General features: G+C 41.5%; 3 protein-coding genes across 20 annotated transcripts; all 3 read right to left on the reverse strand.

The window, feature by feature from the left end:
* Nucleotides 1-2,380: 2,380 nt before the first annotated feature.
* ANXA7 (annexin A7) lies at nt 2,381-32,961 on the reverse strand. 4 transcript variants are annotated; one of them, XM_008269958.4, is made up of 14 exons: nt 32,826-32,961; nt 22,667-22,721; nt 19,704-19,908; nt 17,738-17,848; nt 17,124-17,185; nt 16,662-16,727; nt 12,690-12,792; nt 12,392-12,486; nt 7,803-7,916; nt 7,415-7,585; nt 6,979-7,149; nt 6,826-6,901; nt 4,920-5,032; nt 2,381-2,796 (listed from the first exon to the last, which is right to left on the reverse strand). In XM_008269958.4, the coding sequence occupies exons 2-14, from the start codon at nt 22,718-22,720 to the stop codon at nt 2,674-2,676; spliced, it is 1,464 nt and encodes a 487-aa protein (XP_008268180.2). In that variant the 5' UTR covers nt 22,721; nt 32,826-32,961; the 3' UTR covers nt 2,381-2,673. The 4 variants fall into 4 exon arrangements, with proteins under 4 accessions (XP_008268180.2, XP_069913942.1, XP_069913943.1 ...); XM_070057841.1 differs by lacking the exon at nt 32,826-32,961 and adding an exon at nt 23,945-24,123; XM_070057842.1 differs by lacking the exon at nt 16,662-16,727.
* Nucleotides 32,962-43,455: 10,494 nt separating this feature from the next.
* MSS51 (MSS51 mitochondrial translational activator) lies at nt 43,456-53,237 on the reverse strand. Of its 5 annotated transcripts, none has more exons than XM_070057844.1 (8): nt 52,981-53,193; nt 48,586-48,643; nt 47,666-47,910; nt 47,226-47,381; nt 46,188-46,312; nt 45,457-46,020; nt 44,698-44,791; nt 43,456-44,399 (listed from the first exon to the last, which is right to left on the reverse strand). In XM_070057844.1, exons 3-8 carry the CDS (start codon nt 47,884-47,886, stop codon nt 44,171-44,173), a joined length of 1,389 nt encoding a protein of 462 aa, XP_069913945.1. In that variant the 5' UTR covers nt 47,887-47,910; nt 48,586-48,643; nt 52,981-53,193; the 3' UTR covers nt 43,456-44,170. The 5 variants fall into 5 exon arrangements, with proteins under 5 accessions (XP_069913945.1, XP_051679177.2, XP_069913948.1 ...); XM_051823217.2 differs by having other exon boundaries at nt 48,597-48,643; nt 52,981-53,114; XM_070057847.1 differs by lacking the exon at nt 48,586-48,643 and having other exon boundaries at nt 47,666-47,807; nt 52,981-53,237.
* A 2,661-nt stretch (nt 53,238-55,898) lies between these two features.
* Nucleotides 55,899-120,035, reverse strand: PPP3CB (protein phosphatase 3 catalytic subunit beta). Of its 11 annotated transcripts, none has more exons than XM_070057008.1 (15): nt 119,838-120,035; nt 97,654-97,854; nt 96,837-96,961; nt 93,913-94,024; nt 90,711-90,856; nt 90,303-90,442; nt 90,123-90,200; nt 89,923-90,011; nt 87,224-87,349; nt 74,791-74,868; nt 70,217-70,243; nt 68,107-68,188; nt 65,554-65,651; nt 59,087-59,116; nt 56,066-57,684 (listed from the first exon to the last, which is right to left on the reverse strand). In XM_070057008.1, the coding sequence occupies exons 1-15, from the start codon at nt 119,920-119,922 to the stop codon at nt 57,506-57,508; spliced, it is 1,596 nt and encodes a 531-aa protein (XP_069913109.1). In that variant the 5' UTR covers nt 119,923-120,035; the 3' UTR covers nt 56,066-57,505.
* Between the last annotated feature and the right edge of the window lie 1,861 nt (nt 120,036-121,896).

Here is a 121,896-nt window from a genome sequence, read left to right on the forward strand (position 1 = left end):
ATATTGGTGATTGTCTGTTTTAGAGGTAAACATACTGCAGTGGTTAGGTGTGATAAGACATCATATCTGCAGTTTGCTCTCTTGATCTTCTTATCTACTTGCATAAAATGATGGCACTGTTGAGTAAGGAATCGATTTTTTTTTCCCAAATAAAAGTTATGAATGAATTTGCAGTCAGAAAGCCACCCCACTTATTCATGACATACTTGCTTTACATTACAAGATAGGTAAGGGTGAAGTTATTGACAGGGAGCTGTTCTAGACATCACTCATGCTGTTGGTCCATGTGGTATTTTGTTTTGAGATCTTAAGGCAAGTAAGGATTAATAGGTATGAGGTACTTCCTTAAACATAATTAATCCCTATTAGACTCTCAGGTGACTGGAAGCAGGAACCACGTATTGGAAAGTGTTTACCAAAACAGTATATCAACATATGCAAACTTAAAAATTACCCTCTATTCTAGGTCAAAATACCTGAATTTTAAAATAACAATTTTGACATATTACCAACAATAACTTTTCAATGGACCTAGCAGGATTTTGGAAGGCAGAGCTTTGTGCAAAACCTTTAGGATTTACAATTTTATCATTTAAGCAAAATCATGGGATCAGATTTAACCAATTACTTTATAATTAAAACTGTCTTACAGGCATTTTTGCTGGTCATTTTTAATGTGACTAGTTTTCTAAGACTCAAATTTATAAATTAGCAAAATTAAAATTTCAAAGGTTTATATGAATGCCAATTTAAAATATCATGGTTTGTTTAATCAAAATGGTAGCTGACACCTAAAATGGAAAAAGGAGGGTAACAGAAAAATCATCATGAGACTAAAGTCCATAAGGCAGCAGCATTAAAAGTCTTTATTATATAACAAGGCAACAAACATATTCAGTCCCTCCATAATTATAGATTGACTATTTCATAAAGTGCTAAGAAACAGAGCTTTGAAAAGGAGGCAAAAGACAGTTGTTTACATAAAGTTTAAAAGTGATTTTTTTGGGCCGGCGCCGTGGCTCAATAGGCTAATCCTCCGCCTGCGGTGCCGGCACACCGGGTTCCAGTCCCGGTCGGGGCGCCGGATTCTGTCCCGGTTGCCCCTCTTCCAGGCCAGCTCTCTGCTGTGGCCAGGGAGTGCAGTGGAGGATGGCCCAGGTGCTTGGGCCCTGCACCCCATGGGAGACCAGGAGAAGCACCTGGCTCCTGCCATCGGATCAGCGTGGTGCGCCGGCCTCAGCGCACCGGCCGCAGCGGCCACTGGAGGGTGAACCAACGGCAAAGGAAGACTTTTCTCTCTGTCTCTCTCTCACTGTCCACTCTGTCAAAAAAAAAAAAAAAAAAAAAAAGTGATATTTTTGGGGGTGGGCACGTGGCACAACAATTAAAGACACCACTTGGGATGCCTGCATCCTATAGTGGAGTACCTGGTTCAAGTCTCTGTATCCAAATGCAGCTTCCTGCTAATGTGCATTCTGGGAGGCAGCTCAAATACTTGGATTTGACACCCACATGAGACTCAGACTTAGTCCTAGGATCCTGGTTTTGGCCTGGCCCAATCCTGGCAGCTGGGGATATTGGAGAGTGCCCCAGTGGACAGAAGACCTTTTTCTGTCTATATGCATTTCAAATAAAATTAGAATACATAAAACAAATTTTAAGTAATTTTTTCCCCTTTGACGTTAAACATACACAGTGCTCCTTGCTTCTTCCATGTCCCGTGGAGTATGTAAGGGATATGGAAATAATTAGATGCCCAGCCAGATTTTAAAGGTTAGGGTTGGTGATACTGGAACTCCTGAAAGCGTCAGGAACACTTTGGTAACCAAAATAATATATTTAACATTTTACACTAGAATCCCATTAGTTTAGAATGCTACTGCTTGGACAACTCGCCAATGTCAGTACTGAATAGTGTTCACTGGGGGACTATCACCACACAGCAAGGAAATCATTTATAATAAAGTCAGCTTTGGGGTTGAAACTGAGTCACAAGAGCACCAGCAAATTTCCACCATCTCCAAATAGTTAATGGTCTGCTGAGATTTTAAGTGAACTGTTCTTACTTGGGTAAACATCACTTTGCTTTTAATTTTAACTTTTAAATAGAAATACAATACAAACCTAGCTGAAGTCCCTTTTTTCAAAATTTATGCTGAAAAGGTCCAGATGTTAAAACATGATAAAGGGATAACCAGTCACTACTGGCTGGAAGCTGCTGTGGGTGATTCATTACTGACCCATTCCTGAACTGGGAATCACATTTTGAAATCCAGCCAGGGTGAGTCCAGACCAGTGTTGCTCTTTAACAATACTCTTTTCTCATGTATTAACTAGGTAAAGGTGATGAGCATCCTCTTTGAAAATTATTCAATTATTATTACACAGAATTAGATTGCTTTTATTCTTAATTAGAGTAAAGCAGTGAGTAAGGACTTAGAAACATTACAAAATTTCTACATCATTGTTATGGCTTTACACTGATTGTACATAGAGAAAAAAAGTAACATTAGAATTAAGGCAATACATGTGCAAATCAAGCACATCACCCTGACACAGTCCTTGGTAAACACCTCTTTTGGTTAGGTGACAGTTGATATTGCTGCATGCAGGTCTTTTGTTGACTTGGAGGATAAAGCTATGAAAAGTTTTCTTTGTTTTCAAATATCTCTTCTACTGGCCCACAATGCCCAACAGCAGCTTTCGGTAATCTCCACTCGTGTCACTTGCAATCATTGTGCCCAGGGTCTTCTGATACATCTGAGTGAACATCTGTTTTATTTGTACAAGATCAACCTGTATGAGAAATGATATTTCTAATGTTAGAAACAATGTTAAAAGAAAACTGGTCTTTATCATAATTTTTTTAATAATGATAAGGAGGGACTGGTGTTGTGATGCAGTGTATCAGGCTACCACCTGTAATGCCAGCATGCCATATGAGGGGCAGTTTAAGTCCTAGCTGCTTTACTGTCAATCCAACTCCTTGCTAATGCACCTGGGAAAGGAGAGGCAGATGGCCCAAGTACTTGGGGCCCTGCCACCCAGGTGGGAGACCTGGATGGAGCTCCAGGCTCCTGGCTTTGGCCTGGCCTACCTCCAGCCCTTACGCCCATTTGGGGAGTGAACCAGTAGATGGAAGATCTCTCCCTCTCTCCCCCTATCTCTCTGCTTCTGTCTTGCCCTCTCTCTCTGATTGCCTTTCAAGTAAATAAATAAATGGTTTAAAAAAATGATAGGATCTTAACAACCAAAGTAAGCGGGGGACAAAAGCAATCAGTGACTGACATCTGACAGCCAGCGTTCACATCAGTGCCAGCACTACTCAGTGAAGATGTGATTCACTGCTCTGGGAAATATTAGAAAATGGTGATAGCAGTTTCACCTATTACCCCCAAATACGTTATTTTTAAAACATTTATTTATTTATTTGAAAGGCAGAAATATGTAGAGAGAGAAGAGAGAGACAGAAAGTGAGAGAAAAAGATATCTTCCATCTGCTGGTTCACTCCCCAAGTGGCTGCAAGGGCCAGGGCAGAGCCAGACCAAAGCCAGAAGCCAGGAGGTTCTTCCGGATCTCCCATGTGGGTGGCAGATCCCCAAACACTTGGGCTATCTTCTACTGCTTTCCCAGGCCATAGCAGAGAGCTGGATTGGAAGAGGGACAGCCACGACTAGAACCAGCACCAATATGGGATGCCGGTGCCACAGGTGGAAGATTAACCTACTGCTCCATGGCACTGGCCCCAAGACTTTATATATTTTTGAAACCATTTTAGTTGCCAGCACCGCAGCTCACTAGGCTAATCCTCCACCTGTGGTGCTGGTACTCCGGGTTCTAGTCCCGGTTGGGGCGCTGGTTCTGTCCCAGTTGCTCCTCTTCCAGTCCAGTTTCTGCTGTGGCCTGGGAAGGCAGTGGAAGATGGCCCAAGTCCTTGGGCCCTGCACCCCATGGGAGACCAGGAGGAAGCACCTGGCTCCTGGCTTCGGATCGGTGCAGCACGCCGGCCATAGCGGCCATTTAGGGGGTGAACCAATGGAAGGAAGACCTTTCTAACTCTGCCTGTTAAAAAAAATTTTTTTTAGTTGAAGGAAAACATACACCACAAAATCATACTAAGGAAGACTGAATCATTTTTTAAAAAACAATCAGAATTCAGAGTTGGAAAAAAAAAAACACCAAACTTTTGTATGTTTATGATTAGACTTGAATTTTCTAATCAGGGTCTTTTTTTGAACATAGTGACATAAAATTTATACTTTTAATCCTTTTTAAGTGTACATTTCATTGGTATGAAGTACATTCATATTGTGCAGCTGTTACCAACATCTATCCTCAGAAGTTTTTTCATCTTGCGTAACTGAAAATCTATGCTCATTAAACAGTTGCTTCCTTATATTCCTCTCTCTCAGCCACCAGTGGAAGACCTTTCTCTCTGTCTCTCCCTCTCACTGTAACTCCACCTTTCAAATAAATAAAATCTTTAAAAAAAATATATGAAGTCAAAGAACAAAATTGAGGCTATATTCAGGTAACAATTTTTTTTAATTATGCATGTTTAATTTCAAGACCTTTGATATCCAATAAGATTCATCTACATGGATTTTTCATTCAATTTTTTACACAAGTGAAAATTAAAAGATAAATATTTTCTTACTTTCCATTAACAAGTATTCTCCACAGAACTTCTGAGGAGGGAAAATCTCTTGGTATGGTCTTTAGTGAGGTACAAGTCTCATTAAAGCAAACCCCTCTTACAGAATGAGGGAACTGAATTCTGTGCTTTTTATCACCACTCTCAGCAGTGACGGAGCTCTTCTTAACATCATTCCAGAGGGACAGACAGCTAGCTGAGGGGATTTTAAGGAACTGAAGCGTAGAACCAATAGGACCACACAAAGAGAAAGCCTCGCCTCACCTCACTTCGAGTGACCACGATCCTGACCAGGGTGGAGTCATCCGTGCCGGCCCCTTTCATGGAGTAGTAGAGCCTCTCGGCAAAGAAGGCGGGGCGGTTGAGGGCACACTGCACTGCAGGCAAGAGATGCTTCAGACACCAGGACGTGACCCAAGTGACCCCTCCAGCTTCTTGTACGGCTTCTAGCCTGTCTGATTATATGCTGTAATCTTCTCAGAAAACTGAGGTGAGCTGGAGCTGTGCTCCCCATCCCCTCTTGATTTTTCTCACTTTCCAACTGCATCAGACAGGCTACCTTCAACTCTAGATTCTTTGGCTAACAAATCCTATTCTCTCCATAGGTGCAGTGACCAAACTTTTTGTTTTTTTCCCCTTAGAGTGTGAAAATCTATACCAACTGTGCACTAGCCTTATCTTACTAGTAAGACTAATGCAAAAATCTGAATTCTAGAAGTCAAGATTATCTTATGGCTGAGAAGATGACATACACTCTAAAGAAAACAGAACTGAGCGCAGATTTTAAAATGATGCTCAGAGCTTTGAGAGGTTTTCTCTTTGAAAAATTTACTTAGTACAATCTCCTGCAGATGGTAAAAATGTACTTTAATTGTAATTACATAAGTAATATGAAGGCACTTCAAAAAGCTCATGGGGCCGGCGCTGAGGCTCATTAGGCTAATCCTCTGCCTGTGGCGCTGGCACACCGGGGTTCTAGTCCCAGTTGGGGCACCGGATTCTGTCCTGGTTGCTCCTCTTCCAGTCCAGCTCTCTGCTGTGGCCTGGGAGTGCAGTGGAGGATGGCCCAAGTGCTTGGGCCCTGCACCCACATGGGAGACCAGGAGAAGCACCTGACTCTGGGCTTCAGATTAGCGCGGTGCACTGGCCGCAGTGCCGGTCACAGCGGCCATTTTGGGGGTGAACCAACAGAAAGGAAGACCTTTCTCTCTGTCTCTCACTGTCCACTCTGCCTGTCAAAAAAAAAAAAAAAAAAAAAAACTCACGAGAAACTGAATTACAAGACAAGTTTATGGGCTGGGTACCTGGCCTAGGCATCGCAAACTGGAGTGCCTGGGCTCAAGTCCTGGCTATACTCCAATTCCTGGTTCCTGCTAATGTGCATCCTGTGGCACAGCAGGTAATGGCTCAAGTAGCTGGGTCTCTGCCATTCATGTGGGAGACCTGGATTGAGTTCCTGGCTCCTGGCTCTTGTGGACATCTAGGCAGTGAACCGGTACATGGAAGCTCTACTTCTCTCTCAAAAAAGAAAAAGCATGGCAAAAAAAAAAAAAAAAAGGAATAAAAAGGTAAATTTTGTTGCAAGAAGTTTTGAAACCCATGGATAGTTTTTTCCATTAACTGAAGATTCCTCAAGTACATGGATTTCAAAATCTTTTGCACCAAAATAAACTTATCTTTTAACTACATTTGCTCATGAACATTCTGAAGTACCCTAATATTTACAAGACATGCCATTACCAGTAACAGTGAGGTACTCTCTTTTGTCCTTTATTATTCATAGGAATGAAACTTCCATTTTGCTATATTTGTGGGTAACAGACCACTAAAAATTAGTTATTTAATTTCAAAAGAGTAATGGGTCTCACTGCACTGAATACTTGAAAGGTATGTTTGGGGAACTCAAAATGATGTTTTGTGGTGTCACTAGCAGTTCCTTAGGACAGTCCCATTTACCTTAAAGGAAATGCTATAATCTATAGGATATTCTTTCTTAATCCTCAAGAAGGGCATAATAAAGGCCAAATGATCCCAAACAGTCCTATCTGATGACACCACCAAGCATTCATAGGAAATTGTATATAAAAAATAGCTCAGCTTCTGCCAGTGAAGCTTTCAAAGCCTCCATTCATTTAAAAAACAAAATAAGCAAAGAACACAAATATCTTACAGATGGTCTTCAAACCACTTTCAATATATCCGGAAAATTCACGGCTCACACTTGCTAACAAATCTCGATTAGCCATCTGCAAACACAAATTACAGGGTTCAATATTTTTACATCTTAAAACAGAAGACAAATCTTGAAAAAAGGAGCTCATACCCTGGAGTAAGCCTCCATGGTGGCTCTCAGCTGAGGAAAGCTTCTCGTGGCAAGGATCATGTTGAAGCAGGATTCGTCTGTCCCTAGTTTCCCTTCACCAGCTTGATAGAGACGCTGTGCATCTTCCTGAGCCATCTGGTGGTTGACAGTCTGGTTCTCATCCCGATTGCCCTGAAACACAGAAAGGCAGGATTGGAAGAAATAAAGGTCTATTAGGTTTTTTTCCCAGGGACTGGGCATTTAGCCTAGAGGTTAAGATGCCCACATCCCATATTGGAGTGCCTGGGTTCAATATTCAGCACTGGATTCTGTGTGGCCTCTCTTGAAGATGGAAATATCTGAAGGCAGGTAAATATTAAAAGGATTAAAGAATGCTCACTGGCAATATGCAATAAAATATGTTCCCTCCACCAACAAATATTCATGCTATACTCACCTGGCACATGGATACAAGCAAACGCTCAAAATGCCCTGATGTATCGGATCTAATGTCTTTTTCAAGGTCTCGTCCAAATTCTGATTGATAACATCTGACAATTTCTCGGATTTCCTGATTTGTCCTTGTACACAAAATCTCAATCAATACACGTTCCTGAGTGCCTGCTCCCTAAGTGAAATAAAGAGGGAATTACTCAAGACAATATCTATGAAAGTAATAAAATGATACTGCTCCATCAAATATTTCTTGGTCCTCTAGAATGGAAAAGCTCTGTATTCTGATGATATGAAATCATTACTCATTTAATTCTGTAAATTCATAACAGCCATAATTATGACTTTTTACATATGAAATAGGATGAAATACAGTAAATGACCAACAGTACCTGCATTGCATTCCGTAAACTCCAAGCATCATAATATGTAGGCGGCATGAACAAGGCAAGGATCAGTTCTTCCATATTTCCACTTAACTCTGATTTGAGATCTTTGATTAAATCCTGTTTAATTACAAAAGGAAGCTAAGTATACATACTCTCCAAATTTTGTCACTTATATCCTTGAAAGCAAATATGAAAATGAAATATAATTGTATTATGAAAACCTCATCTACAAATCTAAACATTATATACTAAGAAAAAAATAAATGTATACGTTTAGAGTTTGTTATTCTATTTATTCTATTATGACTAAACAGAGTTTCTGCATTTGATTTTAAATTCTAAAAGACTCTGATTTTCAGCTAGGGCTGAGAATCACTGGTATAGGGGCAAGAATGAGCAAAGTTTGTTTAATGGAACAAGATAAGTGGTTTTGTTAGGAAGGTTTTCAAAATAAATATGTAAAACAAGTTATAACAAAATCTTAGGTTATTATCATCAATGTCAAATTATAGAATGTAAATTTGATTCTACTTAGGAGGAGCCTTTGGAAACTTTAACACAAGAAAATGGCATTGATAAAGCAACAGTATATAGAATAACTATAACAGAAAGAGGTTATAGATGAGAACATTTAAGTTTTTGGAAGGTAGTAAGAGCTTGAACTTGAGTGATAGCAATGGAAATGAAAAAACACATAAAACACATTCTGAAGAGTCACTTTAGGGATTAGATCAATAAAAGTTAGTAAGTAGCCACTTGCCAGGACAAGGCAGTCTTGGCATCTGGCAGGCACTGAATACTGACTGACTAAAAACAACATGGTGGTGGCCGGCACTGTGGCTCAGTGGGTAAAGCTGCCACCTGCAGTGCCAGCATCCCATGTGGGCGCCTGTTTTGAGTTCTGGCTGCTCCACTTCCAATCCAGCTCTCTGCTGTGACCTGGGAAAAGCAATAGAAGATGGCCCAAGTCCTTGGGCCCCTGCACCTTCGTGGGAAACCCAGAAGAAGCTCCTGGCTCCTGACTTTGGATTGGCGCAGCTCTGGCCGTTGTGGCCAACTGGGGAGTGATCCACTGGATGGAAGACCTCTCTCTTTCTCTCGGCCTCTCCTTCTCTGTGTAACTCTCAAATAAATAAATCTTTTTTATTTTTATTTTTTTTGACAGGCAGAGTGGACAGTGAGAGAGAGAGACAGAGAGAAAGGTCTTCCTTTGCCGTTGGTTCACCCTCCAATGGCCGCCGCGGCCAGCGCGCTGCGGCCGGCGCACCGCGCTGATCCAATGGCAGGAGCCAGGTGCTTCTCCTGGTCTCCCATGGGGTGCAGGGCCCAAGCACTTGGGCCATCCTCGACTGTACTCCCGGGCCACAGCAGAGGGCTGGCCTGGAAGAGGGGCAACCGGGACAGAATACGGTGCCCCGACCGGGACTAGAACCCGGTGTGCCGGCGCCGCAAGGTGGAGGATTAGCCTAGTGAGCCGCGGCGCCGGCCAAATAAATCTTTTAAAAAAATATATTAATTTTTTTATTTGAGAGGTAGAGTTACATACAGTGAGAGGGAGAGACAGAGAGAAAGGCCCTCTTTCTGTTGGTTCACTGCACAAATAGCTGCAATGGCTGAGTCTGTGCTGATCCAAAGCCAGGAGCCAGGTACTTCCTCCCAGTCTCCCACATGGGTTCAGGGGCCCTAGCACTTGGGCCATCTTCCACTGCTTTCCCAGGCCACAGCAGAGAGCTGGATTGGAAGAGGAGCAACTGGGACTAGAACCAGCGCACATATGGGATGCTGTTGCCACAGGCAGAGGATTAACCTACTATGCCACAGCACTGGCCTCTAAATAAATCTTTAAAAAAAAAATGTGGGGGCCAGTGTTGTGGTACAGCGGGTTAAGCTACTGCTTCCAATACCAGCATCCCATCAATCTAGTTCCCTGCTAATGTGCTTGGGAAAGCATCCAAAGATGACCCAAGTGCTTTGGCCCTGCCAAAGTTCCCGGCTTTGGCCTGGCCCATCACTGGCCATTGCAACCATCTCTGAAGTCAATAAGTAGAAAGAAGCTCTCTCTGTAACTATGCCTTTCAAGTAAATAACCTTTTTTTTTTTTTTTTTTTTTTTTGACAGGCAGAGTGGACAGTGAGAGAGAGAGAGAGACAGAGAGAAAGGTCTTCCTTCCTTTGCCGTTGGTTCACCCTCCAATGGCTGCCGTGGCCGGTGCACTGTGGCTGGCACACCGCGCTGATCCGAAGGCAGGAGCCAGGTGCTTCTCCTGGTCTCCCATGGGGTGCAGGGCCCAAGCACTTGGGCCATCCTCCACTGCACTCCCTGGCCATAGTAGAGAGCTGGACTGGAAGAGGGGCAACCAGGACAGAATCTGGCACCCGACCGGGACTACAACCCAGTGTGCCGGCGCCGCATGGCAGAGGATTAGCCTATTGAGCCGCAGCGCCAGCTCTGTTTTTGTTTTTCTTAATAAAGAAGGGTCTGGCACTTTGGCACAGTAGTTAACCTTCCACCTGCGGCACTGGCATCCCATGTGGGCACCATTTTTGGTCCCAACTGCTTCTTTTCCCATCCAGCGCTCTGCTATGGCCTGGGAAAGCAGTGGAAGACGGCCCAAGCACTTGGACCCCTGTATTCATATGGGAGACCTGGAATAAGCTCCTGAATCCTTGCTTCAGATTGGCCCGGCTCTGGCCGTTACAGCCATCTGGGAAGTGAAGTAGCGGATGGAAGACCTTTCTCTCTGATTCTCCCCATTACTGTCTGTGATTCTACCTCTCAAATAAATAAATAAAAATCTTCTAAAAAATAAAGAAAAAAGAAGAATGTGGAATAAAAGACAACTCTATAGCAGGCTAGAAGAACAATATTTTATAATAAGGTCAAAAGAAGAGGTGATTGGGGATAAGAAAACTAGGCTATGAGTGGTTTTAAGTTAAAGCAATATATGAGAAAATTTAAGACAGCATAATACAAGGTAAATACAAATCAAAATAACATGGGAAATATCTTCATTTTGTTTTTTAAGATTCATTTATTTATTTGAAAGAGTCACAGAGAGGCAGAGGCAGAGAGAGAGAGGCAGAGGCAGAGGGGGAGGGCGAGAGGGAAAAGGAGGGAGAGGATCTTCCATCTGCTGGTTCACTCCCTAAAGAGAGCTGGGCTGATCCAAAGCCAGGAGCCAGGAGCTTCCTCCAGATCTCCCATGCAGGTGCAGGGGCCCAAGCACTTGGGCCATCCTCCACTGCTTTCCCAGGCCCTAACAGAGAGCTGGATCAAACATGGAACACTCCAGGGGCTGACGCTATGGCATAGCAGTAAATCCATCACCTGCAGTGCCAGCATCCCATATGGGCACCAGTTCGAGTCCTAGATGTTCCACTTCCAATCCAGCTCTCTGCTATGTCCTGGGAAAGCAGCAGAAGATGGCCCAAGTCCTTGGGCCCCTGCACTTGCATGGGAGTCCCAGAAGAAGCTCCTGGCTCCTGAATGACTCAGCTCCAGCTGTTGCAGCCATTTGGTGAGTGAACCAATGGATGGAAAACTCCTCTCTCTCTACCTCTGTCTCTCTGTAACTCAACCTTTCAAATAAAAACATACCTTTAAAAAAAAAAAAAAGAGGTGGAGCAGCTGGGATTCAAACCATTGCCCATATGGGATGCTGGCACTGCAGACAACAGCTTTACCCACTACGCCACAGCACCAGCCCCAGTTATGTTGAATCTTAAGGCACAGTAGAAGAGATAAGGTAGGACCAAGCTAATGGGTCACTATCCCCATTCTGGGAAAAGTAAACCAGATTCAGAGAACATTAGGAAAATATTAGGATTCCTATTGTAATGGCAAAGTAATGTTCCCTTTATTTCTAGCCATAGGATTTTGCTATATTTCATCGATGACTATTTCATAGATGCGTACTAAGCAGCTACTTGTTACTGAATACTTGGTGCTGCAAATACAAAGGCAAATATGACATGGTTTGTCCTGGGGGGCTCACAGTTACCAGGAGTGGGCAATAAGATGAGCCATGGCAGAGGTTTCACAAAAGTGCTATGGACCACAGAGGAAGTAGAGTTAAATTCTGCCCATGGCAGTGAGATAAACTTCATAGAGTAGCTGATACTAAGTCACATATTGAAGTTGTTTCGTATGCAAAGAAAGAAGAAAATGTGTTCTAAACCAGGAGAACAGCATGTACAAAACACAGAAGTAGAAAGGATCATGCTGTGTATGGAGAATGCAAGTAGTTCATATAGCTGTAATACACAACATGCCTAGAGAGAGGGTGTGTAATAAGCCTTCAATCCCATTATCAACAGAAAGTTGATTACCAAGCCCTTGATCGTGGCTATCGTCATAATCTACTTTTTACTAAACAACTATCTAAGACAGAAGATACGACTGCAAGATCAAGGAATTTTCTAGGATGAAAAAGTTTTCAACAGAAATAGTGAATTTATCACTCCTAAGGTCTACCCTGTTGTCTTTTCCTTATAGCACAGATACTAATAAAAAGGCAGTCTCCAATCTGCTCTAAGCGCAACATCTACACATCAACTGCTGGTATTCACTCCAGATAACAAAATGAAACATACCTTTCCATACATGGTTTTAAAAGCTGCTTTAATTTTTTGCCTCTGATCATTGGAACGGTTGGCTACAACATCCACAATTGCCTGTTCGTCTGTCCCTGGAAGAACCATACGTACTTAAGTCAAGGATGAATCCTGTACTTAGTGTTCCTCCAAGCCATCTGTTAAAACACTTGCAAAGCACTGGGCACCAAAGTGAGGGTATGTGCACAGACTGACATTCGAGCTTGGTTTACGACATCAGGTTTACTTTAAAATCTGTCACTTTCATGTATTAAACACAAAAATATATTTTCCTTACCAAACCCCTTCATTGCTTTACGGAGAATTTCTGCATCTTTCATAGCATCAAAGTTGGCAGCTGGATGAATTGTTCCCTGAGTGCCTTGAGTCACTGCAGCAGGCTGAGAACAAAATGCATATGATCAAAATAAAGAATCTCTATTGATAATGATGCAACATAAAAACTTTTCCAGACATTATCTAATTTAATTTTAATTTTTTAAATTTAAATTTATCTATTTTAAAAAGAAACAAACCAGGGCAGTATTTTAAAAATACAAATCTGTGTAGAAATTTAAAAATCACCATTTGGCAAACACAACAGCAATAAGTGTTTCAGGCAAGAATTATTAATGGGTGTTGAAACTGATGAAAATTAAGGCTTCTGAATAGTTTCTAACATTAAAGCAGAGGAATTTTGCCGGCACCATCTTAAACAAGTGATCAAAATTATCATCAGGAATAGAATACATGAAATTTTATAAACAAGTGAATCCTGGGTAAACATCATTCCTATAGTATTTCTGCCAAAAAGCCATCACCTGAATTGAGTCTTTAGGAAACATCCAACCCAAATTAAGAAACATTCTACAAAATTATTAGTAGTGTACTTCAGATGTGTGAAGGTCATGAACAGAGTGAAGAACAGTTTCAGAATGAAGGAGACTGAAGAAACATGACAATAAATATAATGTTTCAATCTGGATTTGCTTCAGAGGCAGAAAAAGGACATTAGAAAAAAAGGACAAAGGGAAAAAACAACCAGTAAACTGTGAATAACGTCTGCAGACAGAGTAATAATATATATATTTTTAAAGATTTACTTTATTTATTTGAAAGACAGAGTTACAGAAAGAGGTAGAGACAGAGAGAGGTCTTCCATCCAATGGTTCACTCCCCAGATGGCCCCAATGGCCGCCAGAGCCAGGAGCCAGGAGCTTCTTCCGGGTCTCCCAAGTGGGTGCAGGGGCCCAACTACTTGAGCCATCTTCTACTGCTATTCCAGGTCATAGCAGAGAGCTGGATGGGAAGAGGAGCAGCCGGGATTAGAACCGGTGCCCATATGGGATGCCGGCACTTCAGGTCAGGGCTTTATCCCGCTGCGCCACAGTGCCGGTCCCAACAGGGTAATATTTACTAATGTTACATCCCGATTTTGATAGTTGTATTCCATCTATGTAGAGATTAACATTTGAAGAATCTGAATAAAGGGTATAAAGGAATTCTTCATACTATTTTTGCAGCTTTGTTGTTAAATCTGATGTTACTTCAAAATTAAAAAAGGAAAATTTTATGATACAACTCATTAGTTTTCTTAAAACATTCAAGTCCGAATCTGGGCTCAAGAAGGATGGGATGAGGCAAGATGATTCCACACAAGTTTTTAAACTTTTTAAATTGTTGGAACAGGCATTATGGCACAGCAGGTCAGGCCACTACTTGGGATACTCACATCCCATATCACGGAGTACCGGTTTGAGTCTTGGGTACTCCACTTTCAAAACAGATCCCTGCTTATGTACCTGCAAAGCAGCAGATGACTTAAATCCCTGCCACCCACATGGGATATCTGGATGGAGTTCCCAGCTCCTAACTTTGGCCTGGCCCAGTTGTTGTGGCCCTTTGGGGAATGAACCAGCAGTTTCAAGAGATCCCTGTCACTCTGCCTTTCAATAAATGAATACATTTCTTAAAGCATTTAATTGTAATGGCATCTAATAAAATCCAATGTCTGCAAAATGTTATTTAAATATGCCATCAATATCATTTCAAAATATAAAATGATTTGATTACTTTTTAGGCCACTAAAAGTATTTAGAATTATACCCATTTACTATGGAAATATACCCTTACTTCCGGGGGCAAAGTAAATAGGAAGGAGAAGACAAGATCATCTTTCAGCAGGCATTCCAAAAAACATTTTTAATAGAGAGCTCTTTAAAAAAAAAAAAAGGAAGAAATTTATTTATTTATTTGAAAGGCAGAGTTACAGAGAAGACAGAGAGAGAGAGGGAGTGAGAGAGAGAAAGAGAGGTCTTCCATCTGCTGGTTTGCTCCCCAGATGGCCACAATGGCTGGAGCTGCGCGGATCCAAAGCCAGAGCTTTTTTTTTTTTTTTTGACAGGCAGAGTGGACAGTGAAAGAGAGAGACAGACAGAGAGAAAGGTCTTCCTTTGCCATTGGTTCACCCTCCAATGGCCACCGCGCTGATCCGATGGCAGGAGCCAGGTACTTATCCTGGTCTCCCATGGGGTGCAGGGTCCAAGTACTTGGGCCATCCTCCTCTGCACTCCCTGGCCACAGCAGAGAGCTGGCCTGGAAGAGGGGCAACCGGGACAGAACCGGCGCCCCGACCGGGACTAGAACCCGGTGTGCCGGCGCCGCAAGGTGGAGGATTAGCCTAGTGAGCCGCGGCGCCGGCCCAGCGCTTCTTCTGGATCTCCCAAGTAGGTGCAGGGGCCCAAGGACTTGGGCCATCTTCTACTGCCATCCCAGGCCACAGCAGAGAGCTAGATTGGAAGTGGAGCAGCCGGGACTCAAACTGGTGCCCACAGGGGATGACAGCACTGCAGGCACGGCTTTACCCACTATGCTGCAGCACTGGCCTCCCCAAAAAACATTTTTATGATCACTAATTCCTCTTATGGGGCCGGCATTATAGCATAGCAGGTTAAGCTGCCTCCTGTGACACTGGCATCCCATACAGGTGCTGGCTTGTGTCCCAGCTACTCTACTTCCATCTACTTATGTGCCTGGGAAAGCAACAGAAGAAGATCCAAGTACTTGGACTCCTAAACCAATGTGGGAGACACAGAGAAGCTTGTGGCTCCTGGCTTTGGCTTGGCCCAGCACTCACTGTTGAGGCCATTTGGGGAGTGAGCCAGTGGATGGAAGACCTCCATCTCTCTCTGTCTTCCTCTGCCTCTCTAACTCTGCCTTTCAAATAAATAAATATATCTTTAAATAATAATTCCTCCCACTTACTTGTATTTTCATACCAACACTTTGTTCTACTAATAAGCCTTAGTATCCATCTTCTACTAGTTTCTAAGCCAGAAATCTATGAAGAGAATTAATAAGAAACATCCCTGCTTTTATGGTAAACATACAATTTTCTACTTGTAGTATTCCATGTGGAATACTGGCAGTGCTGGCATTCCATATAGGCATGGTTCAAGACCCGGCTGCTCCACTTCCGATCTAGCTCTCAGCTATGGCCTGGGAGAGCAGTAAAGATGGCCCATGTCTTTGGGCCCCTGTACCTGTGTGGGAGACCCAGAAGAAGCTCCTGGCTCCTGGCTCCTGGCTTTGGGTCAGCACAACTCTGGCCGCTGTGGCCAATTGGGGAGTGAACCAGCAGATGGAAGACCTCTCTCTCTCTCCCTCCTTCCCCTCCTCCCCCTTTCCCTCTCCCCCTCTCCCTCTCTCCCTCTTCCTCTCTCCCTCTCTCTCCCTCTTCCTCTCTCTCTCTGCCTCTCCTTCTCTCCCTGTGTAACTGACTTTCAGGTAAAATAACTAAATCTTAAAAAAAAAAAAAAAAAAAAGAGGCCGGCGCTGCGGCTCACTAGGCTAATCCTCCACCTTGCGGCGCTGGCACACCGGGTTCTAGTCCCGGTCGGGGCGCCAGTTCTGTCCCGGTTGCCCCTCTTCCAGGCCAGCTCTCTGCTGTGGCCAGGGAGTGCAGTGGAGGATGGCCCAAGTGCTTGGGCCCTGCACCCTATGGGAGACCAGGATAAGTACCTGGCTCCTGCCATCGGATCAGCGTGGTGCGCCGGCCACGGCGGCCATTGGAGGGTGAACCAACGGCAAAGGAAGACCTTTCTCTCTGTCTCTCTCACTGTCCACTCTGTCAAAAAATAAAAAAAATTAAAAAAAAAAAAAGTTAAGCCCTCAAGGAAGTGATGAGAGACAAATACATGAGAAATCAGAAACAAATGAAGGCACAAATAGGTGACCTAGTGATCAGTGAACATTATAAAACCTTACTCACGTCACTGCTATAATCCAAAGAAACAGGAGAGAAAACAGGATAAGAACAAAAGGATTCTGTACTGATCTGAAAGAACAGTGGAAAGTTATAAAGGTAAGCATGGAAAACAAAATCAGTCTTCATAAGTCAATGACAGAAACACCATCACCTACTCACTCAAATTCGGTTATAATTACTTTTAAGGGTAAGAAGTGGAGAAAGAAGTAAAAGCAATGGCAAGAGCCCAAGTGAATCTCTCCCAGAAAGTTATGCGCATTAACCACCTGTGAGAAGGCCCTAGCACAGCCTTGTGAATGCCATCAGGCTCTTACTTCAAGCAGAGGGACCACAGACAGCATGGAGTTTTAAGTTACTGTGATCAAACATTTCCTCAGCTTCCGGTAAAGTTCTGATGTCAGCAAAGGAGTGGAGCCCTTCTTTGTCATCATGCAGATGAAATTTAAAAGATAAGAGCAAGATTACCTGACTAGGGTAAGGAGCTTGTCCTCCAGGATACTGAGAGGGCTGTCCTCCAGGAAAACCACCTATATGGTAAAAAAAAAAGTACACAGCAAACAGATCTTCTTTAATTTCTCATGACAGTGCTGACTTATTGTGAATAAGGAAACATAAGAGAATTTTCACTCTGTGTTGTTGGCAATGAAAATTAACCCATAATTTACTGAATCTAAAACTAACACTGGTCATAAGAACCTTTTTAATATCCCGTGTTCTATAATAAGATCTTCACAAATGATACTCTTGTATTTGAACCAGATTAAATTCTGACTCCATCTGGAATGGTCATCAAGATATGGTTTCATTTGTGGTACATCAGTGGGCAGAGAAGTTCCCGTACGTTTTGCTTTTTGGCTTTAGGACCGATTTTAAAAATTTAAAATAGCGGTCCTTATCTCCATATTACAAATCAAGTATTTCCATTAATATATTTCATGAAACCATGTATTTAAGATTACTTACAGAAATATGTAAATGTTTACTGAAGACTACCCCAAATATAAATTAAATTCTCTCAGTGGCAACTGAAAAAACTCAAAATATCATGTACTGTTTTTCTCTGGGTAGCTGGTACCTACCAGGTAGTGGGACCTGTGCTGGGCCACCACCGTAAGACTGTGAAGGTGGCTGTGGATATCCAGGATAGCCTGCTCCACCTGGTGGGGCTCCAAATCCCTGGCCTGGAGGAACTAGAGAAAAGAACAATCCAATTCAGTACAGCGACAGCTCTCAAATGGCAGAAAAACTTTAGAAAATGCTCTACTGTTGACAGTGGAAACAGTCCCTTTTTGTCCAAGTTCAACTTCTAACTCCTTCCCTGTTAAAAAAATTAATTTAGGGCTGGCACTGAGGCATGGTTAAGCTATATTATGAAGCCAGCATCCCATATCAGAGTGCCAGTTTGAGACTCAGCTGCTTTGCTTCCAATCCTGCCTCCTGCTAATGTGCCTGGGGAAGCAGAGGAAGATAGTCCAAGTACCTGGGCCTCTCCTGACCACATGGAAGACCAGGATGGAGGGTGCCCATAGTACATTAAGCCACTGCCTGCAATGCTGGCATCCCATATGGACACCAGTTCAAGTCACGGAAGCTCACTTCCAATCCAGCTCTCCGCTAACATGCCTGGGAAAGCAGGAAGATGGCCTAAGTCCTTGAGCCCCTGCGCTCACGTGGGAGACCCAGAAGAAGCTCCCAGTTTCAGCCTAGCCCAGCGCTAGTCACCATGGTCATTTGGAGAGTAAATCAGTGGACTGAAGATCTCTCTCTCGCTGTCTCATTCTGCCTTTCAAATAAATAAATAGTTTAAAAAAAAAAAAAAAAAAAAAAAAAGACCATTATGGAGTTCCTGGCTCCTGGCTTTGACTGGCTCAGACCTGGCTGTTGTGGCCATTTGTAGAGTAAACCAGCAGACAGAATATCTCCCTCTCCCTCTGTCATTCTGCTTTTCAAATAAAACTTTAAAAAATTTTTTCAAATAAATAAAAGAAACTTTCTCCCTAGGCATTTGGCCTAGCAAGTAAGTGCCAAAGGTCGATGCCTGTCTCTGGCTCCTGATTCCAGCTTTCTGCTTATGTAGACATGTAAGGCAGAGCTAAAAGCTTAAATAATCAAGTTCCTGTCACCCAAGAGGTAGACCTAGACTGGGTTCTTGGCTTCCAGTTTGGCCAGAGCATACTGGGTTGTTGCAGGCAGTTGGGTGTGAACCAGCAGCTAGGAGTATGCTCTGAATCTCACTATGACTCTCAAATAAATAAAAATTTTAAAATAACAAAATAAAAACAAACTTCAGGGCCAGCATTGTGGCGTAGCAGGTCAAACCGCTGCCTATGATACTGGCATCCCATATGGGAGCCAGTTTGTGTCCTGGATGTTCCACTTCCAACCCAGCTCCCTGCTGATGGCCTAGGAGAAACAGCTAAAGGTGGGCCAGGTGTTTGGATCCCTGCCACCAACATGGGAGTCTTGGATGAAACACCTGGTTTCAGCTTGGCCCAGCACTGGCCATTGTAGCCATGTGGGGAACCAGTGGATGGAGGATCCCTGTCTATGTGACTCTGCCTTTCAAACAAATACACAAATCTTTAAATAAACTTCAAAAATTTTACCTCACTCATGTTCCTTACTAACTTACCACAAGAGTGCTGTTTTGTTGTTCTGGTTTTTTTTTTTGGGGGGCAGGGGTGGGGGTTGGATGGTTAAGGCTGTCTAAAGGTCACAGACATGTTAACTATAGTGGTGTATTAATTAATTCTGAAGATGACAAATAGTTGAGCACAGTGTTATATGCTCATCTTTCATTATCATCACATTTATTCCAGTTCTCTTCAGAGTACAGTTTTTGAGACTGCTCCCAGCTTTCATGGCCTGAGGAACCTTTATCCTTCTACTTTGCCAGCTAGATCCTTACTGTCTACAGTTACTGTCCAAGGTTAGCAAACATTAAATCTGACTTCATATAAAACAAGGAAGACAGAAAGGAGAGAGAAAAGGTAGAAGAATGACAGCGATCCCACATCATTACTAATTCCCTGACTCATAACTTACCTCCAGGGTAGGATGGGGCTCCACCGGGCTGTGGGGCACCAGGATAGCCTCCAGGAGCGGGGTAGCCTCCAGGCGCAGGGTAGCCTCCGGATCCAGGATAGCCGCCACTTGGTGCTGGTGGGTAGGCACCTCCTCCCATTGGAGGAAAGCCACTAGGATAAGGATACTGACCCGGAGGGGGGAAGGATGACTCCTGACCTGCAGGCTGAAAAATCAGAAAAATTTTCAAATGAATGTGATCACTGGAAAATATGACCCAAGAGAAATATTACCCATCTTAAAAACAAACAAACAAACAAACAAACAAAAACAAGTAGCCTAGGCTGTAGCCCTCTCTAACTCTACCTTTCAAATCTTTTTTTTTGGGGGGGGAGGAGGGTTGGTACTGTGGCATAATGGGTTAATGCCCTGGCCTGAAGTGCTGGCATCCCATATGGGCGCCTATTGAGAGACCAGGATGCTCCTCTTCTAATCCAGCTCTCTTCTATGGCCTGGGGAAGCAGTAGAAGATGGCCCAAGTCCTTGGGCCCCTGCACCCGTGTGGGAGACCTGGAAGAAGCTCCTGGCTTCGGATGGGTGCGGCTTCGGCCATTGAGGCCAACTGAGGAGTGAACCATGGGATGGAAGACCTCTCTCTCTCTCTCTGCCTCTCCTCTCTCTGTGTAACTCTTTTAAATAAATAAATAAATCTTTTAAAAAATCTTTTAAAAAAAAAAGACTAGTATTAAGTTCTAGCTTGTTCTTTTACACTTTAGTAATTTATACTAGTTTATCAATTTATCCATCTACTAGTTTTTCAGAACATTTGTTTGTCTGCATTCAAATTTAATTCTACTTAGATCAGACAAGAGGGGTCTATTTTTCGACTTGGGAGTCAGAACTAGATTATTTCTCAAACCTTAAGCTCCTAAATTCCTTCATTTCCCTAGCATCTGAAAATATGAGAACCCTAAACAGAAGAATTCATGGCTTTCTTGGAATATACCTGCACCTATTGCCTAAGGTGACTTTGAAAAGGTGACCCAAATCACACACAGTGTGGTTTTTTTAGACCTCAGGAATGTCAAAGAGTGACAGAGATGGTTACATGTTCAAGAAACTCTTCACTCCCTCACCGCAGAGCTTGACCATATTTCCCAGACATCCTACCTCCTTGCAGCTAGGTAGGACCATGTGACTATTTATCAGTGAATGAACTTAAAAGTGATGTACATACACCACTTCCAACCTGGCTCCTGAAAATCTGTCCAATCCTCCATGTTCTTCCTTCATCTCCCAGCCAAAAGCAAAGGGTCCAGTGAGGATTTTAGGTGGGTACAAATAGTTTTAAGGATGGAGACTCAGAACCTAAAACACTACATGAAATAAGGCTTCCTCCCAACCTCCCCCTAACCTGCCACTGACTTCCAGGCGACTTAAGTGAGCAAGACCTAAGTTTTTATTATGTAAAGCCATAGAGATTTGGGGGTTCGTTGTTTCAGAAATTATCCTACACTAACTAAAATGGATGGCAGAGTCCAGTTTAGTACACAGGAACTTGGAAATATATTCCTCTTATCTCTCCTATAATAAATTTAAGAGAGTTATATAGTCACCTTGCGTGAGGATATACACACATTATCATTAAACTGTAAAGGCTCCTCTATTTTCCTAGGGTTAGACAGCAGCCCTCCATACTTACAAGCATAAAACAAATGGGTAACTCTTATGCATGCCTCAGCAATGAGTTCAGTCTTCAGAGTATCAAAATTATCAACAAAGGTAGGGGCCGGCGCTGTGGCTCAGTGGGTTAAGGCCCTGGCCTGAAGCGCCGGCATCCCATCTGGGCGCCGGTTCAAGACCCGGCTGCTCCACTTCCAATCCCACTCTCTGCTATGGATTGGGAAAGCAGTGGAGTATGGCCCAAGTCCTTGGGCCCCTGCACCCGCGTAGGAGACCTGGAGGAAGCACCTGGCTTCGGATCGGCGCAGCTCCAGCCATTGTGGTCAACTGGGGAGTGAATCATTGGATGAAGGACCCCTCTCTCTCTCTCTGCCTCTCCTCTGTGTAACTTTCAAATAAATCAATAAATCTTAAAAAAAAAAAAAAAGGTGGAACTTAGCATATTTGTAAAATGTACTCTAAATACTACAAGTTTCACAACACAAGCCCAGGGCCCTCTGATTCACTGTAATTTGCTACCTCTGAGTCAAGCCCTTCTTAATTATTTTAATACTTTTAACACAAGATTTAAGAATCATGAATTCATGGGAGAGATTCAACTCATGCATAAGTTTTATTAGATCATAGAGCAGTTAGCTTTTTTTTTTTTTTAAGCATCCACATGCTTAAAACTTGGGCAATTTCATAAAAAAAATCCAGGTTTCTTGCCTTACTTGAAGAATTGGAGTAACCTGCAACACTGGTCTGCCTTCCTGCACAGCCGTACCCACATCAAGCTAGAGCTGAGCAGCCATCGGCTTTCCCGAGGAAGCAGGTGCTCTAAGTTCTCACACTCTGTCTTCACTTGGCACCTCAGAGCATTTGAGTTTATGATCCCTGTTGTGGCATATCTGTAAGATCTATCACACGGGGCTGTTGCTGTGGCACAACAGGTTAAAGCCCTGGCCTGAAGCACCGGCATCCCATATGAGCGCCAGTTCTAGTCCTGGCTACTTCTCTTCCAATCCAGCTCTCTGCTATGGCCTGGGATAGTAGTGGAAGATGGCCCAAGTCCTTCCCTGGGAGACCCGAAGAAGCTCCTGGCTCCTGACTTCGGATCAGTGCAGCTCCGGCCGTTGCAACCATCTGGGGAATGAGCCAGCAGATGGAAGACCTCTCTCTCTGTCTCTACATCTCTTTGTAACTCTTTCAAATAAATAAAATAAATCTTCAAAAAAAAAAATCTATCACAGACTAGTCCTATGACCACAATTTTCTGAGGACGTGAATTACTTTTAATATTGTTAAGTGGAAATACTTACAGGATATCCAGGGAAAGGTGGGTAGCCACTGGGCGGATAGCCTGGGTATGACATTCTGTAACAAAAAATGCTTCCTGTAATTTCTTATAAGGGTTAAGGCTTCTGAAGATACACAGATGTACACAGATGGTTTTAATACAAAATACTCATTCTTTCCAAAGAGTGTGGGAGGCACTAAAACGTAGATAATAGGGGTATAAAGAAAGCTCCTAAAACACTCTGGTTCACCATTTGCACCAATGGATTCAGTACAGCATCCTGAAGGGGCCAACTTTGATCTCATACATGCAATGATTCTTATCATACCTGAATTTCTGTATCTGAATTCTACCAGTATTATTTATGGAATATTTTAAAAACCAAATAATTTTTCACTTAAGAGTTTCAAAAGTATGATTTATATCACTTCATAAATGGAAAACCTGCAGTATTATTGCCACAAGTATAAGGTAACACTAAAATGAATTCATAACTATTAAAACTAAAAATGCTGGGGCCGGCGCTGTGGCGTAGTAGGTAAAGCTGCCACCTGTGGTGCCAGCATCCCATATGGGCACCAGTTCAAGTACCGGCTGCTCCACTTCCGATCCAGCTCTCTGCTATGGCCTGGGAGAGCAGTAGAAGATGACCCAAGTCCTTGGGCCTCTGCATCCATGTGGGAGACCCGGAGGAAGTTCCTAGCTCCTGGCTTTGAATCAGCACAGCTCTGGTAGTTGTGGCCAATTGGGGAATGAACCAGCGGATGGAAGACCTCTCTCTCTCTCTGCCTCTCCATCTCTGTGTAACTCTGGCTTTCAAATAAATAAGTAAATAAATGAATATTTTTTAAAAAATGCAAGGCCTCTTTTGTAGTGCAGGTTAAGCTACCACTTGCAACACTGGCAACTTGTATCAGAGTCTGAGTATGAGCAATTCAAGTCCTTGCTAATGTGCCTAGGAAGGCAGTGGAAAATGGCTTCTGCTACCAAGATGGAGCTCCTGGCTCCTGGCTTCAGCCTGGCCCAGACCTGCCTGTTGCACACATTTAGGGGAGTGAGCCAGTGGATGGAAGATATCTCTGTGTCCCTCCCTCTCTATCACTCTGCCTTTCAAATAAATACATAAACAAATCTTTAAAAATACTGCTTTCCAGGTACCACAGAAATCTCCATGAATGCAGATAAAATCACAATATGAGAAACAATGGCACAATCATTAAGAGTTAATATTCTAGAGTTACAAACAGGGTTAAACTCTGGATTTTTTTAAACTTATAATTATGGAAAACTTTAAACTTACTCCAAAGTAAAGATAAATCCCCAGATCCATCACTATGCTGCAACAATCACCAATCCGTTGCAAATCCTGTTTCTTCAATACTCTGCCTTGCTCTGAACCACTCCTCTGAATGTTTTGAAGCAAATCCCTGACGTAACATCATTTTAGCTTTATGTGCTTTAATAGGTACCTCTAAAAACGTAAGGTCTTGTTAAAAAAAAATGCAGCTCAATTAACAATAGCTAAGATATAGAATCAACCTAAATGTCCATCAACTGAAGACTGGATAAAGAAATTATGGGATATGTATGCTATGGAATACTACACAGCAGTAAAAAAAAAAAGAAAGCTTATCATTTGCAATAAAATGGATGCAACTGGAAAACATTACATTTAGTGAAATAAGCCAATCACAAAAGGACAAATGGCATATGTTCTCCCTCATCTGTGGTAACCACCAGAACATCTAAAAGGTAACCTAGAGAAGTGACATTGACACTTTGAGATGCGATGACTTTGAACAGACCTCATCTTGACTGTCAAGGAATAGGTTTTTTTCATACTATTTACTAAGTACAGGGTTAATCTTATGTGTATAAAGCCAATTGAAAATAGATCTTAGTAAAAAATAAGAATGGCAATAGGAGAGGGAGGAGGGAGAAGGGTGGGAAGAATCACTATGTTCCTAAATCTGTATTTATGAAATGCATTAAGTTTGTATACCTTAAAGAAAAGGCTTCTGGGTTAAAAAAAATATTATACCAAAAGGGGGAAAAAACCCATTAAACTATTAAAATGATTTAAACTATTAAAACACACACACACACACACACACACACAAAGGGGCTGGCATTGTGTTGCAGCAGGTTAAGCCACTGCCTGCAATATTGGCATCCCATAAGAGCACTGGTATAAGTCCCAGCTGCTCCACTTCCAATTCGGCTCCCTACTAACATGCCCAGAGAAAGCACTTGAATATAGCCCAAGTATCTGGACCCCTGATATCCATGTGGAAGACCCTGATGGAGTTCCTGGCTCCTGACTTCAGTATAGCCCAGCTCCAGCCATTGTGGCCATTTGGGGGAATGAACCATAAATAGAAGATCTAACTCTGCCTTTCAAATAAGTAAATAAGCCATTAAATACATATATACATTAAGTAAATGTGTTATGTCATTACATTTAAAATAATAGTTCCTTATTATCAATGAGTCAGTGTTAAAATTTCCAATTACTTTTGAATGCTTTATTTTGTTATTTTATTTAACTTTTTTTCTAAAAAGATTTATTTATTTATTTGAAAGGCAGAGTTACAGAGAGGCAGAGGTGTGGGGGGGGGGCGGTGGAACAAGAGAGGGGAAGGAGGAGGGGAAGGGGAAGGGAGAGAGGGAGACAGATCTTTCATCCACTGGTTCACTCCCCAAATGGCTGCAACAGCTGCAGCTGGGCCAATCTGAAGCCAGGAGCTTCTGCTAGGTTTTCCACACAGGTGCAGAGGCCCAAGCACTTGGGCCATCTTTTATTGCTTTCCCAGGCCATAGAAGAGAGCTAGATTGGAAGTGGAGCAGCCAGGACTTGAGCTAGTAACCATATGGGATGCAAGTGGCAGCTTTACCCGCTATGCCACAGCATCTGCCCCTATTTAACTTCTTACTACAGAAAATTTCAAACACACATAAAAGTAGAGTAGTATTAGGTTGAACTATATGACATTACTGAAATTCAGAGGTTTTAATTTACAAAAAAATTCCTTGTGGTTCAACCTAGTATAATGAACATTTTTACCTTCATGTTCATTTTAGACAATTACCAAGTCATGGTCAATTTGATTTCATTTGTATCTCAATCACTATGCTAGATTATCTGAAAGCCATTCTGAAGACATCAGACCTTTTTATTCATAAAGACTTCAATGTACAAAGGACTCCAAAAAGTTCATGGAAAATGGAATTCAAGGGTAAGTTTACTTTGGCACGAATAAAATTCTGAAATCCATACCTAATTTTTTCATCATACATACTTTTCATGAACTTTCTGAAGACCCCTCATCTTTTCAACAATAAGCCTCACCTCCCTTATTATTTTCTGCAGTTTATTTGTGGAAGAAACCAGATGGCTTGTTCTGAAATCTCCCACTGTCTGGATTCTGCCACATGAAACTGTGGTCCTTTAACGTCCTGAGAGCCAAAGAGCTGATTCAGTTTTTCTGTCGAGACTTATCACTAGGTATTTCACATACTTTCATCAAGAAACAAGTAACAACTGACTTGAGAATGTCTCTCGTTTTTGTGCCTGAGGATCAGTTCCTACATCTAATTCTATTATTCCTTCTTCATTTACTATCTGGGATACTTGAAAAACTTCCCCTTATCAGCCATGGTTTCCTTGAAGTACAGTTATATATGAAAGGTATAATATTTGATTTTTTCCCTTCAACCAGTTTTCAATGTAATGATCTAGTTCCCTAGCATGAAAAATGATCAATTCTTTAAGTTATCAATATGAACTCAAAAGTTTAAGTATTTATTTTTGGAACTGCAGTCTGTAACACATAGTTTGAAAGTTATTATCTTCAAAGGTGCTCATTTACATTTGGAAAATAATACCTTACAAATTGATAAGAAATTATTAGGTCTTCAGGTGTGAAAATTGTATTATGATTTTCATAAAGTACCTTAATCTTTTACAGATACACACTAAACATTTACATATAAAATGTGATATCTGAGATTTGGTTCAAAGTAATATGGAAGGGCTGTGCAGGCATACAGATAAAACAAGATCAATCATGAGCTGAGAACTTCATGAGAGGTGATGAATATGTGGAGATTCCTTACATTCTTCTACTTCTGCATGTTTAAATTCTTTTTTTTTTTTTTTTTTGACAGGCAGAGTTAGACAGTGAGAGAGAGAGAGAGAGAGAAAGGTCTTCCTTCTGTTGGTTCACCCCCCAAATGGCTGCTACAGCCGGCGTGCTGTGCCGATCCGTAGCCAGGAGCCAGGTGCTTCTCCTGGTCTCCCATGTGGGTGCAGGGCCCAAGCACTTGGTCCATCCTCCACTGCCTTCCCGGGCCACAGCAGAGAGCTGGACTGGAAGAGGAGCAACCAGGCAGAACTGGCACCCCAGCCGGGACTAGAACCCAGGTTGCCGGCGCCGTAGGCGGAGGATTAGACTAGTGAGCCGCGGCACTGGCTAAATTCTTCATAAAACTTTTTAGGGGCCAGCACTGTGGCATAGCAGGGGGAGCTGCCGCCTGACACCTATATCCCATACCTTAGTGCCAGTTAAAGCCCTGGCTACTCTGCTCCCTGACACCCAAGTGAGAAACATGAATGGAGTTCCTGGCTCCTGGCTTTGGCCTGGCCCAGCCCCAGCTGTTGCAGCCATGTGGAGAATGAATCAATAGAGGATAGAAGGTATCTCTCTTTCCCTGTCACTCCGCCTTTCAAGTGAGTAAATTTTTATTTTTAAAAATATCATTTCTTAGCCTGATAAAATCTAAAATATTATTAATGATCAGATGTAATACACCTGGCAAGTACTCATGTATACTCATAAAATCACGTACTTATCATCTACCATAAAACATTACTATAAATGGAGAATAAGTGGTAAACTAGGTTTAAAAGGTGCTGGACACAGATTGGCAAGAAGGTAGAACAACAGTATTATGCGCAAGCAAAATGTAACTGTGAGATAGATGATCACCAAAACCGAATAAGGAACAGATTTAGACAAAAGTCAGGAGGCCTTCCTACTCTGGTGTAGTAGGTAACCCAATATTTTTCTATTCTTCTTCGGAATGCCTCTACTATTCTTCCTGTCATTTCTGTTCTAATGTCCATACCCTTAGACCAGGTTTCATCACTCAATGTCTATTTTACTAGAATTAGATCTCCATTTATATTCTTGTTAAACTTACTATCTTCCAATCTTTCTGGGTACTGACACTAGGTGAGCTTTCCTAAATGGTTATTTTTTTAGCTCAAAAATTTTCAATGACTATGCGTGGACTATCATATGAAAATTCACTGAACTGATACTCAGGTCTCCTTACAACTGGCTTTGATTTATCTCCTTAATTAATCTCTTATCAGCACCTATCCCTCAATGAGAAATCTCTACCACTTGAACCATTCCTACTAAGCCTTTGCTGAAGCCACTGTTATAATGAACTGAATTGGCCCTCAAGCCTGGGCTCACTCATCCATCCTGACTGACTTAACTGAAATCTCTCTCTTCTTTGAAGAATGTAGGAGACGAAATTAGGCCTTCTCCAGCTTTAACATGTACATACGTCACATGAGGATCTTGTTAAACCACAGAGTAGCTCCAGCACGAGGCCCGAGATTCTGCAAGACTAACAAAGCTTCCAGGTGATGCAAATCCTCCCACTCTATGAATCACACCTGGTTACCAGAATATTTTGGCATTTCTGCATCTACCATCTAATTGGCTAAATTTTAAACATATTTTAGGACTTCTACTCAATTTGGCCGTGACTCCTTTCTTTTACATCAGGTTGCCAAACAAATCTGACTCAATCAACATTTATGAACTGTCCTAAGTGCTGAGAGAAAGTGTGTGGTTGGGGGTGTGGGGGTTCCAGTCTGTTCAGTAGACAGCTCAGAAAAACGAGAAAAATTTAAGTTATGACAAACACAGAAGTTAAAAACTTGCTAAATTGAAATAACTGGACATGCATACAATCAATGTCAGTAAGAAAGAAAGAAACAAAAGTGATTCAGTCAATTTCGCAAGTCACTTGGGAGCCAAAGAAACAGATGCAAAAAAAAAAAAAAAAAAAAAAGAGGCTCTTCATTTTGCTTTCTTATCCAGGCCTAGTTGGTGTATGGAGGAAAGAGAGAGCAACATCAGACCAACAAGGGCAAAAAGGGTCAGGATCAAAAAGTGCAAAAACCTGAAAATAATTTGTAAGACAAATCAATAATTTTTTATAGACAGGAAGAGTTACAGACAGAGAGAGACAGAGAGAAAGGTCTTCCTTCCATTGGTTCACCAACTAAATGGCCGCCACGGCTGGTGCTGCACTGATGCAAAGCCAGGAGCCAGGTGCTTCTTCCTGGTCTCCCATGCAGGTGTGGGGCCCCAAGCACTTGGGCCATCCTCCACTGCCCTCCCAGGCCACTGCAGAGCTGGATTGGAAGAGGAGCAGCTGGGGCTAGAACCCGGTGCCCATATGGGATGCCGGAGCCACAGGTTGAGGATCAGCCATGTGAGTCATGGCGCTGGCCCCCAAATCAATAATTTTTAAGACAAAGAGTAGTTACTGTATGAAAGACTACATAAACAGTTTAAGTTTCAAGAAATTATTCCAGTAACAAAGTCCTATATTTATATCCTTTAACTGCTATATTAAATCTTGTCCTCCAGGCCTAAGAAGAATAATGTCAACAAGCTTTTTAAGACAGAAGGAAAACAAAGTAAAGACTATCTGTATATAAGACAAATTACAGCACTTTCAAGAAAATGGATTTTGGGGGCTGGCACTGTGGCATAGCAGGTAAAGCCGCTGCCTGCAGTGCCAGCATCCCATATGGGTGCCAATTCGGGTCCTGGCTGCTCCACTTCCGATCCAGCTCTCTGCTGTGGCTTGGGATAGCAATAGAAGATGGCTCAAGGCCTTGGGCCCCTGCCGCCACATGGGAGACCCAGAGGAAGTTCCTGGCTCCTGGCTTTGGATCAGTGCAGCTCCGGCCGTTGTGGCCATCTGGGGAATGAGCCAGCAGATGGAAGACCTCTCTCTCTCTCTCGGCCTCTCCTCCTCTCTCTGTGTAACTCTGACTTTCAAATAAGTAAATAAATCTTTAAAAAAAAAAAAAAAAAGAAAATGAATTTTGTTATGTTTGAAGAATTAACATAAATCCAGCGCCGTGGCTCACTAGGCTAATACTCCGCCTACGGCGCCGGCAACCTGGGTTCTAGTCCCGATTGGGGCGCCGGATTCTGTTTCAGTTGCTCCTCTTCCAGTCCAGCTCTCTGCTGTGGCCTGGGAAGGCAGTGGAGGATGGCCCGAGTGCTTGGGCCCTGCACCTGCATGGGAGACCAGGAGGAAGCACCTGGCTCCTGGCTTTGGATCGGCACAGTGCGCCGGCCATAGCAGCCATTTGGGGAGTGAACCAACAGAAGGAAGACCTTTCTCTCTCTCTCTCTCTCTCTCTCTCTAACTCTGTCAAAAAAAAAAAAAAAAAAAAGAATTACATAAAGGAATAGAACACAATTTCATTTGCAGAAATCAATCTTAGAGAAATAATTGCACCAGTGCAAATTATGGACCAAGCTATTCATTACAGCATTATTTGTAACAGGAAAAGGTTAAAAATAATCTAGATGTCCACCAATAAGAGACACATGCAACAATTTATGGATATTAAAAAAAACTTATGGATATCCATGTGACAAAGACGCAGCTATTAAAAACGAAGCAGTGGGGCCGGCACCTTGGCTCACTTGGTTAATCCTCCACCTGCGGCACTGGCATCCCATATGGGTGCCAGGTTCTAGTCCCGGCTGCTCCTCTTCCAGTCCAGCTCTCTGCTGTGGCCCGGGAGTGCAGTGGAGGATGGCCTAAGTGCTTGGGCCCTGCACCCGCGTGGTAGACCAGGAGGAAGCACCTGGCTCCTGGCTTTGGACTGGCGCAGCGCTGGCCGTAGCGGCCATTTGCGAGGTGAACCAACGGAAAGAAGACCTTTCTCTCTAACTCTATCCAAAAAAAAAAAAAAAAAGCAGTTTGGGCTGGCATTGTGGCATAGCATGCCTGCAACACCAGCAACCCAAATGGACACTGGCTCAAGTTCCTGCTCCTCCACTTCCCATCCAGCTCCCTGCTGAATTATCTAGGAAGGCAGCACAAGACAGGCGTGCATGAGACCCTGCCAACCACTTGGAAGACCCAGATGGAGCTCCATGCTCCTGACTTTATCCTGGTTCAGTCCCAGCTTTTGCAGTCATTTGGGGAGTCGAACAGTGAACAGAAGTTCTCTCTCCCTCTCTCTGGAAGCCGTCTTTCAAATAAATTTTTTTTAAATAAACCTTTTCCGGCACTGTAACATAGCGGGTAAAGCTGCCACTTGCAGTGCCCACATCCCACCCATAAGGGTACTGGTTCAGGTTCCAGCTGCTCCACTTCCATTCAAGCTCTCTGCGATGGCTTGGGAAAGCAGGCGATGGCCCAAGTCCTTGGACCCCTGCACCTGTGTGGGAGACCCGGAAGAAGCTCTTGGCTTCTGGCTTCGGACTGGCACAGCTGCAGCCTGTTGTGGCCAATTGGAGAGGGAACCAGCGGATGGAAGACCTCTCTCTCTCGGCCTCTCCTTCTCTCTGTATAACTCTTTCATATAAATAATAAAATAAATCTTAAAAAAAGTTTTTAAATTCAAACATTAAATCATCTCCAACACTTAATATGAAGGGGGAAAAAGTAAAAAAGTGCACAAGAGGTCTGCAAACTTATGAGTAAAAAAAATACACTTATTGTCTCGTGTAGTATATGTACAGAATATTCCTGAAAGGATATTCAAGGAAGTATAAAACGGTGGCTCCTGGAGGGAGGCTTACTTTCCAGTGTACCTTGAGCACTTTCAGAATTATGTCTGTATCATCTATTCAAACAGTAGATTAAAAAAATAATCACAAAATGTGACTCAACAAATGACTTAGCCTTGCCCAGTGAATGAGACTCTACTGGTGAACCAGAGGTTTTCTTTTAAACATTCTCTGTCAGCAATCACTTTTTTAAAACCAGAAAATTATTGTTGCTTCTCCAAACCAATCTCCACCCAGTGAGTCACCTAGTAAAAGGGGAGGGGCCCACCATGGGCGTCTCACGGATGGCATGCAGCCCAGGGACAAGAGGCAGCTGTTGCAAACTTACGCGGGGTGGGGGTGGGGTTAAAAAAAAAAAAAAAAAGGAGGAGGAGGGAAACAACAGGAAAAGTGACTAAAGTTAGGCAACAGCAGATACAATTTTCCAAAACTGGCCTCTAGGTCCGGAACGGAAAAAAAAAAAAAAAAGCGTGGAGGGCACGACTGGCCCTGCCCTGGGAGAGGCGCTGAGGGCTGAAAAGCAGTCGAGGTCCGCAGGGGCCGACTCCTGCAGCCGCCTACCTAGCGCTCGCAAAGCCTTTCGCACCTGAGAAGCCAATCGTTACACTCGGTACCTAATCAGGGCAGATGACTATCGCATCAGCTCCCCATCGGCTGGCAGCAACCGGGGAGTCTGAAGGCAAGAGGCAGACAGTGTCACCTCACGGCAGACACCGGCCGGCTCTCCCTCGGTGCCTTGGTTTCCCTGGGAAGGGTCCGCCGCAGGTCACGGAACGGGAATCAAACCCGGAATGCTCTTTCCTCGAGTAGTTAAGAGTTGTGAACCCGAAGCAACGTACGACCTCGGGCTGGCGCACGCCCTAGGGTTAACTACGCACAGCAACGTCCCAAGTTTCCCTAAATATGCAGTGTCACCAGAGCGCGCGGTCCCCAGCCAGGCGTGGTCTTCAGTAACGCTCCTACTCGGCCTCCGCTGCGGGGGCGTCAGCAAGGCCACCCCTGGCCTCAGCCCCTCCACCTGAGGGCCGGCCGTCCCTGCCCGCTCGGATCTGCGCGCCGCCAAGCGACGGCCGAGACCCCCTCCTCTCTCCCAGGCGCCGCCACCCGCGTCCACCTCCACGCGCGCCCACCTCGCAGCCGGGTCCCGAGCCGCTGCCCACCCCCAACCCCACTCCTAGACCCTCCCCGCCCCTCCGCCACGCCCTGAAGCGGGGACACACGCAAAGCGCCAACATCTCCGGGACCGCGGGCCCCAGAGCTGGCCGGGGGCAAGGTGACCGAGCCGTGCGAGGTCAGGGTCGGGGGAGAGTGGGAAGAGGGGCCGCCAAGGCTCACCTGAGGGAGCGGCAGCGTCACAGCACAACCTGCTCGTCAGCAAGATGGAGCCTGGGCCGGCCGAGGGCGGGCGGGACGCCGGCGGCGGCGCGAGCCCGTTAGCAGCGCCGCTGCAGCTGGGACCGCCCCGCCGGAGCCCGGCGCGGGCCGACCTTTCCCCTCGCCCCGCCCCGCGGCCCCACCTGCGGGAAAAGTCGCTCCCTTCCAGTGACCCAGCCGGTTTTATCACATTTCTCGGTCCCCAGGCTCCCACCGCAATCCCTGCGCTCTAGGGAGTAAGGGAGTTGCAGTGGTTCTCGGGGGATCCCCGAGCCCCTTCCGTGGTGGGCGGGGGAGAGGGGCTGACACTACTCTCTGCCTGTGAAATGCCGTCCTTCAGGCATCTTCCGGCGACAAGCACAGCGTTTTGTATTAGCCACCTGTGAAATAGTGGTTATTGGTTCTTCTGCACAGCCAGGAAGTGAGGATGTACTAATCAAAAACGACTCCGCGAGCGAGTTCTTAGGTGATTCTAGGCTCCCTTCATGACAGCATTAAACACACACCAGAAGTGAACATTTGAGGCAATTACAAGGGCTCACACCAATATCTGAAAACGGGTTAAGGAATTTGTATTCCAGGGCAAAAACCACTCAACCTTTCACAGTGGTTCTCAGAATGTGGTCCCTAGAGCAGTGTCATCATCTGGAAACCTGTTAGAAATACAAATTCTTGGGGGCCCCGCGCCACGGCTCACTTGGTTAATCCTCTGCCTGCGGCGCCAGCATCCCATGTGGGCGCCGGGTTCTGGTCCCGGTTGCTCCTCTTCCAGTCCAGCTCTCTGCTGTGGCCCGGGAGGGCAGCAGAGGGTGGCCCAAGTGCTTGGGCCCTGCACCCGCATAGGAGACCAGGAGGGGGCACCTGGCTCATGGCTTCGGATTGGCACAGAACCAGCCGTGGCGGCCATTTGGGGAGTGAACCAGTAGAGGGAAGACCTTTCTCTCTGCTTTCTCTCTGTCTCTCTCACTGTCCGTAACTCTGTCAAATGAAAGAATAAATCTTCAAAAAAAAAAAACCAAAAAACAACAAAACAACAACAAAAAACAAATAAATACAAATTCTTGGGCTAGACCTTACAAGCACTGACTGAAACTCCAGGCCCAGAGTAGGGTCCTCTCGGGTGGTTCTGATGCACACTCGAGTTTGAGAACCTTAAAGCTATTATTTTACATGCATTTCTATGCAAAATCTTGTGGAAGTGGAGCAGGGTGGATTAAGATTTCAAGTGGAAAGAGCAACATACACACGTACCCAAAACGGGTAAAGTGGAAAGTACCTGAGAATGCAGCTATCAGTCACTGCCAAACTCAACGACAGACCAAACCACCCAAGACTCTGGGTACCCTTACTTTCCCCAGCTCCCACTAGTCTCTGTATCTGGCAAGTAAAAGGCCTTTCTGTCATACCTGCCCCCAGATTCCACCAGAATTTAATCGTTCCGGAGAAGCCTAGGCTACTCCTTTGTTTACAGTGTTCCTCGCCCCTCCCTCTGCCTTATCACCAGAAAGGAGTATGTTCCCGACCTGTAGGCCCAAATATCCAAGTCTCATCAGATACTACCATTTTATCCTTCCAACTTGTCCATCTTTCCTAGTATACAAGGCACTGTAGAATCAGACCCTTTCTTTTCTCACACTTCCTGTCTAGCAAGCACTGCCCACTTCCTAACAATTATCTACTTAGACTTGATTGAAACGTTGCCCACCTCCCTCCTGCTGACAAACTCTTCTGATCTTTTGCTTTTCCTTGCCTTTGCTTTGATGGACCTAATTATTCCCTTTAGTTCTCAACTGGATCTTCTGTAGATGCCCACTATGGCAGTTAAGTGGAGTCAGAGTACATGAGTGCTTAACTTCACGATCTTAGCAAAAATTGAACAAAACATCTCTGAAGGCTATCGTATATTCTAGAGTTCATGTGAATAGGAGCCACTGTAATTCTAATATAAACATCCCACTGTGTCAGTCTGTTTACACACACTTTTTGTAGTTGTAACAGTAATGTTGTCCCTTGGGAGACACTTAGCAAAATCTGGAGGCATTTTTGATTTTCACAACTAGGGGTGGGCAAGGGGAGAGAAGTTTGAGTAGCATATAGTGGCAAGAGGCCAGAAATTTACCTCAGTACCCTACAATCCTCCCTACAACGAAGAATTACTCAGTCCAAAATGTGAATAGCACTGAGATTAAGAAATTTTGAGTCAGAGTGACCTTTCTAAAGAATAAACTGAGTCATGTCACTCCCTTGGATAAACTCCTATAATAGCTTCCCAATGGTGCCAGAATAAAATCTAGACGCCTGATTAGGCCCTATCCAATAGGGTTCCTGTCTACCTCAATCATCTAGTTCCTTTTCACCTGGCTTTTCAAACATTAAACTCTAGTCACAGTGGCATTCTATCCAAACATATCAATCTCGTGCCCAACACACCAAAAATTCTTAGGACCTTTGTACTTTCTATTGCTTCTACTTGGAACATTCTCCACCGTATGTCATGGTGGCAAGGTTACTCCCTAACATCGCAGAGTTAGTTGCCATTGCCACCTATACTACTATGTTAAATATACATTCATTGCCCTATTTCATTTTCTTTACAGCACTTAAAAGCATCTGAAATTTTGTGTTTCCTAGTTTCTCCCACTAGCATCTAAGTTCCAGGACAAGAATCTTTCTAGAGCCTAGACAATTTACCATAATAGCATCACAAAATCCAAGCCAACTACCTCATAAAAATTGGCTCTGATAGATACACTGAGAGGATCTATGGTAGTGCTATGCTGAGGGATTTGCAATGGTAGCTTTCAAAATTTGATGTTTGTCACACCTTGTCAGTCTCCTATTAAATACATTAAATCAGAACTCATCTCAGAATCCTCAGCAGTGAGCATGAAGCTCACTGAACTTTTCTATATTTTCCCAAGAAGTTGGAAGTTTTATGCCACCTGTCGTGTAAGGTTTGTCTCCAGAGTAGACTCTGGCAGATACAATACCCTTCATCCATCACAATCCGTAAACTAAATCTTGAGATTTTATTCTCATTTTCTAATATTCAATGTTTTTTTAAAGACTTATTTTATTTATTTGAAAGAGTTACAGAGAGGCCGGCGCCGCGGCTCACTAGGCTAATCCTCCGCCTAGCGGCGCCGGCACACCGGGTTCTAGTCCCGGTCGGGGCGCCGGATTCTGTCCCGGTTGTCCCTCTTCCAAGCCAGCCCTCTGCTGTGGCCAGGGAGTGCAGTGGAGGATGGCCCAGGTGCTTGGGCCCTGCACCCCATGGGAGACCAGGAAAAGCACCTGGCTCCTGGCTCCTGCCATCGGATCAGCGCGGTGCGCCGGCCGCAGCGCGCCGGCCGCGGCGGCCATTGGAGGGTGAACCAACGGCAAAAGGAAGACCTTTCTCTCTGTCTCTCTCTCTCACTGTCCACTCTGCCTGTCAAAAATAAAAAAAATAAATAAAAAAAAATAAATAAATAAATAAAAAAAAAAGAAAGAGTTACAGAGAGAGGTAGAGACACAGAGAGAGGTCTTCCATCCTCTGGTTCATTCCCCAGATGGCCACAATGGCCGGAGCTGTGCTGATCCGAAGCCAGGAGCCAGGAGCTTCTTCCTGGTCTCCCTAATATTCAATGTTACTATACGTGTACTTTGTTATAAACTACCTCTTCCTATCTATGTCCACTGCCATCACCTTAGTAACTGATACCTGCATCCTCTCATCTGAAACAGTGTCCCAAACTGCTTTTGTCCATCACTGCACATCTTACACAGTAGTACCAGTCTAATCTGTTACTGAATACAATTCAAAGTTTTATGTATTCAATAATAGTTACTATTAACTATATACTGGTGCTAGGCCTCTGTTGAGCACTTAACAAATATTCTCATTTACATTGACTTACAAATATTATTGGTGATAGCTTTATTGAAGTATAATATACCCATTTAAAGTATGTAACACCATAGTTTTTGGTATATTCAAAAGTTGTGGGGGCTGGCACTGTGGCGTGGGTAAAGCCACTGCCTCCAGTGTCGGCATCCCATATGGGCGTTGGTTTGAGTCCCAGCTGCTCTACTTTCGATCCAGCTCTATGCTGTGCCTGGGAAAGCAGGAGAAGATGGCCCAAGTCCTTGGGCCCCTGTATCCTCATGGGAAGACCCAGAAGCTCCTGGCCCCTGGCTTTGGATTGGTGCAGTTCCAGCTGTTGCGGCCAACTGGGGCGTGAACTAGCAGATGGAAGACCTCTCTCTCTGCCTCTCCTTCTCTGTGTAACTTTTTTTTTTTTTTTTTTTTTTTGACAGGCAGAGTGGACAGTGAGAGAGAGAGACAGAGAGAAAGGTCTTCCTTTGCCGTTGGTTCACCCTCCAATGGCCGCCGTGGCCGGCGTGCACACCACGCTGATCTGAAGCCAGGAGCCAGGTGCTTATCTTGGTCTCCCATGGGGTGCAGGGCCCAAGCACTTGGGCCATCCTCCACTGCACTCCCTGGCCACAGCAGAGAGCTGGCCTGGAAGAGGGGCAACTGGGACAGAATCTGGCGCCCCGACAGGGACTAGAACCCAGTGTGCTGGCGCCACAGGCAGAGGATTAGCCTATTGAGCTGCGGCGCCGGCCACCTAATCTGTCTTAAAAAATTATTTATTTGAAAGACAGAATTACACAGTGGGAGAGAGAGAGATCTTCCATCTGCTGGTTTATTCCCCAAATGGCTGCAACAGCTGGGGCAGGGCCAGGACAAAACCAGGAACAAGGAGCTTCTTTCAGGTTTCCTACTTGCTTGGCAGGGAGCCAAGCATTCAGGCCATCTTCCACTGCTTTCCTAAAATGCATTATCAGGTAGCTGGATTAGAAGTGCAGCAGCTGGTAATCAAACTGGTGCCCATATCGGATTACAGCAGCAGCTTAACCCACTATGCCACAATGCCAATCTCTCACAGTCTTGATTACTGTTGCTTTTTTTTTTTTTTTTTTTGATAGGCAGAGTGGACAGTGAAAGAGAGAGACAGAGAGAAAGGTCTTCCTTTGCCGTTGGTTCACCCTCCAATGGCCGCCACGGCCAGCGCGCTGCGGCCAGCGCACCACGCTGATCCGATGGCAGGAGCCAGGAGCCAGGTGCTTTTCCTGGTCTCCCATGGGGTGCAGGGCCCAAGCACCTGGGCCATCCTCCACTGCACTCCCTGGCCACAGCAGAGGGCTGGCCTGGAAGAGGGGCAACCGGGACAGAATCCGGCGCCCCGACCGGGACTAGAACCCGGTGTGCCGGCGCCGCTAGGCGGAGGATTAGCCTAGTGAGCCGCGGCGCCGGCCGTAACTCTTTCAAATAAATAAAATCTTTAAAAAAAAGTTGTGTACCCATCACAATTTCAATATGGTTACATCATCCCCCAAAGAAACCTCATACACTTTAATTAATTAATTTATTTATTTTGACAGGCAGAGTGGACAGTGAGAGAGACAGACACTTTTCCATTTGGTTTCCTTTTCCATTGGTTCACACCCCCACCCCCCACCCAGTGATCTGAAGCTGATCTGAAGCCAGGAGCCAGGTGCTTCTCCTGGTCTCCCATGGGGTGCAGGGCCCAAGGACCTGGACCATCCTCCACTGCACTCCTGGGCCACAGCACAGAGCTGGACTGGAAGAGGAGCAACCAGGACAGAATCCGGCACCCCGACCGGAACTAGAACCCGGGGTGCTAGCGCCACAGGTGGAGGATTAGCCTAGTGAGCCACGGCACCGGCCTCTTTAGCTATCACCAATATCTCCATCCTCCCCAGCCACTAATCTACTTTGTCTCCAGAATTTTCCTGTTCTGGACATTTCACATATATTTGCTCATACAATATGTAGTCTTTTGTGTCTGGTGTCTTTGTTTTCAGGCTTCATTCATATTGTAGTATAAACCAGTACTTCATTCCTTTTTGTAGCCTAACATCTGAAGCCGGGAGCCTGGAGCTTCCTCTGGGTCTCCCATGTGGGTGTAGGGGCCCAAGGATTTGGGCTATCTTCTACTACTTTCCCATGCCATAGCAGAGAGCTGGATCGGAAGTGGAACAGTAGGGACTTGAACCAACGCCCATATGGGCTGTTGGCACTGCAAGTGGCTGCTTTACCCACTTTACCCCCTACTTATGATTTTAATTTACTTGAAAGGCAGAGAAGAGGTAGCAAAAAAGGGGAGGGAGAGGTATTTTCTACTCACTGGTTTACTCCCCAAATGCCCGCACAGCCAGGCTGCTGAAGCCAAGAGCCAGAAACTTCAACCAAGTCTCATACTTGGGTGACAGGGATCCAAGTACTTGAGTCATCATCTTGTGCCTCACAGTTGCATCAGCAGGAAGCTGATGGGAGGCATGTAGTGGGGACTCCAGCACTGATATCCAATGTAGATAACCCAAGCAGCGAGGTAATCTACTGGAGCACAACATCAGCTCAATGTGTAACCTTAAAAAAAATTATTTGCTTGACAGACATAGAGCTCCCATCCATCAATTTGTAACTTTTTGGGGAATGGACAGACCATTTTCCAAAATGGCTGCACCATTTTACATTCCTACCAGCAGCAGGGTACGAAGGTTTCAGTTTCTCCATATCCTTGTCAAACTTATTACTGCCTCTTTTATTATAGCCATTGTAGCCAGTAGTATGAAGTGGTGTATGATTGTGGTTTTGGTTTCTATGAGTCTTCAAAAAGTTCATGGAAAATATATATTATGAAAAACTGATTTCAAATGTTTTGCACCAAAATAAAATTATCCTTGAATTCCACTTTCTACAAACTTTATTTCCTAATGACTAATGATGCTGAGCATCTTTTCAAGTACTTACTTGTCATTTAGGCATCTTTGGAGAAATGTCTGTTGAGATCATTTACCCATTTTTAATTGAGTTTTGTCCTTTTAGGCTGTGAGAGTTCTTCAAGTTAAGTTCTGAATACTAGTCCCATATCAGATATGATTTATGAATATAGTTGTCCCTTGGTATGTGCAGAGGGTTGGTTCTAGGACTCCCTGCAGATACCAAGATCCCAGGATGCTCCAGTCTGTTACAAAAAGTGGTGCATGATTCAAACATACATGTATTTTAAATCATTTTTGGATTACTAATAATGACTTCTAAGATATAAGTGTCATCAAATAGTCATTATGTAATATTGTTTAAGGAATGGTGACAAGATAAAAAGTTTATACACACTCAGTACAAGTATAATTTTTTTTCCCAAATATTTTTTAACTGCAGTTAGCTGACTCCGTGGATGTAGAACCTACAGATACAAGACAGCATTTTCTCCCATTCTTTTTATTTTCTTCACAGTGTTCTTTGAAGCACAAAATTAAATGAATTCTAAAGATTTACTTACTTGAAAGGCAGAGAGGGAGGGAGAGACACAGAGATCTCCATCCACTCATTCACTCCTAAAATGCCCGCAACACCTGGGGCTGGGCCAGGATGAAACCAGCAGACCAGATCTCTCTATCCGGGTCTCCCACATGAGTGATAGGAATCCAAATACTTGGACTATCACTAGCTGCCTTCCCATGTGCACTACCAGGAAGCTGGATTGGAAGTGAAGTGATGGAGACTCAGACTGGCACTCCAATATGCAATGCAGTTTAACCTGCTGTGCTGTGCCATCACACCTAATCTTTTTTTTTTTTTTGACAGGCAGAGTGGACAGTGAGAGAGAGAGACAGAGAGAAAGGTCTTCCTTTGCCGTTGGTTCACCCTCCAATGGCCACTGCGGCCGGCGTGCACACCACGCTGATCTGAAGCCAGGAGCCAGGTGCTTATCTTGGTCTCCCATGGGGTGCAGGGCCCAAGCACTTGGGCCATCCTCCACTGCACTCCCTGGCCACAGCAGAGAGCTGGCCTGGAAGAGGGGCAACTGGGACAGAATCTGGCGCCCCGACAGGGACTAGAACCCAGTGTGCTGGCGCCACAGGCAGAGGATTAGCCTATTGAGCTGCGGCGCCGGCCACCTAATCTGTCTTAAAAAATTATTTATTTGAAAGACAGAATTACACAGTGGGAGAGAGAGAGATCTTCCATCTGCTGGTTTATTCCCCAAATGGCTGCAACAGCTGGGGCAGGGCCAGGACAAAACCAGGAACAAGGAGCTTCTTTCAGGTTTCCTACTTGCTTGGCAGGGAGCCAAGCATTCAGGCCATCTTCCACTGCTTTCCTAAAATGCATTATCAGGTAGCTGGATTAGAAGTGCAGCAGCTGGTAATCAAACTGGTGCCCATATCGGATTACAGCAGCAGCTTAACCCACTATGCCACAATGCCAATCTCTCACAGTCTTGATTACTGTTGCTTTTTTTTTTTTTTTTTTTGATAGGCAGAGTGGACAGTGAAAGAGAGAGACAGAGAGAAAGGTCTTCCTTTGCCGTTGGTTCACCCTCCAATGGCCGCCACGGCCAGCGCGCTGCGGCCAGCGCACCACGCTGATCCGATGGCAGGAGCCAGGAGCCAGGTGCTTTTCCTGGTCTCCCATGGGGTGCAGGGCCCAAGCACCTGGGCCATCCTCCACTGCACTCCCTGGCCACAGCAGAGGGCTGGCCTGGAAGAGGGGCAACCGGGACAGAATCCCGCGCCCTGACCAGGACTAGAACCCGGTGTGCCGGCGCCGCTAGGCGGAGGATTAGCCTAGTGAGCCGCGGCGCCGGCTACTTTGTAATAAATTTTGAAATTGAGATATGTGAGTTCGCCAACTCTGCAAGCATTTCCATTGAACTGTTTTTAAATAAATTTATTTTTAAGATTTTAAAAATTTATTTGAAAGGCAGAGTTAGAGAGAAAGGGAGACACACACACAGAGATCTTCCATCTACTGGTTTACTCCCCAAGTCAGGGCTGGGCCAAAAGCTCGGAGCCTGGAGCTTCATCCTGGTCTCCCACGTGGGTGCAGTGGCCCAAGAACTTGGGTCATCTTCTGCTGCTTTACCATGGCATTAGCAGGAAGCTGAATCAAAAGCAGGGCAACTGGGGCTCTAAAAGGCACCCATATGGCACTCCAGCATTGAAGGCTGAGGTTTGTAACCTGCTGCCACAAGGCCAACCCCTCCATTTAACTCTTAATGTAACTTTGAGTATTAGTGATTAAACCCCAGATGAGAAAACTGAGGCTTAGAGTAGTTTAGCTTTCACAGGCATAAAGATGTTGATGGTGGCTCCAAGGTTCATATTCAGGCCTAAATAAATTCAAAGCTGATCAGCAGGCTACACTCCATCCATAATCTAGTCCCAATAAATTTTCCAGACTCAATTTATACAAATCCCCCAAAGTATCCTAAAATGCCCCCTATGCTTTTTTGCCTCCAAACTTCTGTTTCTGTTGTTCTATAGGGAATGCTCTGTTTCCTAAAATCCTAATTCATAATACCCTCACTGTCATTTAGCAAAGTTATCTTTTTTCACTCTACTTCCTTAGTACTTTAGGCTCTCTCATGTTTCTTATTCCATATTACATCTTAAAGTTATCTCTGTAGATGAACCATTTCCCTTCCCAGGAGGTTAAAAATGTTTCATTCACCTTCCTACTCCCCCAAATACACATTACAAAGCCAATGGGGTAAGTACTAAATGTTTTGAATAAACAATGAATTTTAAAATTACCTTTGTAAGAGTGGGCATTAAGAGTGTAAATGTGTGTATTCAAGTGACAGGTTGTGTCTGTGTGTGTCTGTAGCTCATGGCAAGGTTTCAGGAATAAATAGTGAGGGGATGTCCTAACCCTCAGTAGGATAAAAGAAGGATGGGGACAGGTGCAATTGTGCACTGGGTTAAGCTGCTGCTTGGGATGCCTACATCCCCTATCAGAGTGCCTGGCTGAGTCCTGACTACTATACACTTCTGATCCAGCTTCCTCTTAATGTACCTAGGAGGCAGCAGTTGATGGCCCAAGTACTTCAGTTCCAGTTGTTCACATCGGAGATGTGGATGGAAGTCCTAACTCCTGGCTTCAGCCTAGCCTAACCTAGCCCTGGTTGTTGTAGACATTTGGGGAGTGAACCAGCAAATCGAAGAACTGTCTCTATCTCTCCCTTTCTCTCTGTCACTCTTTCAAATAAATCAACATTTTTAAAAAGAGACAGAAGGATGACATGAGACAACCATTGTTAAAAGTGGCAGGCCCAGGGCTGGTGCTGTGGCACAGTAGGTTAAAGCCCGGCTGGCAGTGTCAGCATTCCTTATGGGTGCCAGTGTGAGTCCTTAGCTACTCCACTTCTGATCCAGCTCCCTGCTAATGTGCCTGGGAAAAAAAGCGGAGGATGGCCCAGTTGCTTGGGCCGTTGTACCCACGTGGGAGACCAGGAAAAAGCTCTTGGCTCCTAGCTCCTGGCTTTTGATTGGCTCAGCTCTGACAGTTGTGGCCATTTGGGGAGTGAACCAGCAGATGGAAAACTTCTCTATCTCTCTAACTTTGCCTTTCAAATAAATAAAATAAAATAAATCTTAAAAAAACAAAAAGAGGCAGGCCCAAACAGAGAACTGATGCTAATCATTCCCTCTGCAAAAGGGAAACTCCTGAGGTGTTGTTGGTGAAGGTGAGTAATATTTGCCGGCGAGCCAGAAATTAGATAAAACAAATGACTTAGGAAGCCCCAAACCACGTTTATTATGGTAGAAAAGGAGATAACAACTCCAGGATGTTCAGGTAAAGTCTGATATACTCTGGAATATCTAAAATACCAGGGCTGCTCTAGGGTCAGAATTCCCTGAGTGAAAATAGAAAAATGAGACATTTCTCTCAAAAAGCCAGGAAATGGGGTGGGAAGTATCACTAGGTTCCTAAAATCTGTATATGAAAAACATGAAACTTGTATAGCTTAAATTAAAAAGAAAAAAAAAAAAGTTGGGAAAAAGGAGAGCTGCCATCCTGATAACTTCCTTTGTGTTCCCAATAACTTCTCTGACTTGTCCATTCTTGCACTCCTTCAAGTCATTAACATATCTCTATTTTTTGCCCCACTGCTGGCTAAGAAGAAAACTTTTTCAGAAGAATAAGGTAATTTTCATTCTTCTCAGTTAGAAAGTGTAACTTCCACAAGGGAATCTTCAACAAACTCTAGGTTCTAGATAAATCATTACCAGGACAAACCCTTTGCCACTAAGTGTAGAATCCACTAGAGGCTACCATGGCTAACGTGTTAGAAATGAGAAACATCATACTGGAGCTCTCATTCAGCTTAGAATCTTTACCTGTACAATCAAAGAGTCTTACAGTAGGTTACAAAGCTGATGACAAACCTAACATCAGTAGCGTCATTTCACTTCCCCATTTTCTAGATGTCTGGTCTGGATCTGGCTCAGTTATTTAAAACCCCACCATCTACTTCCTCTTCCAATTCTTTTTTATCCAACTGGCAGGTGCTGCCAAGAAACATAATATAGTAAGCAGAGCAGTACACTGGCTGCTTGTTGGGGTTGGAATAGACCTGTTCAGGTTTGCAGGATGTGAAAGGGTTAGCTCCACAGGCAATGATGTGCACATCCAGGTCCACCAGAATCTGCAAAGAGGCTGCCAACTCCTGGTGGCTGTAGAGGAGAGAGAAGAAAAATTGCTCTGATTGATTATAAAAGAGATAGAAGAGAAATTACTCAAAAGCATGATACTTTTGTACTCACCAATCCCCAAAATTACCTAAGGCTGGACCAGGCAAACACTATCTTTTAACTAGCACAGGATTTTACTCCAACAGGATAAAAAAGCCATGTGAGAAGGGAAAGCATCCTCACCAGAAGAAGTAAGACAAGCAAGGGTAAGTGAAATGAGCTAATCTATACAAACAAAGAGAGGTGTGAGTCAGAAGTATCACAAATAAGAGGTCAAAACCTGTAAACAGTTATCAGTGTAGGGATCTCATAGTCACGAAGTAGTAGCAAGGTGGGCAGCCAGGCCTCCATCAAATCCGCAGAGGCATGGAAACCTAAGAAACAAAAATGGAAATGGAAATAGGAGAAAGGCTGAGGGATACCCTAACAGCAAGATATTTCATTGTGTCCACTCTAACCCTCAACTTGTTCATCTCTAATAACCATCATCAAAGAATAAATTAAAAAATGGGGCTGGTGCTGTGGCATAGCAGGTAAAGCTGCCACCTGTATTGCCAGCATCTCACATGGGTGCTGGTTAGAGACCCGGGTGTTCCACTTCTGTTTCACAGCTCTCTGCAATGGCCTGGGAAAGCAGTGGAAGATGGCCTAAGTGCTTGGGCCCCTGCACCCGTGTGGAAGACCTGGAAGAAGCTCCTTGCTTTGCATTGGCTCAGCTCCAGCCATTGCAGCCATTTGGGGAGTGAACCAGCGGATGGAAGATCTCTCCCTCTGCCTCTGCCTCTCTGTAACTCTTTCAAATAAATAAACAAATCTCTTTAAAAAAAAAAAAAAGCCATCATCTACACCACCCCAAGTTCTTTGATGAAAAATTTTGAACCCAGGTATAGTACATATGGAAACTGGTCAACCAAGATCATAATCATATAATCATATTGTATTTAACGAGACCAAATAAATAGTCTTCCAAAGACACAAGAGTCAGGATGGGAAATTCTCATGGGAGTCACCCAGTATTCCCCTGGCCCAAGACTCTTACCTGGATGGAATGCAACTACCAAATCGGGATGGGCTATTTGCCCAGTCTCTACTTTCTCTTCCCAGAAGTCATGATAGAGGCCCCTGTGGCCACTAAGTTGAATTGTGCCAGGCTTCAGGGTCGAAGCTGAAGTGCTCTGTAAAAAGTCAGTAGCCACATCTACACCCACCATGACCACACGAAGGCCAGTGTGTCCAGGAAACATGTAGCCAAGCTCATCATAGTCTCCAGGGCGAGTAAGAAATGTCTCCACGTGGGAAGCACCAACCACATGCACTGTACTTCCTCCAGCCTTCCCAGTATCTATCCTCAAGGTCCGAAGTCCTAGGCCCAGCGTCAGGGGCCGGGACAGGGCATCTGTCAGAAGCCGTTTCAATGAGCCCTGCAAAACATCTGGGTCTGGCCTTGGGCGTCCTACGTTGGCCCACAGGGTGGTCATGGCATGACTACCTATCACAGCATCCAGTGTAGTATCTAACTGTAACCTTCTCATAGAAAACCAGGTATCCCAGTCCTGTACGTCAGCTGGACATGGCCAAGGTCCTGAGGGTAGGACAAAGTCACCTGCAGGACAGAAGGAATAAGAATTGACTTAAGCCCTCCCTGGCTTCAAAATTCCCTCCTAGTGATCACTAGTCCCTCCACATCAACTTGTAACAACACGCTTTCATACTGCTCTCTAAGCACGATTGTGATGTATATGGCATGGTGCCCCAACACCACCACTTCACCTGTGACCAGAAGCCATTCCATGAGACGGTCCACAGCCACAAGATGAAGCTCTCGACAAACTTTCCTGTGTGCTGGCCAGTCTGACCTCTGGCACTCTGGACCACAGTAATAGACATTTCTGCACCTATGAGAATGAGCCACAGAAATAGATGTTCCTATACTAAAAAGGTTGGGGGTGTCTAAGAAAGGAAATTGATAATTCTCATAACCTAGGAAGAAAGATTAGTGAATGAATAAAGATGCTGCAGAGAAGAATTACCACTGATGCATGAAGTTTGAGGATGACATTTGGTAGGAAGCAATGGGAAAATCATTATTCTCTCAGACTGACACCTCAGTTTCTGTCAGGAACAACTCAATTTTTAAATATCATTAAGAAAGATACACAGGAGTTAGCAGCTGCCCTCTCATCAAGTCATGGCTCAACTCTAATTGCTCTACAACAGATGTGGTTTTACTCCTTAAGTACTCAAAAAGGAGTGGAGATTATATTGTAGTTTCTCCTCTGATCTCCCTATAACACCAAAAATAAGCAGGATTAGAACCCTGTTCTAGGGTCAGCACGGTGGTATAGCAGGTAAAGCTGCCGTCTATGGTGCCAGAATCCCATATGGGCTCCGATTCCAGTCCTGACTGCTCCACTTCTGATCCAATCCAGCTCTCTGTTATGGCCTGGTAAAGCAGTAGAAGATGGCCTAAGCCCCGTGCCCCCACACCTACGTGAGAGACCTTGAAGAAGCTCCTGGCTTCAGATCAGTCCAGCTTTGGCTGTTGCAGCCATTTAGGGAGTGAACCAACATATGGAAGATAGCTCTCTCTGTCTCCACCTCTGCCTCTCTATAACTCTGCCTTCCAAATAAATGAATAAATAAATATTTTTTTTAGAAAACAGAACCCTGTTCTAATCTTTCTGGATCACACAAAATATGGAATGGGTCTGAAGTTATTCTGAAAACACTCGATCTTTCCTCTTGGGATGAGGTCTCAGAACAGGGTCATTTTTTTAATGCCTCCCCTACTAGCCCCATACAAGTCACCTCTTACAGTGCCGGAGGACCTTGGTGTCTGGAAGGCCACTGGGGAGTACTCTACAGTGAGCACAGAATCGAAAGGTGTCCTCCATCTTCTGGAACATTTCTTGAGGACATCGAAATCCAAAGCCCGATACTGGGGTACCCCCATCTACCACCAACCTGCAGAGACAGTGGAGGAGTGGCAATAGGGAAAGAGTATCTCCAAAAGCTCTCATGTCCCCCATCTTGCCTCTATACATTTCCAACTACTCTTATTATCGCCTACTCCCACCATTTCTCATTCAAGAAAATTTTATTTCTTCTATAGGAATAAAACTGGCAAAAGTCAAAATGAGGAAATCCTTCAATGGAAGTACTCCATATTGCCCAAATTATACTCCCACTCCACCTTCTGTAATCACTTTTATGAAAGACATACTTCTTCCATGGAGATGCTCACTCACTTGTATTCTTCATAGCTTTTCATGTTCAGCTTTTGAAGGATCAGCTGCGACAGGCCAGGAACATTATTCTCCAAAGAGAAGAAGCCAAGTGCATCTATACTAGGGCCGGGTTTTGAGAGAGTCAGAGGTACAGAGGTCACATCTGCAGGTGGGGTGACAATCGTGGAAACCACTGATGAGGGAGGTTTCTTATGCCTTCGTCTCCGGGACCGGGGAGCCATGGTCTGTCTAGTGATACCTGGGGACTACACGCAAAACAGACATGGAATGGAATTTTGCAAGCTGGACATGGATGATATGTTTTTATACACTTGGGCTTGCATTTCTCATTCCAGTTTCTCAGACCCAGATTATCAGGAAGATCCAGGTATTGATTTAGTATTTACTGATAACTACTACAAGCAGTTGTGAAAAATAATTATTATATATTATTACATTTTATGTGCTACATATGAAGTTCTATATACAATATGAATATATATGTAAGTAAGTGCATCAAAAGGGTTCTGGCAGGGTACTTAGAAAATTGGTAACAGTGATTAACTGAATAGGAGATAGCCAAAGGGGCCTTTAGACTAACCTATAATGAATGAATTTTTTAGAAGAATATATTCACATGTTATTAGTATACAGTATTTTAACAATCAATGTAAGAAATGAAAAAACAATAGAAGTCTTAGTAGTCCCAAACTACCATCTACTGAAACAGAAATTGCCAATCTAATCTCATTGGTAAGACAAAACATTCATTTTAAAAGACCTATCATCACATTTATAAGCAAGAAACCAATAAGTAGAAATTAAATGCAACATAAAATTAGCACCACATGCTGAATTATATACTCAAAGCCAAGTCAAGCAAACTACTAGCAAAACTGCCTAAGGGATAAGTTTTGAAGTAAAACTAAGACCATACTCACGTACTAGCTACCTGGGACTCTTGTGATACCCTCTTTTCCTTTTTGTCTTCTCCCATGACTTCCAGAAGGGATGAGTAAAAAAATGGAAACACATTGAAAGAAAAAAGCACCCATTCATTCAATATATATTTATTGGTAAACATATAAAATCAGTTTCAACATACAGTATGGAGACAAATATGAAAAACATACATCTCATCTAAAAGTCCTATAGAGAGATTAGATGTAAACTACATGGCTCTATACAAATTCTATTTTTTTAAAAAAAGTGAAACTAAAGCACTAATTAGAGATCAGAAGAAGGGATTCCTTGGAAGACTTATTCTTCCATAAGAAGACTTCATGAAGCAGGTAGTAAGTAAACTAGACCTTAATAGATAGGAATAATTTGAGTACATGGAGAGGGGAAGAAGGAATTCTAAGCACAGAGAAAAGGATGAGCATAAAAATGAAGAGTGGAACACGCTGGGAATTAATAAAATGTAACGCCTTGAGCTTAAATGTAAGTCCAAAGACCTAAACATGGGAGTTAAAATTCTAAGTCTTAGAAGAAAACATAGGAGGAAACTTCATGACAACAATTTCTTCTATATGCCATTAAAATTAAGAAAATAAAAGAAAAAATGAATTGGTCTAGATCAAAATTCAAAACTTGTGCATCAAAGGACATCATCAAGAGTGAAACAACAACCCACAGAATGAGAGAAAATATTACAAATCAAATATCTGATAAGGGGTTTATATCCAATATATACATTAAAAAATCCTAACTAAATATGAGAAAACTATTTGAATAAGCATTTTTCTAAACAATATATGCAATATATGTGGACAACAAATTATTGTGAACAATTAGTAAATTAGGAAAATGCAAATCAAAACCACAATAAGATATCATTTTATACCCAGTAGGATGGCTATTATAAAAAAATAGAAAATAACAAACGTTGATGAGAATATGAAATAAGAAGAAGCCTCAAACATGAGTTGCTAGTGGGAATATAAAATGGTATACCCACTATAGAAAACAGTATGGCAGTTCCTCAAAAAGGAATTTCATTTCAATTTTCAAATTCACCCAGTAATTTCATTTTCAAGCATATATCCTGAATAATTAAAAGTACTCAAACAAATTATTATACATGAATGTTCATAGCAGCACTATTCACAATAGTCAAAAGCAAAAAACAACAACAAAAAAAGCTACTGACAGATGAATATTGAATAAACAAATTGAGGAAGATAAATCAATACATATATATTTCCATATGAGTATCATTCAGCTATAGAAGGAAATAAAATACTGAAACATGTCACAGCAAACCTGAAAAATACTGTGCAAAGTTAAAGAAGTCAGATACAAATGTTTTCATGTTTTATGATAACATTTATACAAAATATCCAGAATAGGTAAATCCAGAGACAGAAAGCAGATTGATGTTATCAGGGACAGGGCAAAGAGGAAATGGGGAGTAACTGCTTAACAGTTATGGGGTTCCCTTTTAGGATGATGAAAATGTTTTAGAACTAGACTGTACAATACTATGCATTCATTAAATGCCATTTAATTGCTCACTTTATGAATTTTGTTATATAAATTTTGCCTCAGTTAAGAAAGGAAAGAAAGTGGGCAGTTTGGCCTAGCAGTTAAGATGCAACTTGGGACATCCATATGCCATAGTGGAGCAGCTGGGGTTGAGTCCTAGCTCCCCTGTTGATTCTGGCTTCCTGCTGGTGATGGTGGCAGATGGTGATGGCTCACGTGGTTGGGTTACTGCCACTGACATGCGAGACTGAGATTCACTTTCCAGCTCCTAGCTCTGGCCTGGCCCAACCCTATTTGTTGTAGGTATTTGGGGAGTGAATCAGTAGATGGCAGATTTCTCTCTCTCTCTCTCTCTCTCTCTCTCTCTCTCTCTCTCTCTCTCCTTGCCTCTCCTCTCCTCTCCTCCCCCTCCCCAGAATAAAAGAATTTCAAAAGGGAGGGAGAAAGAAAGAGAGAGGCAGAGAAATCCACAGATTGAGAGGCTAAAAAGCAGAGCTGGTCCTCGAACCCAGGTACTCTGATATGGAATATAAGAGTCCAAGCAGAGGCTTAACAGGAGTTTCACTCACCCATCCATCCATTCTTTTAATGTATCTCCCCTTATCCCATGGTTGAATGGTTTTTAGAGTCCACAAAAGAGACTACTAAGCTCAATCGTGTACCATATCCTCTACAATATCACCAATGAACAAGACATTGGACCTAATGATACCATATTATCATAGGGTTTAAGGGACATGACCCTTACATTCCTTAAAAATGAATGGGGGCCAGCACTGTGGTATAGTGGGTAAAGCCACAGCCTGCAGTGCTGGCATCCAATATGGCCACTGGTTCGAGACCTGGCTGCTCCACTTCTAATCCAGCTCTCTGCTGTGCCTGGGAAAGCAATGTAAGATTGCCCAAGACCTTGGGCCCCTGTACCCATGTGGGAGACCAGGAAAAAGCTCCTGGCTTCAGATTAGCACAGCTCTGACCATTGTGGCCAACTGGGTAGTAAACCAGTGGATGGAAGGCCTCTCTTTCTCTGCCTATCCTTCTCTTTCTGTGTAACTCTGACTTCCAAATAAATAATCTTTAAAAAAAAAAAAAAAAAAAGAGTGATGGGACGCCTTTGGATCCCATTTCCAACATCTGACCACCTAACTTAATCCTCTGTTTTTCCTTCGCAGTCTTCAGCACACAGCAATAACTAATTACATATACAATTAAAAAGTGGTGCCCTCCACTTTTAACCACCCCCATTCTCAATGCATTTTCAGAATTACTATCATTCTAGAAAAGCATTTATTTATCTTTTCTGTCTACCTACTCCCTTCAGGCAATTTAACAGCTTCTTAAATCTTGAAAGGACGATTTTTTTTTTTAGGACAGCAAGTCTTCAGTTGGGGTAGTTTTCAGTTGGGTAGCCTTTTTTTTCTTTTTTTTTTTTTTAAGATTTATTTTATTTATTGATTTGAAAGACAGAGTTACAGAGAGAGGTCGAGACAGAGAGAGAGAGGTCTTCCATCTGTTGGTTCACTCCCCAACTGGCCGAAACGGCCAGAGCTAACCGATCCAAAGCCAGGAGCTTGTTCCGGGTCTCCCACGTGGGTGCAGGGGCCCAAGGACTTGGGCTATCTTCTACTGCTTTCCCAGGCCACAGCAGAGAGCTGGATTGGAAGAGGAGCAGCCAGGACTAGAACCGGTGCCCATGTGGGATGCCGGTGCTTCAGGCCAGGGCTTTAACCCGCTGTGCCACAGTGCCAGCCCTGAATGAATATTTTTTTCATGGTTATGGAAACAAGTATCTTTGAGACAACTTTAGGGTCTTAAATCTCAGGAGTTACAATAAATATCTTCTGTATGTTAAACCATAGCCTTTTTGCTACAGTGGGAGCCAGTTATGATTAAAAAAGGTCTGCTTCACTTAGCTGCATTTTCAAAGAGAGGTCTCTAATGCAAAATTAATTCTTGGATATGGGCATTGGCTGAAATGTCTGGAAATGAAAAACAATGGTGGTGAAATCGCTAAGTCACAGTCTCATCTGTGTCTAGAGCATATTCATGATCCATGGTACAAATAAGCTTGCTTCCTGGCAGGAAGATAAGAAGGTGGGAAGAAGTCAAGTTTTGGCATTTGGGTCTGCACACACATATATCATCATCAGGTTCATGTCTGAGTTTGTGTACCCTAGAACCAGACATAGCTTCCTTGGCTCCAATTTTCCTGCAAAAATCACTGGCCTTCTCCAAGTTCAAAGGGTGTAGATGTAGAAACACAAAAGGGGGGGGGGGTTAGGAAGAGGACAGGAGAGAGATAAAAGGGAGATGCCTAACTGCGGTAAGCTTTCAGAACTTTCCAGAGTTCAATCCACCCTACCTAGAAAAGAATCACTGTAAAAATTTTTTCTAGTCACTCCCAATATATGAGAAAGAAAACACTAACACCACAGACTAGAGGAGAGGAGCCATACATTTCATGGCCTAGGAAAACTCCATCTCCAAATTACAAACCACAATACTAACCAATTCCCAGACCCAGATATCCCCTTTTTCTCCATCCTTGCCACCCGAAGCCCAAAGTTTCACCTAATACAGTAATTTTCTCACTATTTTTAGACCAAGAGGGCCCACCTAATTTTCTCTAATTCATGAGCAAACTGGAAACATCTCTGGAAAAAGAAAAGGGAGAGTAAAGATGGTCACTGGGAATCCTCAAAAAGGGCAAAGAAAAAGAAAAACTACATTAAGGACATTGCTATTATGACCACATTCATCTGCTTAATCAGTGATTAACACTTCCCAGGGTGCTAAATACTTTACTCAATTATAAAGCAAGCAAGCAGGTCGATGGGAAAGTAACTTACCCTGCTAAGCCCTCGGCTTCCTTCTTTCTCTTTCCTCCAAGTGAAGTGAGTGTTTGGTCTCCTCAAATCTAGGTTGTGGCTCACTTGCAGCTGTCCCTTCATATCAGTTTCCTCTGCAAACTGCTGAAATGCTGGGTCTCAGTGATTAAGTGTGCCCTGCCAACCAGACAGACAAGGCTAAAGTCTCCCTAATGAGGCAAGTAAGGACCTGGCCCCCTGCCTGAGGACTTCTCTCTTTCTGATCCTCATTCTCTGCCAAAGGGGCTAAAGACTGTCAACACTTTCAAACTCACCAAGGCCAGGGCAGGCTCAGGAAAGACGAAACCTACTGCTTCCTGGACTTCTCTCACTCAAGGCAGCATTTCTGCTCTCACTTTACAGCTTCAGACAAAAAGCCTTGGGATTAGTCCAGAAGTCAATATTTGGTTAGAAAGGATATGCACTTAGCCCAGAGGTACAGGAGCCCCTGAAGTCCCTGTATAGAATCTAGACTCAAGAAGAGTTCCCCCAAGCCCAATGTCCTTTTGAAACATATCAAACACTGCACAAACAGAACTCAACATTGCCCAACCTAAGCTATTGTACAATTATAATAACCCAACAAAGGACAGGAGAAACAGTAATTTATTAGTACAGAATTCAATCAAACTCTAGGGAGAACATACAGAATTAATTTGTAAAATTCACTTTCCTGAAAAGAAAACAAGGTATTCTCTTAAGCATCCTCAGACAGATTCCACCTGTTTGTTTATTTCAAAAGAAGAATAAATGTTTCTGGAACATTAAAGTAAGCAAGACTAACATTTTTGTTAATGACTAAACATGCATACTACTTTCAGGAACAAAAAATAGAAAATAATCAACTCAGTGCACCCTCTTATTCCTTCTTGTAATAGATACTGATCTTGGAAATTCAATTCCACATTCCTTAGCTTCTTTCCACTAGCTCAAGGACCTATCAGAAGTTGTTAGGGCAGTGGTCTTACACGAATCTAAGACCTGATTTTCTCCTTACATCTGGCCCTAGCTGTCAACTTACCTGCCTCGACGAGCATCATACAACCAGGAGAACCACCTGCACTGAGGTCCTGGAATGTGGCAAATCAAATCCCCGTAAGAACAGATGCAGAGAACGGATTTCAAAGGAACCCCCAAACTGTAGAAACCATAAACTATAAGCAGGGAAGGTGGAAGAAAAGTGTTAAGGATTCAGTGAAATATTATTCAATATTATTTAGAGTAGCTGTGGAAAAAGGAAAATCAGTTGCAATGGCAAAAACCCAAATAAGAGTAATTGATTCTGAGCAAAAATTTCAGATCAGCATAAATTTAACTGGCTTCAAAATTTAAACATGAACCTATGAATTATGAACTATGATGTTTATGAGTTCTGTTAATAATGATTTAACTGAAGAAAGTATAGAAAGTCAGAGAGTGACTTTTCTAATTCAGAAGAGTCATCTTTCAATACAAAAGGAAATGATATATAGAAAAAATTTCATGTTGAATATTAATTTATATTTCACCATCACTAACATGATAGGCATTTAAAATGACAACCTGGAAAGATCTGATCTTTTCACAATTTGTACTCTACTCATCATGAGTTGCATTAAAAATAATTTAACAAATGGTTTGCTGTGGAACTAATTATGAAGAAAGACTAGGAATAGGTTCCCATTCAACAGGTTAGGAAATGTTCTTTGTAGTGACAGGTGATATTCTACGATTCTTTAAGTTCACCACTTTCTCTGAGTTCTACTCCTTTCTCTTACTCTCCATTTTTACTATTAAACCTTAATTCCTCTAGTTTGCTAAGGTCTATCCGTGATTCCTACAAACACTGTATGAGGGTACTTCAAAAGCTTCATGGAATTAAAAGAGAAGTTTAGGGGCAGGTGTCTGGCTTAGCAGTTAAGATGCTTGTTAGGACACCCAGGCTCCACATCAGTGCCTGCATTTGACTTGCTGGCGAGATCCTGATTCCAGCTTCCTGCTAATAAAGACTCTGGGAAGCAGTGATGACTCAGTAGCTGGGTTCTTGATATCCATGTCGAGACCTGGATTGCGTTCATGGCTCCTAGCTTTGACTTCTGTCCCCCAAGCACTTGGTGAGTGCACAGGCAGATGGGAGGGCATGCTTGTGTGTGCTCTCTCTCTCTGCCTCCCAAATAATTTTTAAAAGGTAAGTTTATTATGGTAAAAAATTTAAGTTATGCATAGTTTTTTCACAATATGCATTTTCCATGAACTTTTGAAGACCCCTCATAGAACTTTATGATGAACCTAGCACTAAGGAAGTTCCTGACACCTAATAATGCTAGTTAGGCTCTTAAATATGCATAACTTTCATAAGCAGTAACATCAAGAAGAATCTCTAAGGTATGAAGTACATAACTTTAGAGGTAGTTCATGAACTAGTTTGCAAGTTAATGTGATAATAGTAGAAGCTGTAATAATCAACAATTTGAGAAGCTTTGTTTGTTATCTGGAATGAGGTAAGTATAATTTGATTTAAATTAATGCTTTATAATGTGTGCCACTGTAATTATTGTTGAGAATTAAAATTATTACATAATTACATTATTATAAAACTAGTTACAAAATGTTGAGAAACTCATCCTAATCTCCCTCAATTTGCCAAATCCTATATTTATTTTGATTATGGCAAAGAATAAAGAACAGGATGGGAGAAAAATACAGTCTCATTAATATTTTTTCTTCTTATTGTTAAAAAACACCCAATAATTTCCCAACACCACTGTAATAAAACTCTACACAATAATATATTTTTTAAAATAAAAGTTAAAGAAAATAGTGATTTCTTAAATATTAGGTGTAGGGGGCCTACAGTAGGTATCCAAAGTTCCTCGAGTGCTCAGCTATTAATGCTCACATAAGACAAATGTAACAAAGAGTTTTTTAAAAAGCAAAATTTATGAAGACAAGAATTCATCAAATCACCATGCACTGTTCACATGATAATCTTCTCTGAAGGATATTCCAGCTCTATTAACAAGATTTTTTGATTTGCATTAAAAGGTCCAATCATACTTCATCTCCCAAATAAAACCCAACACAGAGATAGGAGCAGCGGCCCATGCATGGAATTTATTGTGTGCTACTGTTTATAAAATATTCAAATAGTCCTGCACATGCATAATATTTCCAACTTAGACAGGAGACCATACAGGGTGCACTTTCTGGCAAACAAAACAATAGATGGTTCCGCTGCCTGGAGCTCTGAGTTGTATTCCAGGGCATGAGGGAAGCAGGCCACCAAAGTATAGGAAAATATCAAATTACAGTGGCAATCAATACAGGTCAATAATTGTGAAAAATGAGCACATGGTTCCATTTAGTTTAACCAAGCAGTTCTGTAACTATCAAAACTAAAATTTCAACATGCAGTCTTGACTTTTAGGCTTCCACTAACATCTGAATGATTGAAAAGAACCATTGCTTCTAGGCTGCACTGCTTAATCAAAAACACCTCTGGAACATTTAAAAATTTCCTTTGCATTAAAACATAAAAATGATAGAAAGCCAGCAGTAAATCACCCTGGTGGCTATTTAAGCAACTTGAGTACTCACAATAAACTAAAATTTCTCATAACATCTAGGTAACCTATACATGTCGTACCTGTACATCATAGGTCTATATATTAAATATTTGTAAAATGAAAACATGCATACACAAAATACGTCAAGTTTTACAGACATGATTTGAATTAAAATTTACTTTGACAATGTACAAACTTCTTTTAAAGTACCTTAAATGAGTAATTCTGTAATTCTTCATAATTTTGAAATTTAGAGGTTTTCTTCTTAAATCTCTGGGGTGTAAATCTCAAAAGATCTGGGCAAAGAAGATTCTAAATTAGCTTTTGGATTTGTGTTCAAGTAAGGCATCTGCCTAGAAATTGGTTATGCATTCATAATTGAAAAATACCAAGACTATGTTACAGAATTAGCCACATTTAAGAACAATAGACCTGAGGTCAGCATTTGTATAAACGCCAACTGGGTTTCTCACCATTTTGCCTACAATTCAAAATACAGCTAGTAATCTCAGAAATGTATTTTAAGACCATGCTAATTCATCCTTTAAAGACATTTCATGGAACAAAAAAAGTCCACATTAGCTCTTAAGATTGCATTTGAATTATGGTTGAAAAAGAAAATCTATTTCTACTTAGGGGGGGAAAAAGAAATCTCATTTGTAAACTTAAATGTGTGAACCACAAGCATAAATGGAGGAGTAGATGCCCTCCACTGGAAATTGCCCCAAGCCCCTTGCTCACTGCTCTCCACCTTGGCAGCGATGACCCAATCTTTTCAGATAGCACAACATGTCCCAGGGCCCTCAAAGCCTCCATCCAGGAAGGGGGCTGGGGTCTCAAAAGCACAATGGTTTTTTCAGAGGGACTGTGACATTTACAGTCAGCTTGGCCGACCCCTCCAGCTCCTCGGGTGATCTGTCCATTTGGGGCCCGAGATGTGAGAGTCCCTGGGAAGCCGTTGGTCACTGGGCATTATGGTTGCCAGTCCCGTGGTTCTCAGTGGCATGTGCGGTGTTCAGAGAATTGAAACCATCTTGCTGTACAGCATCTTTCCGGGGTGGCATTCTCTCATTGATCCTATCCAAACCCTTTGCCTCTTCAAAACTGCAGATTCTATGTGGTGGAGAGAATCCTCGTATTGCTTAACAAAATGCAAATTTGATAAGTCAGTAATTGAGAAATGTTTCTGAGATTTCAAAAACATAATTAATGAATTTTAAGAAGAGAGAAATTAGCTGTAAATAGGAACACTTAAATCTTACTTTAACTGAATCCTATCCCCACATCATTCTTTCCCTTAAAATGTGAAATGTTTAAACCTAAATATAAACATGATAGTTTCATAGATGACAAGTATTAATATAGCCTTAAAAATACACCCACGAAAATAATTCTTCCCTGTTCATAAAATCAATTTTCAGGCAATAGTCTGAGGGTCTTAGTTTGATTTCTATACCAATTATCTCTTATCTCAGACTCTAAAATCACCAGTGACTATCACAGTTAGGGAACAACAAGAATAGGGGCAAGTGAGGAGGCTAAGCAAGGTTAATCCTCAACATACAAATTTGTACGAAGAGCGTGGGAGGAGAAAGAGGTAAAGGTAAATTAACATTTAGTAAATCACAACTATCTTGGAGGTCGAAGTACCATCACTCTATCACCACCAATATGAAATGAAAAAGGTGGGATATGCCTCCAGGAGTTAGATCTGTTTGGCTAATAACAAAAAGCATTTACACTTTCATATTTTAGAAGGTATCTTCCTTAATTCACTGCCCACTGACTTCAAATTCTTTGGAAACCCAAATCAAAACAATGGCAATCCTTCCCAATATGTTATGGATTCTCATTCCCTTCAGCTGGAATGATTGCAGCCTCCATTATCAAAATTTTCATAGAAAATTTTATGGAAATTTCATAGAAAACTAATGTAAATCTGGTTGTCTAATACATAGAATCCCTGGGACGTAGTCTGTGCAAATGAACCAAACTAATGACTGGGGCAGAAAACATTCAGCAATGTGTGATATCAAGCCAACACATGATATCCATATATATAATCTTGCAGTAAACTATAGCCCAAATGCAAAAAAAAAATTCATAGCAACATTACTGAAAATGAGAAAAAAACAGATTCAGCTGTATCTAGAAGGGGTTCATTGGGGGGGGGGGAATCTGAGTAGTATAGAATCACACAAAATATGGAAGAGATCTCTTTTTATAGGGTCAGTTTAGTTATTTCCATTAAAACAGGCAACTTTAAAAGCTACAATACATAGCATAACATGCTATACTGTAAGAAAATCAGAATCGTTAAATTCTGGTTCCATATTATACTAGTACAGGTAAAAAGATTATCACTATGGATATTAGCCTTTGTGAATTTTTTTTTAGAGGAATGTGACAGCTAAACTTGCTGAGTCAGTGAGTATGATTCATCTTGGACTTTGTAAGCTAGAGGAAGACACACCCATAGGACATTCTCTGATGCCCACCCACACACCACAGATCTCTGGCCAGTGCAAAGACTCTGATCGTACCTTTTTCAGCCTCAATAGCCTCAACTGTGGCTGTACAGAAGTGAGCAGAGGCATGCAAAATGAATGAGAGAGATGAGAAGGGTCACATTGTACAGCAGAAAAGGCAATGATCACTTAAAATATTACAGTACCCCACACTACATCATCATTTACAATTTAACAAAAATAGTACCCATATTAGAAAGTACCATCCAATCCCCCAATTTCTGACACAGCACAGTTTACACACAGCACTATGACATCACTCAGAGCACAGGAAACAAAGACCTACTATAAACATAAGACATCTCAGCACTCATGCAAATGCACTCCAGTCTTAATTACTCATCTTGAATTCAGTATTTTGATGGTCTTAGAATTTTCCATTATTTATCATATCCATCACAATTACAGGAAAATTCTCTGGAGTAAGATTCTAATGACAGAATTGTAGCAGAAAAACGAACAGGAGAGTTTCCTTTCATGTCTTAACAGAAACAATATTCATCAACAGTTGGTTCCCAAAGACATAAACTAGAAGGGATCAGTAATGTTTTCCTGCTACTTCTAATTTATAAAGCAAAGTTTAAGCTGCAAAAGCTAGTATGGCTACAATGAAATTTAAGGGCCATAAACTTGGCGCCTGTGTAAGTGGAACAATTCTGGACTCTAATCTTTGTGGGGAACCTAAAAGGAACACTCTTGTCTACCAGCCAACTTCCTTTATATTCTAATACTGATGTTTCAAATATCTAAATATATTAACATTGCTAGCCTTTAAAAATCCATTTATATTCATGAATTATCATGCTCTCAAATTTATCTCAGGAACTAAGAACCTGCATTCTGAAGCGAGGAAAGACTACTGATCATTTTTTCAAACCATCTACCAATAAGAAAGGCATTAAGGAATGGAACTGAAGTCTTACAGGCAATAAATCCTAATTATTTCATGATGTCAACATAGAGATAGGTCCTATTATGAATCAGAATTGTATTAGAATACCTTGTACCGACCCATTTACAGAATTTCAATACATTTAGTTGCACAGCTTGTAATAAAATATTCTATTCTCTCATTTCTTGGTTTGAACTGTTTAAAAAGCTTACAATGAGGACCATAATCTAAGACTGCAGAGCATATTGCCTCACAATGCTGCTCATTCTCCACTTTGCCCAAAGTTTACACACTCTGAATATCTGTAACTATGTCCCATCTCTATTTTGCTTCTTCTGCAATAAGGCCAATTAGAGTAATTATTCCTGAAATGACCTTCTATGAGTAAACATGACTTAGAAATGATGTTTGAATATTTTGCCCAAAGCAGTTTTTAATGTGAAAGGATACTGATTAACTTAAGGAATTAAAGGAGACTAAATTAGAAAATGTTGGGTGTGAGCTTCATGGCTCAGTATGTTACCCGGCCACTTGTGATGTCCCCATCCCATATTAAAAGGCTGGTTCCAGTCCCAACTGTTCTGCTTCCAATCTAGCTTCCTGTTAACGTATCTGTGAAGGCAGCAGATGATGGCTCAAGTATTTAGGCCCCTTCCAGCTTTGTGGGAGACCCAGACGGAATTCCTGGCTCCTGGCTTTGACCTGGTCAAGCCCTGGCTATCGTGGGAAATTTGGGCAGTAACCAGTGTATGGAAGTCACTCTCTCTGTTCTCTCCCTCTCTCTTACCCTGGCTTTCAAATAAACTTAAAAAAAAAATTTTAAGTGTTGTTGATTTTAATCAAATATCAAGGTAAACTGGAGACCCAAAACAAGTAGAATTAACACTGAATAAAGGAAGTTAATCTTCCATACCTGTTAATTTATATTATAAATCAAAGAGGACACACTTTCTGTATGCCCACTGTACAAATAACCATTTAAAAAAAACTGCTGGGGCTAGTGTTGGGGTACAGCAGTTTAAGCCTCTGCCTGCCACACCAGCATCCCATCTGAGCTTGGCTGCTCTACTTCCAATCCATCTCTCTGTACCTGAGAAAGCAGCAGAAGACCGTCCAAGTGCCAGGGCCTCTGCCACTTATAGGGGAGTCCAAGATGAAGTTCCAGGCTCCTGGCTTTGACCCATTCCAGCCCTAGCTGTTTTAGCCATTTGGGGAGTGAATCAGCAGATGGAAGATCTCTGTCATTTTGCTTTTCAAATAAATAAATCAATCTTCTAAAAAATTTATCTAGCCCTATATACCTGGAAAAACACCCTTGTACTTTTTTCCCAGGGAGAAAACTAGGGTAAATGATCCACTTCTACCAGAACTCCTAATCTTTAAAATGCAGACAATTTTCTTCATAGCTTAGCAACTGAATGGGAAAAAAACTATCAGAGTATGTTACTAAAAGAAACTTGTTAAAGGAAGTGAATTCTTATGAACAATTTCATAATTTATATTACTTATGGTAATAAATTAAGAACAAAACTGATCTTACTATGAGAATTAGTAATCTACTTGCTAGAGTCCATAGTTCAAGTCTGTTAATACGGGTGGGCATTTGGCACAGCAGGTATGTCACCCATTTGGTATCTGAATCCCTCCCCTTTCAGATTGTGTGGGTTTGGGTCCCAGCTCTGCTTCCGATCTGGCTTCCTGCTAATGTATACTCTGGAGGCGGTAGGTAAGGGCTCAAGCAGTTTGTCTCTTTCATTCAAGTAGGAGATTTAGACTGAGTCCCTGGCTCCCAGCTTTGGCCTAGCTCAGCCCCAGCTGTTATGAGCATTTGGGAAGTGAACCAGCAGATGGAAAACAAATTTCTTTCTCTCTCCCTCCTCCCTACTTTTCAAGTTATGTTTTTAAAAAGTATTAATGAATTTTCTAATTATGAGATGTAACAATATACTTTTGAAAGCACTCTATGTACTTTAAATTTTTTATGTGAAAGCATTTTCTAGGTCAAATTATATTTTCTGTTCTTTCCTGGTACCTCTAACTGATCCTAAATGTTTCCTAGAAAACATAACAGATATCATACTCAAAATTGCATACTATGTCAAACTTTAATGTCTAGAACTGAAAGACAATTATTGAAGCTTAAACATTAAGCTAGAAAGAAAGAGATCTGATAACTGTAAAATTTTTTCTGAAAAGCCTACTGCATTTCTCCTCTATTTGTTTTCATCTATATGCATACAGTCTACCTTGATACAGCCTTAATAAATTTGAGTATAATGTTGCCTCCAACTGTATTCCTCAATACTATACAGGATAAATGACCAAGAAAGATTTGACATTACTGAAATAGAGATGACCACATATTTTCCATAGGGTCCTGGTGAAGCCAGCATTGGAAAGCTAGCTTCCAATAAAGTTTTTGTGAAAAAGAACAGGTACACAAAATATGAACATAAAATTCAACTTAGATAAAGTTGTGCAATTCAAAGAAACGTTCAACAATATCAAATATAATGACTTTAAAGTTATTTAAAAGACAAACATTTTTATTTTCTACTAAGAATGAGGTCTTAGAATTAAAATTTTTTATCTTTTTGCAGTATCAGATACACAACAGGGAGCATCTACTGAAATTTAAAATCTTAGATAATTTTTTAAAATAATGACACAGATGCAGCTTTTTCAAAATGAGTTTTGGGGTCAGCGTAGTAGCAAAGTAGGTCGAACTGCTGCCTGAGACACCAGTATCCCATATGAGCAGGGTTTGAGTCCTGGTTGCTGCACTCTTGATCCAGTTCCCTGCTATATGCCTGGGAAAGCAGCATAAGACAGTCTGAGCACTTGGGCCCCTGCTACCCATGTGGGAAACCCAGATGGAGGTCCAGGTTTCTGGCTTCAGCCTGGCCCATGCCTAGCCAACATTTGGGGAATGAACCAGTGGATGGAAGATCTTTCTCTTTCTGTCTCTCCCTCTCTGTAATTGTGCCTTTGAAATAAATAAAATCTTTGAAAATAAATGAGTTTTGTTATTTGTTTCAAAAAGTTTTATCTTATGATAAGGAAACACCTTGAACCAAATGTTTAAATCACACTATAAAGAGCCACTACTAGCAGAACCAGGGAGCTATCTCGTTTCCCAAATTAGACCCTTTTAGCTCAGCTCCTTCAAGTAACTAGCTCCATGCTGAGAATACAGTCCCTTCAGCAGAGCTGGTTTCAAACCTTCCCTACAGTCGACAGTGATTTCCAAGTTGGAGGAATAAGTGATTTAGGTTGCTTGCAAATTAAGAATGAATATGGAAATGATTATTGAGGTGTGGCTGGTTAAACCATTGTTTGGGATGTCTACATCCAGTATTGGTTTGCTGGTCTGATTCTTTGTTTGACTTCGGTCCAGCTTTCTACAAATGCATCCTAGGAGGCAGCAGATCATGGCTCAAGTGCTTGGGTCCCTGCTACCCTTGTGAAAGATCTAGATGGAGTTCCTGGCTCCTAACTACGGCCTGGCCTACTCCTGGCTGTTGTGTGCATTTGGGGAGTGAACCAGTGGATGGAACACCTGTGCTTGTGTATATCAGTGTCTCTCTCTCTCTCTTTCTCGCTCTCTCTGTTGCTCTGCATTTTAGGTAGATGAAAGTAATAAATGAACATACAGAATAAATACAAGTGCTGAGCTATCAACAAAATATGTAATTAGCACGTGCTAATTGTGAAATCTGAAAGCAAGGTTTGTTTTGGATACAATGTAAAAGTAGGAATATATTAAAGGATAACTGAGAGAGGACTGTACTGTACATTTATTTAAGTATGATACTTTCAAAATTTTCTGAGCAAAGAAAAGGAAGGGTGTAATATTTCAGCTATTAAAATTCATCCTTTTCTATTAACACCTTTGATAGCTTTATTGAACGTTTAAGATATATTTTTTTAATGTACACTCACAAAATTCTCTTTAAACTCATTTTTCTAATGTTTATAATATAATAAGAAAAACAGAGGGCAAGAAACATAAAGTGAATCAGAGAAGACTTTTTTAATAAAAAAGAAACCTCATTTAGAATGAAAATTTGAAACTGTAATTTGAAAATATAGCTGTCAGATGTATCAGTGGTGGTAGCAGACAATACAGTAACATGTAAAACAGAACGTGTACAGGCTACAGTGAAAATTATTCACCTACAGGAAAAAATTACTTTTATTAAAAAGCACTTATTGTGGTACTAAGTGAAATGAAATTGTGAAAAGTTAATCTAATTTAAAATTATTCAAAGTTTCAAATTAAAATTTTTCTTATTTTTATTTAAAAAAGTCATTAATTACAACACCAAAAAAGAACTGTTAATCACCACTAAGGAAATATCAGATCCACTGCTGCCTGTTTTAATAGAACAATGACCCTTGGAGGGCTGTCAAAAGTGGCTACAATAAAAGATAAATTCAGGCTTTTCCACATAACATTTTTTGCTTTTCAACCACAAGAGAAAGAATTCTAGATCTTGAGTTACCCTTTATGGTCTATAGCATTCACATCACTCTCATCTGTGTAATCTGTAATGGGCTTTCAAAAAGTTAACCCGGTATTAACACAAATATTTACACCAAAAAAGTTAAGTTTTTTTAAAATATAAAATATTCAATGAGCCAGATTACAGGAATGCTTTATGTATAGTTGTTTTATTTTCATGCAAAATAAAGGCACACTTAATAACACCCTTTCCATTTTGACTTACAGGATTTAAATTCAACCCCTTATAACAATTACTTAATATCTAACGTTACATTCATAATCGGAATGCACAAAGTGCAGCTACAAATGCAGCAAACCTCAAAACAAGGTGCCACAAAGCTGCTTCTACATCAAAGGACAGACAAGCGTCTGATAGAGTAATATAATTGAACATACTTTTACAGACATACAGCTAACCTAAGAAAGACAGACAGATTTAGGAAAGCAGCTACATCTGCAGAGGAAGGAAACAGCATGTTACAGACAGTCAATTATACATAGAACATTTGACAAACACCACAGAAAACAAACTTTGGCATCATTTACCAAGGTACAAAACCTTGCACAAGTCTTTTGGCAAGTGAAGTGCATAAGGAATGTTCTGGGGCCCAAGCAGACTGTTAACTCAAAAATTAAGGATTTGAAAATATACGCACAGTCTAATACAGTTACATAAATAAAAAAATTAAAAATAAGAAACTTGGAATTACATTTCCATTTTAGTAATAAGGATATAATCCTAATTCACATGCTGAAACTGTGCTTTTAAAAGAAAAAGGTCTTTTAGACAAATGAATAAATATTTCAGACATTATGACATGAGCTGCTCCCATATCACTTCATGAAAAGCTGAATAAATGACCATGATTTTCAGCTGAAAGGATCACCCATTCTAACAATTTTCTGCCCTGGTCAGGTATTAATCAGATACTACCTATCATACAATACCCTGCCTATGTCAGCTGCTGAGACAGGAGCTAAAAAGCAGAAGAAAATCCCTGCATGCATTATGTGTATTGTTAGCAAAAGAGTGAGGTGTGCCCCAGTCCATCTGAGGCACAGCAAGTTGCATAACATCATTACCACTTTGTAGGGTCTGCCGTCCTCCAGCCAACACTCCACTAGGCAACATCCCTGTGGGAGTCAGGCCCTTGAGTGTCAGCACACTTTCACTCTCCTCCCTACAGCAAAGAGATAAGACAAACATTGGAGACTTCCAGTAAGTGCTTAGTTTAAAAAAGTGATGAGGCCCAGATATGTACATAATTTATGACATCCATTGTTGTTATCTTTTTTTTTTTTTTTTTTTGACAGGCAGAGTGGACAGTGAGAGAAAGAGAGAGAAAGAGAGAGAGAGAGAGAAAGGTCTTCCTTTGCCTTTGGTTCACCCCCCAACAGCCGCTGCAGTCAGTGCACCGTGCTGATCTGAAGCCAGGAGCCAGGTGCTTCTCCTGGTCTCCTGTGCGGGTGCAGGGCCCAAGCACTTGGGCCATCCTCCACTGCACTCCCTGGCCACAGCAGAGAGCTGGACTGGAAGAGGGGCAACCGGGACAGAATCCGGCGCCCGACCAGGACTAGAACCCGGTGTGCCTAGAACCCAGTGTGCCGGTGCTGCAAGGCGGAGGATTAGCCTATTGAGCCGTGGCGCCAGCCCATTGCTGTTACCTTATTTTCCTCAATTCTAATATAATACATCTTTCCATAAACTAACATTTCAGATTATGAGGGAAAACCTTACAACCGAAACATAGTTCTTCACCACTGGGTATCATACAGTTAAGAAATATTGTATTTTATATATTCTAATGTGCAAATGTCTGACACAATCAGTTTTGCAAACAAATTTTTAAGGACTCACCTTTCATTTATATGTTTCTATCTAAATTAACCCCAGGAAGGCAGCTTATGGCTGCAACAAAAGAGACATCTTAGAAAGTATGACAAGATTATTAGCAGTACTCTGAAAAGTGTTCCCTCCTTCTTATCCTGCTGTTTCAAGATGTCAATTTAGGGGTGGCGCTGTGGCATAGCAAGTAAAGCCACCACCTTGCATTGCCAGCATCCTATATGGGCGCCAGTTTGAGTCCCGGCTGCTCCACTTCCGATCCAGCTCTCTGCCATAGCCTGGGAAAGCAGTAGAAGATGGCCCAAGTCCTTGGGCTCTTGCACATGTGTAGGAGATCCAGAAGAAGCTCCTGGCTCCTGGCTTCAGATCGACACAGCTCCAGCCACTGCAGCCAACTGGGGAGTAAACTAACGGATGGAAAACCTTTCTCTCTCTCTTTCTCTCTCTCTCTCTCTGCCTCTCCTTCTTTTTTGTGTAACTCTTTCAAATAAATAAATCTTTAAAAAATTTTAGAAAATGTAAATTTAGTGCTTTCATCATACAAGAACAAGATATCAAAGGTGAGCAATAATAACCCTAAGGTCAAAGTTCCCTTTTCGACTAAGAGTCAAAGGGAGCACATAAACAAGTCTAGTATCTGCTAACACCAACCGATAGAATAAATAAAGGGGAGAGTGATCCAACATGGGAAGTGAGATACTCAGCAGACTCATAGAATGGCGGATGTCCTAAATAGCACTCTGGCCTCAGAATCAGCCCTAAAGGCACTCGGATCTGGCTGAAAAGCCCATGAGAGTATTTCAGGCATGGAAAGCCAAGACACTCTGGCAAAAAGATCTCTGTGAGTGAGATCCCAGTGGAAAGAACAGGTCTTCAAAGAGGGAGGTGCCTTTCTCTGAAGGGAGGAGAGAACCTCCACTTTGACTATGACCGTGTCTAAACAAGATAAGAGTTGGAGAACTCAAGGGGCTTCCATAGCCTTGGAAACTCATAACTGGTGCATAGGGAGATTACTGATGCCATAAACAGGAGTGTCAATTGGTAAAGTCAACAACAGGAGTCACTGTGCACTTACTCCTCATGTAGGATCTCGGTCCTTAACGTGCTGTACACTGAGGCTTAATGCTATAACGAGTACTCAAACAGTATATTTCACTTTGTGTTTCTATGGGGGTGCAAACGACTGAAATCTTTACTTAATGTACACTAAACTGATCTTCTGTAAAAAAAAAAAAAAAAAAGAAAAGAAAAAGAAAGAAATTTTCAATTCCCAACTTGACTCTCACTGGGATTAAACATGACAATAGGTCTGATCTGATTTCATCATCATTTAAAAAAAATCATCTATTATTTTTCACTTTATGTTTCTGTGTGGGAGCAAACTGTTGAAATACTTACTTAAGGTATACTAAGCTGATCTTCTGTATATTAAGATAATCGAAAATGAATCTTGATGTGAATGGAAGGGGAGAGGGAGTGGGAAAGGGGAGGGTTGTTGGTGGGAGGGACGGTATGGGAGGGGAAGCCATTGTAACCCATGAGTCGTACTTTGGAAATTTATATTCATTAAATAAAAGATAAAAAAAAAAATAAAAAAAAATAAAAAAAGTTCCCTTTTCAAAAGGACTTGCATTTCCTCTTTCAATACAGAAATGTACAACCAACCTCTTTATAGGAACAGTGCTACCATTTTGCTTTTTGATGTCAAGCAGGATATTGCTTGCAACAAAGTACAATAATTAACTAAATTAATTTCTGCAAAACAAATAATTGGGAAAATTTATCATTACCTGAGAACAGAGAAGACTCTTGCCATCTTGCCAATTGCTCGAATTTTGTTTCTTATGATTTCTTTCCGGGCTGCAGCTGAACCTACTTTCAGTGGAATAAATAGAAAGAAAGGCTCAAGTTTAGGGCATCCTTGCTTACATTATCCTACTAGCCTATTCCACACTCTGAACCAATATAAAATCCCCTGTCACCAGTTCACAAGGAAGGGATTAGATTAACTCATGCCAAAAAGTTTCTCACTCCCTCAGTGTGTAGAATAACACTAGCCTAACACCAGGGTCTCAGAAGAGATACAAATGAAAAGTAATCCACAAACTTTGTCTTACATTACTGACTAATCAGAAAACAGCAATGGGAAAACAACTTGAGCCAAAGTTACATCACAAACCAGAGGACAAAAGACAAATAACAATCCTACAGTCTCTTTTCTAGACAGCCCATTGCATGCAGACTACCAGGTAAGAATGTAATAGCTCTGCAGTCTTCTATTTATCACACAAGCTTTTGACATGCAGGCTGGAAATCCCATCATACTTTGACAGAATAAGCTTCCTTTACTCCAAATTGATTTAGAAATAACAGTATGAAGGGACTATTATGCAAGTAATCCCAAACTAAAGACAGTATCAGCATTTTAACAAAGCACACCTCAACCTCTTGGACTACCAGGTGTCCTCTAAGGTCATGCAAATACATTTAAGCGCTTAAGTCCCTAAATAAGTACAACATAGCAATGAGAAAAGACTCAAAAACATGGCTAAAGGATCACTACTAATTCATCTCTAAAAGACTAGATGTGGCTGTCTATCACTGCTACAGGAAAGAGTATAGCATAGTAACTGGATCCTTGGCTAAAGAAAGACTCAAAGGTTTTATCTTCCTTCCCTTGATCTCCTCCAGAAAGAACAACTACCTCAGTCCTGTTATCTCATATATAGCAACTAGAATCACTCTGGACCCGATAGTGTGGCTCCTTATAGCTGTGCTTCAGCATGATGGAAGCACCATGGTTGAGGAAAAGGTTAAGGAAAGGCTAAAGAGGCTAGATCAAAAAGGGTCTTACATACACTGAGGTCTGAACAAACTTAAGCTTTCTGGGCTAGAAAACCTCATTTAAAATTCAAGCAGCCTGTATACAAATACATATAATTAAAAACTAAGATGATGACCAGACTTCACTGCAAGGAAACAGAAAAAGAAATCCAATTTCAAAGATGAAACAAAAGACACTGAGAAAATAGGCTCCACAACCATTTATGATGTTTTAAAAGGTAGTATTTAAGCACTGAAGTGACAGTTTTTACAAGCTCAAACTGTGTGGGCACCATGTCAATAAATAGGTATGTTTAAGATGCCAAAAAAATTACTAAAAATCAAAGAATCATAGATTAATTTGAAGAGACACTGGGGATGCTAGAAAGTTTAATCCTCCCATTTTATAGAAAAAAGAAACTGAATTTATTAGGTGACTTATCCAAGGAGACAAGGTAAGTCAGATTCTCTTCTAATGAATTAATAGGGACACTTTGTTTTCAAATTGACAATTTTTAAAATAGCTATACTGGGGGTAAGCAGTAGGAAATTGGAGAGAATGGCTGTAATGAGGTATATTCTTATTTTCAGTCTTAATTTGTATATCCGAAAAACTGAATATGTAAATTATACTGATTTCAAATGAAAAATTCACAGGAATATAAAAACACTGTACAAATCAGGATTTAAAATCAGTCTACAAACACATCATGCATCATATTAAAGTAAATGTCCACAGTAAAATTACTTTGGGGAATAAGACAGACAATCAAACACCCCTAATCATGCAGGGAAAAGTACAAAACATTACAAATAAGCAAAAGAATGAAATTTTAAAACAAGAGGAATGAAAAAGAGGGGGGAAATAGTTCCATGCACAGAAAGACAGATATCTTGGAATATGACTTCTAAAAACACCAAATACTAACTCAGATAAAACTCAAACTAAATTTGCACAAGGCCCAAAAGGACTCTGCATAAACATTACTCAATGAATGTGCTAACTTAACTTACATGGACATGAGGATAACTTATGAAGTCATATTTCAAAACAATATTACTCTGTCTGGTCTGTACCTTTTTTATTGCCATATATGAGCCGTTCTTCAGATGGAGAGTCCAGAAAAAAGGAAGTGAATGATGGAGAAAAGGTGGTTGAGACAAATAAAAAGATAGAGATTTAACTTGGCAGTGGTACTGAAGAATGAATGTAGAAAGAAAGGGAGAAAAATGAAGGCCCTCATATTTGAAAATTTGAAAAAATGTAGTATTGTAGAATCTGGTGAACAAGAGGGATGCCTCTGTGTAGAGTTCTAATGTAAAGATATCTTATAAGATATGTGTTCAGAAGAAATTATGGACAGAATGACTATAAAATTTGATGAAAGTAGACATAATTAGGGACAGAAAAAAACACGTGAAAACACATAAGACTGATAAAAAAGACTGTGCTAACAACAATTCAACATTTATATTCATACCCCTAAGGAAATGTGTCACCCATGGAAGTATGTTAAGTGAAAGGTAATGACACAAATGAAATACAAACTCATGTGGTTCTTCCAGGACATCAACACCTGCAAAATCTGTAGTACATATAGAGAAACGTAGGTAACTTTGTAAACTACCTCAGTGGAAAAACTCACCCATTACCAGTAAAGGCAAAGCTAAGCCTCCCACACTCCCTAATAAGAGCACGTATTTTCTTGAATCTAAATTGTAGAAAGCCTGCATAAACTCAGAGGCAACAGTATGTGCTTGCTGTTCCCAATAAAATCTGGGAGTTTGAGGGACATCTTTTTGCAAAAATAGCAACAGATTGTTTCAAGCAAGTAACAGCTCTAAGAAGTAGGCAGCAGTGGGTGGTTTCATTTGAGCTTTCTGTATCTTCTATTCTAATGCTGAAATGTATGATTCCATTATAGGAAATGTAGAATTTAGTTTAGTAAAATCATAACACATATGGATTATATACTTCCATAATAAAACTGAAGACAAAGATATTTATCTAAAAGAAACCGTATGCACTCTAAATTTCCCGAAATCAGTGTTCAAAAACCATTCTCTGATTTTATAACACCTCTAAAAGGAATGTAATGCACATTTATACATGCAATATTTATGCAATTTTTATCTTAAAAATGACCTCACGCATACCTGAAAAAATTCACAGAACCAAAGGTTCATCACTTAAGAATAGAGGGTCTTATTCCTTTACCTAATCTCAGCCTTAAATATACAAGAACTACTTTTTCCTTCTGGCCTCTGGAAAATCTCCAACCCTGTTCTTTCCTTCTCTCCACAGAAAAGCTAAATCCTTATTCAGGCTTCACAGAAACCTCCACCCCACCAAATTTACTTTCTAGAGTCATATTTCTCCCCAGATCTGGTTCATGGGATGATTCTATTGCAGTGTAAGAAAAAAAGAGAGGACAGAAAGCATATCACCAAAGAGAAAAGAAAGACAGACTTAAGGGGAAGAAATAAAGAAGTATGAATAAGAAGTGGAAATTTGTCTAGTTCCAATAGTTCTTTTCTCTAACCCATTTCCTCCAACCCCTCAATGTTTGTTCTCTCTCAAGCCACTCCCATTCTTCTATGCAAACTCCTGTATTTATATTCTGAAAACTTTCTTGGAGTTCCTGCTACGAATACTTGGTAGTGCAAAGGTGAAAAGCTGAGGAGCAACTGTACCTGCCATACTGGCAGTGAAGGGAGATCTATTTCTAGTATTTGAAGTTGGAAACTCAGTGTATTTTCCCATAGAAACATTGTCATATATGGTGCTTAACAATTTTAAAAATGACTTAAGAAAAAAAGGAAGTGAATGGTAATGACAGGAACTCTAAACTGTCAATCCTTTTCATTAACCTGCACTACCTCTTTAATGATCAATTTTATTAATCCCTGAAATACAAGAATGATACAAAAATTGGGTAAATTAGCATAATTTTTCATATCGATAAGATAGATACAATCGTTTTAGTAGAAATGAAATAAACTTTTTATATTTACTCCTGGTTGAATCCAAAAAAAGATTCAGTGTCTATCTTCATATAAATCTGCCCAAAACCAAGTACCATAATTAGACTGAACAAGGAACTTTATTTCTTTTCACAGGAGGCGAGGACTACAGCAATGCCCAACTCTACTCCTAGTTAACACACAATTGGCAATATTGATAACAAAAAATAAAAAGGTAAGAATGTATAAAACAACAATATCAGCTAAGGTAAATAACATACTCCTAAAAGATATGAAAAATATTTTTAATTACCGTAAGGAATAATTATGCTGATGCAAGTTGTTGGATATAAGATAAACCCACTAATATACAATGTATTCCTTTCTTTCTTTCTAAAGAAAATACACTAAAAGAAATAGTAATTATAACAGTAATAAGAAAAAATTTACTAAAGTATTAGACTTTCACAGAGAAAAAACTACGTAATTTTAAAGAGTAATAATATATCAGAATTTATTAAATGTAGTAATTACAGTAAATAAACTAATTATGTGTTTTTAAAAACCTCCCTAGATTTAAATATAGAGTTAATATAAAACCAACAAAAAGTCCCACAACATATGTCAAATTAACAGAAAATTTTTCCAAAAAAATCAGGTTATGTGTCAAGAATTATTTTAGTCATTAACTCAATCACTGATTATTGCAATACCTCTGACACAATAAAACAGGTATCATTAACTCCCATTTTGAAGATGAGGGAAATCAAGACTCAAAAAAGGTTACATAACTTGCCTTAAGTAACACAGTCATTATAAGGAACGATAATCTGTTCTCAGATATATTCTTACAACAAATAGCAAAAGCAGAATAAGAAAAAGAAATATCTAGTCAAAACTACTCAAAATTTTTCAGGAAAAGATAGATCGTTGAAGTATGTTAAAAATAAAAACCTTAACACAAACATCAAAAGAAGAATTAAAATAAGGAAAAATAAATGTTAGCCATTAAATCTTATGCAAACCAGAAAAAAACAGATACAAATATACTATTTTAGTTATTAATAAAAAACAAGGATAAAAGCGTATCTCTGTCTGCCACCAACAGTTGGCAACAGCAGTACTCGTACACAGTCACTTTGTTCTTTTAACAAATGGGCTTGCAACTGTTTCAAGAACCAAATCTATTTTCTAAGCCAGAAATTTCCATATAGTTTTTGTTTCAATTTTACTTGATAAAGGATCAATTGAGCTGATGAGTTTCCACAGCTGTTTCTTATCATTATTAGAAATCAAAGGAATACAAACTATAATCTTCAGCTATAGAGACACCAACCAAAATGGACAAAAATGACCAAAACCCAATGAGGAGGGCCTGTACAGAAATGAGTCTACAGACTATTTTCTGGAGGCACTTCATATTAGTACCAGTTTTTCTGCAGAGCAATCTGGCAGCTCAAAGCCAAAATAACAAAGCCAAACTTCTCATATTTCTTAACTCTGACATTCTCTTCAAAAAATTTATTCCAAGAAGGAAAACAAAAGCTACTGTACATATATGTCTACTGCATTGCAATTCATAAAAAGGGTAACATGCAACTGCCAACAATATGAAATTAACTATGAAAACTGTGCTGTATTAATATACTTAGGAATATGTTAACTATTAAATCTTACCAATATGTAAAACATGTTTAATACATGAAACCAATTAAATATTGATTGCAACTATAAAAAGCATACTATAAGCAGGCATTTAGCCAAGTGAATGGAACCACCACATCGCACATCAGAGGGTCTGAATTCTATTACTGGCTCCAGCTCCTGATTCCAGCTTGCTGCTAATGCAGAGACTGGCAGGCAGCAGTGATGGCTCAAAAGTAACTGGGTTCCTGACACCAGTGTGGGAGACCTGGATTGAGTTCTCAGCTCCTAGCTTTCCAGCCCAAGACTGCTGTGGGCACTAGGAGAGTGAACTGATGGATGAGAGTTCTCTCTGTCTCAAACAAATAATTTTTAAAGTATACTAAAACAAAGATGTGATAGGAATATGGAAGGGAATAAAGATTTTTCAGTTTGGAAGTTGTTTACCATTTTATTTATTCAGTTAATTAAGTTTAAAATAAATACATTAAAAAGTCTTAAAAGATTTCAAAACAAAAATCAAAGGCATCTGATGTCTATGGTATTTAATTTATGCTATAAGTATACATTAGATACACAGGTTTGTTGGCTTATGTAGGAACAAACAACCATGTATAACTTTGTTTCTATGGAAAAAATACTTCAAGAATCTCTAGCAAACTAGTAAATGGTTGGTGTCAAGAATGACAAGTGAAAGTATGCTTCTGATGCACTAGGAATATTGTACTAATGAAATAAATAGTATTTTAATTTTCTTGTCTCTAGGCAGTGTCCATATTAGTGAAGAACCACATCCTTGTAATACCTTTTTATTTTCCTTTTCTTCTGTTTTTTTTTTCTTTCTAAATTTCCCCTTCCCCAAAACTCATCTTCTTCTCTAAATCATCATAAAAAAATAGAATTCCTAAAATTAGTATGTGTCACTTATCAAACAGCATGGCCATCTGAAAGCAATGACTGTTGTTTGCAAAATATATATATTGCGTCTAGGCAATCAAGAGTAACCATTTTGCACACACAAAAAGTAAGATAAGTAATCATACCATCAAATTGGTCTTCACCTTCAGTCATTAGTTCATCATCAGAGCAAATACTCAAGACATTTACCAACATTTCGGTCACTATTAAAAAAAAAAAAAAGTTGCATGTTAGCTTATCCCATACAACTATCTATATTCATGCACAGCAATCATTCGTTCAAACAAATAATTTTTAACCCAAGAAGACAAACATATTTTGATACCAGAAATGATGGAACTGAAAAATTCAAAGGCTTTCAAAAATGAAAAAAATTTTTGATGTAAAACATGTTTGAGAGATATTCTTAAAGAAATAAACTTTCAAGTCCGAAAAAAAAAAATTAAAAGGAAAATCCAAATAGGTAAGAACAGAGATAAGTAACATTTGAATGCAGACATCTCCAATTTTCATTTGTGCATATAGAATTAAGGAGTACGAAAAATAAAAAATCATGGCACAATCCCACTGTTTCAAAAAGTCCCAGGATTTAACTTTTAAAAATTGTCTCCAGTACTTACTTGCAACTTATTTCTAAAGATTTACTAATGACTAACAATAGGAATCCCTGATTCTTTCTTAGGCTTAATCCTCCTTGGTTATTCTATATACTATTCTTTTTTTCCCTTTGGTTTCTGGGATTCTACTCTTTTGGGTCTTTCCACCTTTTTAGATCACCCCTTAACCCTACCCCCTTTTGGATAACCTCGAGATTGTTTCTGTAGTTTCATTCTTGTTATATGTCCCATTTCTTAGCAATTCCATCCATTATTATAGTTATAGTTTCAAGCAGCTTTCTGGAGATGATTCCAAAGTTTTTATCTCCAGTCTTGAGCTCTCCTTCAGGCTATTTCCTTGGTGGCTTTATGGCCAACTGTCTTTAAATCACTTGTTTATGTCTGTTTGCTGTACCAGAACAAAAGCTTCACAAGTGCAGGATTTTGTTTTCTTCACCACTGTTTCTCCAGAGCCTAGCACAGGGTCTGGCACATAATAGGTACCCAACAAATGAGTGCATAAAGTAAACAAACACATATAAATCTCAGTAAATAAAGAAAAAGCATACTGAGTATTACCTCAAGTGTCCTGAAAGCACCTAGAAATGAACATGTCCAAAGTAAAACATAATACTACCCTTGAAAATCTATTTTCTCCCCATAAATAAATGTATACCACATGCCAGGTATCATGCTGAAGTTCTGGGATTCAGATATGAAAGGCACAGTCTTAACCCTAAGGAAAAAAAATTAGTTAAACACTAAGGGAGGGCCCATCATCATGTCATAGTGAGTAAGGCTGCCACTTGCAACACCAGCATCTCATATGGACGCTAGTTCAAGTACCAGCTGCTCCACTTCCAATTCAGTTTCCTGCTAATGGTCTGGGAAAAGAAGGGGAAGATGGCCCAAGTGCTGGACCCTGTCACCCACGTGGGAGATCTGGATGAAGCTCTTGGCCTGGCTTTAGCCTGGCTCAGCCTTTGACACTGTTGCCACTAGAGGATATTAGACTTTTTTCTAGTGGATACTAGACTTTTTTCTCTTTCTCTCTCTCTCTCTCTGTAACTGTGACTTTCAAATAAATAAATCTGAAATAAGAAAACTGAAGGAGAGTTGTATTCATACACATACATGAATAAATATCTAAATGAATGTCCACAAGAGTTATGAAAACTATACTGAGAGAAGGCAAGGCTACTGGTAGACAAGAGGTGAAAAGAATCACAAGGGTCTGGAGTTGTGGCATGGTGGTTAAAGCCACTGCCTGTGGCGCTAGCATTCCTTGTAAGTGCTGGTTAGAATCCTGGCTGCTCCACTTCTGATCTAGCTTCCAGTTAATGCCCCAGGTAAAGCAGCAGCAGATGGCCCAAGTGGTTCAATTGCTTGGACCCCTGTCACACACATGGGAGACCAGGAAGAAGCTCTGGGCTCTGGGTTCTGGGCTCTGGGCTTCGGCTTGCCCCACTGCTGGCCACTGAATCCATCTGGAGAATGAACCAGCAGACTGAAGATCTCTGTCTCTCTCCCTGTCTCTTCCTCTCTCCATGTAACTCTGCCTTTCAAATAAATAAATAAATCTTAAAAAAAAAAACAAAAAAAAACAAAAAAAAACCATGAACTAGGAGTTTGCCAGGTAGAAAGGACAGATAAGGCATAAGGCATTCTAAATAGAAATTTAAAAAAGAAGTAGTCTTACAGTTCAATGCAATAGAAATCAGAGTCTAGAAATAAAAACTCACATTTAACATCAACTGATTTTCAATAAAGGTGCCAAAACAACTCAGTAGAGAAAGAACACTCTTTTCAACAAATGGTGCTGAAACAATTGGACAACCACATACAAAAAATAAATAAATAAAAAGAAGTTGGGTCCCCTCTCCCTTCCAACTAAATACCACATATAAATATTAACTTAAAATGGAATAAAGATCTATCTTTAAGAGCTAAACTGTAATACTACTGGCAGAAAACAGGAATAAATCTTGATGAACTTGCATTAGGCAATGATTTCTTAAGTATGACACTACAAACACAAACCATAAAAGAATAAAATGGGTAAGCAGGACTTCATCAAAATTAAAAATTTTCATGCTTCAAAGGACACTATCAAGAAAGTGAAAAGCTGGAGCCAGCACTGTGGTGCAGTGGGTTGAAGTCCCGGCTGCTCCACTTCTGATACAGCTACCTATTGGTGTTCCTCGGAAGGCAGCAGAGGATGGCCCAAGTCTTTGGGGCCCTGTAACCACATGGGAGACCCAGAGAAGCTCCTGGCTCCTGGCTTCAGAACAGCCCACCTCTGGCCGTTGTGGCCATCTGGGGAGTGAACCAGCAGATGGAAGATCTCTCTCTGACTCAAACTCTCTCTGTAACGTTTTCAAATAAATAAATCTTAAAAAAAAAAAAAAAAAAAAAAAAAAAGGTGAAAAGCCAATCCACAGAATGAGAGAAAATATTTTGTCTAGCACATATGTAAAACACAACTCGATAAAAAATGCCAATAACCCAATTATAAAACGAACAAAGAATTTGAAAATACATTCATCCAATGATTAATATAAATGACCAGCAGCACAAGAAAGAATGTTCAACATCATTATTTAATTAGCGAAGGGCAAATCAAAACCACCTTCTATCTACTATAATAGCTATAAGAACATATAATAACAAGTGTAAGGAGACAGACATCTGGCTCAGTGGTTAAGATGCCACTCAAGGGGCTGGTGCTGTGGCACAGCAGTTTAAGACACAGCCTGCAGCACCAGGATCCCATATGGTGCGGATTCAAGTGCCAGCTGTTCCACTTCCAGTCCAGCTCCCTGCTAATGTGCCTTGTAAAGCAGTGGAAAATGACCCAAGTCCTTAAGTCTCTGCACTCATGTGGTAGAGCCGGATGGGGCTCCTGGCTCTAGTCTGGCACATCCTAGGTCACTGCAATGATCTCTCTCTCTCTCTCTCTCTCTCTCTCTCTCTTTCTCTCTCTCTTTCTTTAATTCTGCTTTCCAATAAATAAACAAGTCTTTTTTAAAAAAAAAAAGATTCCACTACAGATGTGCACATCCTACCCCGAAGTCCCTAGGTTTCAGTCCTGGCTCGGCTTCCCATCCAGCTTCCTACTACAGTACAACCCTGGGAGGCAGCAGATGATGGCTCAAGTTCTTGGGTCCCTGTCTCCCATGTGGGAAGACCAGCATGAATTCTGGGCTCCTGGCTGTAGCATGGCCATTTGGGGAGTAAACCAGTGGATGGAGGACTGATCACATGATCTCTTTCTCTCTGCCTCCCAAGAAAAATTAAAAAAAAAAAACAAGTGTTGGTAGGATATGCGAACAGTGAAATCATATCCACTGTTGGGGGGATTGTAAAATGATGTAGCTGCTTCAGAAAAGTTTGGCAGATTTTTGGAAGGTTAATCATGAAGTTATCATATAACCCAGTAATTTCACTCCCAAGTCTATACCCAAGAAAAATGAAAACAAATGCCCACAAAAACTTACAAATGGGTTTTACTGCATTATTCCTAACAGTCAAAAAGAAGAAACAATCAAATGTCTATCGGCTAGTGAATGAATAAACAAAACGTGGTATATACATATAATGAAATGTAAGTCCATCATAAAAAAAAGAATAAAGTACCAATTTATGCCACAATATGAATGAATCTTTAAAATGTTAGAGAAAGAAGCTAATCACACACACACACACACACACACACAAAACACATATTACAGCCAGTGTTGTGGTGCAGTGGGTTAAGCTCTACCCTGGGAGGCAGGCATCTCATAGGAGCGCCAGTTTGAATTATGGCTGCTCCACATCCAATCTAGCTCCCTGCTAACACGCCTTGGGTAAGCAGCAAAAGATGGCTCAAGTGTTTGGATCATCTGCTACCCACATGGAAGACCCAGATGGAGTTCTGGGTTCCTAGCTTCATACTGGCTCATCCCCAGGCCATTGTGGCCATTTGGGGAGTAAACCAAATGTCTCTCCCCTTCTAGCTGTTAACTCTTACCTTTCAAATAAATAAATAAATCTAAAAAACAAACCAAAAAAATACATACTGTTTAATTCAAGTTATATGAACTGTCCAAAATAGGCAAAACAATGGAGATAATTCACTAGTGGTTTTACGGCTGGTGAGAAAGGGTTTGTAGGGAAAAAAAAGAGTGATTGCTAATAGGCAGAGCGTTTTCTGGGGGACATGACAACAATATTCCAAAACTGACAGTGGAAACGATTGTATAGCTCTGTAAAATATGCTAAAAACCACTGAAATGTATAATTTAAACTGATTAGTCATATGATACCTGAGTTAACAAATCAATAAAGCTTTTATGAAAAATAAAGAAAAAGTATGACGGCATAAAACTTATAGAGCATAACACTTAATAGAAAATGGGCTGTGATGTGTTATGGATGGAATACGAAATGGACAGGAATGTGGTTGAAGAGAGTAAGGAAGGCCCAAGGATCCTGTGCCAAAGATTAAGGTTTATCTTGAAAGTTAGATGGAGCTTGGGGCTGGCACTGTGGCTCACTTGGCTAATCCTCTGCCTGCAGCGCCAGCATCCCATATGGGTGCCGGGTTCTAGTCCTGGTTGCCCCTCTTCCAGTCCAGCTCTCTGCTGTGGCCCGGGAGGGCAGTGGAGGATGGCCCAGGCGCTTGGGCCCCTGCACCTTCATGGGAGACCAGGAAGAAGCACCTGGCTCCTGGCTTCCGATCAGCACAGCGCGCTGGCAATAGCAGCCATTTGGGGGGTGAACCAACAGAAGGAAGACTTTCTCTCTGTCTTTCTCTCTCACTGTCTAACTCTACCTGTCAAATAAATTAAAAAAAAAAAAAAAGAAAAAAAAAGAAAAGAAAGAAAGTTAGATGTAGCCATTAATGGACATTAAACAGCTTTTAAATATACGGTACTTTTCAAAGAGAAGTTGGGCTGTGAAGGAAAGCAAGAAGGTCACAGCAATAGTAGTAGTTAGTGAAAGCAACAAGCAGGAGAAACACTACTTCTATTTATTTAAAGAGCAGATAAATTTTAATACTTTATAAAGGTGCTAGTAGAGATAGTTTGAAGATACAGAGGAAGTGAATAATGAACCAGTTTTCCTAAAACGCAGAAGGGCAATGGAATCTAGAGACAAGTCAGAAAGGCTATCCCTGGAAGGAAGGGTTACCTCAAACAAGAGAAGAATGCAAGCAGATAAAGTTCCTACTAGCAGCATGTGTTTTTACCGTGAGTGAGAGAAATGGCCAGAAGATAGTGTTTAAGAAGAAAAGATGGGGCCGGCGCCGTGACTCACTTGGTTAATCCTCTGCCTGCGGCGCAGGCACCCGGGTTCTAGTCCTGGTTGGGGTGCCGGGTACTAGTCCCGGTTGCTCCTCTTCTAGTCCAGCTCTCTGTTGTGGCCCGGGAAGGCAGTGGAGGATAGCCCAAGTTCTTGGGTCCCTGTACCCGCATGGGAGACCGGGAGGAAATACTTGGCTCCTGGCTTCAGATCGGCACAGCGCCGGCCATAGCGGCCATTAGGGGAGTGAACCAACGGAAGGAAGATCTTTCTGTATGTCTCTCACTGTCTATAGCTCTCTCTCTCTCTCTCTCTCTCACTAACTCTGCCTGGCAAAAAACTGGGGAAAAAAAAAAAGAAGAAAAGATGAAAATTTAGGTTATATCCTAAAGAAAATGGGAGAAGACACTCACAAGAGACACAAACAACCAGGCTAATATTAGAAACAAAGGGGTGTCACCATTCATAAGGCTGTAAAATTCTAGCAGTGTTCTATTTCTTGGCCTTCGGAATGGAGAAAAGGAAGTATCAAAAGAATAAGGAGTCTGCAAGTGTGCTAAGAATGAAGAAAAAAAAGCAGAGTGGGGGGAGCAGGGAGAGGAACCTGACTAGTAAGAATATAACATGACCAAAGGCCTAGAGAGGCCAACTTTTTTTTTAAAAAAAGATTTACTTATTTATTTGAAAGGCAGAGGAGAGAGAGAGAGAGAGAGTGAGAGAAAGAGAGAGATCTTCCATCCACGGTACACTCCCCCAGTGGCTACAACAGCCGCAACTGGGTCAGTACAGAGCCAGGAGCCTCTTCCGGGTCTCCCACATGGGTGCAGGGGCCCAAGCATTTGGACCAACCTACGCTGCTTTTCCGAAGCCATTAGCAAGGAGCTGGATCAGAAATATAGCAGAAAGAATTCAAACTGGTGCCCATATAGGATGCCAGCATCACAGGCAGTGGCTTTACCCACTATACACAGTGTAGACCTCTGTTTAACTCTTTTAAAAAAAATTTATTTATTTGAAAAACAAGAGAAACAGAAAGAGACAGAGGGAGGAAGAGCTCTTCCATCCACTGATTCATTCCCCAAATGGCTGCAACAGCTGGAGCTGGGCTAGGCAAAAGCCAGGAGCCTGGAACTCTATCTGGATCTCGTACGTGGATGGCAGGGGCCCAAATGCTTGGGTCATCTTCTGTTGCCTTCCCAGGCATATTAGCAGGGAGCTAGATAAAGAAGTGGGATAGCAAGGACTCAAACTGCACCCTGATATGGAATGCTAGCATCAAAGACAGGTTTAACCAGTTGTACCACAACACCAGCCCTTCTCTACTTAACATTTGATGTAGCTTCTAAAGGTCTCCCAACTTCTACTATTCTTTCCATCATTCTAATTCACCATAGTAGTTTTCTGTTTTTTTTTTTTGTTTTTTGTTTTTTTTTAATTTGCTCATTTAATTTGAAAGGCAGAGTTAGAGGGAGGAGAGAAGGAGAGAGAGAAAAGAGAAAAAGAGAGAGAATCTTTCATTTGCTGGTTCATTCCCCAAATAACTATAACAACGAGGGCTGGCCCAGGTCAAAGCATGGAACCTGAAACACCAAACATGTCTCCCACATGGGTGCAGGGGTCTAAGCATTTGGGCCATACTATGCCGCTTTCCCAGAAGCATTAGCAAGGAGCCGGATAGGAAGTGGAGCAGCTGGGACCCCAGTGAGTGCCCTGGTGGTATGCCAAGACTGTAAGTAGCAACTTAACCCACTGTGTCACAATGCCAGTTCCCAAAGTAGTTTTTCTTTCTGAAGATTTATTTACTTAGTTGAAAGGTAGCGTTGGGGCGGGGGGGGGGGGGGGGATCTTCCATCCACTGGTTCACTCTCATTCACTGATTCACTCCTCTTGAAACCAGTCAGGAACTTCATCCAGGTCTCCCGCATGGGTACAGGGGCCCAAGTACTTGGGCCATCTTCTGTTGCTTCACCCGGCACATAAGCAGGGAGCTGGATTTTGGAAATGTAGCAGCCAGGGCATGAACCAGCATCCATAGGGGATGTTGATATCACAGGCAGCAGCTTAACTCACTACACCACAACACTAACTGCCCACAATAGGTTTTCTAAATAAATAATATGGTTTTATATTTCAGTGGTTTACCACTATCTATCAAAGGTCCAAAATCTCTGTGTGTTGATTAAGGTTATCATGACCTGGCCCAGGCCTAATTTTCCATTCTTTTTCTACCACTGTCCTTCATACATCTTACACACTAACTAACTGAACCCCTCAGCATTTGTTAAAGAGAGCCACACTTTCTTGCTTTTGGACACAGGATTGGGAAGTTCTCTTACCTAGAATTCTGCTACTCCTACCCACCTGCACTATTCCACTAGTCTTCAAACCTCTATTCCAATGCTACTTTAACCCCTCTGACAGAAGTAACCTAATTTCTCCTCTTAATTCCTATAAAACTTGTCTTTGGAGTACTTATCATATTACTTTTTTTTTTTTTTTTTTGACAGGCAGAGTGGACAGTGAGAGAGAGAGACAGACAGAAAGGTCTTCCTCTTGCTATTGGTTCACCCTCCAATGGCCGCCACGGCTGGCGCGCTGCGGCCGGCGCACCGCACTAATCCGAAGGCGGGAGCCAGGTGCTTCTCCTGGTCTCCCATGGGGTGCAGGGCCCAAGCACTTGAGCCATCCTCCACTGCCTTCCCGGACCACAGCAGAGAGCTGGCCTGGAAGAGGGGCAACCGGGAAAGAATCTGGCGCCCTGACCAGGACTAGAACCCGGTGTGCCGGCGCCGCTAGATGGAGGATTAGCCTATTACGCCGCGGCGCCAGCCAATATTACATTTTATTATCATAATTTTTATATAGCTAATTAACTATTTAATCTTCATCTTTGTATTCTTAGTACCTTGAATAAAACAGACTTTCAAAGAAAAACGTAAGAAGCAAGTACTGATTAAAATGCCAGTTGGGATGCCCTAATCTGAGTGTCTATGTTTGAGTCCCAGTTTGGCTTAATTCTACCTTCCTACTCATGTGCACCCCAGGAGGCAGCAGATGATAGCTCAAGTTTAGGTCCTTGATACCCACGTGGGATACTGAGATTTGAGTTTCTAACTCCCAGCTTTGGCATGGCCAAGCCCCAGTTACTGGCAGGCCTTTGGGGAGAGAAGCAGCAGATGGTAGATTTTTATATCTTCTACCTCTCAAAGAAATATTTTTTAAAAACCTATTAAATGAATAAATCTTACATATACAACCTTCTACAGAAGAACACATCAAACTAAGCCCCCTACAAAAAAGGTTCTTAAATTAAGGTCAATAAAACTGAAGGCAGTTACCAATTTATCCTAGATTTACAAGCGTCCAGAAAATGTTCTATTTATGTATATTTCTACATGAATTTCCTGATGTTGAAGTCCACAACTTTCATCAGATTCTCAAAATAGTTTTGTATCAATAAATTAATGAATGTTTCTATGTATAGTTACTTTTTAAAAAAAAATCAGTCTATCTTTTAGATATATATTCTGAAATATTTATGGAAACAAACACATAATAATTGAGATTGCTCCACAAAAACTGGGGTGTGGTGTAGGGAGCAGATAGGGATATAAATAACACAACACTGGCCAAGATTTGGGGCTTGTGTCTGGGATTCCCATATACCATATCAGAATGGTTGAGTTCCAGTCAGCTTCTTGCTAATGAGCACCCTGGGAGGCAACAGGTGATGGTGATGGTCCAAGTAGTTAGGTCCCTGCCACCCGTGTAGTATTGCCTTGAGTTCCCAGCTTCCAGGCCTCAGCCTGGCCCAGTTCTGGCTACTGCAAGAATTTAGGGGGCAAAATAGTGGATGGGAGATCTCTGTCTTCCTTATCTCTTTCCTTTCAGATAAATAAAAATAAATAAAACACATTTTTAAAATATTGGCTGTGATTTTGATATTTAAGATGAGTAACTGGTACATATGCAGCCATATTATTTGCTCCATGATGAAAATTTTCCAGTGTAAGATTATTCCCTGAAATTAAAAAGGGTTCTTGCCCCATCCCCACCCCAACAAAGGTAAAAAAAACACTGCTTTCCAACTAACTTTAGGATTAAACTATTCTCTCAGAAAGACTTTGTCAGGGTCGGTGCTGTGGCATACCGGGTAAAGCCGCCACCTACAATGCCAGCATCCCATATGGGATCTGGTTCGAGACCTGGCTGCTCCACTTCCCATCCAGCTCTCTGCTATGGCCAGAGAAAGCAGTGGAAGATGGCGCAAGTCCCTGGAACCCTGCACCCATGTGGGAGACCCAGAAGAAGCTCCTGGTTTTGGATCGGCGCAGCTCCAGCTATTGTGACTAGTTGGGGAGTGAACAAGCGATGGAAGACCTCTCTCTCTGTCTCTCCTTCTCTCTCTGTGTAGCTATGACTTTCAAATAAATAAATAAATAAATCTTTTTTTTTTTTAAGCCTTTGTCTTAGGTTTGTTGTTCCTCAGGGAACACACCAGAGGAAAACTGGCCTTTTAAAAGTGAAATAGGGCCGGCGCTGTGGCATAGCAGGTAAAGCCGCCACCTGCAGTGCTGGCATCCCATATAGACTCTGGTTCGAGTCAAGGCTGCTCCACTTCTGATCCAGCTCTCTGCTAGGGCCTGGGAAAGCAGTATAAAAGATGGCTCAAGTCCTTGGACCTCTGCACTTGTGTGGGAAACCCAGAGGAAGCTCCTGGCTCCTGGCTTCGGATTGGTGCAGCTTCAGCTGTTGCAGCCATCTGGGGAGTAAATCTCTCTCTCTGTCTCGACCTCTGCCTCTCTGTAATTCTGCCTTTCAAAAAAAAATAGTAAATCTTTTAAAAAAAAGTGAAATAGATGAAATGTTACATGTTGCTTTTTACACCAAAAGAAAATTTTCATTAAATTCAAGTAATTTGGCTGTCTGAACAGCTATCACATATTAAAATGATAAAATATACAACAAATTTTAGAACATTTTCTTACTGTGCTCATCAATGGGTAGGATTCTATTTGTATACACTGCTAAAATATGAGCTGAATATCTTTTTAATTTAGAGAAGATTCCCATACAAACAACAAAAATGGTCAAAAACTTTGAATACTTCCTTCAGAAGAGACAAGATGATTTAGAGTGGCAAGAGAAGAAGCCAAAGATCATTTAGTGGTAGACTTCAAAGGTAGCAACACCCACAGATGTCTACTGATCTTCAGCTTCATTTTTATGGGGATCACAGAAATTGGAATAAATTTTTTCATCTCTCTGAAGAAGTTGGAATATGTGATTAAATTAACTTACGGTTCTATGAGGTGCTTGTTCTTGATAGGTGAACTATTTGAGAAAAGAAACTATTATCTCTGTATCTTTCCTTTTTAAAAACTCGTAGTATAAACATTTAGATTAGATAGAAAGATATAATGAAATATTTCCTTCTGTGGGGCTATCAGAGACTCAAATAAAAATCTACAAAATAGCTATTTTCATCTTATCTCCTTATCCTGTACCCTCCATGCTCCCCATATTAACATTAAAATAGTTGAGCAGCAGTCTAGCCTGAAAGCAGGAGAGTAAACAAAATGAATTCTTAAATTCTCTTTAGCCTGATGATGCTATGATTGAACTATTTCTCATATACCAAAGATAGAAGGTTGAAAGTGTAATGCATCCCTTGTACCTAAGCCCTTAACTGGTCCTCTTCTCAAATGCTCAAGTGGGTAATCCTATCTCCATATTAACTTAACACTGGACCTACTGAGTAAATGAAGAAGACAGAAGGCAATCTGCAGAAAAACCTGTTTAACATATATAGCTTAAGTATTAATTCTGAATTTTAGAACCAAAAATTGCCTTGGCAGAAGTGACATATCTCATACAGAAAGGAACATTTTGTCACATGCAAGAGGTGAGAAAAAATAGAGGGGGCTACAGAACAAAATGTTTTACAATCGTATCTGTACTCTTATACTGTTACTTTCCATATATGGAAACTAAGGCACTGCCTTCTGAGAAAATTAACACTAAAATTCAAAAGAAGAGTGTGACATTTAACAAAATCTTAAGAATTCTACAGATCTAGAAATAAGACAGAAACAAAATTTCTTAAATAGCATTTGTTTTCTTTTAAAAGGCCTATTAAGTATGTTCTAATAGGTATTTCTCAATTAGAGGAGTGTCATATTAAAATTTTACACATATTTTGACATAGGAGAAAAAAATAAGGTTAGAACCTGGATTTCTCTTTAGAATTTCTCTCAGAGTATAGAATACTATAAAATGACTAACACTGACAAAACAAAAGCTATTAAATTGTTATGGCATCCCCAAAAATGGAGTTAAAATATGCAGATAGGTCCATTCCAAAGCAAAGCTCTCTTTCCAACCCCTTATAAAAGATTTAAGCTAAAGAAAAATAGAAAGAAAACCCAACAGCTGAAGACGACATCAGGCTATTTATAAGTCTTCTCCTAGTCCCCCAGACACCCTCACACGGGGGCTATAAACAGCTAACCAAAATATCTTGGAGGCTCTCATATCCACACCCACTGACACAAGTAGAGCTGCAACCACAGTGAAACTAGATTTCAGGTTCTTTTAGCAAATACGTGGCTATAATAGTAAACTGGAGTAAAAGCAATGGTAATAAAATAATTCTTTTAGAAAACATTAACTATACCTTTTTCCCCAACAAATGGTAAAGACCATGTGAAGACATCCATAAAATTGGGTAACCAGTAAGGATGTGGAGAACAGTTAAACTGTCGAATATTCATCACATTATTTTCATACTTTAATACAGCAGCTGCAAGATAAGTTGAATGTCAATGTAACAACTTGTCCTCAGCCTCAAAAACATAAAATTCACAAAGGCACAAAAACATCTTTTTAAAAGGGAGAGAGACCAAGGGATATATAGGATCAGAGCTGGTAGAGGGAGATGGGAACTAATTTTTCTTAATATCATACTTCTTGTTTTTAATATACTTTAATCTGGAACAACAGTCAGATCTTCCTTTATTATTATTAATGAAATTTCCAGATTCTTTCCAGAGTGGTTTCTCCACTTTACAATCCAATGATATACTTGTACTTCAACTAAATCCAAATTGTGAAAACTCAATTTTCAGAGAACACACAGAATAGCAAAGAGCAATTTTCTAGGTTTTGAAAGTTCACAAAAGCTGAGGAATTAAAGAGGGTCTTTTTATCTGCAGATAACCTGAAAATGATAGTTGCATGGCAATAACACAGCAAAACTCCACCAACTGGAAATATTTTATTTATGAATATGTAAATGTATGTTTCATTTAATGTGGGAAACCAGGGAAAAATGCAAAGCAATTTTACTTAATTTAGAAAAAAATTCTAAAAGAAATTGGAGAAAATATCATAATAAAATAATCTAAAAAGTACCTACTCATCTTCATTTAAGATCTAACGTTTCAATATGCTGATGTAACTAACAAGTTAATCTACATAGACTTCAGTCACTAGCTATATTACTTTATGGAATACTGGGTTAGAAAGATTGGGTTGTAATCTAAACTACAAAACATACTAACTGTGCAATGCTGGGTAAATTATTTTAACTAAATTGCTTCTCATTTATAAAATGGGATTTATTATATGTTCAGTTTGCTTACATCAGAAGTTTAAGATCAGAGAATGCATTTCATGTGAAACTATATAAAAATATACAAGCTTTGTAACTTGATATTTATGTGTGTACTTCCCACCCCCACCTCTTTAGTGAATAGTTCTGAAATGTAGATGTTAAATTCTCATATTTGCAATTCGGGCTAATACAGAATCTAAAGTAATCCAGCTATACATTACCATTTACGAACTTAATAGATACATGTTTGTTTCCCTTATAAAATTCCAATGTGAAATAGAAGAATTCTGAATTGAGTCTCAGAAATTATGGGCTGATCTCAAGCTTTCAGATCACAGTTAAGAGAGAAAATCTAGAAAATTGCTTTAGGATGGAATGAAACATTGCAAACACACCTATACTAAACATTTACATTATTAATATCATTTATATACAGATTCAGAACTACCAAGAGACATCTGATTTTGACAAGACAGATTCAACAGCTTGAGTTTCTTTTGTAAGTACTAAAAATTGATCCCTTAATCTTGTCAAAGGACAACCAGTACTGAACACCAGTTCCTTTAACACTGACAAGGGGCAGAGTTGAGGAAATAGAGCACTGGTAGAGAGTTAAATATAGTGCTCAATTCTGTTCTTGAGAATGGAGTCAAAATTTACATACATTTCTGCTTAAATATGAAATAAAAAATCATTAAATAGCTATAAGTTTTAACGAGATACTCTGCATGAATTATCCAGTATATTACTGTTTGATCGCAAATGTTTTTACTCTTTAACCATCATCTTCAATCATCCAAAAAACTTTCTTCTGCTCCTCTTTTGAACTTAACACCATGACCTTTATTTAGCAATGACCTCACTATCTTTCTAAATGTACTTTTTAAAGTCTTTAACCTTCTGCTCTTTCTTCCTGGCACATCCACTCTAGTCTGACCCTGAAGTAATGACATAGTCAACTGAATTCCAGACGTGTCAAGACAGAATAGGAGCTCTCCTCTTAATTTCCTCTTCTGAAGACATGAACTATGTAAACCCAACCTTATTTTCAGTGTCCTTGGCAAACACTTAACTAGATAAAAACCTTCTGACATTATCTGTCAACATGTTGTGTTCAGAATAAAATGAAATCCAATTATTATAGACAGAACATATCTGGAGGGAAGAAGGACAAATGGAAATCAATGAAACAGAAGAAAAAAAGAAAAAAGTAGTGAAAAGAAAGGAAAGGGAAGAATGTAACACCAAGAGGAGGTGAGGGTAAATTATCACAGAAAGCTCAAATACAAATAAATCTTCATGGGGCAGTGAAAAGACGAGCAGTCAAAATAGGGAATAAGAAAAGAGAAAGAGAATCTAGATCAGTGAATAAAGAACAAGAAACATGACAAATAAGCAAATAGTGCACATACATGAAGTGGTCAAAGCGGCAGTCTTAATACAAACAAGATCTTCTCTTGGTTATAAGGGAAATGCTTAAGAAGAGGGAGTTTGAGAAAGTCATGTTTGGTTTTGCCTGACATTTAACTCAGAGTGCTTTTTATAAACAGGTTTTCTGAGTGACAAGTTGTGGAATGGTTATGTATGACTTAAGTTTCACAGTTTGGATTTTTATTTCTGTTTCTCTCCCCTCCCTTGTATCTTAGAGTTTTTAATGAGATCTGGACAGTGTGAAACAATGCCCCTTTTTCTACTATATTTTCAAAAAAGTAAATTAAAATGCTAAGTTGTTTAACAATTTTTTATCAATAACATCTTACCTTTATTATTGTAGACATCTAAGTAATTAGGTGCCGAAAAAATTGTTATTAATGAAGGGAACCCTGTAGTTTGACTTTTTCTGTACATTCTATAGCTGCAAAACAAATAGCTTAATATGCATCGTAAAGCATCAATCATGGTTACTAAGTTTGATTTGTATTTAAGGTGTTAATTTGAGTCAGGAAAACAGAATTCTTACCCTGCATCTTGAGCTTCATGAGCTCTAATAATCGATAACAAATTATTGTTTTGCAAAAATTCACACACTGCTGGATAGCTGTGGGAGAAAAAGAGTAAATTAAGTAAAATAATGGATTTTTGTAGGAAGCATATCTATTTTAACAACTAAAATGTGATTAATCTTGGATATTTTCCTTACTTATAAAAATAAGAACATCCTCGAACTGTATTGTGACTAAAATGTTCCTGTGATTTTTCATTTCCAAAATCTTCAGAAGGATCGGACCATAGCAAGTCACACATTGGTCCAAATGCAGGTGGCTCTTTGAATCTATCTAACTGTGAAAGAAAGAAAAGAAAGAAACAAAGAACAGAAATAACTCATCAAAAAGTGAGGACAGAATGGACATAGGAAAGTGGCACCAACTTTGAATACAGTTCATACTATATTGTTCTGAACGATTAGAAGCTATTTCCTTAAAATATCACCATATTAATTTTTATCATTACCTAATCTTGGCAGTAAAGAGATGTTTGAAGCTTCTACTCTCTATCCAACAAAGTACTATAAATAGAAATCAACCTTGGAACCAAACTATATACTCACTCTCCTAATATCATCCAGTGTGTGTATTTCGGGTGAAAGTCCACCATGAACACAGAGAAACTGTTGGTTTAAAAGTGCAGCAAGAGGCAGGCTATCAAAAGCTTCCATACAAGCTTCATAGACTCTTTCTGAATATTTAATTTTACCTAAAGAAAAAAATTCAATATTTGAAAATCACATTGATCATTTTTAAAACATTGGCAGATATACTGCATGTTTATTTCTTATTCTCTTCCTTCCCTTATATCTTTTTTTTTTTTTTTTTTTTACAGGCAGAGTGGACAGTGAGAGACAGAGACAGAGAGAGAAAGGTCTTCCTTTGCCGTTGGTTCACCCTCCAATGGCCGCCGCTGCAGCCGGCGCACCGCGCTGATCCGATGGCAGGAGCCAGGATCCAGGTGCTTTTCCTGGTCTCCCATGGGGTGCAGGGCCCAAGCACCTGGGCCATCCTCCACTGCACTCCCTGGCCATAGCAGAGAGCTGGCCTGGAAGAGGGGCAACCGGGACAGAATCCGGCGCCCTGACCGGGACTAGAACCCGGTGTGCCGGCGCCGCAAGGTGGAGGATTAGCCTATTGAGCCACGGCGCCGGCCCCTTCCCTTATATCTTAAGGCTTTCTATAATGAGACAGTTATGATTTTAATTTTAAAAGGCATATGTATATATAAGTCTGGTGAATACTGACTATTAAAACCACAGCAAAAAAACTGAACAGAGAGAAAACAGATAAGCGGTAGTCAAGGTTGAGAATGGGCAAAGGACTGATTACCAGAGGCAGCGAGGGAGAATTAATAGCCTGATAAAACTCTTCTGTATCATAACTGATTGTGAGCAACATTATGCATCTGTCAAAACTTACAGAACTAAATACCACCAAGAATGAATTTACTCTGTATAATCTTTTTTAAAAGCAAGCATTCTCCTCTTTAACAGTCAATAAAAATAATACTACTGGACTTAAAGTATTTATTCTAAATTTACTTTGAGTACTCAGCAAACACTCATAAAATATTACTAAAAATAATTAAGTAAACTCCCTAAAAACAACAGCTCAATCATCCACCTTCAGAAGGTAAGGCAAAACTAGAAGTAGATCTAAGTATAAAATTTTTGACATTTTATACCACAAATCAGTGATTACTGTTACTACAGGCAAGACCACTATATCATGACTTCAAAATTCAATGTTCAATTTTTTTTTTCATTAAAATATATACATATGTGTGTGTGGTAGGTGAATTTATGGGATCCTCTTATCTTAAATGAATGCTTAAAATGGGCAGTAAAGGGGCTTGCACTGTGGCATAGCGGGTAAAACCACAGCCCGCAGTGCCGGCATCCCTTATGGGCGCCAGTTGGAATCTCAGCTGTTTCACTTCTGATCCAGCTCTCCTATGGCCTAGGAAAACAGTAGAAGATGGTTCATATTCTTGGGCCCCTATACCCGCTTGGGAAACCTGGAAGAAGCTCCTGGCTCCTGGCTTTGGATCAGACCAGCTCTGGCCATTGCAGCGATTTGGGGAGTGAACCAGCAGATAGTGGACCTCTGTCTCTTTCTCTGTCTCTCTCTCTGCCTCTGCCTCTCAGATAAATAAATAAATCTTAAAAAAAAAAAAAAAAAAAAAAAAAAGAAAGAAAGAAAGAAAGAAAGAAAAGGAGGGCAGTAAAGCAGGAAGCCCATATAGATGAACAAAAAGGGAGCCAGTATTGTCCCTTGGCAGGTTAGGCTGCTTACTGCAATGCAGGCATCCCACATGAGCACCATTTAGAGTCCTGGCTGCTCTACTTCTGATCCAACTCTCTGCTGATGCACCTGGGAAAGCAGCAGAAGATAGCCCAAGTACTTGTGACCCTGAACCCACATGGGAGACCTGCAAAAAGCTCCTAGCTCCTGGCTTCAGATTGCCCCAGCCCCAGCCATTTTGGCCATTTTGGGAGTGAACCAGAGGATGGAAGAAGTTCTTTCTATTTCTCTCTCTCTGTCTGTAACTCTGCCTTTCAAATAAATAAATTTTTTATTTATTATTTGAAAGGCAGAGTTAGACAAAGGGAGGGGGAGGGAGAGAGAGGGGGAGAGAGAGAGAGAGAGAGAGAGAGAGTGAGTGTGAGTCTTGTATGTGCTGGTTCACCCTCCAAATGACCGCAATGGCCGGACCTTGGCCGATCCAAAGCCAGAAGCCAGGAGCTTCTTCTCAGTCTCCCTCATGGGTGCAGGGTCCCAATGGCTTGAGCCATCTTTTACTGCTTTCTCAGGCCATGGCAGAGAGCTGGATCGGAAGTGAAGCAGCCAGGACTTGAACCAGCATCCATATGTGATACCAGCACTGCAGTGGTTTTACCCGCTATGCCACAGCGCCAGCCTTAATAAAATAATTTTTTTTTTTTTTTGACAGGCAGAGTAGACAGAGACAGAGAGAAAGGTCTTCCTTTTCTGTTGGTTCACCCCTCAGTGGCTGCTCCGGCGGCACACCGCACTGATCTGAAGGCAGGAGCCAGGTGCTTCTCCTGGTCTCCCATGCGGGTGCAGGGCCCAAACACTTGGGCCATCCTCCACTGCCTTCCTGGGCCACAGCAGAGAGCTGGACTGGAAGAGGGGCAACCAGGACAGAATCTGGTGCCCCGACCGGGACTAGAACCCGGTGTGCCAGCACCGCAGGCAGAGGATTAGCCTATGGAGCCGCAGCGCCGGCCATATAAAATAAATCTTTAAAAATAAATTTGTACTTCCCATCAGTCCTTTAACAAAAAAATACACAACGCTGACAGTATTAAAGAATTTGTTAATATTATTCACAGGAATTCCTCAAAATTAGGAGACAAAAATCTCCAGTGTAACAATTTTTTTTTCTTTCAGTTTTTATTTTTCCAGTTTGGAAAAATAATTTTAATATTAACACTATATACAACTCCATAAATATGTATAATCATTATGTGTCAATTTAAAAATTTAAAAAGAAACTACATATAAAACTTTAAAGTACATTTGTAAAATTTAAACTTAATAGCAAATACTGAAGTGAAAACTTCAGAATTAAATACAATTAAACACTAGAAAGAACTTGACAATCTTCCTCAAAGACTTTGTGTGGGCACAAAAATCTGTTCTGACAAATTGTACTGTGAAGTCTTCATAACTCTTACTACCCACATCACTTCAAAAGAATAATGAGGAAGTTAAAATATTTATTCTGGCAGTACTCACATTCCTGTTTAAAGGTAAAATATTCAGTAAGGTGTCTGCATTCATGGTTTCCTCTCAGAAGAAATAATGTGCTTGGGTACAGAATCTTCAAGACCCATAAATATAAGACACACTGCAAAAGAAAACATTCCCAGTGAATTTACCTTGTATTTTTGTTTAACTAAGTTATGTGATCTTTGCTCTTTTTTCCTTTAACTCTATTACCCTTACCATCTCTATTAGTCTTTATTATCTCTTTGTTCTTTACTAAAATTTAAGCCCCATGAAATCACCGACTCTGTCATCTTATTCACTCTGATTCTCCACTTCTAGAAAAGTACCTAGCAAATAGAAGAGTAATAAATATTTGTTGAATCAATGAGTCACATAATTTAATTACTTTAAATCTACAGGATATTTGGTATAAGGACAATTAGCGGATTGGTCACCTCCTGAAGTATATTAGTAAACAAAACAATGATGTTAAAAGTAATAGCAGCTAATATTTGTTGAGTACTTACTGTGTGTCAAGCTAATCTTCTTTATTTATTCCCCAAACAACACTACGCAGTATGTAATATTATCTCTGCTTAACTAGGAACTTAAGTAACTTGTCCAAAACCACAAAAGAGAAGTAATGGAGGTAGGATTCTGACACTGTGACGTTAAGCATTATGCATGTTGCTTAATGAAAAGTAGGGCTAACTTTTATGTCTGAATTGCCAATTATGAATGTTGCCTTACATAAGATAGGTGGCTCATTACCTAAACTAATTCAAATACAATGTAATTTTTAAAATAAAAAAGGTATTAAAATGAACAGTATAGCAGGTGCCTTTCTCTACACAGATTTAACATAAGATTTGTTAGATTATTTGGTTAAAACAAAGCAAAGATGCTTCATATGGAAATAAACATGGTTTATACAATCATAGCAAGAAGAAAAATTTTATTTTTAACAAGTAAGGTATATTAAAATGTATAACTATTTACATCTTCATTTTATTCCCAATGGGAGAAAAAAAATAAAACCATGGAAATGCTTAATAAACTCAGCCTGTTCTTGTTGTTTATTCTTTGTTATTTTCCTTTCATAGCAATAAAACGTATTAAATGAGTTCATACAAGGACATACACACCAACAGGCTTAATTACCAACAAAGCTTCCTAAAATTGGTTACTTCATTATTTTTGTTAAATACCAAATGTCAAATTTGGTAGGAATGGTCATTTTCTGATTTTCTTGAAGCCCTGAGATAATAACACAGGGAAGATTGAAGGGACTGGTAATTAAATGATGAATGGGAGGAAGAAGAACTCAGGGTAAAATTCCTAAAGGAAGTACAACAGATTTTAGAGCTCTCTTCCACACTAGGAACCCTGGCACAGAAAATAGGGTATAATGAAAACACTGGAAAAGCAGAAATAAAAAACAGTAAACAGCACAAAAATTCATCAGGCAGGTAAATCTTCAGTTAGGAAAAGTGAATAAAAGCACAGACTTGGAGTCAGACTGCCTGGCTGTACTGCTTATTAAAAGATATAACCCTGAGCAAGTCACTAATTTCTCCAAGCTTTGGGTTCCTTATCTGTAAAATGGATAAAATAACAGTACTTACTTCATAACACTGTTGCAACGATTAATTAATGTATACTAAACGTTTAAAACATGCTTTAAACATCAAGTGTGCAATACAACTAGCTATTCAAATTTTGAGGGGCCAGTGCTCTGTTGCAGTTGGTTAAAGCCCTGGCCTTCAGCACCGGCATCCCACATGGGCACAGGTTCGAGTCCCAGCTGCTCCACTTCCAATCCAGTTCCCAGTTAATGTGCCGTGGGCCCCTGCACCCACATGGGAACCCAGAAGAAGCTCCTGGCTCCTAGCTTTGGATCAGCTCAGCTCTGGTCATTGTGGCCATTTGGGGAGTGAACCAGTGGATGCAAGACCTCTCTCTCCCTATCTCTACCTCTCTCTGTAAGTCTTGCAAATAAATAAAATCTGGTAAAAAAAATGTTTTTGACCCTGCAGTTCTACCTCTAGAAACCTGTCCTATAGAAATAATTAGATAAGTATGCAAAAATGTATGAAGTGGCATAGCTCACTGAAGCAACATTTACAATGGCAACAACACTAGGAAGTCTTTAAGTCTCTAACAAAGAAAAGATTAACTTAATTAATATTTGTTTATTCAGTGGAAGACAATGAAGCTATTAAAAATAATACTGTAGGTTTCTGTTTACTGACTTCAGAAAATAGTCAAAGGATAATGATGTATGAAAAAAGAAAGCTTTAGAACAATTTTACAGCACAGTCCCATTTTAATTTTAATTTTAAAAAAGAAGAGAAATACATATGATAGCACAGACTGTTCTATATTTAGCATATTTTATTTATGTAATTAGGAAACAAAAAGGAACAAAAAGAACCACCTACTGTTAAATAATGAACCAGAGATCATTTTAATTGCTTTAAAATTTTTTAAAACAAATGAATATTTTCAGGTACAAAGATTCCATATGACATCCTTGGTTCTTAATAGTTACGTAAGACGGATAGAAGCACACATGGCTTAAGCAGTAACAGAATCATAATACATTTTATTTAATCGGAAAGATTTTAATTTTTTTTTCATATGGGGGAAGAATGATAAAAGCACTAACTTCTTAAGGTCTCTAAATAATAAGGCAATAAAGACCCCTCAGTCTGTTCATAATTCCCACTGAGAAAAATAATCATTGTAATTACATAAACAGAGTAACACAAAGGAAGTTAATTGAATGGTTTGATAGAGAAGCGAAATAGAGTAGTTTTTCCTACAAACTTTTAAAGACATTAAAAAACACAACTCAAGTACTTTTAGGAACCTATTTTACTAGAAATTAATAGAAATCTTCTATACCAACACTTAACAGCAAATCAAACAACAATAGATATGATTATTACCTCTATACTAAAGTAACCTCTGTCCACATAATCACCAAGAAAAAGGTATCGTGTATTAGCAGGTGATCCTCCTACTTCAAACAGTTTCATCAGATCAAAAAATTGGCCATGGATATCACCACACACTGAAAAAAGAAGATTATTAGATATGAAAAAAAGTTCTGAAATAACAGATTCTACTTAACTTCTAATTTCTTTCACATATGAGGCAGTGTAAATGCTATTGGGAAATGTCTGAGAAGGAAGTAGTCAATTAAGAGTCATGATAGGGTTGATGTGTAACAAAGTGTTCACGTGTTCAAGATTTAGAACAAGATGTAACGAAACAATCAAATTTGTGGTCAGTGACAAAATTTTCATCTAAATTTATAAAGCTCCTCTTTAGGAAGTCAAGGATGTGTCTAAGTCAAAGAAGGACAACATGAAAATGGTGGCAACAGAATGTCCATTCTAACACAACTGTTTCTTTTAAGTGACCTTTAAATTATCACTTTTATTATTCGACATGACATCAAAGTATTTGCTCCTCATGACAGAAAGCCAAGTGTTCAATCAAATTTAATACGTGGCCAATACAACTGATGAAACCTTCACAAAAAATGGTAAGACTAACTTCTGAACTCAGATTATTTAGGATGTTCAGCCACTGAAAACACGCAAAAATTGTTTTTAAAGTATGGAAAATAATTTGGAAATTCAAGATAATGTCCATGTAATACTAATTTATTATACAATATAATTCATTGGGAAACAGCTTTATATTTAGAGAAAAGAATAATGGTATAACAAAAAATATTCAAAACATTAATAAGTGTACCTGTAATTGGAGCTTCTACTTCTATCATGGTTTTCTCTCTCCGAAGGATGGCAGCACCCTCATTGATAATTCTAAGTGCAATTTCTTCATCTACTCGACCTTCTTTTACTAAGTGGTTCTTCAAAACATCAACCCTGGGTATCCCGTCCACATCAAATACTTCTTCAGATGTCAAACGATGTGTTGGAGGGAAAGGGACAGCTGCAATTTTTTCAAATTAATAAAAACTAAGTCACTAATAACATATTGACACAAAAACTAATCACTGAAATTAGATAAATAAACATCAAATTGAAAAGCAAAGGTTTCCATTCACTTACTGGGTAGAAGTTTTAATTTTTTTCCAATTTTTTAAAAGATTTATTTTACTCATTTGAAAGGCATGGTGACATTAAGACAGAGAGAGAGAGAGAGAAAGAGAGAAAGGATCTCCCATCTGCTGGTTCACTCCCCAAAAGCCCCTCAAATGTCAGGACTGGGCCAGACTGAAGCCAAGAGTCAGAAACTCCACCTAGATCTCCCACTTGGGTGGCAAGAGCCCAAGTAACTGGACCATTATCCAGCAGGAAGCTGGATTGGAATCGGAGGAGCCAGGACTCAATTGGCATTCCTATATAAGAGTTGAGCATCTAAGGAGCAGTTTAACATATTGCCTCATACATGCACCCTAGAAGTTTAAATTTTTTTTAAGACTTCTTTATCTTTTTGAAAGGCAGTTACAGGGAGGGAGACATGGGGGGGGGGGGATGAAGGAAAAGATCTATCTACTTGTTCATTCCACCAATGACCCCAATGGGGGTGGGGGGGACAGGCAGAAGCCAGGAGCCTGGAACTCTACTCTGGTCTCCCATGTTGGTGACAGGGGCCCAAGCATTTGGCTCAGATACTGATGCTCACTCAGAAGCAATAGCAGGGAACCTTGGCAGAGCAGCCAGGACTCAAACTGACACTCATATGGAACACCAGCATTGCAGGCAGCAGCTTAACATACTATGCCACAATGTTGGTCCTAGAAGTTTTAATTAAAAAAAAGTTTTTTAAGAAAAAATAATGAAATTACACTACTTTTTATTAAGCTTCATTTAATAATGTTTTTGAGAATTATTACAGGAATGAATTCTTACAAAATTAACAGTTCTTTTAACATAACACTTTTTTTAAGCCAACACATTTTTAAGGAAAGCTTTCAAAATGTATCAAATACTCTTCACATTACCTAAAGTATAATAATACAATTTAATACCACACAAGCCAAAAAGAGATATTCCATGCTGTAGGCAGCATACAGGATAAAACTGATCAGGTTTGTGAGCTTCACCATGGCCCTGTGTAACCAAATGTCCCTACCTGACCACACCTGTACACCCCCCTGCCAATCAGACTAATTAACCACTCCCCTTCAGAATCGGATTAAAGGCCTGGAACACAGTGGGCCCATCCCTTTTTGGCCTTTTGCCTCTTTCGCCATTGTGGATGCGTGGTCTTCAGGCCACCTGCCCCACGCTTTCTGGCCTACGTGCTCCTCCACATAGCTGGCTCCTGGTACTTGGTATAAATCCAGATTTTCCTTTCTTTCTTAGATAGGGCCCTCACTCTCCTATGTATTTCTCTCACTAAATAAAAAGCTTAAAACTTAAAAAAAAAAAAAAAAAAAAAAGGAGAGAGCAAGAGAGAGATTCCAAATAAAAGGTAATCTACCATGTTCCTATGAGAACTTAAAAAATATGGGGTCAGCGTTGTGGCGTAGCGGGTAAAGCAGGCATCCCATATGGGTCCCGGCTGCTCCACTTCCGATCCAGCTCTCTGCTATGGCCTGGGATGGCAGTAGAGGATGGGCCAAGCCCTTGGGCCCCTGTACCCATGTCAGAGACCCAGAAGAAGCTCCTGGCTCCTGGCTTCGGATTGGTGCAGCTCCAACTGGGGAGTGAACCAGTGGATGGAAGACCTCTCTCTCTCTGCCTCTCCTTCTCTCTCTGTGTGTAACTCTGACTTTCAAGTTAAATAAATAAATCTTTAAAAAAATATTTCCTGGCCAACTTAAAAATAAACTTTAGGAGAGCCAGCACTTGGCCAGGAAAAGCCACTGCCTGTGTCATCGGCACCCTATTTGGGCTCTGGTTCAATTCCCAGCTGCTCCACTTCTGATGTAGTTTCTTGCTAACACTCCTGGGAAAAGCAGCAGAAGATAGCCCAAGTACTTGGGCCCCTTCACCCATGTGGGAGACCCAGATAAAGCCCCTGGCTCCTGGCTTCCACATGGCCCACTTTCCCATGGCCCAGCCCCAGCCACTGTGGTCACTGGGGGAATGAACCAGTGGACGGACAATCTCTCTCATATCTCTCTCTCCCTCTCCAACTTTTTCAAATAAATATATAAATCTTTAAAAAAAAAACCAGAAAATTAAAACAGCTGAATGCTTACTTCTGAAATTTAAACTAATTTAGAGGCACATATAGACTTAAAATAAGATTAAGCTTAAAACAATTTTAAAATAATGCTTTTTCTCCCACCTTCACACTTAACAAACTTTCAAAGTCTTTATGCACATCTTCAATATCAGTGCATACCTTGTCTATCGCTGGAATCGCTTTTTAAATCATCTAACACAATTTTCCGAAGGAAATCATCTTCACTTCCATAAAGCATTTTTTGAACATGCTATCACTGTAAATTTACTCCTGCAAATTATCCGCATGGTCCCATCTGTGTAACTATTCAGTAGTTGGTTTTTTCACTCCTACAGTAAATATACTATTTCTACAAATAATCACAAACTGCACTGTTTTTCAATGATATCTGTTGAATGGAAGAAAAACAGAAAGATCTATTTTCTTTTTTTTTTTTTTTTTTTTTTTTTTTGACAGGCAGAGTGGACAGTGAGAGAGAGAGACAGAGAGAAAGGTCTTCCTTTGCCGTTGGTTCACCCTCCAATGGCCGCCGCGGCCGGCGCGCTGCGGCCGGCACACCGCGCTGATCCGATGGCAGGAGCCAGGAGCCAGGTGCTTTTCCTGGTCTCCCATGGGGTGCAGGGCCCAAGCACCTGGGCCATCCTCCACTGCACTCCCTGGCCACAGCAGAGAGCTGGCCTGGAAGAGGGGCAACCGGGACAGAATCCGGTGCCCCAGCCGGGACTAGAACCCGGTGTGCCGGCGCCGCAAGGTGGAGGATTAGCCTAGTGAGCCACGGCGCCGGCCCAGAAAGATCTATTTTCAATAGTATCTAAGCACACTTTTAAGATCAGATACTTAGGCAAAATTACTATTTATCTGTTAACTCTGTATGATTCTTTTTTACTGAATAACAAATGACCTCTTTATGCATTCAAAATCTGATTGTACTGAATTAGTTTCTTTTTTTTTTTTTTTTTAAGATTTTATTTATTTATCTGAGAGGCAGAGTTACAGACAGTGAGAGGGAGAGACAGAGAGAAAGGTCTTCCGTTTGTTGGTTCACTCCCCAAATGGCTGCAATGGCCGGAGCTGCGCTGATCTGAGGCCAGGAGCCAGTGGCTTCTTCCCAGTCTCCTATGTGGGTACAGGGGCCCAAGGACATGGGCCACCTTCTATTGCTTTCCCAGGCCACAGCAGAGAGCTGGATTGGGAGAGCAGCAGCCAGGACTAGAACTGGCACCCATGTGGGATATGGACACTGCAGGCGGAGGATTAACCTACTGTGCCACAACCTCAGTCCCGGTTTCTGGTACTTTACCAAATAGTATTTTCTTTTTCAAAGGAAAAAAAGAAACTTACAAGGGTTTAGTAAGCACAGACTTGGGGCCAGTGTTGTGGCAAAAGGGTAAAAGCCTCAGTCTGTGATGCCAGCATCCCAAATGGACACTGTTTTAAGTTCCAGCTGCTTTACTTCCAATCCAGATTCCTGCTAATGCGCCTGGGAAAGCAGCAGAAGATAACTGAAGAGCTTGGGCTCCTGCGCCCATGTAGGAGACCAGGAAGAAACTCCTGGCTTCAGTCTGGCCCAGCCCTGGCCATTGCAGCCATTTGGGGAGTGAATCAGTAGATAGAAGATCTGTCTCTCTTTCTCTCTCTGTAACTCTTTTTTTTTTTTTTAAAGACAGAGTTACAGAGAGAGGTAGAGACAGAGAGAGGGGTCTTCCATCTGCTGGGTCACTCCCCAGATGACCGCAATGGCCAGAACTGCACCGATCCGATGCAAGGAGCTGCTTCTGGGTCTCCCACGTGGGTGCAGGGGTCCAAGGACTTGGGCCATCTTCCACTGCTTTCCCAGTCCACAGCAGAGAGCTGGATCGGAAGAGGAGCAGCCAGGAGTTGAACCAGCACCCATATGGGATGCCGGCGCTTCAGGCCAGGGCTTTAACCTGCTGCACCACAACAGTGGCCCCTGTAACTCTTTCAAATAAATAGAACAAAGAAAAAAATAAGTACAGGCTCAACTAGAAAGTAGCTCCTTTTTTAGAAAAAAAATTCTTTTTAAAGATTTTTTTTATTTGAAAGGCAGTTACAAAGAGTCCAGAGAGAGAGAGAGGGAAAGAGGGAGGGAGGGTGGGAGGAGATTTTCCATTTGCTGGTTCACTCTCAAAATGGACTTGGGCCATCTTCTACTGCTTTCCCAGTCCACAGCAGAGAGCTGGACTGGAAGAGGAGCAATCGGGACTAGAATCTGGCGCCCATATAGGATGCCAGCACTGCAGGCAGAGGATTAACCAAGTGAGCCATCCTTTTTTTTTTTTTAAGATTTATTTATTCATTTGAAAGTGTGAGTTACACTGATAGAGGGAGAACCTGCTGGTTCACTCTCCCAGGTGACTACAATGGCCAGGACTTGGCCAAGCTGAAGCCAGGAGCATCTTCAGGTCTCCCATGTGGGTAGCAGAGGCTCAAGCACTTGGGCCATCTTCCACTGTTTTCCAAGGCCTTAACAAGAAGCTGAATCAGAAGTGGAACAGTTGTGACAATGAATCACATGATGCCGAAGCTGCAGGTGGCAGCTTTACCTGCTATGCCACACTGTTAAGTTTTATTACATAATGAAGGCATTAGACATAACAAAGACATCAAACTATATTCTGTTACCCAAATATAGTGTTAAAAATATAATAAAATTTGGGGCCAGCACTGTGGCGTAGTGGGTGGAGCCACATCTGCAGTACCAGCATCCCATGTGGGAGCTGGTTCGAGAACCATTTCCGTCTAGTTCTCTGCTGTGGCCTGGGAAGGCAGTGGAGGATGGCCCAGGTCCTTGGGCCTCTGTGCCCGAATGGAGGAAGCTCCTGGCTCCGGATCAGCTCATCTCCCGCCATTGCGGCCATTTGGAAAGCGAACCAGCAAATGGAGAACCCCTCCCTCCCTCCCTCTCTCCTTATCCCTCTCTCCCTCTATCTGCCTCTGCCTTACAAACAATAAAAAAAATAAAATTAAATTAAAACAGTTCAAGTACATCTTTCTCCAAACTGATTAAACAAATCATATGACTGCTAAGCCAAATTTGTCTCTATCAGTAAACCAATCGTTTAGAAAAAAACTCAACATTTAAATGAACTGATCAATAAAAAAATCAAGAGCTAGTTCTGGGTCGTTATAAAAATAAGGTTAAGTCTCTTAAACACAAATTTTTAAGATCAAACTAGCATATTCTCATCAGGCAAGAAAATCTTTTATTTATTTATTTATTTATTTATTTATTTATTTATTTATTTTTGACAGGCAGAGTGGACAGTGAGAGAGAGAGACAGGGAGAAAGGTCTTCCTTTGCCGTTGGTTCACCCTCCAATGGCCGGCGTGCTGCGGCCGGCGCACCGTGCTGATCCGATGGCAGGAGCCAGGTGCTTCTCTCTTGGTCTCCCATGGGGTGCAGGGCCCAAGCACTTGGGCATCCTCCACTGCACTCCCTGGCCACAGCAGAGAGCTGGCCTGGAAGAGGGGCAACCGGGACAGAATCCGGCGCCCCGACCAGGACTAGAACCCGGTGTGCCAGCGCCGCAGGCGGAGGATTAGCCTAGTGAGCCGCAGCGCCGGCTGAAAATCTTTTTAAAAATTCAACTTAGGAAAAGAGATAACTGTTTAAGATTCTGCATTTAGCTCATGTATACTTCCTGTCAACATAGAATTCAATTAATGGCTGAATTTTGTTCAAAATACGCAACTTCCCCAAAAAATCCACCTGGGGGACCACTCCATCGTCTCCCTAGGCTGGTACTGCATGCTTTCATGCACACTAAGAATGCTCTACTACAAGTTATGATGAGTATTTTTCTTCTTTAATCAAAAGCCAGAATCTTTTTTAACGGAAGAAGAGGGGAAAAAAAAATACAACAACAAAAAAGGTACACACCGTCTCCATGCACATGAGTTAATATCTTTAGATCTATCCTTCTCTTTTTTTTTTTTTTGTTTGTTTGTTTGTTTAAACTCAAAGCATGTTCTTACAGTTTAAAACCATCTGGGCCATCTTTAACAAACAGGTACAATTTCAGTGGTAGAGAAATGGTATCAATTCACAGATAAAAGTACATGAAAACTATAGGGGATCAGAACTGTTCTAATGATACAACACAAAGTAGAGAATATGGAATTTCAAAAGAGTAAGTTTTCATGTATCAGTGAATGATAAAATGAGAAGGGGAAAAAGATATTTAGAACTGCTTAGCAGAAGAAGGTGCAGTACGTGATCTGATCAAAGAAAAATTACTAAATTCAATTTTGCCTAAAAGAAGTTGTTCAACAGGGATTCAAAAGTTTTTTGATCAAACATATTCTCTATTACTACTACTTTATTTCGCAACTTCCAAGGCATTTTAAAGTATTTCCAGCTAGTTTTCAAGCCTTTAAAAGGTTTTGCTTTTTTATTTCTAATTCATTTTCAAGCAAACTGCTTTTCCAGTTTCCTTACTATGTAAGTATATATTTTTCCTCCTAGTTTGTGGACTATTTTTCTTGCTCTTCTATATTTGTGATAGACAGACTCAAACCTAAAAAATGTATGTAAGCATGACATAGATGGTGAACAACTAAAAAGGGCTAATTAATAATGGATGATTGGGGGCCAGCGCTGTGGCATAGCAGGTAAAGCCACCACCTGCAGTGTCAACATCCCATATGGGTGCCAATTCGAGTCCCAGCTGCTTCACTTCCAATCCAGCTCTCTGCTATGGCCTGGGAAAGCAGTAGGAGATGGCCCAAGTCCTTGGGCCCCTGCACCCATGTGGGAGACCCAGAAGAAGCTCCTGGCTCCTGGCTTCGGATCGGCGCAGCTCCAGCCATTGCAGCCGTCTGGGGAGTGACCCAGCAGATGGAAGACTTCTTTCTCTCTCTCTCTGCCTCCTCTTCTCTCTATGTAACTCTTTCAAATAAATAAATATATCTTAAAAAACAAAAACGGAGGATTGGCTAAAACAAACTAATGAGCTTCAAAATTATCTCAAATCATCACATTACCAGCAGCAGAAAACTTGATTTTGTAATATTCATTTTGACCAAAATATTCTGTTGAAAGTTTCCCCCTAATCTAAATTTTGGTATAAAGGATATATAGCTGTATAGTAATTACAAACCATCACAAGGTATTTTCACTCACATTTAATGTATGGAGGATAAAAAACAACACTTTAAAAAGCTTTAATTCAAGAAGCTGGAAAAATAAACCAAGGATATAGATTGATCAGGATTAGGAGAGAAGCGGAGATTTTACTATTTCTGCCACTGGGCAAGGAATCCTGGGAATTAACTCATCTTGTCATCAAATACTCCATAAAGGTTATAAACTCTTAGCCCTATCAGAAGCCTCCAATTCCAACTGGAGTGCTGCTGAGCCAAATGAACAACTTGATACAAGTATCATTCAGACGCCTCAGGTCAGTTAATCCCACTGTGCTTCCATCATTGCCACTCTGGCAGCTGTCCAAAATAAAGTCTTATACTTCTGTCTTTTTCTGTTATTTCTTTCCTTCATAAGATTTCCCTCTCTCCCAGTCCTTTGCATTGAGGCCTCTAGAATTCCCACTTTAAGATTTAAAAAAAGAGGGGCTGGCACTGGGCCTAGCAGGTAAAAGCCGCCACCAGCAGTGACGGCATCTCCTAAGGCACCAGTTCGAGTCCTGGCTGCTCTACTTCTGATCCAGCTCTGCTATAGCCTGGGAAAGCAGCATAAGATGGCCAAACTCCTTGGGCCCCTGCACCCATGTCAGAGACCCAGAAGAAGCTCCTGGCTCCTGGCTTCGCACTGGCCCAACTACAGTCGTTGCGGCCATCTGGGGAGTGAGCCAGCTGATGGAAGACCTCTTTTAATACCTCTGCCTCCCTGTAACTCTGCCTTTCAAATACATTAATTAATTAGGAAACAAAAAATGATGAGAGGCTGGCACTGTGGTACAGCAGGTAATGTCGCTGCCTGCAGTGTCAGCATTCCATATGGGCACTGGTTCGAGTCCTGGCTGTTCCACCTCTGTTCTAGCTCTCTACTGTGGCCTGGGAAAGCAGAAGAAGATGGCCCAAGTCCTTGGACTCCTGCACCCACATGGGAGACCCGGTGGAAGCTCCTGGCTCCTGGCTTTGGATTGGCACAGCTCTGACCGTTGCAGCCATCTGGGGAGTGAAGCATCGGATGGAAGACCTCTTTTTCTCTCTGCCTTACCCACTACACCACAGTGCCAGCCCCTTAATTGTTTTTAATAGGATGAAAAGCCCCTCCTTCTCAACTCCCTTCTGGCCACTTTCATTTCTTATTATTTTGAAGCTATTCCATAATCTGTCTACTATTAAAACAACAAACTCAGCTGTTTTGCCCTTTTGTCATTTTACACTACCTGCCAGACAAAATCCCAATTCTTGGATAAACATGGGTGCCGAGTATAAAATCATCAAAATTTGGTCCTGTGCTACTACAAATACAGTCTCTAATTTACCTAGTCCTTGATTTTTCCCAGTAATCTTCAATCGTCCTTTATCTAGCTTCTACTCTACTCTCCTATCCTGTAACTTTTGCCTCTTTTGGGTCTTGAAATCACTCACCTAGTTTTACTCTTACTTCTTTAGATATAACTTATTAGCCTACCATTTTTTTTTTCATTTTTATTTGTTTAATAGGCAAAGAGACAGAGATTTCCAACCCAAAGGTTCACTATCAAAATGCCCACAAAAGCTGGAGCTGGGTCAGGCTGAAATCAGGGGCTGATAACTCAATCAGATCTCCCACATGGGTGGCAAGGACTTGAGCTGCTTCCCAGGATGTGCACTGGTAGGAAGCTGGAATCAGGAGTGGCACTGGGACTAGAACTCAGGCACATCTATACGGAATACAGGCATCCCAGAGTGTCTTAACTGCTAAGATGAACACTGGCACCTGGACTTTCTTTGCTCAATCCTAAATGTCAATGCATACCCTAGGATTCTGTCCTTTGCTCCTTCTCTTACTACTCTGTATTAATGATCTCATTCATCAACATTACAGCTTCACCTATCATTTATATTTTGAGATCTTCCATATAGATCAATTAAGTCAGATCTCATCCCTAAATTCTAGATCCATATTAAACTTCCAAATATTTCCACTTGAATGTTCTACAGCTATTGCAAATTTAGTATGCATAAAATTGAAGACCACCTTTCCTTCTAAGTCATAACCAAAAGTTACCTGATTAATTTGGGAATTATCCTAGACATTTCCTTTTTCCTTATTCTATACAGTTACTAGGTCCTAAATAATTCTCCAGTGTGTTTTGTCCCTTTGGTCCCTGGAGAGACTAAATAAGGACTCCCCTCCCCTGTCCCTGCTGAATTATTACAATTACAAACTTTTCAGGGATGGTGCTGTGGCATAGAGGGTAAAGGTGTCACCTACAGTGCCGGCATCCCATATGGGCGCTGGTTCTAGTACCAGCTACTCCACTTCCGATCCAGCTCTCTGCTATGGCCTGGGAAAGCAGTGGAAATTGATCCAAGTCTTTGGGCCCCTGCACCCATGTGGGAGATCCAGAAAAAGCTCCTGGATCCTAGCTTCGGATTGGCACATTTGAGGAGTGAACCAGAAGACGGAATACCTCCATCTCTCTCTCTCTCTGCCTCTGCCACTCTGTAACTCTGCCTTTCAAATAATAAAATATTTTTAAAAATACAATATTTTCTATTTTATCCATGTTCCATATTAGAGAGTATTCTAAAATTCAAATTCTAACATTTTCGTGTTTTGAAACTAGCTTCACTACATAAAATCTAAACTCTCTTTCTTAACATGGCATAAAATCCCTCATGCTCTGACATCTGCCTATATTTCCACCCTCAACTTTTGCCACTACCTCAGTTCCCAGATACTTTCTACATACACTCTAAACATTAACTTCATCTTTTAAACTACATCACTTTCTTTTTCTCTAAATGGTAAGTGCTAGTGTTTTGGTGTACACTATTCCCATCTTTTGCTTATCTTCTCCTGGTCTTTAAACTTCATTTCAGTGTTATAATTCTTAAAAACTTTTTCTAATCTTACTAAACTAATGGTGCCAGGCCTCTCCTTTGCTATCCCATAGCAAAGCACATGATATACACTTAAAATACGGCACTTAACAATTTCACTATAAATATCTGTCTCCTTTCCCAGCTTAAGCTGCTAGAAGGAAAGGGGGATTATGTCTTCCATTTCTTAAATCTAGTGATTAGAACATAGATATGTTTACTGAACTAATGAAATACTAGTTACAGTGTCTAAAAAGCTTGTATATCTTAACACTAATTTATGTAGCAGTGACAACATATTTACAGAGATCTACCAAATACTTTCACATATATAATTCTACATGATTCTCTGTGTGTTTGGGAAGGCACATTTCAACTCCACTTCACAAATGAGATAAAAGGTTCAGAGACTGTAAGTGGCTTCCCAAGGTATTTTGACTAGTAAAGAGGGCAATGGTTCAAACTGAAATCTTCAGAATACTGTTCCATTACCATCTGTCATTATACCAACACAATGACACTTTTCTTTCGAAAAAATAAAGGCTCAGGGCCGGCACCGTGGCTCACTTGGTTAATCCTCTGCCTGTGGCACCGGCATTCCATATGGATGCTGCTTCTAGTCCTAGTTGTTCCTCTTCCAGTCCAGCTCTCTGCTGTGGCCTGGGAGGGCAGTGGAGGATGGCCCAAATGCTTGGGCCCTGCACCCACATGGGAGACCAGGAGAAGCACCTGGCTCCTGGCTTCGGATCCGCGCATCGCCCGCCGTAGCAGCCATTTGGGGAGTGAACCAATGGAAGGAAGACCTTTCTCTCTGTCTGTCTGTCTATCTGTCTCTCTCTCTCTCTCTCTCACTGTCTATAACTCTACCTGTCAAATAAAAAAAAAAAAAGAAAAATAAAGGCTCCTCATCATGAAGACCTGCCAGAGGCATAAGTATGGCACATGCTCTTAGGCAAAGACAATAAATTCAACAGCACTGCCTTCAAAATTTCAAGCAATTCTATGGGTACCTTTTAATTTGTGGTAGTTTTCTGAATACAACACATTTTTCTTAAATTTTTCTCAAAATTGGTTCCCCTTCCTGGCTTATCTTTCATATGGTGGTATTACCACCCCCTGGTGCTCAGACTTAAAATTTCTGTGTCATTGTTCTTTCTGGACTCCCAAGTCCTGATCCTTCAAATCTTCTCAATTTTCTTACAATAACCTTGTTGTGATGCCTGTTCAAGTTCTTATCAAAATGTTTACTAGAAAAATCTAAATAATCTCTACTCTCCCTCCTCCTAGAGCTAGATTAACCTACTACAAAAAAAAAAAAAAAATAGGTAGTCTCTTAACAACTACAAAATAAAGAAAAAGAAAACCCTGAATTTTTTTCAAAGTTTTTTTGAATTTTACCAATCTCAGTCTTTTAGAGGTCACTCCAACCGCAATTAACCAACAGATCCCCTAAAGCAAAATTAGTCTGATTTTGTTTACTACAGAAATATTGTTCGGGGGTGGCGCTGTGGCGCAGTGGGTTAATGCCCCGGCCTGAAGTGCCGACATCCCATATGGGCACCGGTTCTAGTCTCAGCTGCTCCACTTCCAATCCAGCTCTCTGCTATGGCCTGGGAAAGCAGTAGAAGATGGCCCCAGTCCTTGGGTCCCTGCACCCACACAGGAGACTCAGAAGAAGCTCCTAGCTTCAGATTTGTGCAGCTACGGCCGTTGCAGCCAACTGGGGAGTGAACCGTTGTGGCCAACTGGGGAGTGAACCATCAGATGGAAGACCCCTCTCTTTCTCTCTCTCCTCTCTATATAAGTCTGACTTTCAAATAAATAAATCTTAAAAAAAAAATATTGTTCACCTGCTTCATTCCCAACCAACCACTTCTCCAATATACTAATATGTTTATTCTCAATATTATTTGGAATTTGTGTCATATCTGGTTTCTCTCTTTCCCTTAACTATGCCTTGGTCATACCTTTTTTCTTTTCTTTCTTTTTTTTTTTTTTTTTTGACAGGCAGAGTGGACAGTGAGAGAGAGAGACAGGGAGAAAGGTCTTCCTTTGCCGTTGGTTCACCCTCCAATGGCCGCCGCGGCCGGCGCGCCGCGGCCGGCGCGCTGCGGCCGGCGCACCACGCTGATCCGATAGCAGGAGCCAGGTGCTTCTCCTGGTCTCCCATGGGGTGCAGGGCCCAAGTACTTGGGCCATCCTCCACTGCACTCCCTGGCCACAGCAGAGAGCTGGCCTGGAAAAGGGGCAACCGGGACAGAATCCGGTGCCCCAGCTGGGACTAGAACCCGGTGTACCGGCGCCGCAAGGCGGAGGATTAGCCTAGTGAGCCACGGCGCCGGCCGGTCATACCTTACTTGAACAATTCCATTCATCTTTTTTTTAAAGATTTATTTATTTATTTGAGAGGCAGAGTTACAGGGAGGCAGAAGCACAGAGAGAGGGAGGGAGAGAGAGAAAAAGAGGTCTTTCATCTGCTCATTCACTCCCCAAATGGTCGGACAGAGCTGGGCCAATCCGAAGCCAGTCTCTCCCAGGGTGCAGGGGCCCAAGCGCTTGGGCCATCTTGTACTGCTTTCCCAGGCCATTAGCAAAGAGCTGGAGAGGAAAAAGAGCAGCCAGGACAGGAACAGGCACCCACATGGGATGCCAGCAATGCAGGTGGAAGCTTAACCTACTAAGCCACAGCGCCAGCCCTATTCCATTAATCTTTTTTTTTTTATTTTATGATTTATTTTTATTTATTTGAAAGACAGTTACAGAGAGAGGTCAAGACAGAGAAAGAGGTTTTCCGACAGATGGTTCACTCCCCAGATGGCCACAAGGAGCCAGGAGCTTCTTCTGGGTGTCCCACACAGGTTCAGGGGCCCAAGGACTTGGGCCATCTTCTACTGCTTTCCCAGTCCACAGCAGAGAGCTGGATCAGAAGAGGAGCAGCCAAGTCACGAACCGGTGCCCATATGGGATGCTGGCGCTTCAGGCCAGGGCTTTAACCCGCTGCACCACAATGCCAGCCCTCCATTAATCTTTTAACTAGATAATCTTCCCCTTCTAATAATTTGCTTTACACAATACTACCAGTAGCAGTTATCAAAAACCCAGCTACCAGGTCACTTATTTCTACTTTAAAGCCTTCAATAATAATAATGGTTAGTGGCCGGCGCCGCGGCTCAATAGGCTAATCCTCCACCTAGCGGCGCCGGCACACGGGGTTCTAGTCACGGTTGGGGTGCCGGATTCTGTCCCGGTTGCCCCTCTTCCAAGCCAGCTCTCTGCTGTGGCCCGGGAAGGCAGTGGAGGATGGCCCAAGTTCCTGGCCCCTGCACCCCATGGGAGGCCAGGAGAAGCACCTGGCTCCTGCCTTCGGATCAGCGCGGTGCGCCGGCTGCAGTGCGCCAGCCGCAGCGCGCCGGCCATTGGAGGGTGAACCAACGGCAAAAGGAAGACCTTTCTGTCTCTCTCTCTCAATGTCCACTCTGAGAAAGAAAGAAAGGAAGGAAGGAAGGAAGGAAGGAAGGAAGGAAGGAAGGAAGGAAGGAAGGAAGGAAGGAAGGAAGGAAGGAAGGAAGGAAGAAGGGGAAGTGTAGGTGCAGCCGTTAAGATCCAAGATCTTACTTTAACAACAACAACAAAAAAAAATAGTAATAATGGTTAGTATTAGTGGCTAAACATTTATCATGCACCAGGCCAGGCACCATAGTTCAAATTTCACATGTATTGTATCCATTAATCCTCCAAAATCTGAAAATAAGACCTTATTTAACTCTATTTTACAGATGAGAAAATTTGCTCATGAAGAATGTTATTAAGCAGAACTAGAATTCAAACCCAGGCATTTTGACTCTATACAGTTTCTATCTTTAATCATCCAGAGACTTTAGTGTTTACTAACTCAAGTTTCAGCTCCTCAACTTGGTATACAAAAGATCCTTTCCAACTTAATTTCCTGACATTCTTGCCAAGTACTTTGTAAACTTTTTCAAACTCCAACCCATCTGTGCCTGTTTTCCGTACTCCAGCCCTACCTTCTGTCTGGAGAAATTCTCATACTTTAAGGACTACCTCAAGACATTATTCTTTTAGTGATGTTTTATCTTCAAGTAAGACAGTTACTTCTCTAGTTTCAATAACACTTCATGCCTAATTCATTATATTATTTACAATAATCTCTCCCACCAGGCCTCCAGCACTCCAGGAGAATCCTCATTCTTAGTATCTTTTCAATTTTGTATCCAGTGTCACATTTATGCACACAGTCCATAAATGCTGTACAAACAGGGATTGGCATTGGGTTACAGCCGGTTAAGCCACTGCCTACAGCACTGGCACAATCATATAGGTGTCACTTTGCATCCCGGCTATTCCACTTCCCATCCAGCCCCCTGCTAATGTGCCTGAGAAAACAACAGCAGATGGTCCAAGTAGTTAGGCCCCTGGCACCCATATGAAATCTGTATAGAGTTCCAGGCTTCCAGATTCAGCCTGGACCAGCCCTGGCTATTGCGGCCATTTGGGGAATGAACCAGCAGATGGAAAAAATCTCTCTCTCTCTCTCCCTCTCTAACTCTTTCAAATAAATCTTTAAACAAAATGCTGCAAAAATAAATGGTCTCCTCCTCTGCCTATTTTAATCAGACCCATCCTTTAAGGGCCCATTTCCTCCCATAAAAACCCTTCTTAGACCACTCCAGCCGAGAATCATCACTACTTCCTTTGAACTCAGCCATGCCACTGGCTCTAACACGTAATCTGGCAATCATTAATCATATCCATATTTATTGCATTATTAACTTTTCATGAATACCTATTTCCCCAGGGATCAACAGTATCTTTCATACTTCTGTTATCTACTTACAGTTATTAAGCATACAGTAGACATTTTAAAAATATTTGCTATTTGACTACCTGGATGTTCCAAAATAAATTTTACATACAAGGATGCCCAATTAACTTCAGTTTATTTCACATCTGTACATAAACTTTTTTTTATAAAGATTTAAGTTACGTATTTGAAAGGCAGGGTTACAGATAAAGGGAGAGACAGAGACAGAGAGAGTGAGAGAGAGAGAGAGAGAGAGAGAGAGAGAGTCTTCCTGGTTCACTCCCCAAATGGCCACAATGACTGGGGCTGGGCCAGTTGGAAGCCAGGAGCCAGGAGCTTTTTCTGGATCTCCCACATGGGTACAGGGGCCCAAACACGTGGGTGGTCCTCTGCTGCTTTCAAAAGTGGAGCAACAGGGACTCCATATGGGATGGCGGTGCTGCAGGTTGCAGCTTAACCCACTGTGCCACAACACCAATCCCTAAACTTATGATGGAACTGAAGTCATATAATTGGCACTAAAACACATCTCAATTAATAAATTAAGGTTCTTTCCACCAAACTTTTCCTTAAAATTCTTGACAATTCATTTAGTAGCTCTGGAATCTGAAGCTTCTGCCTCACTATTGAGCAGCTGTATTTCCTGCATGGTATTTTCCTTTTTTTATTTTTAATTTTTATTTTTTTGACAGATAAAGTGGACAGTTAGAGAGACAGACAGAAAGGTCTTCCTTTTTCCGTTGGTTCGCCCCCACAATGGCCGCTGTGGCCGGAACGCTGCAGCCGGCACACCATGCTGATCCGAAGCCAGGAGCCAGGTGCTTCTCCTGGTCTCCCATGCAGGTCCAGGGTCCAAGGACCTGGGCCATCCTCCACTGCACTCCCGGGCCACAGCAGAGAGCTGGACTGGAAGAGGAGCAACCGGGACAGAATCCGGCGCCTTGACCGGGACTAGAACCTGGTGTGCCGGCGCCGCAGGCGAAGGATTAGCCTAGTGAGCCGCGGCGCCGGCAGGTATTTTCCTTTTAAAATAACTTATTACCACAGTGTGTTCCTCCTCCCTTCCCACCTTTTTCTCTACATCTCTTTCTCTCTCCCTCACAGACACACACACATATATATTATATTCTGATCCTTCACTTTCTCTAGGACACCTTGTACTTACGATTTATTTTAATATGGTTAACAGTTTAATGGGGGAGTGGAAAAGAAAAGTCATCATTTATTTTTACACAGATAACTGTCTTCACATATAACTAAGTAAATAAAATAGACTTTGTAAGCAACAAGTAAAAATCAAGCTGCTTTAAATTATAATGAAACTAGCAACATAACCCTAAAACCTATGTGGGTCATCTGAAAATTTATAATGAAAAATAAGGAATCCTAATAAAGCTAAGGTACTGGAAAACACTTTAGGCAAATGACCTTAGGTTTATAAGACAAGTGGCTGGCAACAGAACCTAAAAAAAAGTAAGAACTGCCCATCAGAAATATATCAGCTTAAAAATAAAACACACACACACACGCATACACAGAAAGTCCAATAATATAATCTAGAAAACTGGAAAAAAATGTTGAATGTAAAAGAAAATGACTCATCCTATAGGTGCTAAAAATGAATATATACACAGAATAGACAACGTTAAGTGATAAAACTGAATTTTTGTTTCAACACTAAGAGACTTGCTGTGGGTGCTAAGATGCAGAGTGGTAAACCACCATTTGGGATGCCCATATCCTATACTGGGGTGCCTAGCCACTCCACTCTGATCCAGATTCCTGCTAATGAATCCTAAGAGGCAGCAAATGATGGCCCAAGGCCTGAGCCCCTGCCACCCTTGTGGGAGATCCAGATGGAGTTCTGGACTCCTGGCTTCTGCCTGGTCAGGCCCCAGCTGGTCTGGGCCTCTGGGAAGTGAACCCATAGATAGAACATACCTCTCTTTCTCTTTCTCTCTGTAGCTCTGCCTTTTAAGTAGATGAAAGTAAATAATTTGTTTAATTAAAAAAAAAAACTATCAGACTTGATAATCTCAAGCAACAATCTAGCTTTACAAATTGGGGACCTAGTCTATACAACAAAAACTGTATATTTAAAGTATCTTAAGAAAAAACAGAAAATACATGAACAATACAAATAAATTTTGGAGGAAGGAAGGAAAACAATATACACAAATTCAGGAATTTGTGATTTAAGTAACCACACCAATTTCTCTGTTGTGGCAGTAAAGCACACATGCATATACAAAGAGATATATTTTCTAGTGTTTCCATTTTTATTTCCAATTTACTAAAGAATAGAAAAATGCTTAAGAAAATATAGTTGTTTTTTTTTTTTTTTTTTTTTTTTTTTTTTTTTGACAGGCAGAGTGGACAGTGAGAGAGAGAGACAGAGAGAAAGGTCTTCCTTTGCCGTTGGTTCACCCTCCAATGGCCGCCGCGGCCGGCGCGCTGCAGCCGGCGCACCGCGCTGATCCGATGGCAGGAGCCAGGAGCCAGGTGCTTTTCCTGGTCTCCCATGGGGTGCAGGGCCCAAGCACCTGGGCCATCCTCCACTGCACTCCTGGGCCACAGCAGAGAGCTGGCCTGGAAGAGGGGCAACCGGGACAGAATCCGGCGCCCCAACCGGGACTAGAACCTGGTGTGCCGGCGCCGCTAGGCGGAGGATTAGCCTAGTGAGCCGCGGCGCCGGCAAGAAAATATAGTTTTAAAAGCATTTATTATCTGAGTCATTTGATTTGTCAAACTTTTTATTTAACTTTTTATATCAATCTTTATTTTTAAGATTTTATTTATTTATTTGAGAGGTAGAGTTACAGACAATGAGAGGGAGAGACAGAGAGAAAGGTCTTCTGTCCATTGGTTTACTCCCCAAATGGCTGCAACGGCTGGAGCTGCGCCGATCCGAAGCCAGGAGCCAGGTGCCTCTTCCTGGTTTCCCACGTGGGTGCAGAGGCCCAAAGACTTGGGCCATCTTCTACTGCTTTCCCAGGCCAGAGCAGAGAGCTGGATTGGAAGAGGAGCAGCCAGGACTAGAACCGGTGCCCACATGGGATGCCGGCGCCCCAGGTGGAGGATTAACCTACTGCACCACAGTGCCAGCCCTTATATTAATCTTTAAACAGGCCGAATCTGACCTGAGCCAGCTGCTGGAGTAGGATCAGAAATGAATTTAACTGGAGGCCAGTGTTGTGGTACAGAGGGCTAAGCGGCTACCTATGATGCTAATATCCCACTGCTCTGTTTCCAATCCCACCTCCCTGCTAATAATGTGCCTGGGAAGTCAGCAGATTTTAGTATTTTGGCCCCTTCCATCCACATGGGAGACCCAGAAGGAATTCTAAGCTCCTGGCTTCAGCCTGGCCCAGTCTCATCATTGCGGCTATTTGGGAACTGAACCACAGATGGAATATTTCAGTCTTTCCCTTTCTCTCTGTCCCTCTGCCATTCAAACAAATAAATCTTAAAAAAAAAAAAAAAAAAAAAAAAAAAACTTAACTAACTTCAAACCTAATCACCCATATCCACTGACAGGAACTTGCCACTAATAATTTCAGTGATCAATTCATCACATTTATATAATACTCAAAGCTACCAAATTTTACAAAAAGTGAATTTCAGACATCTGATATTAAATACAGAAAAATCTATGTAAATTTTTTTCTAAAGAATGTGCATGTCTCTTATCTTTTTACTTTTTTTAAAAAAGATTTTATTTATTTATTTATTTGAGAGGTAGAGTTATAGACAGTGAGAGGGAGAGAGAGAGAGAGTCTTCCCTCTATTGGTTCGCTTCCCAGATGGCCGCAACGGTCGGTGCTGTGCCAATTCGAAGCCAGGAACCAGGTGCTTCCTCCTGGTCTCCTATGCGGGTACAGGGGTCCAAGTCATGGCAGAGAGCTGGATTGGAAGAGGGGCAGCTTGGACTCAAACCAGCACCCATAGAGGATGCCAGCACCAAAGGCGGAGGATTAACCCACTGTATCATGGCGCCGGCCCCAAATCTATGTAACTTTAAAAATCCATGTGACCATACAGTGTAGGCCTTCTAACTAGATGTATAAAGCAAAAAATCTAGAGACAATAAGGAAATGTTCTAAGGTAGTAAAGGGTCACTTGTATCCAATGTCAACAACAGTCTCCATGTTACCAATACAAAATGGTACAGATGCAAAACTAACATTACATCCTGCACTTAAAACTAGATTTTAACAAGTTTAACTTGGGGCCAGCACTCTGGCATAGTGGGTTAAGCCACCACTTTCAGCACCGGTTTGATTCCTAGCTTCTCCACTTCCGATCTAGCTCCCTGTTAGTCCCCTGGAGAGCAGTGAAAGATGGCCCAAGTGCTTAGGTCCCTGCCACGACTGTGGGAGACCCAAAGGATGCTCCTGACTTCCTTGCAGCCACCTGGGAAGTGAACCAGCAGATGGAAGATCTCTCCCTTTCTCTTTAACTTTGCCTTACGAATAAAATAAATAAATCTTAAAAAAAAAAAAAAAAAAGCTGAACTTAAATTGAACTAGAAGAGAGGTCTATTTTCTTCAGGATCAGGGTTCTCTATCACCAAATGTAGCATTATGGTAGAATTATTCAATTTTGAATGCAAGAAGCCTTAAGATGAAATTGAAAAGTAGATTTGTGAATCCACACAAAAGGTGAATGTCTCATGAACTGGCCAGGAAGCTCCTACCCACCATGAACAGTGAAAAGTAGTCTATTACACACTACTTTTTTTTTTTTTTTTTTTTTTGACAGGCAAAGTGGACAGTGAGAGAGAGACAGACAGAGAGAAAGGTCTTCCTTTTTTCCCCGTTGGTTCACCCCCCAATGGCCACTGCGGCCGGCACGCCACACTGATCCGAAGCCAGGAGCCAGGTGCTTCCTCCTGGTCACCCATGCGTGTGCAGGGCCCAAGCACTTGGACCATCCTCCACTGCACTCCCGGGCTACAGCAGAGAGCTGGACTGGAAGAGGAGCAACCGGGACAGAATCCAGCGCCCCGACCGGGACTAGAACCCAGTGTGCCGGCGCCACAGGGGAGGATTAGCGTATTGAGCCACAGCACTGGCCTATTACACACTATTTCTAAGTGTGTGATCCATAACAGACATTCAAATTGGCTAACAAACTCCCTAAGGAAATGAAAGTTGCCTCCACAATAGCACAAGATAGGATAACCATGAGCTTTGCTTAACTATACTGACAAGCTCCTTTCCGGCTTATCCTAAATCAAATGACTTTTAATGAATGGCAACAAACTGCAAATATGACTGTGTTTTAGATTCACAACTCAGGCCCTAAAGGAATCTATCTGCCTTATTTTTGGAATCTTATTTTTACTTCATTAAAGCAGTACAGAAAATAATTATCATATATATGACAAGGAACAAGAAGATTCACAAGCATAAAGATGGTGTAAACTCATTGTTCAGGAATATGATTGGTTATTCCATTTAACAGTGAAAAGTACCCAGGGAAATGAACATACAACAAAGAAATATAGTCAGAAAATGAAGCTGCAGCCAATGTTCCCTGTTCCCACCCATATAAAAGTCCAGGATTTATTGATATAATGAATGCCTGAGCTACCAGAATTTTTTTTCTCTTTTAAAAGGATTTCTCAGGACAAAAATTCCTTTAACTATTCAGTTCATTCCAGTGCTGGGCCCAACTGGATAAACTATCAACTTTTAATATAATCAAAATTAGCCTCCGTACAAATCAGTGCTATTCTTTTAAGAAGGAAAGAAGGATCAGATTGAAATTTTTTAAAATAATTTTTAAAAGCCCTCATAAAGGGAAAAGTTTTGTTTTTAAATATTTTACTGAAAATATGGGGTCAGATTTCAAAAAAAAAAAAGGCTGTTTAAACACTGTGACAGTATATGTGAAAAGCTGAAAGAAAAAATCATTTAAAAATTATATTTTAAAAATAAGTGTAATACAAATTACGAAACATTTATTCAACAATAATATCAATTTATTGACCCAGCTATCCGGTGAAGAAAACTCACTTCATACTCTGTTTTTAACCTCCACAGCAGTGTTTGAAGTTGATGGGCTCTCCCAGAAATCCTGGACTCAAACAACTCTCAATCAGCCGTTAGATTCTCCATTTTAACCTGCTAGCCTTTTACGACTAAAAATCCATATTCTCCCTGGCTCCGAAACATTTTTTTCTTCTAGGAAATGTGTGGGGGCGTGTGTCCAGAGGAGGGGTAGGTAAACCCCTTTTGACCAGTGTTCACAGCTTTCCCAGTAAATAGCTGTTTTCTCCCCACGATGCTTTCATTCTTCTTTTATACTGCTTTTCACTCCTATTCTGCACTTAAAGCCTGGGCTCCCAAAGCCGGCCTCTACCCCTCACCCTTGTGCAATACCATACGGTTCCCCCAGTTGCTTGCGGGATGGCACCTGAGAGGCAAGCGCGAACCCCTGCGGCTGGCGCTGGCTAAGCGCGGATAGGGCGGACGGCTGTCACTGGGGAGCAGGCGTGGGCCAAAGCCGAGGCAATTTCTGACTGCTCATCGCCCGGCCCCGCGTGGCTGAAGGTCTCCAAGCCCCTCGGTCCGCCCCGGCAAGCCAGAAGTGCAGCTGTTGCGGAGCAGGAAGCTCATCGCGGGCCCTGCGCCGCGACGACAGGCCGAGGAGAAAAAGAAAAGGGGCTCACTGCAGCTAGCAGCCTCAGCCCTGGGGCTAGGAAACCCCGAGAGCAAAACCCTCGCCCCGGCCTGACGGCAACCGGGAGATCGCGGAGCCACCGCCACCGACTCAGCCCAGCCCATAGGGGCCCGCCCAGGGGCCACTCCCCAGGGGAGGCAGCCAGTCACTCGCCCGCCCTTCCGGGCCCGCTCCCGAGGGGACGGTCTCCCGCCCGCCCTCCACACACAGCTCCTCAGGCCAGGCCCCCAGGGCTTCGTCCACCTCTCACCTTTGACGACGCGGTCAGCCCCGGGAGGGGGCGGCGGGGGCGGGGGTGGGGGCGGTGCGGCCCGCGCCGGCTCCGGGGCGGCCATGCTGGGCCCGGGGCTCGGCTAGGCGTTGGGCCGGGCGGGGTTTGGGGGCGGGGGCGGCGGCTACCAGAGCCAAGCGGCGGCCCCGCCGGGGAACATGGCGGACCCTCGTTCCCTACAGAGGGGCTAAGACCGGCATGCACCGCGCGTGCGGGGGCGGGGGCGGGGCAGGCTCTAGGGACTTGGGCAAAATTACTGAGGCTAGAAGAGAAACGGGACGAGGCCAAGGGATCAGGTTAAAATTTCTTTGCGTACAGAAACAAAAGAGGGTGAGGAGAAGGGACAGTCTGTAGCTGGCTGCTGGGATAAATGAAAGCAAGGAAACTACACCGGCTGTCATGCAGCTAATAGTAAAATGGGGAGAGGTGATTAAACTTCAGAATCTGCTACTAACAGAGAACCAAATGTATCACAATTTAGCTACCAGATCTGAGTACTAAAGGGTGGACGGGATAAGAACATAGGAGACATTATAGGTTCTCCAGCCAAGAAGGGAAGATTTTCAAAATGGAGTTTGGAAAGAATTCTGGCCCTTGTGTCTAGACTCTGGAATTGTCAAGAGTCTGAAGGCACAGGTTTAAAACGCAGCTGAAGCAGGCCAAGCTCCAAGGGTTAAGAATCAAAACAGGTAAGGAGAAGTAAGAGGATGACACCGCCAGATGTTCGAATAATCTGCAGAATCCACCTGAAAAAGACACAGCCTCCCTCTTGATTCATGCAGAAAATAGATTCGGAAAGTAGAGTAAATAGGAAATTGGAAACGAATTCCTTATTTCTGTGCACACACAGAATCTGGGCCTGGGTAACCTATGGGACCTCTCTAGAGATCAAAGTGACTGAGTGACATTCGTGGGGAATGGAGCAGAGGGACAAGGACTGTCTGTCGATCCATAATTATTAGAAGAATATCTACTAAGGATATGGATAGGAACCAGCATATCCACTGTCTGTTTATGAGGGTACTTTAAAAAGTTTGTGGAGACAACAGGCATTTGACACAGTGGTTAAATTGCTGCTTGAAACATCTGCATCCTATAGCCAAGTGCCTTGTTCAGGTCCTGGCTACTCTGATTCCAATACAGCTGCCTATGAATTGCACTCCCTGGGGGTAAAAATGATGGTTCAAGTACGTGCACCCCTGCCACTCATGTGGAAGACCCAAATGGAGTTTCAGATTTCTAGTTCTGGCCTGGCCCAGCCCTGGCTGTTGCAGGGATTTGAGGAGTAAACCAGAGGATAGGAGATCTGTTTGTTTCTCTGCCGTTCTAATAAAATTGAGAGAAAAAGGTTTATGAAAAAATGGAATGAAAACATAAATATATTTTTGTGCAAGACATTTTTCAAATCTTGGGCCAGGTTTGTGGCGCACCAGGCTAAGCCAGCCCTGCAACACCAGCATCAAATATGAGTACTGGTTGACTCCTGGCTGCTCTACTTCCAATCCAGCTCCCTGCTAATGCACCTGGGAAAACAGCAGAAGATGGCCTAGCCACCCAAAGGGGAGACGCAGATGGAGTTCTAGGCTTCTGGCCTTGGCCTAGTGACCCACTCTGGCCATCTGACCATTTGAGGAGTCAACCAGCAGATGCAAGATCTTGCTCTCTTTATCTGTCTCTTGCTCTCTGTCACTCTGCTTTTCAAATAAATAAATCTTTCAAAAGAAAAATTGTTCCAACCATGCATAGTATTTTCATAATACACATTTTCTATGAACTTTATTATTATTTTTTTTTTCCAGGCAGAGTGGACAGTAAGAGAGAGAGACAGAGAGAAAGGCCTTTCTTTTCCATTGGTTCACCCCCCAATGGCCACTGCGGCCGGCGCACCACGCTGATCTGAAGCCAGGAGCCAGGTGCTTCTCCTGGTCTCCCATGCGGGTGCAGGGCCCAAGCACCTGGGCCATCATCCACTGCACTCCCGGGCCACAGCAGAGGGCTGGACAGGAAGAGGAGCAACCAGGACAGAATCCAGTGCCCT

This window comes from Oryctolagus cuniculus, chromosome 15 (genome assembly GCF_964237555.1).
Source record: "Oryctolagus cuniculus chromosome 15, mOryCun1.1, whole genome shotgun sequence".
Classification (NCBI taxonomy): Eukaryota; Metazoa; Chordata; class Mammalia; order Lagomorpha; family Leporidae; genus Oryctolagus; species Oryctolagus cuniculus.

Bases quoted from the DNA above. Each gene is read 5' to 3' on its own strand.
- ANXA7 (XM_008269958.4), bottom strand. From the start codon at position 22,720: ATGTCATACCCAGGCTATCCGCCCAGTGGCTACCCACCTTTCCCTGGA. The intron at 7,917-12,391 runs GTATGTTTCATT...GTAATTAAACAG, and splicing joins TTAAAACCATGTATGGAAAG to GATTTAATCAAAGATCTCAA. The intron at 6,902-6,978 runs GTATGAGCTCCT...TTGTGTTTGCAG, and splicing joins CCATGGAGGCTTACTCCAGG to ATGGCTAATCGAGATTTGTT.
- MSS51 (XM_051823217.2), bottom strand. From the start codon at position 48,641: ATGGGAGAAGACAAAAAGGAAAAGAGGGTATCACAAGAGTCCCAG. The intron at 47,382-47,665 runs GTGAGTGAGCAT...CTGTCTCTGCAG, and splicing joins AAAAGCTATGAAGAATACAA to GTTGGTGGTAGATGGGGGTA. The intron at 46,313-47,225 runs GTGACTTGTATG...TCATTCTCATAG, and splicing joins GTCCTCCGGCACTGTAAGAG to GTGCAGAAATGTCTATTACT.
- PPP3CB (XM_051823057.1), bottom strand. From the start codon at position 119,922: ATGGCCGCCCCGGAGCCGGCGCGGGCCGCACCGCCCCCACCCCCGCCC. The intron at 87,350-89,922 runs GTAAGATGTTAT...CTTATCTTGCAG, and splicing joins AGATGTCTACAATAATAAAG to CTGCTGTATTAAAGTATGAA. The intron at 70,244-74,790 runs GTATGATTACTT...CTCCATCTGAAG, and splicing joins AGGTGAAGACCAATTTGATG to AACGGCTCATATATGGCAAT.